The sequence below is a fragment of the Saccoglossus kowalevskii genome, chromosome 1 (genome assembly GCF_978046115.1).
Source record: "Saccoglossus kowalevskii chromosome 1, keSacKowa6.1, whole genome shotgun sequence".
Taxonomy (NCBI): Eukaryota; Metazoa; Hemichordata; class Enteropneusta; family Harrimaniidae; genus Saccoglossus; species Saccoglossus kowalevskii.
Genome location: NC_140641.1, coordinates 14,424,529 through 14,565,182, shown reverse-complemented (window position 1 = coordinate 14,565,182; position 140,654 = coordinate 14,424,529). Strand labels below are relative to the sequence as shown.

The window sequence follows — 140,654 nt, the reverse complement described above, 5'->3', positions numbered from 1 at the left end:
AACATAAATCTATTTGAATATATTCTCACTACAAATTACACAATACTTACAATACAACAATATCTTTCTAATGGAGTTTATTCACAGCACAAACTATTGGAATCCATGCACACGTGTGAGTACTTCGGTATTACATTTTATAGCTATGCCCAAAATAGTCCATCATTTATTGCGCAACTGTGACCAAAGGACATCATTCTGTTAACATCCACACATTTTCATAAAATCTCCATGCACTTTTTGACCTTTCATAAGTAAAATACACTACAATTTACTCTTGGCACATTCCTACACTCTTGCATACTAATGAGGGGTTCAGACACATTCCAAGCTGAACAATTTTCTTGGACTAATAACAAAGCTGGTCAATCTTTTCCCAGCAATAATGGTGGGTTTGAAATCGAGTCTAGAAATAGATGTATTTATGTACATGCAGATTACGAACTTTTAAACAGGCTATATGCTATGTTTTGAACTCATGACCATGGTAAATAGCGTCATCACTGTAGTAAGGTTGCCTACTCATCACGCCACAGCAAAGATCCAAAATATGGCTACTCCAAATGCGAACTCACATTGTCTGGATGTGCAAACCGAATTTCTGACTTCAGAAACAACTCCTATTGGATTACTAGTTTAATTTAGTTTATATGTTGTTCCAACAACATCAAAACAATGTGCTTTTGTAAACACAGGCCATATGTATACCAACTATTAGCGTTATTTTTGCAGGATGGGTACACCGCTGTTAATGCGGCATGTCATCAGAAATACAGTGAATCGGTGAGGTGCTTGCTTAGGGCAGGTGCAGACATATCACTGAAGGATAAGGTTAGTATATTAAGTACTATCGAATTAGTTACAAATTGGGTGACCTATGGGGTCGCACAACCATATATATGTATTACGTCATAGATGAACATGAAATACCTGATTGGACACTACAAGATAAATTAACGACACTAAAGGTGATTTGTGAAACATGCATTGTATTACACAATGACAGATTGCATGAAACAATTTACTGCTGCTGTTGAAATAAGTAGATTGTGTATTTAATCTTTGAAACACGTTACAGCATGTGTATGGTATATCAGCTTTTGTAATCAACATATATAAAGTTTGTTCATGTATTTTGTTTTAATTGTGGGTGTCTGTAACACAGTAATATTTTGAAATAGGGAGACTTCCCAGGGTCACGCTTGAGTAGAAAAAGCGCACAATAATGACAGCAGTGTGATGTTAGGTGTGTTTATGCAAGTTTTTACGATTGGTCATTACAAGGTGATTGACTCATTGATAACAAAGGTATCAAGAGTATAAAGCTTGGCGGAGTTGTAGTATTGCTTTGGAAGACGATGGAACTGAGGATGTGTCTTGCATATTTATTGAAATAAGCGTGACATTATTCGTGAAAATACATACCCCGATATTTGATCCCCGGTGCCACATAACAACAACATCTTACCATAATGGTATTACTTTATCATAATACGTATTACAATTCTTCTTTTATTTTGACTTTAACGCTCATATACTCAGCTATTACAGTAAACCGTATTTTCAACTGGATGGTTAAACATTGTGTGATTCATAGTTCATTCATAGCATTATTCACTGTTATTTCTAATCTAATGAAATTAAATTAAAAATACTGACTCATATAATGTGACTCTCACTAGGAGGGCAAACCAATAATAATGGAGATGATCGAATATTTTGGCTTGTATGAGACGCTAATGTTGCTATCGGAATCTACATACATGGTGAGTTAATATTTGTTAGAACTTTTGGAATTAAATATTATATAATTAGTAACCTGTCTTTACCATTCGGTAATAGATGGTTTTATTGATTCGACAAAATTAAATGCTTTTGATATTGACCCTAAGTGGCCAACTCTCATACTACGTTTCCATTGAACATTTTCTAGAATGATCCTCAAAGAACATCAAATCTGAATCTATGTATCTGTGAAAAACCAGATGGAACGACAGAAACACTGAATCTCTTAGAAGACGATGTTAATAGGCGTTTTCCATTACCCATTGAGGATGGTTGTCACGTATCTGTAGTTATACATGGAATAGAGCATGTTCCAAAACAGGTCAACACATTTCTGGAAAATCACACTATTCACACGTTGATCATTAGTAAAAGTGACATCACTGACATGGACACAGTACGAGTGTCACATGCCTTGGGCATTTCCCGTGCTTTATCATTCGACCCAACAGCAATTATGTCATGGCTGTTGCCGACAGTAAAAACTATTTCTTGCATCGGTGTAGATATACCAGTACCATGGTATCTAAATTTCCCTGGATCACTACATAGTTTAAATATCCGAAATTGTTCTCTTAGGGCAAAAGCGCATGATTCAAAATTATCTTCTGGGAGCAAGAATACGTCAGATTCACTGACACCTGAAAAGTATATTCATGTCTGTTGTGAGGGTCTTGTAATGCTGTGTTTGCGTAACAATGGTCTTGTAAAACTACAGGAGGATCTCGGACTAATTTCAGGCTTGTCTGAAATTGATGTCCGTGATAACTGTATCCAAAGAATTCCCCCGTCCATTAGTTGCGCAACCAATTGCACTGATATCAAGATTCAGGGCAATCCGGTAGCAAATATTCCATGTGATATAATAGGGGAAGGTAGAGTTTCCATAATGTCATATTTAAAGGAATTTCTGTCCAAGTCTAGAGTGATAAATGATTCAGTGAAGATGGTTATTGCTGGTCATGAAGGTGCTGGTAAAACCTCACTCCTTAGTGCACTGAACGACCACTCATCTCCTGTGGATAAAACCGATGGCATTGATATTTCAGAAATTCACCTGCGAGACAGCGGGAACAAACTTATTGTGTTTGACTTTGCAGGTGATGTTGATTTCTTGGAATCGCATTCATTGTTTCTCACAGATGATACAATATATGTTGTTGTCTTTGATCTCAGTAAATTTGCTTTAGGCGAAGTGTCACGTTCTAACATATGTATGCACCAGTTGGGAAGGGTGGTGTTGTGGTTGCGAACAATCAACACTTCTGCACCTAATTCACGTGTTATACTTGTAGGAACACATGCCGACGCCCCTATGCTGGCAACAACAGTGTTGAATCATATTTGGCAACAGTTTGCTGATATTTTCAACAAGGCGCATGTATCTCACCGCCAAAGCCATCGCATGAATATCTTAACAGATTGCATCATGTGCAGTTATACTCATAATCCCCAGCGGCAGAGCTCTTTCAATGGATTGGCAGGATATGTGGAATGTGAAGCCCGTGGTGAAACTGTCCCTCAACAAGAAAAAGATGATGCATCTTCAAATGGGGATAATCTTTTCTGCTTTCCACATATAGTGGGATATTATGAAGTCAGTAGCACTATGGCTTTCCCTGCCAAGGTATTAACCCGTAAAAACAGAAGTATCATTCAGTTGAAAGCTGCAATTGAGAGAGTGGCTTCTGAAATGCTAAGTGTGCAGTCCGAAATCCCCCAGACATGGCACACATTGCAAAATACACTTAAAGCACGACAAATGATTAACCCATCACGACCAATACTAACATATTCAGAATATCAAACAATTGCATTTGGTATTGGCATCAGAACAGCAGAGTCTTTGCACCATGTTACTAGCTTCCTAGGTAGCAGAGGTTGTATTGTTTACATCAAACCATCACATCAGAAAGAAGCTAAAAGTATTGTTATTCTGGATCCACAATGGCTAGCGAATATACTCAGGATGCTGATTTCTTTCAGTTCCACGTTTATAGACGACTTTGGTGTTCTTAATGTTGAGGACCTTCATAATGCATGGGGTCACATCGACAAACAACACCACCATCCATTACTGTCTCTACTGACAGCAAGCAGGATCTGCTTTCCGTTTGACAGCATAACCCGTGAGTGTGGGATGAATTTTACAAAGTTAATCTTTCCTTGTAAATTGCCAATAGGTGAGCCATGCTTGGATGATTGGCATGCATATCCCTATCCTGGTGATTGCCAACTCAGTTATTTATACCAATTTGACTTCTTACCGCCCGTCTTTTTCTGTGACACCATAGTCGGGGTAAATAAGGCAATTAGCTTCATAGATGATCCAATCTTGTACCGAAACAATATGGTGTTTCGAACGGAGGGAGTCAGGTTGAGTTGCAACAGGTGTTTTGGCCAACGGTCAGGAAATTCGTTGCATGGTATCCGTCTTCAGCTTTTGTACCAGAGCAGCAGCATACTTCTCACAGTGAGAGGTAAAAATGCATGCTGCGTCATACTTAGTATTGATGCAATAATAAGGGAAATATCTTCCCGGCCATCTTACAGCGGTGTCATCATGAAGTCATCACCGGCATGTCCACTGTGTGTGGTGAAACGTCACGATCCACCAGGACGCATTCAATCTACAGAGTCAAATGTAGCATACGTTTGTTCTCTTTACAAGGGTCATATGTTTGATAGTTGGGATGAGTTGATTCACTGCCATGGCATTCAGCGTCACGATATTAGCACGCTCTTAACCCTCAAAGACGACTTTGAATACCCACGATTGTTTCTTATTCTTCCTATAAACACGGGTGGTATGTCAACCACGGAAATCATTAAGAATAGCGCGTTCTCTCATTTCCAGGATGGTTATGCTGTTCATTTGCTCTGTGAATTTGCAGGCAGTCCACATTTTATTAATTCACTTGGGTACAGAATCTATAACGTAAAAGAATTTGTCAAAGTTTATGGCCCTCACATATGCAAAGTGTTGATCCTACTACAGAAAGTAGTTGGGCTCAGCACATCCGTTGCTCCGATTGATTGCGTCCCTGTTGGTAAGACTGTTTTGACGTCATCCACAATGACACTCGGTAGAGCCAAAAATCTTCTTACAAACTACCTACATGATTTTGAAGCAGAATGTCCCGAAATATCCAAGACGGTGAAACGACCTTTCGAGGAGAATATAAACGAAGTGCTGAGGTGCAAGCATACAACCAAACGTAAAGAATTTGTTCGATTCCTGGGTAAAGTTGACGAGAACCGCCGGTTTGGAGATCTGTTCCCAATTTTGCAAGGAGAAAGTGTTCATTGGCTATGTGAGGAACATGCAAATATATCAAAATGATTTGCATATACTCATGGAATGTTGGACGCTAACTCATATGCACCTGTACATTGCAGCCGGGATTCTATGCTACCCGGGAGTTGAGATGCTAAATGTGGATTAGCTTGGGCACATGGTGCAAATCTCGGGCACTTAATTACTTTGAAATCCTAACATTTCAATGTATCGCTTCGTAATTTAAATTTCTAACTTAAGTTACTGTATTTATTTTTATATATTTATGCCTTGGAAGTAGTATCTTAAATTCATTGTCTTTCACGCTTAAATCGTGATAGTGCAGTGATAGTTGTCAGTGGTTGAACAGTCTGGCACAACATATTCACGACAAGAATTCACAAATATCTGTTAAAAATGTTATTGAAACTATCACAATTGTTGAAACGTGTAGATGTCTCTGTTGCTTATCATCATTGTTTATTTCATGGTAACGAAAGTTTCGCAGTTACTATTGGGCGTAATACTGGCACATTTCTGCCATGCATCGTGATACAAAACTATCTCACCATTCGTCAGAACTTGTGAGATGCATGTTCTCGTGGAGGGGTTATGGTGTCATGTTTTGTTTTGTTTTTTTATTATAAAATGACATATTATTTGATATAGCACTGTACTGAGGGTTTTAACCACAATGATTAAAAATACGGGTAAACATAACATAAACTAATTTCCTATTCCACGAATATCTATTTCTTCATGCGACCAAAAGTATTTTATCATAACCCAAAACAAAATAGGCAATGGGCAATTCAGACACAGTACATATTGCGCAACATCTGATGAGTAAGATCTGGATAATAGAGAAGCGCGCTCACATCCCAGAGGTATTGCTTTCTATCTAATACCACCGTGACGGTCCATGAATTATTTCTATTGTCAATTTAGAACTAATTTTAACCATAACTTCACATCTTTTATATCAAAAAACAAAATTTTTTTGTTTTGTTTTTCAATTGCAGTAATCAATTTCTAAATGTCCCAAATCTGAAATTCGGTATTACAAATATAATAATGTATCTTAAATACAACTGTGTTTTACTTGAAAACATTTTCACTTCGTGTTTTTGCTTTACGCCACAATCACAAACAATGGCAAACATAACGTCGCTTTATCATTATCTTCCCTCCATTTTCTTTTTTGGACCCAAAAGTTCAAAAGTCAGATGATTGCAATTGAATCGAACACACATTGAAAATTCAGATCCAGTTTGCACACTGACATACAGACATTTCTTCCTAACTACACGATATAATGTAACTCTAACCGACATTTTCTCAGTTACATCAATTCACTGTATACTAGTATCCTGAAAGTTGCAGATCACGATAGACAGGTAGATACGAGCACCAATATCACCAATTCGAATGACTGAGAAAACATCACTATGTAGCATAAACTAATATGCAATAATATTAAACTATCAAATTATATCTAATATATTTTATTTTGTTTTCAATTTTCACATATTCAAGTAGCACCGTTCAATGTGTAATCATAAAAAAAAACATTTACTGATAATAATAAAATTTCTGAAATTCGAATTACGTGTAGCAATATTTGAGTGCAGTAACAATAGAAACAATTACCCCAAATAACGATTAACTTCCAAGCAAATGAAAAAAAATGTAAATTAAAAATCAGGAAAAAGTCTTTAAAAAAGTGTATTTCAGTATTATGATGGAAATGGCTTTTTGAAGAAAAAAAATCCCGTATGATGAAACTGGAGTAAAATATAACTTATTAGTAGTCGATTTCAACTGTTGCTCGGAATCCTCTGCCTTGGATGGATGCGTCTGATTGGAAGGTGATCCATAGTTCACCGGACGATGATTGTAATACTGGTGGAGGCTGCTTATCACCACAGAATCTATTAAACAAAAAAGTAACATTGTGAAAACCACGGAAGTGACGTTGCGATGACAAGTGACGTTGTACACAGATTTAAACAGCGCATGTGTTGCGTTGAAGTTTTAATAATTTCCAGGTGAACTTTTAATATATTTAAAAGAGTATTGTGACTGATTGTATACTTAATTAACCAGTAGCTTACCTTCCCATAGATTCGTCACCACCATCACTGATATCAAGAAAATCAAACCGACAATTCTCCTGATTTTCGAGATCAAACACTTCGAATTTCAAACGAATGGTTGTACCAGTGATCTTCCATACACAGTCCATTTTGTTGGGATAGGAATTTGGGTAACCCGGGGACTCGAGAGTACCAGTTGTACCTATTAAGATAAAACAAAAACAATACGTTGAATAATTTAAAACGGAATATTTATTCAAAAAACAACACTGGATTTTACAGTATGTTCTATGCATGTTGTGTGATGGTTAAAGCCTGTCTGTTCCCTCTAGTAAATTTGCACTCAAATTTGCACTCGGTTCGCACGTCTTTTATTATCGGTAAAAACCAAAGGTAGATAAGAAATAAGTGTAGGCAACTGTGGTAACAAGCGATGAAGGTCCATAGTTAGCCACACATTGTCCGATTCTTTAAAAACACGTTGACAAAAACATTTTTTGTTTGCGAGGCCTAACAGTTACTAAGATCAATAAACATGGTATACAGTGGGTGGTATTAGTAATGGTAACTAGTCAAAAAAGCTAGACGTTTCGAACAATGTTCCTTTATGGAAAATATAAGTATGTCTTGATGATCAGTACGTTCGGGATGTTCATAAACGGGTCTGACAATATATCATTTGCGGGTTACTGTGTCACGTGGTATTTTTAGTCCATACGTCATAATTATCCACCATTGTGTCATCCTCGTTTGTAGTAGTGATACTAAAATAAATGCGATTAATTTACCAGTATTCACAATATGGGGGTGGAGCATCTTGAATCTAAGCCAAATCGAAACAAACATTATCTGTTTAAATTCGAACCAGATTCAAGATATAGTAAATATTGATAACTAATCTTATTAATATTATTATCATTTGTACGTCTGTTGACTGTGCATGTTATGCACAAATTTCGAACGAGCTTGTATCACGGATGTAATCGAACAACACGTCACATGCAAATAATGAAGTAATTGTATTGTCTGCGGTGTCATGGGATGACTGTATCGTTCATTAAGTTGGTATTAGAAAGATTCCGGGAAAAGATTAGACTAAACATGACTCCGAGGCGGGTTTATTGTCCGGTTCGTCGGACCTATAGATAATGCGTTATGCTTGGTCACGTGATATGCGAATTGCAGCTCATGAATATTACTAACATCTCACACTTTACGTGAGACACGAGTCGTTTGTTTGTTCGTGATCACTCTCCATTTACACAAACACTGCCCTGCTTCGTATTTTAGCCATTTTATAACTTTTTATTTTATTTTCACTAAACAATGTAAATAAGTATACCTAGACGTCTAACTTTTGTAATACCCGTACTTACCGTTGAAAATACCACCACAATGTTCACTTGCACTCTCTTTTTCCTTCATGAAGTAATCCATGACAAATAGGCCCTCGTGTGGCCACTCCGAATGAAAGTGAAACCAAACCACCTGTGAGTGTGTGTCGTGACCACCTGGCCAATCAGTGGGGTTACATATCCGTATATAACCACCTTCCGGTCCATAGCCTTGGCGGACAGAGATGTAATCACGACAGTCGTCGTTGGATTCCGGCCATATTAGAAAAATCAATCTAATAAAATGAAAAGTATTAATTGTATTATGTTAATTGGTTAATATATGCACACTAGCACCACTTCGCAAAGTTTGTACGCCAAGTTTATAATAATTAAGTGATCGCATCGTAGTCGAAAAATGGGGGTCATTTTTATTTCCAATAAAATCAAGTACGTTTACAACCAGTTGACTAATCCACTGAAATGTCTCTTATTGAAGTCCGTGGGACCGAATAAATTATGCTCATCGGACTCGTATGATCTAATCGAGTTAGAAACCCTTCGGATGATGGTGGTACGGTGATGCGTATCTTAAAAATCGGCATGTCTATATTTCCAATACCCGGATAATGTAAAATATAAAACGCAGACATATTGGTATTAAAAGGGAAAGGTGTGGAAAGTCACAGGTGAAGCGTGTGGTGTCACCACTGAGAGTGGCTCAGCGTACAGCAAATGAATGAATACGCAATGAGGTACGCCGCGCCCTCTATTGATGAAGCACTTCTGTGACGTCAATATGACGTAGATGCGTATGACAATGTCGTTCAGACAATCCAGTTTGATTGTGTAGTCGTTCGCTATTTAGAATTTAGCAAATTTTTAAAAACAGTATTCATGGACGACCACAGTTAAAAACAACATCAAAGCTGTGAACAGTGTTCTTGACCCTAAATTACGTCATAAAAAAGAACAATGTAGTGTTGCATACCCCACGGAAATACTGAGATGTTCGGGTGCAGCGATGCTCCACACACAGTCCAGTGTGTTGTTGTTATCGCGGGGCAGACTGGGAGAGTTGAACGCAGCGTCGTGTTCCGTGTGGTGTCCACCGCACGCATAGATCACTAAAAAAACAAAATAAGATACGGAAAATAGAAAAAAAATATTTCCAGAAGAAAAATATAGTTGTCGTCATTGCATATTATATATGCAGAGCAAACGTGTACCCCCATACTTGAAGCGGGAGAGTCGTCACCTGCGCATGCGTCAGATAACCATAGCGTGTCATTGTTTACAAACAAGCGAGTGTGTTGTTATCGCCGCTTGGGACTAAATTCCCGCGCATGCGCAGGTGACGACCCTCCCGCTTTAACAGAGAATAGTAGAAGCTGCACGGCATCCAAACATAGCTCATATCCCTAGAACTCTGCTAACCACGGTAGTGCGATCAATAAGATGAAACACTTACTTTCACAACCTTTCTGGTCTTGTTCTAAAATGTAACCAGGGTAACACGAACACTGATAGCCACCCACTGTATTGGCACATCGCTGACTACACCCACTATGTTTCTCGTCATCACATTCATTTTCGTCTGTTGAAATACAATGTAAGAATTAGGGAAGTTCGTGTACGATTGTCAAAAAAATCTTAGAATTTGACCGCTGGTGGCACTGTTCATACACCGGCATTATTTAAGCTCACTTTAAAAAAAGATTTGATTTTATGATAGCCGTTTGAGGGTGATATTTACAACCATTTTTGACTTGTATCTATGCGAGAGGAAAAAATCCGCTCGCGATGGATTCGGGTGGCGCGACGCATTTGGTTCGAAACAAAATTGTTGAGGGTTTGTAACTGTAAAATGTATACAGTATTTGAACACACGAAAGTTGAAACTTTAGTAACGATATTGTAGTTATTACAATGAATCAAACAAATAAATAAATATCTTCATCATGTCAGTTCATCTGACCACAATTTTTCGCGATTTTCCACGATTCTTGAGAAAAAAAAAAGGCTTTTAGTACGAAAACGGGATATTTCTTTATTTAAAATGTATATAATCGTACTTGATTTTGTTTGGGTGGTCAAAACGACCCGGACTCTATTTGGCATATTCCACGAGTTCGTTTTTTGTTTTGTTCAAGGCTCTTGCCCCTTTATTTGTCTGTATGCGTCACTACTATGTCGTCCGCCATTGCGGCGCCAGCATCCATGGCGCCCTCACACGACAATCTGTCTAAACGTGATCACTTTAAAAGCAAATGCGTTTTGCCAAGCGACACTGTTATCAGGACTAAACATGTAAGCTTCCTGTGAGAATCACAGCAATCAAAACAGCAAACAAATTTTTCAAAATTCCCGATGTATATTCACTGGCAAGTTATAAACAGTTGGGGAAAATTTACGTTGAACGTGAGCCATGACCAGTAATATACTAGTAATGTGCTTGAATAAACACTGTTGTGCATACCGTGGAGGTGAAACAAACAAGTGAACAATAAAACTACAAAACGAACGTGCAAAAATATGATACAGTCAGTATCATATTTAAATATGAATTTTGCTTAGCATTTTCCGCAAAATAGAAATAATTGGCAAATCCCACTCCATAGACACGAATCAGTGAGTGTGGACGTTGTTATCAGCATATTCACTGAACTGTAAACACATGAGCAATTCACATTTTACTAGGACCCTTGTATGGGAAGCTGTAAACTCGCAAACAAACAATTGTAACAATTACATGTAATCTCTTTCTATAAATAAAGACCATGTTCTGAAGAGTGTAATTGACATTCCAATTTGACGCTACTTGGACTGATTCAAGCACTCGCGGAATGTTGGAACGCGCACGCCCCTTTCCAGTCTGTTCTATTTAGCCGATACTGGCGCTACTATTCAAAGTACGAGTTGTAGGTCAGTCTGACAAACTTCAATAAACAAATAACGAAATATATTTTTCAAAGGCTTCAATAATACATTCCAACCATGTACCACCATTTTTATTTAGCCTATCACGTGACTACCTTGCAGGTACATATTTCATATGAAGTATCGCAAAAACGTTGTTGTCTGTTGGTGTTTTTTTATATACACGAGTCAGTTAAGTATACGGATAATAAACCAACTTCACACGAACCCGTGCGTTGATGGCGTAACACTAATTGTAAAGATTTGAGGCTGTGGCGTAAGTTTGGTCATTTGCATATTGATATTGACACATTTTATGAAAAATCTCGTGAAGATTTGGGCTCAGTATCAGACCTAGCAGTTGAACAAGAAACGTGTGTTACACTTGAATTTGGTGAGCAATACTCACTTTGCTCACACTCCAGTGATACTCTAACTGCGAGAAATGAGCTCTCATATTACACCGATATTCTCCGTTTAATACTAGAAGTACACGTGATATTGCTCCATTCGTGTATGTCATCTGTATCGTATGACGTCATACTGATAATATTTGAACCTAGTGTGTGTCGATTAACCAGTCGCCGTAGGATAAATATCCAGAGGCATTTTAGAGGTTACACATGCAGTACAGTGTAATTACTAGACTATGTATGGTATGGGCGAATTCTGGGGGACATGCCAACAAGCTTACCCGGAGCTGTAGCTATATACATTTTGAATCTGGCACGATCACAACAAAATTAATTGTCATTATTGTCGAAGATTTAACGATTGGATTGACATCACTTGGAACCACGAAGCTATTGGCCAGCGAGTACTACGGCGAACGCGTTTGCTATGACAGCACTTCGCGGATATTCGAATTTTCGAATCCCAGAAGCAAACACCTAACGGCATATTCCAACTAGTCTGCAAAACCCTGTGCAACATTAGTGGTGTTTATCGGAACGTCATAAAACCGACCGCTTTCAAGGGGGGAAAGTATGACCCATGTGAGAGATGCTGGTGAAAGCCTAAAACGAGTGGAAGAAACGAATGAGCGCATGCGCCAATTAACTGACAACTTCCAGCGAATGCAAGAGGACATACAATCCAACAAGGACTTTCTAATTCGAAAAACGAAGAGACTGAATAGGATTGCTGTTAACTTGCATCGCATGACAGGCCAGGTAAAGGAAATTAAAGAACAGCTCAAAGTGTTGAAAAAAGACTTGGCGGAGGAAGAGGAAGAAGAAGAAAGGATAAGAAAATTAAGACCGTGGCTCAAGAACTGAGTGTTTCGTAGTTTTGGGATATCATTATCGGCAACGGGTTGTGTGAGAATTGAACACATCACACGGTACTCGAGACACTTTGTAAGACTCGGTTTAATAAGGGTGCAATTAAACGAGTAATTCACGATGGAGGGTGATGCGGCTATTTCATTGCCAGAAGCTGAAGCCAAGTACGCCAGCCTCCAGCTACGACTCGATAATTTGCGTGTAATTGTTGAAGACTTTAGCAGAAGAGTGCGGGCGAGAAAGGGGATAGTAAAGAAGCTCACTAAAAAATATCTGTCAGTGAGAAAAGACGTCAGTGCTATGAAAGAAACGTACGCGCAGGTCACTGGTCGGTTGACGGAGTTGGAGCGACGCGGCCGTAAAAGTAGACGCCGCTACCGAGAAATGAACGTACAGTACGACGTGTTTGAACTGATTTCAATCCCGGAAGTTAAGATTGAACGAATGATGTATTTTATTAGTGAATTCTTCAGGATTTTAAATCATATGGTAAATAGGGACCAAGTCTCGGCGATTGAAAACGCGCAGTTGGATCTCTCGGCGAAAAAAAAGTCGGTGGAAAATTTACATCGCGACATTGCCGTGCGGCTTGGGATGGACGACGAGAGGATGGAACAGCTCAAAATTGTATACAAAGCGTACGAATATGTATTCGATTCCGAATCTTTTAAAGATCTTAGTGTTTTGCGTGTTTCGGAAGTCTCGCGCATGCTTGACGCCCTCAACATGCCGACTGACACGGATGTGGGGGAGACCTTTCGCCTCGTAATCACTTTGGCATGTATCTACGAACACCCAGAATTGCTGAATTGTCTGAAAGAGCACCAGAAAGTTTTGCTTGTAGCCACCTTGTTCGGATGTGGTGGAAAACCCGAAACATTGGTTTCCATGGAGCAGTCCAAACAGGACCAGGATAAAAAAGACACACAATGCAACGATAAAGAAGCCACCTTGTTCGGATGTGGCGGAAAACCCGAAACATTGGTTTCCATGGAACAGTCCAAACAGAACCAGGATAAAAAAGACACACAATGCAACGATAAAGAAGCCACCTTGTTCGGATGTGGCGGAAAACCCGAAACATTGGTTTCCATGGAGCAGTCCAAACAGGACCAGGATAAAAAAGACACACAATGCAACGATAAAGAAGCCACCTTGTTCGGATGTGGCGGAAAACCCGAAACATTGGTTTCCATGGAGCAGTCCAAACAGGACCAGGATAAAAAAGACACACAATGCAACGATAAAGAAGCCACCTTGTTCGGATGTGGCGGAAAACCCGAAACATTGGTTTCCATGGAGCAGTCCAAACAGGACCAGAATAAAAAAGACACACAATGCAACGATAAAGAAGCCACCTTGTTCGGATGTGGTGGAAAACCCGAAACATTGGTTTCCATGGAGCAGTCCAAACAGGACCAGAATAAAAAAGACACACAATGCAACGATAAAGAAGCCACCTTGTTCGGATGTGGCGGAAAACCCGAAACATTGGTTTCCATAGAGCAGTCCAAAAATGACAAGGATAAAAAAGGCACACAATGCAACAATAAAGAAGTAGAAATGACATAAGTACATTGTAAATAAAAAACAAACATTTCCAGTAGCAGTTTTTAGTAGAATAAATTGAAACACGACAATCACATAAACGACTTACCAATGCACATTTTTTGATCGTGTGCGAGATAAAACCCTTCTGGGCATTCACAGAGATAGGCGCCCTCAAGGTTCTTACAGGTATGTGAACAGCCGCCATTGTTTTCAAGGCATTCATTGACGTCTGTTGGCAAAACACAATAATAACTTAAACTTTAAACAGTTTTCTTAAATGTGCATCTCTGTCATATCAGGTGACCATTAACGCTCTTGCTCATTACATTACAATCTTAAAGAAAGGGTAACATATTTAGGTGATTAGAAAACATAGTACAATCATGTCGCATTCTGATTCTGTCGATGTTTATGTTTTCCGTTTTTACATACCTGTGCAGTTTCTGTTATTCGCGGCGATAGTGTAACCCCCTCGACAGCCACATGCATATGTACCGATCAAGTTCAAACACGCAACCTCACAGCCTCCATTGTTAATCTCGCACTCGTCTACGTCTGTATCAGTGGATATAAAAATGATTTGTCAAAATTGATCAATAAATAACATTTCAATATGCTAATGAAGAAGGGCCATTGCCTGACACGTATAGATATACTGAATAGACACTTAGGAAAACTACTAATCGGTGAACACAATCGTTGCGCCGTGCCATGTCCCACGCGACGTACAACGCGTGTCGAGTACAGTGTTTGCCGGTTTGTAACTCAAACCTGTTGACTGTGACGCTTCTGGATAACAATGTATGCTATATTATGAATTTCAGCTATTAACACGACACACGAACTTGAACACGAAATTGTGATCGTATTTCCGGTATTCGGCGTTGGATTGTGGATCGTTATGCAAAATCATGTAAAATCAATAACTGGAGATGTCTTTTTTACTAGTATAGCCCCTCAGTCGTCACACCGCACCGTGTTTGATGTGGGTCCCATTTGTTTACATTAAAAGCAGAATGACAACAAGTGTTGCGATTCAAGATTCCCGCGATTTTGCCAAAACTACGACTTCCAGGGGGCACGACTTGGCAATTTAGGGCTTGGTTAATTGATTTTAATGAATTGTTTTTTCCCAATTTACCTCGAGCCACGTACGTGGCAGCGAACCTCATCGTCTGGTCCGCCTCTTTCAGATCTACCGAGTGTAGTCGCAACCGCAAGTGAGGGCCGCTGGATGCCACGCCGACATTTCTCTGTGACTGGCACAACTGAGTAATCACACCAGATTCAATGTCATCTCCATCAATGATTGTGAGGTAGTTTCCATGACAACCAACCCCATTGTCGACTGAAAATAACAACCAAGGAATTAAAATCATTATAATTAGAATTGCATTTAACACACCAATATATTTTAAATTCGATCTCGTCATCAACTTACTGGGTATGAGTAAGTCCTCTATTGCCATAGTAACGATGAAGCCTTCCGGAACAGATATCTGCCAAAGACAATTTGTTTCAGCTGGGAATGATAACGGGTAGTTCAGACTTTGAATAGAACCAGCCAAGTCAGTCAATACCTGTCGGCATGCTGGAAAAAGTTAAAAAAAATGCATTGAAATTAACATATCTCGCGACAACCATCGACATGTTTAATAAAGATTTTTAGAAGTACGTATGTTTTTGAGATATGTAGTGGATTGGCACACAATTCAGTTGTACATTCACAGCCCACACCAAAGTCACCAAACCAACTTACACCCAGATTTGAAGCGAAGAGAGAATCCAGCTTTGTCGCCACGTTTGATATTTCCTGCGTGAAGCTTCAACCAAAAACTATCCGCGTCGGCAACGAAATGGTCTGGTTTATTTTTCCCACAGTATCGACCAATCAATGGCGCCAATACGCCTTTGCCGTGACGTATTTCTAGATAATCATCGCCACAAGTTCCGTCGGCAGAGGCTGTAGATGAAATAAATACTCCCATGTTATAGATTAAATGCTCGTTCAGATCGGATTTATGGGTATGGGACAACAGGTGCATTGTATGCGCGTATTTTTTAATTTTTTTGAGAGAGAAACAAATTTAAGTTTAAGGCCGTTCAAACTGGTTCCGGAGAAGTCATAGTAAAAGACTTTTCTTGGTGGAATTTAAGTTTCTTACATCCGACAGTTGCGTACGGCATCAGCCACCAACTTTGTAATAGTTTTAATAGTTGCTTAGAACAACGATTACCAAATATTATCTACTACTAGTATATACCAACCACAATGGGTGTTTTTTCCGTCAAGTGCGAGATCTCCCATATTGTGTGAAAGGCGGACAGAACATCTACCACATAAATCGAATGATTTGAATTGGAATTTTTTCATAGCTCAATGTCGAAATGGTGATCTTTCAGATGGTAACATGACGCTGAAATACTCTTACTTCATCAAATTTGACCATCGTCAAATTTGTATAAAACAGTGTTAAGCGTTGAAATACACCCAAAATACTTTTGCGTTTGTCGAATCACACGTTTTTTCTTCCCAGTTTTAGTGTATCACGTACGCCATTTCACTACAATAACATTACCTCGCAAAACATAGTTCGCGATAAAATGGTTCGTATTTACGTTTTTACTGAAGTCTGACACTAATAAATAGTTCGGATGTCGCATACGTTTTTTTTTTCCATTTTTTGTAGTACGTTTTCAGATGTAACAGCTACAGGAAAATGGCCGTGCGTAGTGAGGTGATTGACCACAAAATTGAAGGCTGCCTGTGGCAGAGGCACTATTGCGTAAAGCGCAATGGCCTCTGGGAAGGAGATTGCTTTGTGCAGTGATAATAACGCTTATCGAACTGTGCGGAGTTCGACTTTTTGCTTTGCCATGAGTGCGTTCGAGTCGTAGATATATTGGTCCGTTGCTATGCGAGCGAAACTCGTATAAAATGTATAAAATTTATTTTGAAATCACGCCCACTAGCATTTTATGTTTGAGAAAATTACCTAAACACCTTTTTACCTATCGAGTTCGTAGTTCGCTATCTTTTTCCCAACATCGCCCAGTTGTGACGTCATATATCAGTCGAATGAAAACTGGGCAGGCGCGAAGCGTCCGCGTCACCCCGATGCAAAGACGCGAACATTCTCCTTCCCAGAGTTCCTTGCGGTTAGATCGCCGAAATAACTCTGCCTGGGAGATTGCGAACGCGTCGACGATTTACATCTACGTCTCCTACCGCAGGATCTACTTTTTCATTATTTTAACATTTTGAAAAGATTTTAGCATTGAATGTAAAAATATTTGATATATTATTTTAAATAACACACATTTTTTTCAAGAGAAACTTAGGATATATAAAACAAATGAATTTAAAAAAAACGCGGAATACCAACAATTTTGGTGTAAAATGTCGCCTGTGGCAGAGTCTAGTTGCGGCTCTCTGTAGCTCCCTTGGTCAAGAAGACTCTTCAAGAGAGAGTGTGTTTTTACGTTCGATTTCACGCATAACGCGTGATCTCGCAGTGAACGGAAAATGGTCTATTATACCAGTATCGTATTATTAACATACCTGGTACGTTGAAATACTTGAATTCCATTGTCACAGTGAAACTTTTCTGTACGGAGATCGTCCACGTGCAAGTCTGGTTGCTCGGATACGCATGTGGGTAATTTGGTGACATCAAGTTTCCCTCCGTGCCAAAAATTGTTCCGCCACAATCTGTAAAATGAGAAATGTTAGTATCTTCATTTAATAATATACGGTGGCGCTTTTCCGTCAAATGGCGCTAGCGACAAACAGCGCCGCCACGTGACGTTCCTTTGGAAATGTATCGGAAACACGTCCAAAACAACGATAACAAGGCAAACAAACTACGACAAACCGGAGACACGGTGACAGTTGTACATAATATTGGTCTGTAATATATCCTGGTCGCTGAGTCCTTGCCTCTGTCCAATACTGGCACTAACATTTTTAGGAATCAGGGTTTCCTCGCCAGTCATCGTAAAATACCTTTTGCCATAGTGCATTACAGAGTCGTAGTCGTATGGCTGATCTAGTGAATCCACCTAAAATGAACAAATAAACAAAATAATAAAGAATCTGAAAAAAACGGGTATAGATAGCTGCACCATGTGCGTAATATGCTATTTTGTATTATATGCCGCAACGTGGTCAAATTAAATCTCTCTTCCAGATAAATTTCTGTTCACAGAAATCGATTTGATTTTAAACTTGCATTTCTGTTTTATTCAGTGTCCAAATGCCGATTTGTTTGAGGGAATATGACGTTGGGATACCCTTATTCACAGTCCCTCTTTCATCTAACGTAAAGCGTATGCCAAATGCAACATTTGCTTTATTTACAAGATATCTGAGTTAGAAATTGTTAGCAAGCAGTCGAACATGCTGAGCATAGAGTCATAAAGCGCAAAGACCTATGGGAAGGAAATTGGGGCTAATTGTGTTGGCGTGTTCCAAATAGGGTTCGAAACAGCGCTGCAAGTCGGAATTTTGGGTATTCCAGATAAAAAAAAATCAGTCGAGTTCCGACACACGCCTTAACTGTTGATTCCAGTTCATGACTCACTTCACTATACATTTGTATATGTTAAAGACACATAACGCGAGATCTCGCAGTCGGAACGCAAAATGAGCTATTGTTGTCTCCGACTTCAGAGTGTGTTGTGATTACTCGCGTACTATTACATACACCGAGTCAGAGAGATGTGAATAATAACAGCGTGGTCATGGAATGCCCAGTCTGGTGTAGAGGTCGCTGTCCGACCATCGAACTTTGCTAGACGTTTAAGGTTGAGAGAGAATAAATCACGAACAACGCATAATAGAAATGTAGTGTTGTTGAGTTTAGTTGATTTACAGTGTTTATGTCATTGCATAATAACTGTCAACGCGACACGACTTCCACGTCTACAGATAATAAAAAAAAAATGACACCAACCTCAGATCGTCCTAATTTATCAAAATTATATCTTCCATGAGGCCATATGTGTTCTGTCATGACGTCGACGTAGTCGTCTCTGTCAGGCCTGTTCTGCTCGTGCCAGAACCCAACGGCATGGCCTAGCTCGTGTACAAGAACTCCGAACGTCTCGCAGCCAGGACCCAGCGAGAGGTATTGTTCACCTGTTCCGATACGGCCAACATAAGAACAGCAACTGCAAGTAGGAAACAGTGTTAAGTATTGCACTGGTAAATTACATTACCCCTCCAATATTAGTTTCCGCTCATTTCCTACATTATAAATATTCTTGCTGTAACCGCGACGCACCAAAATAGGCCGTGGCTTACAATAATAAATTTTGCAAAGACTGTAGAATAGTCTGAGCATGCGGCCATGCGAAATTTGCTGGAAATACAAGACTATAGTAGTGTATGACGAAGATATTTAGCAATGGGCCGTTATGATACAACGACCACCGGGCTTAGTTTCGGAGTTAGATTTTTACTTATTCGGAAGGTAACGTATCCGATTAAAAACCGCCTGTGTGCTTTCAGCTTATCGCCTGTATATGTGTATGCTCTTGCATTTGTTAAAGCGCCACAGCCGCAACACCGTGGTCGATATATGTCCCATGCGATTAGTACAACGCGTGTATAAAACTTTGTTTACACGAATTCGAATGCGCGCTATGCGACCGCTGTGGTTATGCAAGTGGCGTCTACTGGGCAATATACATATATCACTAAGTAATTTCGAAATCATGTAGTGCATGATGAGGGATTCAAGTTGTTCGGGGCGCAATATATGTCCGCATATTAACATAATTTACTGTAAAAAAAATTAAACCCACGCTCAACTCCGCGGGGTTTCAAATAGCCTTCCTTTTGATCTGAACCATTATGATATTACGTTATTTCGATTTATAGAGTGGTCATTTTGTCAAGGACAGTGTATAAACTCGCGGTGTGTTTGTTTATTCGTTGATTCACCCCATATGTGTAACACAGTATCATACACGTACTTTCACATCGTTTTTTTTTTATACATTGAAGGCATTCTGCCAGCACGATAGGAGTCTGACATACTTCGTACCTGATGCAGAGCAACTGGGTCAGTAAGGGTCAAACACATGAAATCTAAGTGAGAAACGAACGTGCAACAGGGGTACAATGAGCAAACACACAATCATGTCAACAAGTGCCTTCACCTTTGGGTTGGCAGTCACGTTCGCAGAGTGTACAATTATTCACCCGTGGCAATTCACGAAAACAGTTGTAAAACAAAGACCCACATTCCTCTGCTGTTCGATATTGCCAGCAAAATACAAACTATCAACTGACGATTTAGCTTGTCTGTGTTAATCATGAATAGAGTTACCAAGCAACATATACATTTTGCTGGAGCCAGACATGGGAGGATCCTCGATTTGAGTAAAAAAAAAAAAAAAAAACACGAGTATACATAATATCAATATAGATTGTTCACAATTCAGCAAACTTGAAAGGTCGTTAATAATCCTGTAATTGTGAATGGTACAACTGTCACACTCCTAGATAAAGGCTTTTATGATTATGTCAAATATTGTCAAGATCATAGGTTGTCACATTTGCGAGACCATTGCGCATTATCATTATTAATTGACCTGAGTACATTTTGGAAAAGAATGAAAACAACACGATTCTTACAATTCACCCTCTTATTCCCAAAAATACTGGGACATTCAAACTGAACACAACTTGTATGCACCTTTAGAAATGTTTAAAAACAATGCCATTAATAACTTTAAGTCAAAACAGTACGGTAATGATAGGTTGTTTTGAAAAACTTATCTCGAGTTCACTATAGCTGACAAACATTTTAAGAAAATCAAGACTAAATTTTAAAAAGCTAAAGCGCAAAAATTAAAACAAGCAGCCTGTCGGCTGAAATAGCTCCGCTGTTAGCAATACACATTTCAATTAAAGAACTGAAGATATCATTAGAAAATGAACAATATGTACAGTATCAAAGCAATCAGACATGCTGTTTTCAACAAGAAGTCGAAAATATCACTTTTCATCAAAAATTACAAAAATATTCACAAAAATTAGGGAATTGAAGATATCATCATGAAATGAACAAATCTAAGAGAGGTCTACCCAAGGTACATATACACTAAGTATCAAAGCATTCAGGCTTGTAGTTTTCAAGAAAATTTAAAGTAAAAAGTTTTCACGGACGACGGCGGACGACGGACGCCGACAGACAATCACTCATATGATAAGCTCCGCTCGACAAAGTCGACAGCGGAGCTAAAAAAATGGTTTGAACATGATTGTTGGTCTCTTCGTAATGAAATTCGTAGTCATGCTATAATTTGTTACATAAGTATTCTTATGACCCATATTTACGTGCCAACGTACAATTGAGGTGATCTATCCAAATTTTGAAAAAATTCTAAGGAAAATTACTAACCAGTTGAAAATATAAGTAAAATAAAACCGAAATATTAGCTATTTTTTTTTTAACCCTTACTCAACAAAAATAATAGTGCGACTCTGAGGTTGCTAGTGAAATACAGAAAAAGGAAAACAAAGCTAACTGCAGTTCAATGTTGAGTGGTCAAACCTATAAAAGTGAAATTAGGAAATGAATCTTCAAGTGAAGATAAACTTTGTAATAAAATGCTATAGATATGATCACCATAGATGCTTGCATAAACTTGTATTGTTTGTATTTCTAGTGGCTATCCTCGATCCAGAGTGCTAGTCTGTTAGTATCCAGTCATAAAACTGGATCTAAATCCTAATCCATCTAATTACAGCTATTTGTAGTTGCTTAGAACAATTATTCTTTAACAATTATGACTATTATCTCAAAATTGAATCTCGCCGAAATAAGCGTATACCGCTCTTTAGCAAGATTTGCGATATGTGTAACAAGGGCTCACTCTCCCTTGCAGAATCTTCGTGACCTAGAGAGCCACAGAGAGTCGCAACTAGACTAGTGGGACGCTTCCTGGCGACTACCTAGCTTAGCGAAAAAAGACCCATAATGTCTGAGACGGAGAATGACAAGGGCTGTATTACAGGTGAATTTTATTTTCTTATGGAGTATGGAAGCTACACTGACAAGGAGGCAATCCCACTAAAACTTGCCAAAAACAGGGCCGCTCTTTTTGACAGATGCACAGGGAAAACGGTTCAGTGTCATGTTTAGTAATGTAAATTTAATTTCAGTCAGTGAAGGGAAGGGGAAAAAACCTCTCGTACTTTTTTTTCAGTTTTGTTTTTGTTTCATATCATTTCCTACTTTATTTTCTGATTTTCTTTTTATTAATAACCATTTCTCTTGCTGTCGGGGTTGAGTTAAGTGCTAATAAAGATTGATTGTAGACACGTACACTGTCGCTTTATATTTTACAAAGCATCGATAAAATGGATTGACTTTAGATGCAAATAACTGTCGAGATCTCGTTAAGAGCGAGAATGTCACGAGACTTGTTTCTTGTTTTCAAATAATGTTCTATTTTCTCCCATCATCGCGTTTCGAATACCATGGTTACATAGGGGACAGGGGTGTAACACTATTGTGTGAGTGTGTGTGTGGGGGGGGGGGGTCAATTCTCGTTGCTCCCTCGCTCCCAACGAGATCTCGGCGGTCATTTTCATCAAAGATCACCTGTTACCGCGATGGAAATGAATGTAGTCCTTCTCTTCCGTCCTTGTGACGAACCTCAGGCACGTGTCTCGTTCCCAGTGGTCTATGGCAGTCTGAATAGTATCCCTGGTTTTATCTAAAAGCAAGAAGATACACGGCAATGTTTATTTTTCAAGCGATTGCCACAGTTATTAAGAGCATCACATATAGTATGTGTTTGTCTCGTAGTGAAGCAAAAACATACACAAGTATACGTGATTTTTGACGTTTTCTTTGTAACCATTAGAGCCTTTTTCGAATGTAATTGTTAAATTAATCAGTAGTTTATATTTATAAAGCCGAATAAAAAACGTCACTAGATAGCATTTGATGAGGCGATAAAATTTCAACTCTCTGGATCCCCGGTAGTAGTAATTCACGGTCGAGGGGTTACACACGCTTAATTTCACTTTCATTCATAATTTTCTCAAGGAATGAAATATATGGGGCATATTTTGCATTTGTCACATATTTTCAATCCATGAAAGTGAAACGGTGATATAAGTATCTCGTGTATCAATGTATAATAACTAGAAAATGTAGTTTCGGTTAACCAAAAATGTTACATTTATTTAGTTGCTGTTTGCATATGTGTAGCCGAAACATCATAATATTTGACCCCGCGTGCGTTCATCAGCGCCTTCAATAGAAATCAATGTACGACGTGTGAATAAGAAGTGAATTTTTGTTCACCGATGAAGTCTCGGATATAATACCCTGGTGTCGAATTTTGAGTGTCGCACGATTTTCAAAGACTATTGCTGTATAGTATGGGGCAATTCAAGTCAATCAAATTTACGTCGGGTGTATAAGCTTCAGAAAAAGGCAGTTCGAATGATTTCCTCTGACAATTTTAGCCAATCGTCGTTCTTGAACTGTTCAAAAAACATAGTATCTTGCCTATCGATCACAGAATTTCATATTTTCTAGGTATCGTAATGTACATGGCAACCAACGGCTTGGCGCCTTTATATATATGCGATATGACCAGTCCTATTTCCCAAACCCACAAGTATAGTACACGTTGCTCTCTTTAAAATAATTTACGCATTACTAAATGGAAAACATCCATGGGTCAGAGGACGTTTCAGTATAGAGGGGTAACCTTATATGGAATAACTTATAAAAAATTCAGCCTCATTAGGCATTTTTAAGAAAATTTACAAAATATATCTTTATGAAAAATGTTGTTGTAAACGCCCGGGCTCAAGCCTATAGTGTGTATATTGTGTATTTTGTTTCTGTAGAAGGCCCAATGAAAATTACTTTACTGTATATCGGCCTACCCTCTTTAAATAAAAAAGGTGTTAAATAAAAAAATATCTCATTTCGGGTATCCAAGATAAAGGACGTATGTCTCGTTCAAGAAAATGCTTTATACAAAGGGTGCTAACAGTTATGGTACCAGGATACTTAGCGCGTGACCCCACAAACTCCGTTATTCAATTTGTTCTACCGCCGCTGTGTGCTGCCGCCGTTACTGCCAATTGGCAAATATCTCGAGTACATTTCCCACGCGCACCTCGTAACCCGTGGTACAATGTGGGGTACACATGTGAATCGTCAAGCACCATGAACAAACACTCCCCTGCTCCTATACTAATACAGATGATTCGACAGACAGTGTACCTTGTCAGTGTACACACTTACAACCGTTGACTGCGGGACAGAAGTCAAAGCAAGACTCGTCGTTCTGTGTATTTTGTCGCATTCTTAGCGTTAACAGTTTACAAGGAGATTTGTACAATCTATTAAAGTCCCGTAGTAGAACACATGTTAATACAATGCCCACAAGGAAAACAAACATGAGAGAAACTATTATGGACTTTATCTGTCAAACTGTTTCACCTTGACCGTGCTGTACTCGTATACTTAACACGGGAATATTGGAAAAATTTTCAATTATATACAGTTGATATGCGCTTCCATCAACAGCCACAGTGCCTTCAATACAATCAACAAAATGTAAATGATATTTTTAAAATGTGAAATGAAAAAAATCACTGGAAAGGACATAAAGACAACTACTAAAGTTTAAGTGACTGTGAACAGGGCCATCCATACCTGTCAGAGTATCGAAATACCCATAATTGCTTGTCAGTGTTTTGCCTAATGTCACGAGACTTTTTGCGAGATGTATAAAACCCTACCATACATATACCACATTGGAGTATAAGAAGAGGGCCTGCTTTCGTCACGATCGGTATCACCACCCGGGCAATATAATTACTCTATCCTCTCGGAAACACACTCACTTCAAACTAACTTACTTGAAAATGTATCTGATATTGTATAAGGTATGATCCCGTCTGGCCAGAGTCTATTCTCCAGTGAGGTAGCAGCTCGTCTATGTCTTCTCTTCCTCCTGTCGGGGTGTTGAATTTTATAAGTATATGCGTTTCTCTTGAAACGGTCAGTGTAAGGAGCATCACTCACAGACTCAGCCCTGGCCCAATCGTCCATTAAAATATCTCCCTGAAAAATATCTGCACACAAATTTAAACAAAATGGTTATTAATTTCCGATATCGATTGGGTAGTTTTCTTTTATCTAGAGGATATCAATTTCTGAATTAATACAGGTAGATGCAGAGGAATTTTAATTAGTGCACTGTTATAGTTTTTTAAGTTTTTTCCACAAATTCCTCATGTCAGGACGCCCACCCCACACTAGTGTCAAAATGCGGATCGCCTAATTCGTACATACTCATAACTTAAGCACTGTCGGTGTTCAGTGGGAAATGTGAGCTTTCTAGTGTTTACTGAGCCGTGCAATACCACCGGATCTCGTCAAATAATGAATCACATTATATCTGGACCGAATACAACAAGTGGTCGTACTTTGCGCGTGCTTCACCGACTTTGAGAAGCAATACATCATAAGCGATTCAAACCACCTGCAGGAGGTTGTCAGAATTCGTCACCAGTTACTTGCGAGAATGTGATGATAAAATAGCCTGCAATTCCTCGAAATGTTCATATCACATATATATGGTCACGTGTATGTATGTAATTGTGACTACACTCAAACACTTATCATGTTCATTTTATGAGGACGACAAGGTTGACGGGAAAGACAGTGACGCCAACAATCCTGTCAAAAGGCGACGGATATGTCACTAATTTCTACATACGACCTTTACCTAAAATAATGGCCATTAAAGACAATCCATCTCAATTATCCTCGCTCACTCTCAGAGCTTGGAGCACTATTGTACCCAGTTGTAAGATGTGTCTGGCTGTATGGTTCCAACGCTATTTGCCGCCAGTCACGCAGTGTCTGAGTGAAACAGGCTGCACACACAAGGACATCGATGTCTCATATGTTGGTTTTGCTACAGCACTATGATCAGTTTCGCTGCACGATTAGATGCAACATTTGCTATACTACTCCGAAATAAGATCGAGAACAACAAAACACTTTGTCCATATAAATATAGAAACCGCAACATACATCTGGCGTCAACTTCAACGATTTGTCCTTCATTTCATATGTTTACAAACACTTCAGACCAGTGTCCCAAATAGCAATGATGATACTAATATAATTCTGAAAGTATCAGGTCAAGTCGCGATTTTAATGGCACAATTCGCCAATATTTGTAAATTAAGAGGTTCTCTGTCAAAATATCTGGGTTTTCAAATGATTCTGTAGCACATATATTTCAGGAGCGATTTTGACCACCCAGACGAACGTGATCGTATATATTACACCCATGGGCGCCAGTATACAAATTGGGCATATATGCTAATTGTTTTAATAAAGAGGAAATTATATCGTATAAGAGTCATAATTTTGGAACATGAACATCAACTTATTCACTGTTAACTGTTGTTGTTTTTTATTTCTTGGAATTTGTCAATAACATACACGCTCCAATCATGGAGCTTTTACAACTCCATGCGCGAGCTTTTTTTAACTCCACGGTTCAACATAACCGGATTAAGTATATGACAAAAACGAATGTGGATTATTTTAAGCTATTAGCTAAACGCCCCCGGGGGGGGGGGGTATTTACGCAACTTGGTAGACTGAGGTATGACAGAGAGAAGGTGGAACATAGCTACTAGCTATGCGTCTGTGATGGTATGAATGACGCATGCTTGTTAGTAAAGGTATTCGGTCCTGGTATTAAGTCGAATGGCATGGAAGCCAAGATAAGTGACTGATTGGTCCCTGTACACACTCAAAATGCAATACAAACGTAAACTAAGACCCGTGTATGTAGACAGTCAATGCGAGTTCTTATACCGCCTTTCACAAAACTATACCAATTAGAGTCATTTGAGGTTAAAAAGGCCAACCTATCAATTGGTGTTCGTTTTTTTTTTCCATTTCGGAAGTCTCCACGCCAAGTCCTCGATAAAGAATCTGAAGCCTTTAGGGTCAGGCACTGAATATTATTCCCATTTTAGTTGCGTCTGCCGTGGTTCGGAATCAATTAATATCAGTGCAACGATTGTATAGGGCGGAACTCCAGAACACTTCTTTCGGTAAAGTTAGTGGACAGTGACTGTGATAAAATAGCCATTAAGCCAGCGTGTTCAACCAGAACTGGCCTGATACGCGTATATGCAATCTAATAAAACAGGTCTCCGATCAGGTGGACGAACACGAATAATTGGGGGATCCATTATTGCATTCGTGAGACTGGTTTAATTAAAGGCGGGTGGTTTGGCGATAAACTTGAGTAACTTAACGAAATAATAACTCCGACGTACAAAGTTTGTTTTGTTAAATCTACAACTTAGCAGTCCGTGAAGTCCCAGCCGAGCAGAACTAACTATTTACAGTTTGGGCTCTCTGTAAAAAGGAATTGCAGTTTGATCCCGCCTTGACACTTCACAGGCATCTACATGAGCTGTAATTCACAATACGCGATTTAGATATGTGACAATGTAAACACATGTTAGGTTATAAATCAGGGTAAGATTACTTACGTGAACGAAGCTCGCGTTACATCATAGTAATACGACATCTGAGCACGATCACAGAACAGAATTCGTGTATATGTGAACGAAGGTTTCAACTCTTTTAAGGTTTATTTGTACGTGGCAATATCAATAAATGTAATGGACGTGAAATTAGTTATTTATCCAACACAAGACAGACTAATAATATTTATCTCCGGTCACCCGAAAGTAGACATGTTTCAATTCATCAAAGACAGGTACTATTTCACTGCTATTTTTTTTTTATCGTTATCGCAACTCGTGGAAACAAAAGATTTTTTCCCCTATGGTGTCATTCAATACATCTGAGCACAGACCTATGGTCTCATTTACACTACAATAGTTAGATGCGCACTCAAGACTCAATAGATGCGACACTTATGTTGCGTAAACTCGGCAAGTGTGGCCGTCTGGCACGGATGCCTATACTATAACACAGACACGAAGTAATTTGACCTCAGCGATCCCAAGTTCATTTGGGTTTTTTTTCCGACAAGAATGCCAACACTTTTTAAAGGCACCATAAGTCGTTATTCTCATTGAGTATAGACGTATCTAACTTTTATTTGTCATTGTTCTGGTACATATATCTTTACGTTAATACTATAAATGATGTGGGTCTATTTGGTGCTTTACTCTCTTCGATTAGTACAGTAAATACACACTATCTTTCTTTTTTTACTCGACTCCGTTTAGGACATGGGTCAGGGGACAAACGAGGAGATGGGTACAACGATTCAGAATAGATTTCTTGTATACGTGTTTATTTCGGAAATCAGTCGCTCACTAAGGCCAATTTGATATTTTCGACCCTTTACACCATGACGAAGGACCCCGCCAAGTGTCATTTTGAGCTTTCAACTCAAAATATGTCGAGTATAGCTCCTCACGGCTAGACAGTTTTGTGTGAATTCAAGACGAGTTTTCAATGACCCAAGCCCTATTACAATACCCAGCACGAACGCGGAGGTATTCGTAAGACTTACACCAGTAGACTGGAAGACAAAACATTATTTCCTCGACAGAATTAAACTTGTTCATGTCAGGAGAGAGGGACAGAAAATGAATTAAATAGATTTCCGCTTAGCATAGCACACTCAGGGGCCTCAATCGACAATTCACTTGTATACAACGTGCATCATACAAACTCGCAGACAATGGTAGGGAAATGCCACCGGTACACACTGAAACAATGTCTTTCAGACGGCCAAAATGCGAAATTCTATCGCCCATCAAATTGGAAATTTTAGCGGAAAATTCATACCCCTTCACAAACTTTTTTGTTGGTGTGGATTATGGATTATTTGTGATACGTACTGTTTTTTTTCGCTAAAAATAGCTTTGCGATAAAAGTACTCCGTATGTCTAATTTATATTTATATATCCCACGAATATATGTGTGTGAATATTAACAAAAGAAAAGTTTTCTTTTGACATCAATCTAATTCAAATCTTCGCGCATCAATCAGATCAAATAATAACAAGTTTTGATTGGTCGGACTTTTCCCCCTGGCCATGACATACTGTATTAATCCGCCAAATCAATGACATCACTGCGAGATTTTTTTTTAATTTATAAATAATTTAAAACGTGCGTATCTTCGCATTGATCTTATCAGTTCCATCATCGTTAAAACGATGATGAAAACATATCACGTACCCCGATCATGAGTTGAATTGTCTGTGTGGTGTGTGATATTGTTTACGTGACAGTCGAAAAAAAAGTTCATCAAACCCAATGTCTACACTCACCAACAAGGACAGCCAGACTGATGTGTTAAAAATAATCGTTGAAATTAATTGAGCGTTCAACGGACTGTGTTTGGTATCGTTAAAAGCCATAACTAAAAGCTGATGTGGCGATATGACAACATTGGCGAATGTTAAAAATGTTATCCTCGTAGAAAAAAGTAGATCAGCCATATAGCAGCTGGGAACTTAGTGTTGTTATGGAAACGGAGTCAATATGCGGAATACTGGCACACGATAATCAGCAGGCCCTATGCAGAACTTGGACGCAATTAAAATAACATGAATCAGCTCACGCATTAAACTGTTTGGAGATGTTTTACCAGGTGTACCACCAGCACAATGCGCTGACCGCTAGTTCCAACTGACTTCAATCACTCGTCACAATAACTGCTGCTAAACACAGCGCTGACAACAACTTTCATAGTATTACACATTTGTAAAAATGGGCCACCGTACATGACGTAATACGAATGCAGACCTATCTCAGACGGAGTGTGATACTATCACTACGAACATAAATATTATTGGAGCTTGTTATGACATATTGTATAACGTTCGTATGATCATTGTCATCAAACTCCGCTGACACGGGGAGATTGTATTATATTTATAAACAAGCTATCGACAATGGCAGAGTCATGTTACTTGTTCTCAAATTTGATAACGGCAGTCAGTGTGCCGTCTTTGACCCTGCACGAAGTCAGAACAATGCACAAAATGGGTCATTTTAATCACTGTTAGTCTAATAATTGCACATTCTCCCTAATGTGGATGATGTGTACCTGGTCAGACTGTCCCAATTAAAGCGCCTTAGTTGGCACACCGCGTCGCGTTCGATATTGGTTCCATGCCGGGGTTCCATGCGACCTATACAGCGCATATAAAAACATTGTTGACACGAAATTCATGCGCGCTGCGCGACGAGTGTAGCGCGTTGCGTGACGAGTGTAGCGCGTTGTGTGACGAGTGTCGCGCGCTGCATCACGAGTTTAGCGCGTTGCGTGACGGGTGTAGCGCGTTGTGAGTGGGGCGCGTTGCGTGACGAGTGTAGCGCGTTGCGTGACGAGTGTAGCGCGTTGTGTGACGAGTGTAGCGCGTTGCGTGACAATTTTAGCGCGTTGCGTGACGAGTGTATCACGTTGCGTGACAAGTGTGGCGCGCTGCATGACGAGTATAACGCGTTGCGCGACGAGAGTAGCGCGTTGCGTGACAAGTGTTAGTATGTTACTTTATATTAGTATCATCAAATACTGAATTGAGTAAATCCAAGTTTTGTTTCTTTGCTATCTCAGCTATTAAACAACTAGTTTATTCTCATAAATGAATTCATTATATTCATGGACATGTTCAAGTCAATCGCAATCAGCGAAGCCTAGCTTACTATGACATTTTTTTATTGTATTTTAATGGTTAAAAGATCAAGTAATATTCAAATCGACATTTTTCAAATCTAAGTGAGAAATCTAATAAAAGTAACAATTGCAAAACAACTGTATAAATCAAATATATGTAACACTGCATATGTCGGCAATATGTCAGGATATTAAGTTGCGCTGATTGATGATAACCATTATGGACAATGGCTCGGATATGTTTGATGGCCATATACTTCAAATAAAACAAGAACTTGATAACGACAACGAAATGCATTTCAAGCCCATATGTTCCTTGAAAATCACATTTTTTTCGGGAAAAAAATGGGTAAAGTCGCGGACACCACGACTTTCGTGTTCACCTCATGTTTTCGTAATTTGGGTGTATTAACAACTCCGAAAACTTCTTATTAAAAAAAAGAAACAAAGACTGTATACAAGTCTACTATTTACCTTGCTAAACTTCCATTACGGGAATGCAAACTTAGAGTGGACTTCGTTCGAACAGGGAATAAAAAGAGCGAATTTTGCTTTGATGGCGAAGCTAACAGAACTTCCGTGATCGTGACAAAATACCGTGAATCCGTGCCAACTTTTTTTCAATGACGCACATGATATACAGTGAGTCGGCACACTTTAGGGAACTCTACTGTTCGGGAGCATCCAGTCATAACACGTAATGATTTTACGTGTCAGTCCACAATTTCCTTCCAAGCAATAAGTTATGCTGCGAATCGGAGTGCGGAATGAGTTTTGATTATTTGACTGTATATCATATGGTGGGAGATAGTAACACATGCGATGTTGTGTAAAAACGAAATAAAACATTTCTCCTCTCCTCTGCAATGTTGTTGTCGGTCGCTTATCAATGATGACTGCTGTATTTTAGAAACTGTGCATTTAAGGACAGCTAGTAGCAAAGGGGCATTTCCCCTAAACAGCGGAAACACGGCGGTGAGTTTGCTCCAAAGTTAGCAAACAGCCTTTGTCTTGTTAGCAAAACCCGACACAACAACTCCATCGTACTTTTCTATTTCGACACTGGCGATTTTCAATTTCTGTCTGCATTCTGTTTTCAATTGTTACTTGGAATACAAATATGTACCCCCTCTCACACTAATCTAAAACCACATCCTCAATTGACGCCATCGCCATAGCAACAACGGAAAGGTGCCACAGAAGTACAGAGATTCAAAAGATACTAGGCGGCCACAACCCCTGGCTAAAACTGAAATGAACAATACCGGCGTTATTTTGATGACGTTCAGACGTCTGCAATGCCATAGTCCTGCTAACCTTCGCTGACCCGTAATCGCGCACAACTCAACCTTCGTGTATCGAATTACCTCCCGGTATATCTAGCTGAGAGGCTAAGTGTATGTATGTTATACGTGATAATGTGTCGGTGAAAACGGCATACTTAAAACTCGCAACTTGAACCTCGGAGACCAGCCTGGGTGAAAATATTGCGATATTACAAAACGTTTTTTTCTTTATTTGTTCTCAAAAACAAGGAAACTGTTATTATAGTTATATATAAAAGCGGATGTATACATAGTTGTATATTTTGGTATGGCGTTGTGTGTTTGTTTTTGAATTGACGTTTATACGCATTCATTATGATTACAAAACATACACACTAAATTCAACTTCATGCGACACTGCTACTACTACTACGGGAACGGCGGGTCAAATCGGTAATTGAGACATTTTGCATGGATATTTACCTTCAGTTGGACAGGGGTCACGTCCCGCAGACAACACGACGTTGCCTGGCGTCACGTTTTCTGTCAACACTGTGTCACGTAGGTGATGATTGCCCCGATGATGATTTATATGGTGGCGCTGATGATGTCGCATTACCGGTCGACGATTGTTTCTGAACGCGTGTCCCATGACTCCGTTCGACTGCTCTTCATCTTGCCCCAAAGACGGAGACGCCAGGAGTATCAGCAGATAGACGCAGACAAATGATAAAGTCTTATTTTGACATGGCATACTGCAGTCCAAACACTATATTTTTAAAGTGACGTTGGTATCTTGACTTGCTTCACAGTGATTCCAATCACTTGCCCCAAACTTCACGATCTCGTTGTATTCCCGTCCGCTCTGCATGCAGCTGTGAGTGTGCAACTGTGGACACTGGAGGTTATTCTACTGTGGCAGGCTGGGAAGCCGGGGCTAGAGTATACATGGCTCGATGACGTCGCACACGCCATGTGGGGTCCAATTTACACCTTTTGGGTTTCCCGCGAAACGAACGACCCCTACACGTGAGGTCAGCTACCAGTGTCCTTCAGAGTAAGATCCACTTTTAAGTTGAACCACTCTTCGCGTGACCGTGAATTGCCGCTGAATATGTATTAGCACACACCGTAGGATGTGTACTACTAGTAAAACTGATAATGTACTCCACTCGGCATCGTCGCCATGGTTACAAATAACCGATACGAACACTATAGGCACACAAAAGCGTCACCCAATATGAGTCCTGGTACTCAACACTGCACATTACAAACAGTTGGTTTTATTATCGAATCAAACAGTGCACCGTGTTTCAGTCATGCGTATCGAGCCTCAGAGCCCGAACGAAGTTCGTTTATTTGGGTTTTCCCCCAAACTCAAACCGTTGACTGCTTTCTCATGGGTATTTGTTTTGTACACATTGTACACAAGAACTGGGAATAAAAAAAAATGTGTTGACAACACACTACATGATACAGACACCTTGAAGTGGTAACCCTGTAAAGAACACGGTATAATTAGTACGGAAATTCGACTCGTACGTACAGAGCAACAAAGCAAAACAACCATGAATTCCAGCAATGAACTAACTCGTAAGATCCCAGACGCCTGTGGGGAATCATCCAACCATTTCATGCTAGTTGAAACATCTCCTACATTGCCGATGTAAATTCTGTGAGACTGCGCTGAAATTCACTTCGCCGTTCGGTCATTGAGCTCGGACGACGATAATGCCCGGAATTACCCTATAAACCAGCATGGTGGGACAAAAAACACTGAACCACCACTGAGACTTGTCATAATTGAAGACACTGTGCCGTTTCCTCTCATAAATTGGACTTCGATATACAATTAACTATTAACAATATGTCCGTAGTTTATTTTAATACCGTCTGACGTTATCACTCACCGAGATGTATGCAAAATTCTAGAACGCTGGGTGATTGACCTCGATTTCACGGTGATTCGAATAGGTTTAAAAAAGGGTTGTTTCTAGCCCTGAAATATTCATAAAAAAGTGCCGTAAAACGCATTTTTGTTCGTACTTATTTTGTTTGCTGTTTTTTCTTCTTTCATTTGTACAATATTCTGGGGTCCCCGAATTGAAAGGTATAGCGCGCACTTTTCGAACTGACTCGAGTCTGAACTGAAGCATGTGAATGTCCGTGCGGAACGTCGTGTTTACTATGTGGCTCGCTTATAAAAAAAATGACCAAACAGAGTGTTCAAATCTCAACAATTGAATCACCAAAAACGTGAAGAAATATCACCAAGACGAAAGCTGCAGGTACCACTGAATATTACGTACTGATGTAAACACTTGGTTTTAATTCCGCAATAATTCGAAGAATTCCGTTAATGAAAATCAAATTCATGTGAACATGGAAAATTACAATTAATGTTTCAAATTAATGAGCCCATTGAATATGCTCAAAACGACAAAATAGTTAATTTAATTACTAGTGAAAATAAATGATTTCCCAATATCATTGCACTATTGTTCCATGATAACGCATTAAACAGTATTCCGTCCGTGCAATCTTATACCGACAAAATTAAAATAACCGCCTTTCATTAAAATATCATGAACCGTCAGTTTTTTTGGAAAAACAGACCGCAGACCCAAATAATTTTTAGTCATAATTCATATATTTGTTGGAAGGACAATTTATTGCATTCTGGGTATTTTTATTTATTTATGACAATAATTAATCTGCAATCATATCCCCTATTATATAGATATGTTCCATGATGTTGAGAAATACACAGTACATTCAGTGGCAACATTGCTGGCGAGGACTCGAAACCTCCCTAAGTTGTGACCAATTTCACAATAAAATCAGTGGCAGCATGGAGCTAAAAAAAGATTTTTTTTTGCTCCATGGTGGCAACATTGCTGGCGAGGACTTGGAGGCTTCCTAAGTTGTGACCAACTTCCTCGTCTTTGACTACTCTACTTGAACCATATATCTTTTCTAAGGTCTATGTTTGAACCGTGTTATATTGATATACATGTATGATGGCAATTTCCGATATTAGATGTACTAGATTTCGTTCAAATAAAACTCACGGTGTTAGAATTGTCTTTTCAAGTAAAGTATATTAACACAAATGGGTTTGAAGAGAAAATCAACAGGAAATGTTATTGTAAACCAATGAAAAACGCCTAACTCCGTTAAAAAACGGGGACTGACTGGACCTGATATCGTGTGACCTCGGGATGCGACCACTCGATTATTACCCAACCCCGTTTTCAACGCCGCTTACGACACAGTAATTATGTCACACCGGTACTAGAACAAAGGTGTCAAGGGACTGAACGTGTTATCAACAAAACAAACACGGTCATTCACTGTGACGTAATTTCCGCCCCAATGATGTCATGATCCTGTATCCTGTTGGTCAACTGTACTGCTCTTTAAATTTACTAACTATAAAAACAAATAACATGGTAAACTTTATAAATATCCCACGGGAAATTGTCAATTCTACTGTAGACATTGCACTGAAAGCGAATACGAACATTCAAGTTTATTTATGAGTGACATCTTTTACAGAACTGCCTAGTATGGTACGGAAATAAAAACGTAACATTAAAATATTATGCATTTGGCAATTAATGGAAGATATCTGTTATCTGGTTGACCGTGCCACCGTACAGTTTAGAAATCGAAAAATAATCCCCGTAAAACTTATGTCAATAAAGTAGGACTATAGAGGGCGTCTAATTTTAGTCAGGTTGTTTGCCCATTCCATGGATGGTCTGACTTGTTTGTGGTCGGTTTACTGTGCACATTTAATTTATTTTTCTCACTTTAAAACAGGGACTCTAAAATGCTCGATTCACGTCAAAGTCGGAGAAGAAAAATCATTCAGTCCCAATCCATCATATGTTCAAATATAATCACTTATAAGATGAATAGGAATTTATACGTAATCACTGCCCGCCGTCCGGACATTGATATATCCCGCGGCAATATTAATACTATTGACGGGTTTCCTTTGTGTGGGAAGTACTAGTCCCAACGGCAAACAAAGCACTTAAAATGTACTCTATAAAAAAATAACTGTGCATTTTTTTCAGAAGCAGGTAACCATGTGAAATATATCACAGTGAGGCATTCGCTCTCCAAATGTGGATGCCATCATTGATTTTTTTTAGTAGGCCAGCATTTGGGTTTGCGCAGGAATTGAGTCCCATGCGACGATAACAGCACACGCTAACAACGCAAAGGCTTATGGTAGACGCCTGTTTGTAAACAATGACACGCTATTGCCATCTGACGCATGCGCAGGTGACGACCCCCGCTTTAAATGAAGCGAAAATGGTCAAAAGTTGAAGCTAGTACATTGTGTATTATAGTATTATGATAAGATGGGAGCAAATCATTTTTTTTAAAAACATTAACAGGGAAAATATTTATAAAATTGACAGTATTCTCCCCTCATCGGGTTTCTCGTCCTATGGGTTTTTGAGGACCAGCACAGTAAGTTAAAACATGATACCTAAAAAGTTACATAAAGAAAAAGACAAGTTCATGAACTAAAACGAATATACTAGTACTTAGACAAACATGATAGATTCAGTGAAAAAAAAATATAAATGGTTCCAAAGGTATACAACCAACTGGTGATTTCAGGTGTTTCGAAAAGAGTGATCACATCCTACTCCAACAGTACCCGCTGTATAAAATTCTGAGTCATAATCTAATTGTATCTGTATGAAACCTAATGTCTATATCAGATGAATGACTTTGATGCCATCTGAGCTCATCTTTTCAACAGTGTATTGTATTTAACAACAAGTTCATTGTATCTGCCAAAAATACTGTTCATGGTACGGCTACATAAATCTTGGTTTGATAGTTCGGAAGAAAGAAGAAAATGTCTTTCACCAACTCTATATAATAAGTACGACATGCACGGTGAATGAGTTGGGAGATACATATCCCATAGGTGTGATGGTGTGCACAATTGGTGGTGATTAAAACCTTATTTTTTCAAAGCGCAGATATGTGTATAAAGCAGAAGAAGTATATTCTGCAGTTTTCTTTCGTTGTTAGCTGGATATATAATTGGAATTTAATCACTAAATTCAGGATTTCTGATCAAAACACGTCACCGTATGTGATTTAGCTACTTTGTAACTTTGTTTTGTCACTTATTTATTGAAAAAATCAGCTTCATACGAATAATGAAATATACAATTTGTTCCAATTGGAATTCCAATATCTCCCCTTTACGGGGTCAAATGAGGTCACTGACATTGTTGCGAACTGTTTTTATCATTCAATTGCTCAAGCAAACAAACAAACAAACAAACACGAACTTCACGTTAGCATTGGTTTCGTATTCAGTTTCAAATCCACTCTCGAGCTCGGGTTCGAGTAACTCAGCACATGCACAGTAAGCGGCGTTAGCTACAACCCCAAGTTAACACGGATAGGGGCTATACTACCGAATACGTTTTCTAAGATGTTATTGTCATTCTGTAACCACCCACAAGCCTGGTTTCAGGAGCATCATAGTATCCATATATTACTCGTGAAAAAGATTAATATTGACCTTCAAAACTCTTGAATTCACCGGGTATGTGCGTGTCGGTCACATATACAGTAGTCTCTTCATGTACTTATGATACTAAGTTTGTGTACATACATAGAATGCGTGGCAACAGCCAAATTGGGACTACGAAATGCCTTCAAGTTAGTTGGGATTTAGACAGCATTTACGTGTCCGAATACGGACAATTTGACGTCTGGGATTACTCTTGGATTGTTATTGACATTTTGTCGTGTCCCTTGGATGGATAATTTTGATATGTCAAGTTCCCTCCTCCCGGTGAAAAAACATCAGTAGGTGCAATACCTAGGTCCTTAGGGCATGGGTAAATCCACCTAACTACACAGAGACGTTCTATCCAAATGTTTTATTGAATCTTAACACAAGGAACCGATTTTTTAAATCGCGATTAACGATTTTGCGGACACTACTAAATTAAAAAACAAACTCTTATTTCATGTTTTAATACCAACTATATAGAGGGGAGGCAAGGGGGGTAGCTGGTACGGTTTTAACAGTGTTAACAAATGGAATATTGAATGGTCCGAAGAGCTCTCCGACTCAAATTCTCCACCATTGCTGCGCCGTGTGAAGAGACGCATGCGCATATTACCCTCGTAATGCTCTTCATTCGGTTAGAGGGCCTTTTACGTCTTGACATTCAATTTTGTAGTGAATTGTGTCATCTAGTCGTTTTACAGTTTCTAAAATGTAATTTCCCTGGATTATTCTTTACGATTTTTTTTTATTTGGATGTGAATTTTTGTACGTACGAGAAAAATTACACATTTTTACAGTGTACAAAAAAAATATTTGATTGATTACGTTGTACGTCTAGCCTGTGATTACAGAATTACGGAATTAATTTGTTCTATTTACGTTGTACGAACAAAAAAATATTGCAATTACGTTGAACGAAAATAACCCTTGCCCCCCCCCTCTATATAAGATCCAGACTAGATGCAAGCACGTGAAGTCATATGATAAGGGGGGGCATGTTCCCGGGCATGCTCAGATTATGTCCCGCTCGTACATCAGATGCCGTAACTGGTTGTTATACTGCCCTCAACGGTATCTAGTATTAACATTTCACAAGCGCGCGCATGCCGTTTCGGGGTGTAACTCAAACTTGCACGCGGGATATTGTGCTTCTGGCAGTACCAATCGACGTCACAAACATAAAACAAACACATACACACACAATCGGTTATTTGAATCTAAACATTAAAAAACAACCCTGCATGTTCAATCATCATACCAAACTGAATCTGTAGAAAATCTGTAAATAACCGCCGTTTCTGGATACTCAAATAGCCACTAGGGAATCACCAGTTAATTTGACCGAGGGGGTACCGGTGAATTTCACATGTTATTGTTAAATAATCACAAGTCCCCCTCTAGGTGTATATTAAAAATTGGGTTGTCCCCCCTTAGAAAAAGACAAAATATGGTAGCCCCCCCCCCCCCATGATTTTTTTTTTAAACAATAAAGATTTACATCAATGAATCGTTGCATGCTTCCAGGTTCCAGCTCTTCTCCCTGACCTCGTCACTACAGTTTAAGGAACTATTAAGTCATCAGTCTCTATTTCCTCTGCACTGTCAACGAGATCATCACCATCAGAGTCCTCTGAGTCAGTTTCGTCAGTGTTGTACATTCTGGTGTTTACAGTTTGTAAATGTTCAGTGATTTTATGTGTTTTAGCTTGATCTTTATATGATTTTCTGATTACATCACTGGTAATTGTTTTCATTTTGTCTTGTTTGTTCCCTTTTTTGGTAGCTTATTATGGTCCAGGTACTTTTCCAACTCAGCTACTGTCAATGTTTTTAGTGTCCCATTCAACACCAAAGAAATGCAGACATAATCACTATGACTTTTTTCCTGCTTCTTTTTTTGTTGTTTCTTTCTACTGTTTCTACCCTTTTCCCTAATGGTTTTCATTTGCTTTAGTGTGGTAAGGTGTTGTAAATAGTCTATGACATATTGCTCTTCCACTGCATACTTAGAGGAAAATTCTTTGATGCTCTCAGTATTCTCCAAAGATAAAAGCCCATTTTTGAAATTCTGCGTGATGTTGAAACGCGGCTGCCAATCATCTGGCTGTCTTCTTTCAGTATTACTATTCACACATTGGGTCTCATGCACGCTTAAGAAGTGGTACGGCCTCTCACTGTTTGGCACTGGTTGTGGAAAGTTACTCTGACTTATTTACCAGTTATGGAAGACACCTAAAACAGTGGGCTACTGAACACAGTGGGCTACAGTGGGCTACGGCTTACAATGACAGCATGGTGAGTGAACTGCAGTCAATCTACTGAGTTCATGGCAGATCTTGATAAAACACTGACTTGGTTAAGAAATGTATTTCATGGACTGTCAGATGTAAGTGAAAGAAGAATAAGTAGAGAAAAGAAAACAGGAGAAAAGTGAAGAAGCGAAAACGAGATCGTTTTGCAAGAGGTGTTACAGCTTTGTTACAAAGGATAACATCCACTGAGGTAGTACAAAGATGTTTCCCTGATGGTATACATGGTTCAGTAGATTTTGAAATCTCAGATCAAACTGAAGCCAATTTGAAGTTGTCAAAGATGGATGCAGTATATTTGCAATACCTCATTCATCGCAATGTCTTCTGTGCTGCAGCTAAGCAGCAGATGATAAAGCTGTATGAAGAACTGAAGTTAAAATGTGAGTGCCTGTCTGATAGTTCCAGTGGAGAGAGTTATGAGGATGGTGAAAGTGGTTCTAATGATCCTGGTGATAGTGCCGATACTGACATTCTTTGCGATGAGGATAGAGATTTATTTATTTACATACAAAATATTACACTATATAAATATATTTTATCTTTATATTTTGTGTTATATTAGTGTGTTTGCTTTTCACAAACTTGTTTAAAAGGTTTGTTTTTCTTCATACAGTGGAAAGTGCAGTAAGTTTTTTTATGCCATTCACAAAGGTTTATACTGTTTACAAATGAAGTTTCATATTTAATGTTTTATACTAATTTGATTAAGTTATTGTTGTGCAATAAAACTAAAAACAATAACTCTTTCTCATTGCAGTATGTTCATCACAGCAGCCGTCGTCTATACAATATATGTGAATAAACCCAGAAAATTATAAACCCCCCTCCTTCACTCTAGGAAAAATTGTTAGCCCTCCCTTTTCATATACAGAAAATGGAAAGGCCCCCCCTTAGAATTGCCCGGCACCCCCCAGGCCAGATTAACTGGTGATTCCCCTAGGCCACCACGATGTGCATTGGTAACCATGCACGTTCAACAATCATACCCAAATCTGGAGAAAAATGTTCAATGTTTGCACTGAAATTAAGATTATCATCATTTTAAATTCAGTCATTCGGTTAAAAACAATCTGATCAGAGAAAAAAATTGACATGCATATGATAAATACTATGACCTGTCATTGTACCAAGTTTGAACCAAATCGACCAAACCCTGTGTCTATTTGAGAATTGACTAGACACACACACTACGAAACAAAATGGCCACCAGTCGGCCATTTTGAGATAAAATTAAAAAAAAAAGAACTCCCAACATATAAAACCATCATACCAAGTTCTAAAAAAATTGGCCTAAGCCTATTCGAAATAAGTGTATTTAGCGCATTTTAAAAAATCGACAATTTTGAGTCGAAATATATAAAAACATTAGACACCCAATATACAGCCTTCATAACAACTTAATCGGCCACCGTGTTAACTACGAGCACTAATTAATAATAACCATAGTTACAGCTAATAAAATAACATTGCCGTTTTTCATACAATGTTAAAACAGACTCAGTGATAGGCATAGAGTACAACAACTACCGTCATTGATAAAATCGATCTGATTAAAATCTGATGTAGTGTACGGGCTTTTTATTATTATTATTAAATATTATTTATTTTGTTTGAATTAACAGTATTTTTTTTATCGTTTTTACGTGGTTTTAACATTTTGTCATTTTGAGGCCCTACCGATGTAAAAACGATAAAAAACAATAAAATACTGTTAATTCAAACAGTTTAACGCGAACCCGAAAAGAAATCCGAATCCGGGGCTAACTTCACTAACACAGTCGGCTTGGTTCAATATGGCGGCTTGTTTCTGCTGCTTTCGTTGTTGTTGGGCTGGGACAGGCTTCCAGCACGTACCACTTAAAGAACTTCCCCCAGTTGTGCTTGATACGGGGCATATGGGTGAGTAAAGTTTGCTTATTTGACTCTACTAACCACGTGTTGACGACACAACTCATGGAACGCACGGCGAGTTATGGGAGAGAGCTGACGGTGACAGATTAATAATGGAAATCATATTATAATAGTCGAATATTACCTGTCAACACGATCATTTAATTGCCGTATATCGACTGTCCAGACTTCATTTATATTTAGCGTCTCATTATTGTCCAAATAGTCGTCAAGTTCTAGGAACGTGAAAAACTGTGTTTTTGCTTTTGTTTTAATTTTTTATAAAAACATTTTTCCTTGAAAATTTTGAAAGTTTTTTGTCCAATTTGTGAAGAATTCACCATGTAGTGGTCAACTAGCTATTTTGTGAGTCGGGGAAAAAACGCCAATTTTTATAGCAGTGAATATTTGACTAGAATTTTTACAGTTGTGCTCAGATCTTTTATAGAGCTTCATTGGAATATTGGCTCTATATACAAGGCTTCACGAATTCGTGCAATTGCCTCAGTGTCCAATTTTTTTTATATTATTCCTATAAGCTAATGCCATTTCAAAAATGTTGACCACGAAAATTAATCCTTCAACTCCAAGTTCAAGCACTGCTACTGTAAGTACTGTACTTTCACTTGGAATTGTTTTTGCTGAAGAAAGGAATCAATGAAAATACTTTTTTCCTATATTTTACAATCAATATAAATAAAATTCATACAAAAAACAAGCAAAATTAATTCCAGCTGAAATAAAGTATTCACAGTATTACGTGAAATATTTTATGGTCTTATGTGAGTGAATTCAGAAAATATTTGATTATTCACTTGTTCTGCCGTTCAAAACAGAAGCAAATCTACATGCATCGGAAAATTATTCAAAGGTATTAGCATATAAAATCCAATAAGATGTTGAATCAATCACCAGCATTTGACTTGCTGAAAATCATAAAGATTTGTATGTTTAGTGTATTTCCTGCAATACAGACCATCAAATATTCTACACAATAGTCGGAATGCCCCAATACAGCTATACCGGTAAATCTGATACTTGTACTTTATTAAACACGTAAAATTCCCCAGGAGGAATTAAAATGGTTACATTTACACTAAACAAAACTAGACTAATAATACAAAACATTAAGACTAAATAATGATTAAAAAAAATAATAATAATAATCGAAATAAAAACAAATAAAAAAACATGAATAGTAATAAATCCCACTAACAGCAGTAATAAAGGTAGAAGAAACCATTGTTAAAAAGTAATAACAATAATGATGCGTTTAAGGGTTAACAATTTTGGAGGTGTTGCTGTCTTAATTAAGTCGAGGGCAGTTTTAATGAATTTTCAGAGTGTGATATGAAATTAGGTAAAATTATAACTCATTGTCAGTGCAAATTGTTCATTAATTGTAAAATTATCAAAATTATTAATTTGTTTCCTACATTTCTCAAATATTAATTTTCTTTGGTCATTGTAAAATGGACAAGTCATGATGAAATGTTGTTCGTCTTCTATTTGGTTTTTTGTGCAAAGTTCACATACTCTTTCTTCTACAGGTGTTTTTGGTTTGGAATGTTGTCCTGTTTCTATTTTTAAATTGTGGTTGCTTAGTTGAAATTTACATAATGTTTGTCTTAGTTCAACATTTTTCAGTGATATCAAATAGTTTTCTAATTCAAATTTATTTTTAAATTTTCTGTATGTTCTTAATTTATTACCCTCTCGATCATTATTCAATTCTTCTTTCCAGTACTGTTTAAATTGTTTTTCCAATTGTATTTGTAAATTTTTGTTTTCAGCAGTTGTTGTTATTCTGTCCAAATTAATTGTGTCACTTTCATTGATGTTGTTTAATTGTGTCGTTATTGCGATATACCATTTACTGTTCATTTGCTTGTTTAGTATTGCTGCTTCTTTAATTAGTACGTTAGGCAAGTTTATTGCGCGGTTGTAGTATTTGATCATTTAATAGATAATAGAGTACAATTTTAATATAGTGAGTCACAGTGAATATTGTGAAATTTGGTCGTAAGAAACGCACTTAATTCAGAAAAAATTCTATCAACATAATTTTGTGGTTTATAATATTCTTTATGGACTGGATACAGCTTTTGCGGCCCGAGGTCGTGCGATGGAAGCGCCAAAGCTTGCAAGGGCTAGTGAGCCATACAACTGAGGGCGGCAGAAGCCGTATCCAGTCCATAAAGGTTTTATCATATACATTATTATAATTACAATTTTACCACAGCATGACCTCAAACACACGACATAATTTAGAATGACGCATTTTGTTTTGATTGATGAAAGCTGGGCGCGCTGGGCCTGGCGTGATGGGCCAGGCAAGATATTGGAAATTATTGTCTTGATGCGAGGGTGCACTTCCCATAGCGTTACAAGGCCGGACAATACAAAGTTTATGATAATGTAACGTAAACTGTTTTACAAGAGACAGATTTTCATGGATAGCAGATAATCGGTTAAAATAGCAAAATTTGTTAGCAGTGCAAATTCACTGGAGTCACTTGGTGATAATCATGATTCTTGTGGTTCCCAGTAAACTATTCACTAATATAGAACAAAGGTCAAAAAAAGAAAAATCCCAGGATGCTAGAACCAAACCTTGGAGCCAGCACAAAGTGGAGAGAAACAATGACCACACTCAGCAATAGTAAATGTATAACAATACTCGTTACTGGATGACTTACCAGCTTTGCAAGCTTTATGAAAAACAATATGTACGTTGAACTCATTCCAAAACAGTCGTTCTAGAAAACATTTTTCTACCTGGAATTCAGGTATTTATGCATTCAATGCATATTACATGATTACAATAAAGGTACTACAAACCATAAAAATAAGAAAAATGAATGAAATATATCTGACTAAAATTGAAAATCCCAACTATAGAGCTGCTATGACAAAACTCAGGATAAGCTCTCAAGTCTAATGTCCTTCAAATCGAAAGGGTAATTGTAAATATATCACTGCTGAAGATAGAATCTGTTTAGTCTGTGACCAACAAGAAATTGCAAATGAAAAACATTTACTCCTCAATTGCAACTATATAAGGAAAAAAAAGAAAGCATGATTAAAAATGTAATTTTCAGTAAAGTCAACTCCTTGACAGATGTAAAAATAATAAAACAATCATTGAGCTGGCTACTTTCTTCCATACTTGTTTCAGAATGAAAGAAGACAAATTCATAAAAATGCCAGCTGCCTCAACCAACCGACAAATAAGGAAATCAAATCATTATTTTTTGTTTTTCTCATTTTTTGGCTTGCATGTATTGAAGTGAAGGTTAAAGTCATACCGGCAGTAGTGGCAAAATGTATGTCTTCTGGCGGCGTAGGGATTGATGTGCAGTCATGATTTCTAGCAATTCAATTAATCTAATCAGGTTGATTGGTAAATTTTGTTGAGGTTCATGTTAAATAAATATAAATAATATTGTTGACTTTGTGAATATAAAGGTCAGATCATTCAACTTTAAATTAATAGCATGGATAATTTCAACACTTTTGTTTCTGTGTTGCTGTACATAATGCACACTCTACTTTACACCTGCTTTTGAATTCCTTTGGAAGAGTCATAATGAGTAACTTTCATAATTTTTTCTACAGTACATTCTAATTAGGAGATTACTATCAAACCTATATATATGGTTAATATGTATGTATGCATAGAATACTTATCTCACCCTATGCTATGATCTTCTGACCATATGTGATCTTCCCTATCCTTTGTAGTCCATCTCTTGATCTTATGCTATGATCTGCCCCACATATGTATTGATATCCCAACCCTATGCTATGATCTTCTGACCATATGTGATCTTCCCTACCCTTTGTAGTCCATCTCTTAATCTTATGCTATGATCTGCCCCACATATGTATTGATATCCCCACCCTATGCTATGATCTTCTGACCATATGTGATCTTCCTTACCCTTTGTAGTCCATCTCTTGATCTTATGCTATGATCTGCCCCACATATGTATTGATATCCCCACCCTATGCTATGATCTTCTGACCATATGTGATCTTCCCTACCCTTTGTAGTCCATCTCTTGATCTTATGCTATGATCTGCCCCACATATGTATTGATATCCCCACCCTATGCTATGATCTTCTGACCATATGTGATCTTCCCTACCCTTTGTAGGCCATCTCTGCGCCACATATGTGTTGATATCTCCACCCTATATTGTATTTTTCTTTCTCTGTTGTTGTTACTTTATTGTTCCCTTTACCAAGATCAAATACAGGGATACAGTTTCAATAAAGATTATTATTCTTATTATAAACTAACTCAAGCAGTATGTGTTCTAATTAAAATACCGAAAAGTCATGATTTACTGAATGTAATTAATAACAACAGATACTGACTCTCTTCTGTTTTGTTTCGTGCTTGCAGCATAAAATCATTTTGTAGCTATATTTAACAGTGACCTTTAGGTAGTATGATAGCATTAAAACATGGAAAATTATTTAAAAATTGTTGATTCACACATATGCACATGATTCATATTAAAAGTTTTCACAGTAAAACAAATGATGTGTTTCCATGGAAACATGTGCAAAATAATCTAAATTGTGGCCATTTTGGAGCATTTTCCGTAAGATTCCATTTGAACACACTTTTCCATGGTTAACTTATAATGATTTTCAAAATTTTAAAATTTTTTGTGACAGTCACATGTAGCCCTCATGAACACTTTTTGTTAGTATAAGTCACCAAACAAAATTTTGCGATATGATGGGATGTTTCTGCCATAGGAACCAATTGTAAATTATTCAAAAAATGCATTTTTGGTAAATTTTTGAGGTACTTTTGTAGAAAACTTAGTTCGTTCATTAACCGTATATTTTTATTTCAGAATTTTAAACACCACAGTAACCAAACTCTCGCTGGATTCAAGAGTATTTTTTTAATAGTAGCAAACTAATGGTACCGGGTACCTTAAAACCTGACAAAATATGATAAATCTGATCTTGATGAAGGGTGTTTATTACAGCTAGACTTCAAAGGAACAATTCTCTATTGTTTTAACCTTTTCACCTCCAGACTTTCTCGCCCAAATTTTCTGCACTTTTTTTTTATATTTTTCAATATTTTAGGATATGAACCCAAATTTTTGAACCAACAGACAAAATTTTAGTCAATTCTTAGGTTATTTTTTTCCCAGTCTTCCGAAGGTAAGTGCAGACTGTAAACAGGACTTGTGATGAAAAGAGGGAACTAGTGGTGAAAAAGTTAAGGGCCCTATGTGAGCCTTTAAAATGCATTGAGGAGAACACTAGACAACAAACATGTCTCATATTGACTGACGTGATGCATTTATAATCTTTTTATGGCAGGAAATGATGTTGTTATTGTGAAAGCTGGTAGAAGGATATGTGGTACGGGTGGTGCGCTAGCCAATGGCCCTATTGTACAAGACAAAGCCTACTTTGAAATGAAAATACAGTCAACAGGTGAGAGAAGATCATTTCTTTGTAATTTCTGTGTCAATGAATTAACCTAGTTTCTTGTATACTGAGATGGCATCAATCAATATAGGATATTTAGATGTTGTCTGTGATGAACAATTAACTTTTACATTGTCTCTTTACACTAATGTAACCAATGTCAACGTAAGAAATAAACAGATGTGAAATGTGAAGGTTTAAATGTGGCACAGATCATACCCACTTAAAGAAGATTATCACCACCAGCATAACTATTACATAATAGCATACCAGCATAAAAACAGATGAGAACAGTATAGTAGACAGACTGGCAAAGTGTGTCAAATTTTAAAGCAGTTTAGGTTGCTATATCGCCTTGTATACGTTTACATCGCTTGTAAGAATTGCTGATGTGAATACAAGATTCTTATCTTTTTGATTACTGGGTGCAACTTACGTCAACGAGAGCGCCCTCATGCCATGGCCATGCGTCCCCTTACCCTGGGGAGCAGATCCTCTGGCGATCATAAAATTCTAAATGACCAGGGATCACATGTGGTCTTCAACTGTGACCTGTCTGATAGTAATTATGGCCCAAAGAAGCCATAGAATGCTCCATTTTAACTTAGAATTATCAAAAACTCCATCCCCTGGTAGGGAGAATCCTTTCTCCCCCACTTGGTGGTGCCGCTGAATTGCAGTGCTCCCTCTTGCAGTTTTTTTCTAGAAAAACCCCTGTGTACCATGGATATAAAAGCATGCACTATGATGCCCACGATGGTTGGTGATATTGCAAACAAATTTTGTCACAGTGTGAGAGAGCAAAACATTTTATGGTTAAATCTCCATATTAACTGTGTTTTAATATACCGATAGCTATTTATTTTACACACAAAAATTTAATCCAGCGAATTATAAATTAAGTTTTTAAAAGTATAAGTTTCTTGCTGTGACAATTTATGTAAATTTATTGTGACACCAGAAACAATTTGACAGTGTTTTCTTTCCATATGTTTCTTGCTGTAGGTGTGTGGGGAATAGGTCTGGCTACAAGGAAGGCTAATTTAAATTGCATTCCCATGGGTACTGACAGTGAAACCTGGGTGTTAAGAGAAGATGGAACAATATATCACAACAATCAGCTCTTGCATAAATTAGGTGTTATTCCATGTGAAGGCGATGTGGTGGTAAAGTCCCTGTTTACTCTCTCTTTCCTCTATTTCTCTGCTCTCTGCTCTGTGCTCATTGCTAGGGGTCTGTGTGTGTGTCTCGACCTATACTTTGCATGGGATGCCTGCATGCTCTAAAAATCTCAAGGTGCTTCTGGATAATACATACAAGGAAGGAAGGATTTATAAGATGAGTTTATGCAACTAGATATCCATGTATATATGTGACGATAACCCCATTCTCTGCGAGTTCTATGTACGTGTCATTCAAGCATACCACTGGCATTGCAGAACACAAGGGACATTTGGAGATATTCAGTTGTGCAAACAGATTGAGAGATTTTTATTGGTCACACCAGTTGCATACCCTTGTTTTTAAAATCCTTGATACAGAGTTTTAATTAATGGGAGCAAACATACATTGTGTGGACTTCTGCCCAGAAACAGTCTCACATTTGACTTGAAATCATCTAATGAAATTTGAAGTGAAAGTTTCATGAATGAATGAATGATGAAATAGTTTTTTTTTTAGCTGCCCACCAACATCCAAAGGGAGGTATGTTGTATATAATCATAACAAATATTCAATTCTATGTCCAGGTTTTAAAAGACCAGCCAGATATGTTTCATTTCAAAATTGAGGGTATCTTTGAACAAGTGACCTGACGGTCGAAATAGCTCCGTTGTCTTCATTATCATGGAACAAGAATCAGTAAAGTGGCATTGTGGTTGAGGGTTTCAGACTAGTTGTCAAAAATATTTTTTTTTACCAAAAATGACAAAAATATTCACTAAAAATCCAAATTTGCACATTTTGACACAAATTTAACAAATCTGACAGAAGACCACCCCACGTACCATTGCTGGAAATATGAAAGCATTTGGACTTATGGTTTCGAACTAGTTGTTGAAAATAACATTTTTCACCAAAAATATTCACTAAAAATCCAAATTTGCATATTTTGTCACAAATTTAACAAATCTGACAGAGAATCACCCCAAGTACTTTTGGTACAAATAGGAATGTAATTGGTCAAGTACTTTTGAAGAAGAAGTCATTTAAAGGAAAACTTCACACAGGACAGACAGATGACGCTGGAGAGACCCCCATACCAACAGCTCTGCTGGGTCATCTGCGATAACAGCGGAGCTAATAAGAGGGAGATATATTTTCAAATCATAAAGTAAAATAACAGCTAAGGGACTCAAAACTTGTCTATAGATGTTTCTGTGGGTGTAGCTTAGAAAATAAAGTGCAAATTAATGATCATTTTGATCTGGAGTGAGCCCTTCTGTCCAAATGCAAAAGTATGGACCCCATTTTCAGAAAAGAAGCGAGTGTGATCAGTGAGGTCATCATTAGACTGCACCATAAAAAGATATTCTGTTATCAATTATCAATTATTAATTATGTCATGTTTTATTTCAGGGTGTGACATATGACCATGTAGAATTCAATTTATATTTAAATGGTCAGACTTTACAGTGTCCGATAAGGGGCATCAAAGGAATCATTTATCCAGTATTCTATGGTAAGTTTTCAGCTCAGATGGCACCCAATGTTTAAAATTCAAATGTTGTATCTCATTAATTGTCACTATTTTAAGTATATACACTCCATTTTGAAGTTTTACCTATTCACATAGATTTAATTCAGTGCATTTTACATATCAGTGTGAGTGTATGCAATTGCACTTTGAATGTACATCATGGGGAGATGCCTAAATGTTCAAGTTATGAAAATTGAGTTACGAACACTGAGTTACAAAAAGATTTGAGTTACAAACATGCCCATATTTTAAAAAACACGTCCACTTTTGGTAAACCACGCCCAAATTAACGGTCAATTAACAGTTAACCAAACTTTGAGTTACGGGCAACATAAATTGCTAATGTTGTTTAACATCCACATTTAGTAATTCAAACTTTAATTAAGTTAGCCGAACATAAAGTTTTATGTTTCTCGTAACTCAAAGTTTGGTTAACAGTTAATTAAAATTTGATTAATTAAATTTGAACATTAAACAAATCTATGTTGCCCATACCTGAATGTTAAGTTAACTGTTTATTAAAGTTTGAGTTACTAAATGTGGATATTCAACAAAAAACAAAAATATATATTATCCATATTTTTGAAGTTCTGTTAATTGAACATTGAGTTACAATTTGGGCGTGGTTTCTCAAGTGAGCATGGTTTCTCAAATATGGGCGTGGTCATTTGTGTAACTCAATGTTTGTAACTCAATGTCCATAACTAAACAATTCAGCATCAGTGGTATACATATGTATGTAACAGGTACCTTGGGTGGTACCTGTCAAATTTGTTCATTCCATGACAATATCTTCAAAATATATATTTTTAGCAAATACGTTTTTTGATAAATAATTCCATTTTTGGCTTCTTGAAAACTACCAGCTCAGTTGGTATGTAGGTACCATGGGTAGACTTCTGTGAGATTTGTTCATAATGGGACATAATCTGCAATTATCTATTTTTAGCGAATAGTTTTGTCATCTTCTTGAAAACTACCAACTCAATTCTCAGTACCTCGAATACAAAATGCACGTCTTTGGATTGTTTTTGCTGTGTTTCTCGCATTGCATCATGGGAAAATGTTGACATATTAGACAATTTAAGAACTGATTGACCTTCTGAGTGTGTTTTATCAGGTATGATAAACTTGTTGGAGGTTGTACACAAAATATGTTGGGAAAAAAGTCGCATATTATGTTAATGAATTTTAAGTGGACAGAAAAATAAATGGGAATGATCTGAGCTTGGTCCCATAACTGAACTGACACAGGATGTTAAATAAAAAAAAATTTCCTGGAAAAAATAGCAGTTTATATGTCGAGCAAATTGTTTTACTTTTGGATTCTAAGTCAAATGAGGGCTGTAAGAATTGTATTCCTAACATTACAGGTATGCTTGTCAACCAATATTTCATACATTTTGATGAGTTGGTGTTCCAGTGACGTGTAAAAAAGTTCAATAAGAGATGACAAATATAATAACATGTTGAAAAATGCATTTATAAAATTGTATTCAGTGAAATTACACGACACACTGAATGGCAGACTGGACTCTACATCTATGATGGCTGAACTGATGGTTCATTGCATTTTCGCTTGCCATTCTATGCAAAACATTGTGCATTACGTGTGGTCTGTACTGTAGTAGAATGTAAAACCTGTTGACCCCGGAAGTTCGAAAGTCACCTGGTTAGTGTTGAATTGCTTTTAAACCTGGTACTTTGTAGGTACCTTGGGTGGACCTCTGTCATGATGTAAATGCATGACTTATTGTGGGGACAATAACCGTAACAAACAGCTGGTAGCTAAAATTCCTTCCTACAGAACATTGTAAACTTTGTTTTGAGAAGACCACGAGGTCACTTGTATGTGTTTGTTCAACCTATTCTTACCTGCAGCAAGCACAGTAATTTAGGTGTGATAAAATGTGTATTTGATTGCTGGATGCAAATCTTTGTAGATTAGTTCATCTCTATATATGTTCCCCCAATCATTAGATTTCAATGGTGCTTTGTGATAATGCATAGACCTGATAAGATTTCAGTGAATATCTGTACTTATTGCTGATATGTAATAGTGTTATACATACACACACACACACACACACAAAAAAAGACTTTTTTTTAATATGGAAATAACATTTTATTTCGCTTACTCCCAAATGAAATGCCATTTATTTTTTTGCAACCAATTCAAGATGGCCAATTTTAAAGTTAAGAAATGTCTGCATGTCCACTAATTCCTGAACCGAATCTAGATCGTGCACAAACATATTTTGTTCAAAGTTGGTATATATACATATGGAACATAATCGTAACTTGATGCATGCTATTTTGTTTATAGATCAGATTTTAACGAATGCTATTCCAAAGACTCATCTCTGAGACTAGCTTTGTAAAACAGACAGGGACTGTGTATCATGTCTTGTATCATTTGAGTAACTGTATTGCTGTTATGTTAATATTGTTTAAATGCATCTGGTGTTTTCTATTTCAGTTGATGAAGGTGCAATACTAGACGTGCAATTTAATGAGTTTTATTACGTGCCGCCATCTGGATTTGACAAAATTATGTTTGAACAGTCTCTTTTATAGTCTTCTGCCTCATGGACACTTGTACAATTCTACTAGTTTTCTGCCTCATGGACACCTGTATTGCGACTACAGTCCTGCTAGTCTCTCAGCTGTTGGGGATCTATGGTGAACCAAATACAGTATTCATAATCTAATACCAAGTGCACTCCTGAAATTGCTTCTACACCTTGCACATTGTATCACCGTCACCATCAGTACCTTCAGCGGGTGAGATTTGCCAGTGGCAACGTTTTCACAAATTTAGGTCTAAGAACGTGGAACTGCTTCATCTCAAGATGTTATCAACATGCACATCTCAACAAGGTTGGACGATGTCTATATGTTCAGAAAAAAACATTGGATTATACAACCTCATTGGCCACTGTCAGTGTTTTTAAAGTGCCTGTGCAATGCCCACCCACACGCTTCCCATGTTAGATCTGTGCCCCACTGAAGTGGGCAATTATTGATTTTTTTGCTGAAAATGATTACTCGTATCCAAGTAAATTCGAGATATTTCCCGTGCTGTAGCCACGCCCACCTATCCTGAAACGGTCGACTGTTTCCGGATTTCTGACTCTCGCCGAAAGTGCGCCACCAAATGCAAAAATATGAGAGGAAGCCATACCCCTGGGCCGTACTTTTATATCACTGTGTCATTCAACGTACAACTGTACTTTTAAACGATATACATTTTTTAATCGGCGTTCACTTTGTCTATTTTATTTTATTTTTGAGAGCGAATTTTTAGAAGTTGTTTTCACAACAAACTTTTATGATGGTTAAACGTTGTGTTGTGGGCGGTTGCAGTAATGCGTATAGTCATAGTGTAAGTATTTCCACGTTTCCAATCGATCCGACGGTGCGAAATCGGTGGACGAAAGCCGTGAGAAGGTTGGGGTGGACTTCCTCGTATCAGCGTCAGATGCAGTGTCCACTTCACCTCAGATTTTTTTTTTTTTTTTTGAAAAACTGTCGTGGTGTTATGTAAAAAGGTAGCAGTAATTTCGATAATGACACGAAAACGAAGCGTCGGACAAACAGGAAATTACGCAGCCCTCAGGCTGTTTTCATTTTCGCAGGCTAAAAGTGTCTGAATTGTTCGGTTATTGGTGTTGAATGTCGAATTCACACCTTTGTTGCCTTTACTTGCAGCTTGATCGGCGTAATAATTTACGGAATAAGAATCCGGGCTTGAGCTGTCAATGTATTTTTTTAATATGATGTCATAATCATGAAAATCACGCTAAATCCACTCTGAATTTGTCTGTATGTGAGTCGCTCTCAATAATTGTTGTTATCCAATTAAACGCCGCCATTCACGCACTTGTCCCCCTCATGACCCGACACGTTCACCCATTACAACGCCGCAGTCATTTATTCAGTAACTGTGTTTTGTCGTTTTTTAAAAATTATTTCTCTATTTTATAAATCAATAATGTCTAGTAACCTGCTAAATAACAAGACGATTCAGCCGTCAAATTCGATTTTGTCCAATGCCGGAGTCCAGCGACAGTGTACAAACGTGCTCCGGTGACGGTGACGGTGACGACCACGGTGACTAGCTACACCAGACCGGACATATTTCGCATCTGACTCAACCCCATGCAACAAACTTGATACTATGTGTTCATTATGGTCCATTCTTCCTCGACGAACAAGTACATAAGTGGCAATTTAGTCAAAGACGAGAAAACAGCACAAGAAATTTGCCTTATTTACATGTATCGGCAATGCAAGCTGCCCAGCGACTTCCCTTTCTGACGTCACAAGGGGAATTTCTGTATGCAAATGAGAAGCTAATGAGGAGCCTCGTTTTAAAATACACAAAAATAAAGTTTCCGTAGACTGAGTTAAAAACACATTTTTTCACTTAAAAAAATTATTTATGCTTAGAAACATAAAAATTAATAATATTTATGTATCAATGGATAATTTTAGGTGTGAAAATAGCAGCCATTTCACAGGCACTTTAAATATTTGATTATGATGAGTTTATTATTTATGTGACAGACACTCACATAATTATCCAGTATATAACAATTAGCATGTTGTTAGCTGCAATCATAACTTAGTTATTCTGACTGGTTTAACTATTTGAACTTTAAAGTCATCTTTTGTCACCTTTTATGAATCTACAGTGGAAATGGTAGTGGATAATTTTGTCAGTTTGGGTCCAAATTAATTAAAATCATACAAAATATTTTAATGTGCAAAAGTTGGTGACGACTAGGCAGATGTTCATTTATTTATGTATTGTAAAGGCTTTTCATTATTTGATGCTGTGTTCTTTCTTGTGCATGCATTTTAATATCTCCTATAAGTGATAATTTGTGTCTTTAAAACTAATTTTCAACATATCAGTAGCTGATACAAAATTAGTCATTAATTTTATGCAAAAAATTAGATTTCCATGCTTGGCAGTGGTGACCTCATTAAAAGTGTTGAGTCCAGTATGATACATACAACGTGTGTTCTCAGCAATTTTCTATGTCCCTGTTGCAATGTACATGGTATGTGAACATCTCCTGCATTATTATACATCGGCATCACCATGTTCAGCTGACTTAATTTCAATACCATTATATTGATATTACTCTAAACATATTTATTTGATGTGTACATTAAGAACCAAAGGATCTTGTAAAAAAAAAATATTTTATATACAATTTAGTTATTTGCTATGTTGAATTTTAGTTATTTTTCAGTTGACAGGTAGTAACTATCTAAAGTAATGCGAAAAAATATTTTTTTTTTTAAATTTTGTTTTCTCTTGCAAGCTAAGCTGTAACAAAACTTTATTTTTTTTAATCAGTATTCTCATTCAGAAATGATTTGTATGTTTAATGTCGATGACACTTTTCTTGAAAAGGAAGATGTGATCCCCTACATGTTGAATGTGTGCAGTGTCGCTTTACAGCAAATATTATCAATGATAGGAAACTTGAGTTTAAGTAACCATTGTACTAAACAATGAAAATTTAACATTTTGCGCTGATTAATGTAAACCCCTGCCCAATCCAGCTTGAGGCAATCTTGAAACATTGGTGCTCAGAGCAGCCCAATAGTGTCTTGATAACTGACTGGGACTCTTCGCCGTTTGTTTCATTAGAAAGACGATACTAAAATCTACCAATTCTCCAAACATGGTGTGTCAGAAAAAATCGCAAATTATGTTATGAATGTAAGTGGAGATAACGAAACTACTCTCTGCTCCACGACCTCTGTTTTGCTGCTGTTGTTTCCGGTTACGTGATTACATCGAACCGATCGCGCATGCTCAATGACACCTACTTCGCATTGTACGGAGCAATATTTAATTCATAAAGTTTAAATTTGTTTACGCCCCTATTGAAAACTGCTATGCAGTTCTGTTGAAAGAAATTTTAAGACAAAAAAAATAAGCCTATTAACTGAACTGAAACAAAGGGTGTTTTAATCTTCTTTAATCGGTTCTTACTGGGGTTTGTAGTTCCATGGTACAACTGAAGTCTTCATATTATCAGTGCAATATGTTACATACTAAACTGTGAGCCAAGGTTTATTTGGCCACAATTTTTTCAATTAGCTAAATGAAAAAATACTGTGTATATATACCGTATATAAAAACCCCAGTGCTTGTGTGGTTTAATGATTCAATTTGCATGTAACCTTTTCCCATTCGTAGCCAAATGAACAAAATAAACGATCTTGAATGTTTTCTACAAACACTGACCATGTCATATTTTTAAAGCTACAAACACTGCCAGATTTCAAAAGTCTTCATTATTTGCCTTGATATTGTAATTTATTGTGAAGATTTTACATGCTATGGTTCTAACATATTGAAGAATAAGAATGTAATTTCTATGGTTTCAGATGTAGCAATTAACAGCAAGCATTTTTTTTTTATGTATATACTATGGGCTAAGAACACTTTACATGAATGATACAAAGCCCCACCCCACCTATTGGTGGTTATGAAATTTAGTTTCCTATATTGTCTTCCTAGTGTAATTTATATGAATGCTTCCAGTATATTTGTGAATTTTGTACTGTATGTCAATATCGTAATAAAGACACTTTACTTTACTAGCGCTGTATATGAATTTTTATGTTTTGGATGACCCCATACAGACACATTGTGACTGATGCCCAACACTCGCAACATAGAAAGCTTTATATCAATCATTTTAATATCAAAATTATAAACTGGGAAATATACAAATCAGACACATGGTTACAAGAAGACGAAGAAGCATGTTGTATTTCATCTATCGGTATTAGAAGCGCACCTGCAATGAGCCTCATTCGAAAATGGGTATCAGAGCCATGTGACTAGTTTTTGCCACCAAATAATGTTCCTCCCAAAAAGATCTTGGCAGTCAATTATTGAACACTACAAATACGGTACTAGTTTACCTTGAACTACCATATTGTACAACAGATATACAGCTTCATGATTCCATCTGAGAGTTGTCATAGGTGAAAAGGAAATCAACACCATGACAATAGTCTTAGGTTGGCTTGCGGTTCATGGAACTGACTCAATTGAAGTACACCTCCATGGACATTCCTGCTCCTTTCAACACTGTCAATGTATTCCTGTGGGTTTAAGAGCTGATAGACTGCGGGGGTGGGAATGCATTTTGTTTGCTGATGACAAGCTTCTGGAATTGGTAAGATATGTATCCACGAATATAACCCTGTAAATATAAGATGTTAAAATGATATCTTACTCTTGATCTAGAGGGGGGGGGGGACTAAAATAATTATTCTTGACTTCTTATATAAAATAACTGACTGCAGACTCTACCAGTATCCATATTTCTGACCAAAGCTATTCATAATTTGATGTAAAGGAATTTGATCTCTTCACTCATTGTCACTTCATTTAAGCTAACTTTAAATACCATGTAACATTTGAATTTGGCTTTATGGTTCACTTCATACAACTTTCAACAGAATATAGATGACACTACAACTAAATACATGATTTACAGGTTTCACATGTACATTTTCTTTGTTATTTGATTATGTCACTAACACTGCAAATTTGTTCGAAGATAGTGCACATTGTACACGTCAACGCTCATGTTTACCCAAAATTGTTTACAGTCACTGGACAATTCTGGGGGTGCCCAGTATTCCAAGTTAAACATTTACCTGCAAACACTTGGCATTATATCAAATGGATACTTGGAGGATTATTTTAGTTGTTTTATAACAACCAACCACAAACAAAGACTAATTATGATGTATTCATACAAAAACACCATGTAACACAGAAACCCGTAAATGGTCCATTTGGCCATCAACGTTCAAAACATGAATAGACTTCTACTGTTTGGCACATTTATCCGCAGTCATTCCTTTAGTTGGAAAGTTTATTTGGTCTTGTGCCTATTAAATGAAATATTTAATGGTCTAAATTATAGGAAATAATTGTGGATCCCTTTGAAATTTTATTACAATCCAATATTTCACATAATAGATTCCAATAATACTTTAGGAACGCAGACTTAACTGTCTGTACCCAAATGTTGAAAGGGCTGCATGTTATTACTATTTTTTTGATTTGTGTGGAACCATGGTCATATTTAAGATGGCATATTAAATATTGTGTGGAACCCTGGTCATATTTAATATGGCATATTAAATATTGTGTGGAACCATGGTCATATTTAATATGGCATATTAAATATTGTGTGGAACCATGGTCATATTTAATATGGCATATTAAATATTGTGTGGAACCATGGTCATATTTAATATGGCATATTAAATATTGTGTGGAAAGATGGTCATATTTAATATGGCATATTAAATATTGTGTGGAACCATGGTCATATTTAATATGGCATATTAAATATTGTGTGGAACCATGGTCATATTTAATATGGCATATTAAATATTGTGTGGAACCATGGTCATATTTAATATGGCATATTAAATTTTGTGTGGAAACATGGTCATATTTAATATGGCATATTAAATATGTATTACAATAGAATTAATTGGTATTATTTGACACAATATAGTAGTTATTAAACCGCAAAAAAATACAGCTCATGTTCTGTTTAAGTAAGGTAATGGCTTTGGTACATGTAGATTACTTACCTGATATATAAGATTTGCTAATATGCACTGTACTTCATCTGAGTCTATGTCGTCTATCTGCATGAATTTCAATGCAGTTTCAAACGCACTCACAGGTAACTGATGTGTTTTCATCAATATAGCACTACAGAAATTAAACGCACTCACAGGTAACTGATGTGTTTTCATCAATATAGCACTACAGAAATTAAACGCACTCACAGGTAACTGATGTGTTTTCATCAATATAGCACTACAGAAATTAAACGCACTCACAGGTAACTGATGTGTTTTCATCAATATAGCACTACAGAAATTAAACGCACTCACAGGTAACTGATGTGTTTTCATCAATATAGCACTACAGAAATTAAACACACTCACAGGTAACTGATGTGTTTTCATCAATATAGCACTACAGAAATTAAACGCACTCACAGGTAACTGATGTGTTTTCATCAATATAGCACTACAGAAATTAAACGCACTCACAGGTAACTGATGTGTTTTCATCAATATAGCACTACAGAAATTAAACGCACTCACACGTAACTGATGTGTTTTCATCAATATAGCACTACAGAAATTAAACACACTCACAAGTAACTGATGTGTTTTCATCAATATAGCACTACAGAAATTAAACGCACTCACAGGTAACTGATGTGTTTTCATCAATATAGCACTACAGAAATTAAACGCACTCACAGGTAACTGATGTGTTTTCATCAATATAGCACTACAGAAATTAAACGCACTCACACGTAACTGATGTGTTTTCATCAATATAGCACTACAGAAATTAAACACACTCACAAGTAACTGATGTGTTTTCATCAATATAGCACTACAGAAATTAAACACACTCACAGGTAACTGATGTGTTTTCATCAATATAGCACTACAGAAATTAAACGCACTCACAGGTAACTGATGTGTTTTCATCAATATAGCACTACAGAAATTAAACACACTCACAGGTAACTGATGTGTTTTCATCAATATAGCACTACAGAAATTAAACGCACTCACAGGTAACTGATGTGTTTTCATCAATATAGCACTACAGAAATTAAACACACTCACAGGTAACTGATGTGTTTTCATCAATATAGCACTACAGAAATTAAACACACTCACAGGTAACTGATGTGTTTTCATCAATATAGCACTACAGAAATTAAACGCACTCACAGGTAACTGATGTGTTTTCATCAATATAGCACTACAGAAATTAAATGCACTCACAGGTAACTGATGTGTTTTCATCAATATAGCACTACAGAAATTAAACACACTCACAGGTAACTGATGTGTTTTTTCATCAAGATAGCACTACAGAAATTAAACGCACTCACAGGTAACTGATGTGTTTTCATCAATATAGCACTACAGAAATTAAACACACTCACAGGTAACTGATGTGTTTTCATCAATATAGCACTACAGAAATTAAACGCACTCACAGGTAACTGATGTGTTTTCATCAATATAGCACTACAGAAATTAAACACACTCACAGGTAACTGATGTGTTTTCATCAATATAGCACTACAGAAATTAAACGCACTCACAGGTAACTGATGTGTTTTCATCAATATAGCACTACAGAAATTAAACGCACTCACAGGTAACTGATGTATTTTCATCAATATAGCACTACAGAAATTAAACACACTCACAGGTAACTGATGTGTTTTCATCAATATAGCACTACAGAAATTAAACACACTCACAGGTAACTGATGTGTTTTTTCATCAATATAGCACTACAGAAATTAAACACACTCACAGGTAACTGATGTGTTTTCATCAATATAGCACTACAGAAATTAAACACACTCACAGGTAACTAATGTGTTTTTTCATCAATATAGCACTACAGAAATTAAACACACTCACAGGTAACTGATGTATTTTTTCATCAATATAGCACTACAGAAATTAAACACACTCACAGGTAACTGATGTGTTTTCATCAATATAGCACTACAGAAATTAAACTCACTCACAGGTAACTGATGTGTTTTCATCAATATAGCACTACAGAAATTAAACACACTCACAGGTAACTGATGTGTTTTCATCAATATAGCACTACAGAAATTAAACTCACTCACAGGTAACTGATGTGTTTTCATCAATATAGCACTACAGAAATTAAACACACTCACAAGTAACTGATGTGTTTTCATCAATATAGCACTACAGAAATTAAACACACTCACAGGTAACTGATGTGTTTTCATCAATATAGCACTACAGAAATTAAACACACTCACAGGTAACTGATGTGTTTTCATTAATATAGCACTACAGAAATTAAACACACTCACAGGTAACTGATGTGTTTTCATCAATATAGCACTACAGAAATTAAACGCACTCACAGGTAACTGATGTGTTTTCATCAATATAGCACTACAGAAATTAAACACACTCACAGGTAACTGATGTGTTTTTTCATCAAGATAGCACTACAGAAATTAAACGCACTCACAGGTAACTGATGTGTTGTCATCAATATAGCACTACAGAAATTAAACACACTCACAGGTAACTGATGTGTTTTCATTAATATAGCACTACAGAAATTAAACACACTCACAGGTAACTGATGTGTTTTCATCAATATAGCACTACAGAAATTAAACACACTCACAGGTAACTGATGTGTTTTTTCATCAAGATAGCACTACAGAAATTAAACGCACTCACAGGTAACTGATGTGTTTTCATCAATATAGCACTACAGAAATTAAACACACTCACAGGTAACTGATGTGTTTTCATCAATATAGCACTACAGAAATTAAACACACTCACAGGTAACTGATGTGTTTTCATCAATATAGCACTACAGAAATTAATCACACTCACAGGTAACTGATGTGTTTTCATCAATATAGCACTACAGAAATTAAACACACAGGTAACTGATGTGTTGTCATCAATATAGCACTACAGAAATTAAACACACTCACAGGTAACTGATGTGTTTTCATTAATATAGCACTACAGAAATTAAACACACTCACAGGTAACTGATGTGTTTTCAACAATATAGCACTACAGAAATTAAACGCACTCACAGGTAACTGATGTGTTTTCATCAATATAGCACTACAGAAATTAAACACACTCACAGGTAACTGATGTGTTTTTTCATCAAGATAGCACTACAGAAATTAAACGCACTCACAGGTAACTGATGTGTTGTCATCAATATAGCACTACAGAAATTAAACACACTCACAGGTAACTGATGTGTTTTCATTAAAGCTGCTGCAGTTAATATAGCACTACAGAAATTAAACACACTCACAGGTAACTGATGTGTTTTCATCAATATAGCACTACAGAAATTAAACACACTCACAGGTAACTGATGTGTTTTTTCATCAATATAGCACTACAGAAATTAAACGCACTCACAGGTAACTGATGTGTTTTCATCAATATAGCACTACAGAAATTAAACACACTCACAGGTAACTGATGTGTTTTTTCATCAAGATAGCACTACAGAAATTAAACGCACTCACAGGTAACTGATGTGTTGTCATCAATATAGCACTACAGAAATTAAACACACTCACAGGTAACTGATGTGTTTTCATTAATATAGCACTACAGAAATTAAACACACTCACAGGTTAACTGATGTGTTTTCATCAATATAGCACTACAGAAATTAAACACACTCACAGGTAACTGATGTGTTTTCATCAATATAGCACTACAGAAATTAAACACACTCACAGGTAACTGATGTGTCAATATAGCACTACAGAAATTAAACACACTCACAGGTAACTGATGTGTTTTCATCAATATAGCACTACAGAAATTAATCACACTCACAGGTAACTGATGTGTTTTCATCAATATAGCACTACAGAAATTAAACACACTCACAGGTAACTGATGTGTTGTCATCAATATAGCACTACAGAAATTAAACACACTCACAGGTAACTGATGTGTTTTCATCAATATAGCACTACAGAAATTAAACACACTCACAGGTAACTGATGTGTTTTCATCAATATAGCACTACAGAAATTAAACGCACTCACAGGTAACTGATGTGTTTTCATCAATATAGCACTACAGAAATTAAACGCACTCACAGGTAACTGATGTGTTTTCATCAATATAGCACTACAGAAATTAAACACACTCACAGGTAACTGATGTGTTTTTTCATCAAGATAGCACTACAGAAATTAAACACACTCACAGGTAACTGATGTGTTTTCATCAATATAGCACTACAGAAATTAATCACACTCACAGGTAACTGATGTGTTTTCATCAATATAGCACTACAGAAATTAAATGCACTCACAGGTAACTGATGTGTTTTCATCAATATAGCACTACAGAAATTAAACACACTCACAGGTAACTGATGTGTTTTCATCAATATAGCACTACAGAAATTAAACGCACTCACAGGTAACTGATGTGTTTTCATCAATATAGCACTACAGAAATTAAACACACTCACAGGTAACTGATGTGTTTTTTCATCAAGATAGCACTACAGAAATTAAACGCACTCACAGGTAACTGATGTGTTTTCATCAATATAGCACTACAGAAATTAAACACACTCACAGGTAACTGATGTGTTTTCATCAATATAGCACTACAGAAATTAAACACACTCACAGGTAACTGATGTGTTTTTTCATCAAGATAGCACTACAGAAATTAAACACACTCACAGGTAACTGATGTGTTTTCATCAATATAGCACTACAGAAATTAAACACACTCACAGGTAACTGATGTTTTTTCATCAATATAGCACTACAGAAATTAAACACACTCACAGGTAACTGATGTGTTTTTTCATCAAGATAGCACTACAGAAATTAAACACACTCACAGGTAACTGATGTGTTTTCATCAATATAGCACTACAGAAATTAAACACACTCACAGGTAACTGATGTGTTTTTTCATCAATATAGCACTACAGAAATTAAACACACTCACAGGTAACTGATGTGTTTTTTCATCAATATAGCACTACAGAAATTAAACGCACTCACAGGTAACTGATGTGTTTTCATCAATATAGCACTACAGAAATTAAACACACTCACAGGTAACTGATGTGTTTTTTCATCAATATAGCACTACAGAAATTAAACACACTCACAGGTAACTGATGTGTTTTCATCAATAAAGCACTACAGAAATTAATCACACTCACAGGTAACTGATGTGTTTTCATCAATATACATGTAGCACTACAGAAATTAAACGCACTCACAGGTAACTGATGTGTTTTCATCAATATACATGTAGCACTACAGAAATTAAACGCACTCACAGGTAACTGATGTGTTTTCATCAATATAGCACTACAGAAAATAAACGCACTCACAGGTAACTGATGTGTTTTTTCATCAATATAGCACTACAGAAATTAAACGCACTCACAGGTAACTGATGTGTTTTTATCAATATAGCACTACAGAAATTAAACACACTCACAGGTAACTGATGTGTTTTCATCAATATAGCACTACAGAAATTAAACGCACTCACAGGTAACTGATGTGTTTTCATCAATATAGCACTACAGAAATTAAACACACTCACAGGTAACTGATGTGTGTTTTCATCAATATAGCACTACAGAAATTAAACACACTCACAGGTAACTGATGTTTTTTCATCAATATAGCACTACAGAAATTAAACACACTCACAGGTAACTGACGTGTGTTTTCATCAATATAGCACTACAGAAATTAAACACACTCACAGGTAACTGATGTGTTTTTTCATCAAGATAGCACTGCAGAAATTAAACACACTCACAGGTAACTGATGTGTTTTTTCATCAAGATAGCACTACAGAAAATAAATGCACTCACAGATAACTGATGTGTTGTCATCAATATAGCACTACAGAAATTAAACACACTCACAGGTAACTGATGTTTTTTCATCAATATAGCACTACAGAAATTAAACACACTCACAGGTAACTGATGTGTGTTTTCATCAATATAGCACTACAGAAATTAAACACACTCACAGGTAACTGATGTGTTTTTTCATCAAGATAGCACTGCAGAAATTAAACACACTCACAGGTAACTGATGTGTTTTTTCATCAAGATAGCACTACAGAAATTAAACGCACTCACAGGTAACTGATGTGTTTTCATTAATATAGCACTACAGAAATTAAACACACTCACAGGTAACTGATGTTTTCATCAATATAGCACTACAGAAATTAAACACACTCACAGGTAACTGATGTGTTTTCATCAATATAGCACTACAGAAATTAAACACACTCACAGGTAACTGATGTGTTGTCATCAATATAGCACTACAGAAATTAAACGCACTCACAGGTAACTGATGTGTTTTCATCAATATAGCACTACAGAAATTAAAGGCACTCACAGGTAACTGATGTGTTTTCATCAATATAGCACTACAGAAATTAAACACACTCACAGGTAACTGATGTGTTTTCATCAATATAGCACTACAGAAATTAAACACACTCACAGGTAACTGATGTGTTTTTTCATCAATATAGCACTACAGAAATTAAACGCACTCACAGGTAACTGATGTGTTTTCATCAAGATAGCACTACAGAAATTAAACACACTCACAGGTAACTGATGTGTTTTCATCAATATAGCACTACAGAAATTAAACACACTCACAGGTAACTGATGTGTTTTCATCAATATAGCACTACAGAAATTAAACACACTCACAGGTAACTGATGTGTTTTCATCAATATAGCACTACAGAAATTAATCACACTCACATGTAACTGATGTGTTTTCATCAATATAGCACTACAGAAATTAAACACACTCACATGTAACTGATGTGTTATCATCAATATAGCACTACAGAAATTAAACACACTCACATGTAACTGATGTGTTTTCATCAATATAGCACTACAGAAATTAAACACACTCACAGGTAACTGATGTGTTTTCATCAATATAGCACTACAGAAATTAAACACACTCACAGGTAACTGATGTGTTTTCATCAATATAGCACTACAGAAATTAAATTACTGTATACAGGTGACAAGCAGGGACAAAATAGGATTTCTGGTGTCTGGACGAGGGCATACCTTTACAATGAGGGCTATGTGAATAACAAAGCTTTTAATGGAAGAGGGATGCCCCCACTCAGACTTGAATGCAGCAGTTGCATAAATACATAATTCCTGGAAATTGCAGTGTCAGTGCCAACATCGCAAAATACAATAGATCACTTCTGTGGATGTACATCTTGAAGCGAGTCGTCTGCCAGAAAATGAGGTGCAAGCAAAACGAATGATTTTGTCATGGTGGCAAATACAAACATGTCAGTTTACTTGTTTTCAGTAAATAGGAATATTATTTTACTCACTAGAACCAATGTCACATTTCATCTGTTAAAATTGAGATTGAATTCAGTGAAAACTTGAACAATCAATCAAAGAGTTAAAGTGTAAATTGCAAGTACGTGTGCATGTTTGAATTTGATAATAAATCGGCTCCAGACATTATTCCATGATTTTATTTTTATTTTCCACCTTATATACGGCCCTACATTACGCAAATATGCATCTCATAAAGACACCATTTGTCAACACGTATTTGTAAACATGGCTTTGGGAAACTTCAGAATTATGACGGCATAAGAACTCCTTGGTGTGAATTCCAAATATGTAACTGAGCTGGTTAAATTAATATTGGTAGATAAAATTTTTAAAAAAATGTACTTACACTTTTTTAAAGAGATTCCTGTAAGTTATAATCTTGAGTTTCTCTAAAATCAAATAGACACCACACTTTATGAAGAATGCTTCATGCCTTTGCAATGCTTCATTAAACAACAGTAGATTGCCAATCTTAACAGCTTTGGCAACATCGGCAAACTGCAACAAGTCATATTTCTGAAGTAGTCTAGCACTTGGCATATGACCCTGTAGATATAATGACAAAACAAAGACTGGATACTGACTTATTCACAGAAATATATCTTACTTTCAAAAAAACATGGATTGCGGCAAGAGTACCGGGATAATAGTGTTAAGACACAAATTCCTAACTTGGGAATGGATCAATAACCTTTCCACAACCAGACTTTCTCACCCAAATTTTTTTGCCCTTTTTTTTTCAATATTCTTCAATATTTCTGCATATGAACCCTAATATTGAAGCCAACAGACGAAATTTGAATCAATTTTCAGTTTTTACTCAAAAAATATGGCTTTTTTTGTCCCAGTCTTCTCAAAGAAAGTGCAGACTATAAACGGGACAAATTGTGATGAAAAGAGGGAAGTGATGGTAAAAAGGTTAACCCTTTCTCCAACAAGTCACAAAAGTTTTCTTTTCTTGTTTTCCCTGTAAAAATTTGTATTCTATTTTCCAAAAAAATGTGTGGCTCTCTCACTCTCCATCCGTTATTGTCACTGAATTTTTATTTTTGCTGTCAAAAAAATAAAAAATAAACCTCAAAAAATTCTTTCTACAGTAGTCCACCAATATTTTAACCCCCCCTACAACAATGCTTATATTCTTCTTATTCTATTATTTACATTCCAGTCACCATGGAAATAAATATAAACAGACAAATTTTAAACTTACCAGAAGCATTTTTATAGGCAGTAGGTAGATCAGAATCAATCGTTTATTTTTCTTGCTTGTTCTATGGCAGTGGATGAAAGCAAAGGACAGGTACTCTTCGGCTGTAGATCACACAGACACAAATAGGAAGTATTTCTAATTTGTAACATGTACACTCAGATGAAGTTAATGACTCTAACATGCTCTTTTTACAAATTTTTTTGTTATTTCAATTAAAGGCACCATCCCTGTATTTGTGACAAGATATACATCTTCTGAAAACTTAGATATGGAAACTAAAAGTTTTTTTTTTTTTTTTTTATCAGCAATGTTTGCTTCAAGTTGATCAATTACAGTTTAATAAATGTGGATGGGCTGAATGCACAGGAATTCTCATATAGCAGACTATTGAATTTACCAAATACCAGATTCTGCCGTAAATTCGCCCAGAGCCATTAAACAGCAGTTTGGGTTTTAAAAAAAAATAAAATGGAACCAAGAAACCAGGGCAATTTTTCGACAGTTTTTTAAGGTGTTATTTTAATCTTTTCTGATGCCTAAAAGTTTCACCATAGTCATTGATGCCTATTCAAGAGTATCGATGTTTATTGATGCCGGTGTTGAAAATCGACGTAGATAGATTTTTCAATGAAAATATAAGCCCCCTAAAAATATTTGATGACATTTTTTTGAAAATTTGAACCCCAAATAAGGGCTCACCAGTCATGAAACCACCCAGGGGGATTTTTCGGATGGGCGAATTTACGACAGAATCCACTACATGTATTATATTTATGACCATCTTTGTAAATTTGCAAAAATGTAGTTCGCATTACACATTACTTTGACTTTCAATAACATTTTGAGAATATTCAAAATTGAACTACCCGTAGTTGTGTTTATTTTTTTACCATAATTTGGTCTATAACCCAAATACTTACTTCAGTAATGAGCAATCTAATCACAAAGTTTCAGTAATTCCAAAGATTGTAATTCAACTGTTTTAATGATTATACAAATCTTGTTTACAAAGGAGAAACAAAATCAACAAAGCTAACTAATTATGTTTCCTACTACAACGCACCTGTGTAGTTTTCTGTTATCTACAAGAGCTATCTCTCAATGTGGTTGATCAGAAATAACACCAAACTTACCACTTTTGAAGTCGCTATCAAACATAGCCTTCCTGCCAACAAAATAACGGAAGGTGACTCTCTGGGAAATTGGAAACTGATCTTTAAGATTTGAACTATCAATGGCACGTATCAATGGCTTACATAAATGCAGTTTGTTGATCTGTGAACATAAAAAACAAGTCATTGTCAATGATATAGTCCCTGTCATGTTTTTAGTGACTATGTCAAACAACAAGCAGCCTATCGGCTGAGATAGCTCCGCTGTTAGCAATGCACATTTCAATTAAAGAACTGAAGACATCATTAGAAAATGAACAATATGAATAGTATCAAAGCAATCGGACTTACAGTTTTTAACAAGAAGTCGAAAATATCACTTTTTACCAAAAATTACAAAAATATTCACCAAAATAAATTAATTAGAGAATTGAAGACATCATCACAAAACGAACAAATCTGAGAGAGGTCCACATGTAGTACCTATATATGTAATATCAAAGCAATCGGACTTACAGTTTTCAACAAGAAGTCGAAAATATCACTTTTTACCAAAAATGACAAAAATATTCACCAAAATTAGAAAATTGAAGATATCATCACAAAATGAACAAATCTGAGAGAGGTCCACATGTAGTACCTATATATGTAATATCAAAGCAATCGGACTTGCGGTTTTTAACAAGAAGTCAAAAATATCACTTTTTACCAAAAATGACAAAAATATTCACCAAAATTAGAGAATTGAAGATATCATCACGAAATAAACAAATCTGAGAGAGGTCCACATGTAGTACCTATATATGTAGTATCAAAGCAATTGGACTTGCGGTTTTTAACAAGAAGTCAAAAATATCACTTTTCACCAAAAAATGACAAAAATATTCACCAAAAATAGAGAATTAAAGATATCATTACAAAATGAACAAATCTGAGAGAGGTCCACATGTAGTACCTATATATGTAATATCAAAGCATTTGCACTTGCGGTTTTTTACAAGAAGTCGAAAATATCAGTTTTTACCAAAAATGACAAAAATATTCACCAAAATTAGAGAATTAAAGATATCATTACAAAATGAACAAATCTGAGAGAGGTCCACATGTAGTACCTATATATGTAATATCAAAGCAATTGCACTTGTGGTTTTTAACAAGAAGTCGAAAATATCAGTTTTTACCAAAAATGACAAAAATATTCACCAAAATTAGAGAATTAAAGATATCATTACAAAATGAACAAATCTGAGAGAGGTCCACATGTAGTACCTATATATGTAATATCAAAGCAATTGCACTTGCGGTTTTTAACAAGAAGTCGAAAATATCAGTTTTTACCAAAAATGACAAAAATATTCACCAAAATTAGAGAATTAAAGATATCAACATGAAATGAACAAACCTAAGAGAGGTCTACCCAAGGTACATATACACCAAGTATCAAAGCACCTATATATGTAATATCAAAGCATTTGCACTTGCGGTTTTTTACAAGAAGTCGAAAATATCAGTTTTTACCAAAAATGACAAAAATATTCACCAAAATTAGAGAATTAAAGATATCATTACAAAATGAACAAATCTGAGAGAGGTCCACATGTAGTACCTATATATGTAATATCAAAGCAATTGCACTTGTGGTTTTTAACAAGAAGTCGAAAATATCAGTTTTTACCAAAAATGACAAAAATATTCACCAAAATTAGAGAATTAAAGATATCATTACAAAATGAACAAATCTGAGAGAGGTCCACATGTAGTACCTATATATGTAATATCAAAGCAATTGCACTTGCGGTTTTTAACAAGAAGTCGAAAATATCAGTTTTTACCAAAAATGACAAAAATATTCACCAAAATTAGAGAATTGAAGATATCATCACGAAATGAACAAATCTGAGAGAGGTCCACATGTAGTACCTATATATGTAATATCGAAGCAATTGCACTTGTGGTTTTTAACAAGAAGTCGAAAATATCAGTTTTTACCAAAAATGACAAAAATATTCACCAAAATTAGAGAATTAAAGATATCAACATGAAATGAACAAACCTAAGAGAGGTCTACCCAAGGTACATATACACCAAGTATCAAAGCATTTAGGCTTGTAGTTTTCAAGAAGAAGTCGAAAAAGTAAAACATTGACACGGACGACGGACGACGACGACGACGACGGACAATCACTCATATGATAAGCTCCGCTCGACAAAGTCGACAGCGGAGCTAATAAAAAGCATAGTCAGATTATGTTTAAATATTGGGATAGTATTTAGCATATTAACTACGAATGTCTAAGAACCACGTATAAAGAATAAGTTTGATGAAATTGGTCAAGGAATGCCCCAGAAACTATTAATGACATGTTCAAATGTTGATTTTTGGGACAATTAATGGCTGTCAGTTGAAGGTCAACAAAATAAAACAATGTATCATGAAATCAATGTATCATGATTTGTGATGTAACAACTTTGAAAAAAAACAACAACATTTAATTTGTACCACTAAGCTATGTATGTTTATACACAACTTTTAACATGCTTGATGACAAATTTGAGAAAAGATTATAAAAATCAACTTTTGATGGTAATTAACAAAAATACCTTTTTTCAATTTGTGAAGATACACTACTATTGGCAATATTTCAATCTGAGGCAGTAAATTGCTAATCAATTTGTTCACATTAATATGTAGATACAGCTTACCTTAAAGTATATTTTAAAAAGCTGGTTCACCAGATACAACATGCCCCATTTCTTGGAATCCTCAACAGCTGCCCTCCTGAAATTGGAAGAGAACTTAAAAAAACTATAACCAATGGGAGGTCACAAATTTGATTTGCATGTGTGTGGAACATGTTTAGACAATTTTGTTACTAGTACCCTTTATCTTACCATTTCTGAACAAGTATCAGAGACACACATGGATTATCATGGATGGTACACTTATGACATAATGCATATGACATAATTGGTGCTTATGACATCATGGATCATGCTTATGACATCATGGATCATGCTTATGACATTATGGATCATGCTTATGACATCATGGATCATGCTTATGACATCATGGATCATGCTTATGACATCATGGATCGTGCTTGTGACATCATGCTTATGACATCATGGATGATGCATATGATATTGTTGGTGCTTATGACATCATGGACGTGAAAGTCTAGATATGATGTAATATGGAAGTATATGGTACCCTCTTACAAAGCTTTCCTTACTAAAATTATAATGATATAAGTTTGATTTAAGTATGGTACAATTAACTTACGTGTCACTGGCACACACTCTAAAACAAGACATCAGTAACTCAGCTGCCTTCTCTAGCGTTTCACCAGGTTTACCCCTGCCTTTCTTTGACAGTTGAATATCTGCCTGTGAGGGAAGACAATAAAATTGAATTTATCAGGACTCAATCACCTGTTAACTTTACAATGAAACAAATAATAAATATCAATAATAGTAATATATTATTTCATGCTTTACATTATAGCACTACATTAAAAATGCATATAGAAGTACACATGAATTCTGGTGAGTACAATCAACTTTGGTTCGTTTTTGTGGTTACTGTGGTTACGTTATCAATGAGAGTTTCTGAATTATTTTCCATTAATACTGCAAGCAGTTGTCATTGAAGTATAAATAAGCAGCTCAATATGCACTAATGTAGACATAATATTGGAAATAGTACAACAATTCCTTCTGAAATTTGAAGAACAAGGATGTGTGATCTTTAGAGTTCATGAATGAGGCATATTGCAAGAATAAAGAGTTTCATACCTTGATAAGTTGGTTCATTGTGTTCACAGGCATATTTCATTAAATACTTAAAACTTTGATATTTTAAGAGTTGATGGCATTTTGTGAATGTTACTATGATCCCAGTTGTTCACTGCTAAGCAATTTTGCAATATTCACTGATTCATAAATGTATATTTAACGATTTATTCAATACTTACATTACAAGCAAATAATCTTAAATCAAGTGTCAATGTGAACATTATTGGTAAAGCCCTACAAAGAAAAAAACAGACATTGGTATTAACAGATTGATCAAATGAGGGCGCTATCACTCTATGCCAATTTAAACAAGTGAAATACAAAGAACAAATGAAATTCGTTTGCGCTTAAAATAAACACTGCACATGTTTACATGCATTAGTGTTTTTTATTTTTCAATGATTGAATGACATTTTTACTCTCAATAAATCATAAACTTATTAGATCATCAACATTCAGTATCAAGCAATAATACAGGGGGTATGAACAAATGTACGTTTTTTCGTCTATATTGCATTTTTAATTGATACTAATATCTGAGCCAGCATTAGATCAAGATGTTACACTGCAGTAATATTTGTGAAAATTTACAGGCCACTAAAATACAATTTATAATGTGTTAATTTTTCACATCAGCTTGTGCTTTGTTAATTAGGTATATGCATGCAAACATACTGCTGCTAGTTTCTGATACATTTCACTCATCAGGTGGGATGTAAATCATGACGTAGATAACTCACCAGTTCTCATCCTTGTGACTCTGAAAGGCTCTGACAAAAGCTCTAAGAGTATTGTGGTTTAGAAAAATATTTATGTATCACCGTGAAGTTAGCTGTGACAGCACCTGTATCGTGTCTGAATTAGAATAGCATTTGATATGGTTATGAGTTATTACTGACGTAACCACAGAACAGTCTGTGGAACAGATCAAATATCTACAACTCAGACAATAATTGTAATTTCCACCCAACATAACTTTGTTATGGCTTTCAAGTGATTAGTTGCGAATGTAAATGAAGTTTATACATATCTGTTGCTATTTTAGTATTTGTTCATTTATATTTATACTGATTCAAATTTATTCATTGTGACTGTGATGTACATCGAAATAAAAAGGATACTGTATGGCAATACTTTGGCAGGCATAGGCTTCTACAAAATCATTATTAGAGATGCACCACACACCTCTGAAATGAGAAAACAAAACATTCTTTATTCAAAGCGAGGGAGTCGTCACCTGTACACGCGTCAAATGGTCATAGCGTGTCATTGTTTACAAACAAGCGTCTACCATGAGCCTTTGCGTTTTTAGCGCGTGTTGTCATCATCGCTTGGGACTCAATTCCCGCGCATGCACAAGTGACGAACCTCTCACTTTAATACAATGCTATAAAAAACACAAATTGTTGTTGACGTTTTTTTATAAAAGACAATTTCTGGTCACTAAAATAGCAAAAAATGATCCTTACCTAAGATGTGCAGCTATCATTTCATCATACGGCTGTTGAAACCACCGTTCACATTGCGGTTCAGGATGTTCTAATTGAAGTCTGTGGTTGGCAATATGTGCATGACGGAAAGATAAAAAATCCTGCCATGTATAAAAGAAATACAGTAATTGATCAGGAATGTAACAAAATGAATTAATGTTATGCAGCACTGTAGATACATTAATTATTCACTGGTGTAGAATTTTGCTTTTTTCGTTGATAAGCAAAAATTTGCTAAATTGAATCCACAGGAACGTGCAGAATAACAATAGAACTCATTGTTTCCCTGCCAAGTTCGTGAACTTTAAACCCAGTGAAATTGCTCAAAGCATCAAAATAGTGTAATTAAATGCCAGTGAAAATAAATGGTTTCACAGTAAGATTCTATATCATTTCTGTTGCATGATGACGGCTTTGTGTTGCTTAATTCACAGTCTCACCAATACCAGAGTTCCCACTAAGCTATGTTTCTGAAAAACTTTTTCAGTCAGGATCCCATTTTTCTCAAAATTATACACCAGATTCAAGTTGTTTTTTTGAGATGAAATTTACAAGTACATAGACATGTGCAGTACTCTCCCAAAAAAAAGAAATTAGAGTTAGAGTTAAATATAGTGCAAGGATTAAGCTGCTGTTTGGTTTGTTGTTAGATACATTGATAGAAGCACAGTCCCTCTATCATTGTGATAGAAGCACAGTCCCTCTATCATTGTGCTAGAAGTAATCATATTCAGTATGCATTGATCAAGATATTCAAAATGACAACACGTATCAAATTGAAGAATCACCCAATCACATTAAAATATATAAGTTCCTGCCCATATATTGTACATAAATCAGAAATAGATTGAGTTATAAATGGCTACTATCACTGCATAAAGAAACAATAAATAAGGAAAAGACTAAAAAAGTTTTTCAACACATAAACATAAAAATTAAGCGTTACTTACTGCAGCTGTTTGGCCATCTCGCTCACTCAGTGCTTCATCAAGCTGTAATAAAATGTGGTTATAAAATAAATAAACTCAATATATATCTTTTTGTGCAAGGTGACAATTTTGGTAAGTAACTATGTATCATGGCCTAAATAAGAAAGAAGTAAACACATGATATTGCTAGTTAAATAAATAAAGCATAATAGCAAGCTCATCAAGAGCAGGAATGAGCTCTATAGATAAGATAAGATAAGATAAGATAAGATAAGATAAGATAAGATAAGATAAGATAAGATAAGATAAGATAAGATAAATTTTATTTGGTACGGGAACATATAAAATGCCATGACCAAGAACAAGAGAGAAAAAATTACATAAATACTAAACTAAAATAAACTAGATTAAAAAAGCTCTAAAATACTAAAAACAAATTTGGCTAAGCCTGAATAGATAAATTTATCGGTACTTGAAAACATTTCTGCAAATAAATTGTCATCCCCGATGATTTCAAGATTTGGTGCATACATAAATAAAGTTGTAAAAAAATCATTTCTAAAACAATTAATTTGACTATTATTACAATTAAAGATATTGTGACATAAATTGTAAGTTAAAAGTACAGAGCCCTGGCTGTGTGAATGAAAAGCGCACATGTTTGGATACTTTGCAACAACCCATTGCACATGTTTATTTTTAAGACTGCTGATACAGTCACTGGATTGTGTTGTCAGCAGAAGTTGAGATACATACATCCTGTCTCTCCCTGTGGCATAATGGTGTGTCTCAGACAGTGACATGGTGATTGTGAAATACCTTGGAATGTGCTGAGCCCAGTGTTGTTGGCAATGAAAATAGATATGACATCATTGACCCGAGTCTCCTACTTTAAATTGGTAGAGCTTGGATTAAGAGTGGTTTATTCCACTACCAAAATTGGCATCCTCTGTACACTGATTTGTCGACTATTTCGAGATAACCAATCATTTCGTTATATACATTTTATTATTTGCATGGCCATAAATTAACTAAGGTATTTAAGTTGAGACATAAGGGAAAATCTTTAGTCAGGAAGGTGACCTGACTTGATCCTGTAACATCTTGTGATGCTGATTCCTGACTCCAGTGAGCTGTACCCTATATAGGGGTACATATGCAGACGTGCTGTGCAGTAATCCCTGCTGATCAACAGGAACCACTGAAGCTCACTGCCTGAACTACTCCCGTTGTACCAGTGCTACCAGTAGCAGCAGATAGCAGTGCAGTTGCCGATACTCCCTGGACACAGAGCACGAGTTTAAATTGTAGTGCAGCTGCTTCGCCAGTGTGCCAGATACGAAGGAACGCAACATTGCACATTGCTGTTCAATGGAGAGTGGAGTGTTCCCTGCAGCATCGATCAAGTCTCTAATTTATTTTATTTTACAGTGTACCCCCACCCCCTGCTGTTATTTGTTCATTAAAGTACAGGAAACCGTATATATTGTGTTGTGTTAATTTGTTATAATCGTTACTGGTATATTTCTTTCTCTGCACAGTCTCAGTTGTGGTGATATACATTCACCAAACGATCCCCACCCCGTGACAGCGGATGAGCTGAGAGGGAGGAAACTTATAAGATAAGCACGCTACCAAAGACAAAGACTATTAGACCGGTATTAAAGACAAGCTCCCCGATCCTGAATACGGTGTAGCCCCATAAAGGCCCCCCCCCCCGCATTTAACGTCACAATATAATGTAACTCATCCCCAATTTCATTATTTGAACACTTTGTACAAAATCTGTTCTCTTTAGGAATATATATGTATGCATAAGCATAAGAAATCTACATTGGAAAGTTTCCCCCCTCCCCCCGAGTACCATCACACCACGACTACGAGGGCGCTCTATAAATTCATCGGGATAGCGACCTTGCTTGTCCATGCAATAGTCACGGGAACGTACGTTATTTAGAAAATACTCACTTGAACATATTTTACTAACTCATATATTCACTAAACCTGTATACACATTAATTCGCTAAAATATTGACGTGTGTTCAGTAATCATCGTAAAATAACTTGCCTGCTGAAAATATTGATTCACAGTGGTGTGCGCCATTTTGAAACTGGGATCTTGGGAATCCTTGGAGAAACTATCAAATTATAGGGTCCCCAGCTCAAGCGTTGGGGGGTATGGGAAGAACGAATTAAATTTCATTTGTGTACCAAATGTTGGACTGAATTTGTTGGAGTGGCGTATAGTTGGACTATTTTATTACACTCGGAGTCTATAAATTTAAATACAATAAGATAAACTAAATACACTAGAAAATATTCACTAGAGTTTTTGGAGAAGCTAAATTACACTATTTTTGTTACTCATTTTATGCTAAATGGATTATTTTACTCCTTTATTATTAGTTTGTTTCGTGACTTAAAGAATTGTATCATACGGTGAGACCATTATCTGCGTAATCATAATTTGCTTCAGATAATGAAATGGCCACGTAGGCTTCCCCCCATGCCGATGTACAATGGCTATTGTGTTTTGTATTCATCCGCACAAAACATACACAAATCATACGTTTCTTAACAAATCATTGCGATTTATATACGCTTACGTGTTTCAGTAAATATTTTCGTAATTTCAATATGTTTCCGAACTCAATCTCGTGAAATATTTTCTGTTATTGTGAAAAAGTACTAGGAACTATATTAATGCCGCGTACAGATACCATTTATTTAAAGCAGCACACAACGTCACTTCCTTTCAAGCCTGTCTCCGTGTTACGTTAAAAGCAAGGTAGTATTGGTGAACGTTTTAGTTCAAGATTTCTCCGATATAGTTAACTCAGACTTAAATAATCATGGCACCCAAACAGAGGATGCGTGTTGCTAGTGATAAGTACAACAAAAACGTGACCCAAAGAGGAAATGTTGCGAAAACACTGGTAAGTTTGTCGTGTTTACGATGTCTTCCTTGTTCTCGTGACGTTTTCCAATTTCAATCCATTTGATCGTGGTTTATGTACATTTTTTCCTGCGATTGACGCAATTCTTGTTTGTTACATCAACAGAAACCGACAGATGAAAAATATCCTGTTGGTCCATGGCTTTTAGGACTTTTCCTTTTTGTTGTCTGTGGCTCAGGTACAGTAGATTTTTTAAAATAGTTGATTTCAACAGGTCTTGTTAATCTCCTAATAATTCCCAGTCGTTCAAAACAAACCTTGAGTTAACAGCAATAGTTCGATGCGTAGACTCTGGTTGTATAATGACACTGGTTCTACGAAACTTCATACCACATAGGCATTTTTGTTGCCGATTTTCAGAAAAGTTTAAATGCCACATCCGCTTACTGTATACATGTATGGCCACCAAAGCAGAAGGTTCAAAGTTCACAGTAAAATTCGATTTTAAATTTTCTCCCTATTCAATTTAAAATTTTATTGAGTACTAGCAATAATAAATGGTTGCTTTGTTCAGAAACCACAGGAGTCTTTGATGACATGTTTTGTTGCAATTTGTTTTTTTATATAAAATTCCCAAGGACATGTTTCCCTATCAACCATGTGCCCCCCACACTTCATCGCAGTGTGTAACATATGTCTGTGTTTTAGTACGTGTGTGTGGTAAAATTTCTTGTTCTGAAAGTAATTAAATAGGAATATTTTCTGAATTTAATATTATAGCGAGATCTAAAAATTTGTGTGTATTTTACCGTACCTCAGTTGAAACTAATTTGTGTTCTCCACTTGCAAGTGAAATGTAAACCTTTGACGTCATGTGAAATGGAGAGAATCTACCATGAGAATGTCAAGTCGAGTCCATATGTTAGTAGCATTCAGGGCAAATTTCGTTCTAAGTAACAATATTGTGTGCAAACTTATCTGGACTTTCTTTTATTAATTATTAGACGACGTGTTAATCCAAAATTGCACAGATACTGATTAGGTCAAACTAATGTTTGATTATAGAAATTATATTTTTTTTTCAATTCGTGACAATGCTCCGCAATTGTGAGTTTCTCATTATTTGGTGGCAGGTGGTACCTGCCTCTATTTTTGTATGAATGTTTCCCTAAAAACAATGGATGTTAATTGGATTTGAGATGCATTTCTTGGGAGATGTGTGAATGGGTCAAGGGAACATATGGTGGCCGTAATAAATACAATGGACTGATAATAAATATATCTTGTTTGGAGTATTCTTGTGTAAATTTAATTAAATATTCAATGGGAGTTTTTCCATTCCTCTCCTATTGAAACAGCATTTGCATTTCTCTGAAAAGTATTTTTAGTTTTATTTCATTATGAAGTTGTGAATAGTCATATGATTCTTCGTGGCTTATGACCACATGTTACATGACTGTGATGTGATGTGAAAACTCCATACCATGTGTGATTTTAAATACTAATTATAAATAAATGAAAACAAAAATGTGATCAGACGGTAACAGTGTTGCTATCCATGCTGTGATTTATAGCCAGAAATGCAACAAAATGAAATAAATAAGGCCTAATGCTGTGTTGTTGCACTCTGGGATGGGATTACTGCAATATGGTAGCTTAGTTCAGTCTACCATACCATTATAGGTTTTATAGCAAATCACTGCAGGGAACAGTGTTTAGTGTGATTCTCTTTCTAACTGCATCTATAACAATATGGTGTGATAAACAACAGTCATAAGTACCACATAATGATATCAAAATTCACTGTGAGAGAGGCAGTGCACAATTTTCTGTCTCTGTATTGAGTAATTATAAAATTTTGGTAATCTACCATGGCAACAGTAACCTAAGGTGCACACACTACTGAATCTGGCTACTATAAATTAATAAGCATTGATACTTTGTTTTGTACCGGTAAATTATTATACCAAGTCTGTAAAACTTGTCAATGGGTGTATAGCCCCATGTACTCGCAAATACTAAAGTACTGTTCAATAATACCATAGGACTATCAGCTCTTTAAAATAGTAACCCAGCTAGACGTGCCATATAAACATCTCAAACACAGAAATGATAAATGTTTAATGACTAGCCCTACAAGATAAAAAAAATGTTAAGCATTTACATGTATCAAACAAAAAATGTACATGTTGGTGGTTAAAATTCATTCAAGAATTTAATTCAAATTAAATATCAGTATGGTCAAAATAATTTATTCTGATATCACTTAAGATGCAATCTTGCAAGTAATGGTGTTTATGGTAGTGCCAAAAATGAATCTATGCTATTCTAGTGTCAAGCAATGGTGTCAGTGCAGTGTTTTAGATTTTCAACTACTTAAGTTGACAGTTATCTATTAATTTGTTTGTTTGTTTTTTCTTGTGAATCATTAATGCTATCAGTGATAACCCAAATAAAACAAAAATTGTCAGTAACAATATTAACAAGTTTTTGTTTGTTCAGGGTGCCCCACATATTTCAGGATGTCACTCAGGCAACAATTTTCACACAAAATTTATTCCTCAGCTACCATAAATTGTCTGTACGAAAGGAAAGATATTTTCAATTTTAGTGCATTTAATGTTGTAAATCACTGGTTAGAGATGGATATATTTTGTGATTAACATAGCATATTCACTGGGTTTTAATTTTAACAGATATCAAGTCTGTGCATGTTTGTCAGTAATGTTGAGCTTTGCTGGCTTATAGTTGAAACTTCATACCCCAGTCGTCACATACAGATCTCTCCAAATTCCAATACCTATCACACCTTTTTTTTCTCTCCTATCAGCACTTTTCCAGATCATCCAAGCTATACGTTTGGGATAGGAGAGAGTACATGGTGCAGTCTTTTTCTGAGGGAATCAGCCAGACGTTTTACAGTTTTGAACCCGACCATTGCCTCAAGCCTACTCCCTTGTGATGACGTCTATGAAATATATGCATCTCAGCCTAGCCAATATTACAGGAGCGTGGTGGATGAACAGCACACATTGAAGATCTTCTCAGTGTAATATTTTGAGCTCTCATGCAATCAGTTGGTGACTCTGCATTTACTCTTGAGATCATCAAGTGCTGTCTTCATCACCTCCACATTTCTGTGAACTTTTTTCCCTTCAAGGATATATATTTCATTGTACAAAACAAACGATTATTAAAAAAATCTAAATACGTTTAACTTTAATTTGGTTTGTGTGTTGTTTTTGTATATGTATGTATATTTATTTATTTGCTCTTATAGGTCACTGGCCCCTTTTGCTTATTACAATACTGATGCAACAAATCTTTGATCAAAGGTCAAGTACATCTTGTCTCAACTTTAATGCATTTTGTATAAAAACAGATAAGTTACTAATAATTTCAAATGAATTACATGACATTAAAGAATAAAACTTATTTACAGATGGATTTGTATAAGACCAAATGGGAATGAGTCGCTTTCTAAGCATCTCGTATAGAGGACATATCATAATGAAATGATATTCGTCCTCTACTTCCATCGTGTCACAGACTTGACAAAGTCTATAATTAATGTCAAGCCCCATGACCCTGCCGCCCTCTATTGCCAATACATGACTGGAACATCTAAAGCATGATAATGTTCTTCTCAATTTAACATTACTAATAAATAATCTTCCCTCTGGAATAGCATTTTGAAATTACAATATGTACGTAGTTTGTCTTTTGTACACACCTTCGCTCTCCAATTTTGTCTAAAAATATCATTTGCCCTTGACATGAATTGACAGAGAAAGGCTTCAGGGTCACCAGGACCCTGCCAAAACCACACTTCACCAAAACCAAACTCAAAAAGAATAGATTTTATGTTTGTTGCCCATGACCTGTCATTTTCATCAAGATTGAGCGCAAGTTTATAAGCTTGCTTAGCAACTCTACTTGGATGCATGGTTAATAGTCTTAGCCAGTATTTCATACACCTTTTGACTGTATAATTATATATAGGGTATCTACCACTCTCCGAGTACTGCAACGTCAGGTGTGGAAGACTTAACTCCTAAAAAAGCTTTGCAATATTTTAACTGGTCTCTTTCTACTAGATACCTATGATGTCCCCATATCTCTGATCCGTAACCAAAAATTGGTAAAATCATACCATCAAATAATTTAATGTGTGTTGTTTTTGTGGCTAATTATTGCCTTCACTGACTCACTAGGGCATGGACCAGAGATTGCATTGACACCAGAATCTGCATAGCTGACACAAAGGTGCACAGAATATTTTGTCGATGGACCTCAGATGGTCACTGGGATCAAGAAAAGAGGGGTAACAAAATTGTTTACCCCTCAGTGTTTCATTGCAATCTGACTGAAATAATCCCCTGGCACATATTGCTGGCGAAGTATATAGAGGTTACCATTGTCTGTTCGTACAAAGACGTGTCAGGAGAACCTCTGAAAAACATTCAACGTTTTATTAAAGCTATTTGACACGATCTGATCATTTATACCATGGAACTATAACTATGGGTTTATAGTTCCATGTTTATACTTAATAACCATGTGTGGTCATGTGACCTCATTAACAATGCACGCCTATCAATCTGAAACACTATTGCAGATGTTAAAACATTCAACCAGTGCTTGTAATAAAGATGCCGGATTGTTACCTTGGTTACATGAATCAACAGGAAAAAATGAAACTATTTTTGGAGGAACAATATTTTGTCCTGTGATTGCTTACCCCTGGATAGAGTTCACACAAAAGGCCAATGGGACAAGGTGTGAGTCTATGAAATAGTCTCCAATTCTTGCCACTAGAGGGTGTAAACCAAGACCCTGCATTGAATAGTATTTATTCTACCCCTGGAGGATGTATATTAGGAATCGAGTCATTGGACTGAAGACATATTCCATTAACCGTATGATAACAACCAAGTTAGTATTCTGCTTTCAGAGAAAATTCCAAGAAATACTCCAGCTATTTATTAGCGTGTTCACAGCTGTTTCTCTGTGTCACCCGCATAACTTTAAGACAACATAAAAGAAAAAACAGATGTAATCACGTTAGCATGGCAAAATTGGGCTTAAGGTAGTTTGCTACAATTAAAAACACTACTTGAAATCCAAACTGTAATGTAAAGGTGTAATGGTCAACTATGTTCCATGTTTAATTTCAAAATACATGTAGGTGATTGCAATATATTATATACTGTATACTATACCGGTATATTATCACAATCATGATATTTGACATGGCCAAGCATTGTCACTGTTGATGATCGATTCCATCGAAAACATAAATTAGATTGCCAAAAGACAAGGTAATCTAAACCATACACAAAATAAAAGTTGCCAATAGTGGTACCAAATTTTTCTGGGTATCACAATTTCCAAATTCTCTTGGCAATTACTAGTACCGTATATCACACTATTTTGTGCTCCATTTCTTCACTGTCAATGTCATGTGAATAAATTTCCTGCAAATTTATACTTTTGAAAACAGTTGCCCTGAAAGATTTACAAAAAGAAATATTCAAAGAAACCTTAGAAAGAACTCCCGTGTTGAAGGTATCGGAGGCATGAGCCCGGGCATGAGGTACAAACGAGGAATACTGTATTATGGCAAACAAAATCATTACAATGTATAGACTTGTCTTTAATATTGGAATATTACTCAATATCACATGACCCCGATTATACAAGGAGGATAATTAATATACATGGATTTCAACCCTGAAGTAATCAGATATGTGGATTAACTGGAAGCATCTATCTCCCTAGTTTCATTGAGTTCCAAACACCCCGGTCATAAGGAAATGTCCACGAGTCCCTGAAGACGTTTCGATTTACCTTTTAGCATTGGGCTGACTAAAAGATAATGGATGTGACCACAGTCACTATGCTTGAATCGTTATTGCAGTTTGAAACAAGTCTAACGACTACGAACAAAACGCAATAGGAAAGAACGTTGTTATACCCCCAGTTTATATCACGAATCTTTCGTGCATCCAGTATCTGACTACGAACAAAACGCAATAGGGAAGAACGTTGTTATACTCCCAGTTTATATCACGAACCTTTCGTGCAACCAGTATCTGAAATAGTTGTTGCGCCCTCAACGGTAGAACATTTTCTGTTTGAGCCACCATAGAGGGCGAAGTAACTCGCGTAGACAATTACCATCAAGTATTGATGCAGTATTTTGATAACAGATACGAATTTTGCAATCAATTTTAGATCACAACACAACAGAAATGAAAAGATACATACATTAGACCATTTTTTTTAGTAATGTTTTTTTTTCACCAAACTTAAATTACCAAAGATCAAATTTGAAAAATCTTTCGTTTTTGTACATTACCACAGATGGCGCTTTAACTTGAAATTATTCATATTGATCTCCAGGTCGAAAGCATGCAAGTTTCCTGAATCCTTCCACACACGATGTCAGTTAACTAAGAATTATGGGCAGTTCAGACGCATTTTGCAATCAAACACAAAAGGGCAAGGCACCAAACTAGTCAATATAATCCACTTGCAAGCCACTCTGAGCAATGCTGTTTCAGTTTTAACAACCACACCAATGGATCAGCATCTTGTGTTACAAGGTTCAAGTGTGCAGATATCGGGAGGGGGGGGACTGCACAATTGTTTAAAAAGTTAAAACTTCAGGGAGCCTCACATTTCACAACATGAAATAAGTCATACGCAAACAATTGTTAGGTTTTCAAGGCAATCTTGAGCCTGGCAGGCGTTCTTTTTTTCTCATTTAATTTTTCAGGAAAAAAAAACTTCAACAGCATAGCATTCACAAGTCACTAAAAAATATAACATCGCTTTTCTTATCAAGTTAGTGGCATTCATCACAATATTATTAAAGATTTTCTGATACAGAAAAATCACAGCGAACAATTATCATTACTTCTCTAATGGTTATGAAGGGGTAAAATGGAATAACTTTGAAACTGAACAATAGTGTGCCCCCTACCAAATTGTTATTTCTAAATTCAAAACGTCTCAGGAATTTGCTTTTTTTTTCCTGTGCATCAGCACACTAAGTAATCCAAGACTACTTGATTGATCAGACTATAACATGGCTACCAGGATTATAATCAATGTTTCTTTTTCCCAATGAACTGCTTCCACAAAGTACTTCGGTTTCATTTTGTGATTTCATTAGCAAAGACTAGATAGAGCAATAAACTTCCCCTCTGTTTTGTTAATGGGGGGACATTCACAAAGCAAAATTGTGGAGATCACTATGTGCAGCAGGCACTCTTCAAGTAAATTAACAGCACCAAGACAACTTGAAATGTTAACCAGCTACAAGAAAATACTGCTTTGAAATCCCTGCAAAAATGTTACTGCAAAGTTCACGAAAATGTCTGCTGCTCTCACTGCCTTGATGTACTGCTGTATAAAGTGTCATCTCCTTCAGTTTGAGACACAAATGCAACATTAAGGAAAGAGAATAGCTTTCTACACAGCACATATTGGCAGAATAAAAAAGAAAGTTTCTTGCATATACTCTGAATTTTTGTATATTAGTACCTGCACAATAAATTGATCACTTAAACACACACACCCTCACCCTCCAAGAAACATTCTAAAGCAGTGAAAAACATGTGCATCACTTGTACAAAATTATGTGCAGGGCCCACTCAAATTCTAGCACCTTTATGATAAAACATTGAGTAAATCTCTTAAACATTCTATCAATACTACAATTCTAAACGGTGTTTCTTTACAGCAAAAACAAAATTTGAGTTCTGAAATATCTTGCTTTTCATTATTGCTTATTGCAACAAAAGCTCAGGATTATGGACATATATTACAAGGGGACTAAAAAAAATGAATAATTTTATTACATCTATGGAGCATAGAGGGTGGCACCTATACTACAGGTGAAGAAGCAGCAGACTGTAAAGGGAGAGGGGAACAGCATATTTACTGTAAGCAAACTATTTACAAGGTGGTAGCTGAAATTAACATCGAAAATTGACACGGCTAAAAAGTACAAATTTAAATTCCTAGTTAAATTAGCATCTGAATGGGATGCCTTGATAAATTCTTAGACTAAGGATTTCATGTGTAAAGTGCTGCAAGTAAATACTTTACTTTCAGAAAGGCTCTATACCATATAGTAGTTTGCAATATTATTAATGTTACTTACCTACAAAGCTCAGACACATAGTTTTGAATTTCATTGTAAATAGACTAAAAGCTTGACAGAATTTAAGAAATTAACTGTGTTTCTTTCATCCTGGACTGTGTACAGATTCCTATGAACATGTTAACTGGATCTAAACATTGGCCTCACAAGGAAGAAAAGTACAACTTGCATTAACAACTAATGGACGTGTGTAGACTGAATGCTGCTAAATTATTGCTTTCTCACTTTCTGGCGAATGAAAAGAATTTACTACATCACTAATGTTGCTGATTTCAGAAAAATGCGAGCAATAGATGCTGAAATTACGCACAACGCTTGTCAAGTGTCACATGGCAAACCATCACACAGGTGACACACACAATGTTTGAAAAACTGGAAAGGCACAACGTTAATCAACTACTACAGGGATAATAAAATAGTCTTTAAAAAAAAATGTAACTGGAGACGGATGACTTTCCACAAGATGAACTCAATCTGGAACTCTGGATAACATTTTAAATGCATAATATATTTACATGAACAAAGTTGCTTTGTTAGCCAGAAATAATGTCACGTCTTAATTTCTAACATCTACCGTCCAAATTCTATAGTTTATAATGCTACGACTGGTGAGAGGTACACATGGTTTCCCCCAACCATCAACAAATGGTGTACCATCTCAAACTGCAAACGCATAATACCCTGAATGTATTAAATAATTTCCAAAATTGACTTCTATGACACCCATTTTCTTGTAATATTAAAGAAACTTCAAAAGAAATTATTCAGCCTCCTCACTCCCCCTTCCCCATTGCAAAAAAGGTTCAAAAAATACAATCACTCTGTAAAATTTTAAGCATTTGTTTTCTCACAACTTCTCACATTTGGAGCACACAGACTTAAGTGACCAATTCAACGGAAAAAGTACACAACTTGATAAATAAGTATCTACAACCATCTTGCTGCTGCTACTTAGTTCACAGAAAACATTCAGGAAGATGCACAGAGTGATTGGCAGAAGTAGCAGCATGTGATGAATTAAGTTGATAAGCAAAGTAGCATTACTTCAATGGAAGGGAGAGTTTAATCTGTGTGCTCCCAATGTTCCCTTTATGTACAATCTGTATCTACCTAACTACAGCTACATTTCTATCTACACACAAGTCTATGCTATGACTGCGTAGCTGACTGTGTTGCTACTATTAAACTTGGCTGCTCTACTGGCGTTTTTGACTGTGTTGCTGTCGATTGCATTTGGGGCTGCTGTTGAGCTGGATTTGTTGGTGGCTGCTGCTGCTGCTGCTGCTGCTGCTGTACCGGCCCTGGGGTTTGTTGAGCAGTTACCACTTGTACCTGTTGCTGTCGTAGCAATGTATTTTCCTTCTCCAGTTGAGAGTTCCTCTCCAACAGTTCCTTTATTTGCTCCTTCAGTACTTCTACTTCTTCTCTCACAGCATACATAAGGTGACTTTTCACAAGGTCCTATGTCAATGCAAGCAAATTAACAATTAGATAAGTGTTGTCTCAAATATTTCATTTCTTATTAAAAATGAATAATGAAGAGTTAATAGTGATGTGACAAATCAAGCAGAACATTAGTTAGTATAATACAAAAAATAAAATAATAAAGCGCCCAATAACAGTTTATTTAATATTTTGAACAAATTTTGAATACCTGTCTAACGGGAAATAATTGTCACATCACAATGTAGATTAATTTGTTTGAGGAATTGAATCGACAAAATCAATTACAAGAAGATATTTTCAATGCCATGCCAATTAGCTATGTCCTTGTATGGTCATTGCATTGACCACAGCCCCTTCGTCCCTCAATAACAAGTTCAATAAAGCATTGAGAGCGAGTACTCGACAAACAACATTGAATGGAATTCCACATCCTTGCAAACAAGGTTACCAGAGGACACTGACCGGGCAAAATCACAAAATGATGCAAACTGTATACGAAAGATGGACGTGGGTGTCATTCATTAATAAGAAATAAATTAGTTTTAATAATGCATGTAATGAAAGAATAATAATACGACTGAAGTTATAATGAATGAGAGAAGCTAATTCATCAATGAGCGTTGTATACACACAAAACATCCCTACATTCATTTCATTTGGGATGTTCCAGACTTTGTACACACTGAATGTAGACACTGTTGAATTATTGATATACTTTAGTCACTAGTATTTTTTGTTATTTTTGCATCATTCCAGCTAAATCATCAATACATTTATCACCTATGTTCACTGCTTCATTGTCTATTACATGCCCAACATCCTACTGCAGCCCTAGCCAATCTTTTCAAAACAATGGACAGGAAAATTACTTTTTTTCAGTGGCATACATGTATATACAATACATGTTGGGTGGGGTGGGGTGTGGTGGTGTGGCCCATAGAAGTTTATCAAAACTAGACAATGCATAATGTCAATATTATTACTTTAATGAATTTTTAATAAATTTATTCATAATACTGTAGGCCTCTGGCCTCAAGGTATACTCATGTAATTACAGAGGACAATGTCATTTTACAGTGACTGAAAAAGAACAAGAAAATATGAAAAGAACATGAACTGTCAGCCCAAAATAATTGTATTACGTTTTTTTGTGGAGATAAAAATAAATTTAGAAATATCACGCAAGATTACTGCATTTTGTAATTGTAATTGTAATAGCGATATAAATTTTTCGGGTGAGGGGAGTGTATAATAATAACTTGGGATGTATTTAGATCTCAACTCTTGGTGAAACGGACAGATAATGCAAAAATGGTACTCGTCCTCTACACAATTGGTATTACATAAAACACAAACTTTCTGTGCGTGTATTATGGAATTTTCTATCAGTTTCAATACGTAGACAATGGGCAGAAATTCTTAAGCGACACAATATTATTATATTATTATTATTAAGTATGGACTCATAAAATATAGCTTCTAAGTGGTGGGTAATTATCTGTTTTCACAGTGACTCACTGATGATCATCTGGTATTTGTGAATTATGAATAAAGCACAGCATGAATGCAATGTGCACAGGTTATAAAGGAAAGAAATGGATTTTGTAGCTACTGGTAATACAACATTACTGTAGGCGTCATTCCAGAATCTTTCTCAAAAAATGAGCACGAATGATTACCAAGTAATATCAATAATATAATTGTCAAAATCCAAGTCAATTAAGTGTTTGTTTTTCAGAAATGATTCTCTAATGCTGTACACGATAATTGACATTTAATTTTTTTTACAAAGCTTTTATTTCCTTTTATTCAAATGAATTTGATTAATTGCAAAATGTACATATAATTCATTTTGTGTTCACTTCTAATACTATAATCAGACCACACATTACGTGGATGTACATGCATGTACACAATGGCGTATTGAAGTAGCTGAAATAATATAGGCTGGTGGTACATAAGTGGGATTTTTAAGACATTGGTCATGAATTTATTTTTAGAGGAAAGTTATAAACCACAGTGGCCGTCTGTTGGCTGCCTGATTGAGACAGGGATAAAATATCAAAGGGGAAAATATACATATGCGTAATAAAGCTAAAAATACCACCATATAAACAAGTTATTTTTAGATAGCCAGGAAAACAAGTTGTTGCGCAGGCAATGACGGTTGAAAATGCTTAGTATATGACGTCAACAACAGCCAACTTTGACGTCCTGCTATGCAATCAACAGAAATGCAAGTTCTATTAATCTTTACAAAACTGTAAAATCCTCATTTTAATGTATATGCCCTTCCTTAAGGACACCTTTTACTGTGAAAGGTTTAATTATTCACTGGGTTTTAATTTTGTTTATTTCGCTGACTGGAAAATGCGCTAAATTAAAACCCAGTGAATATATAAAATTTAGCATACTACACATTATCTAAATGATAAAACCGTGAATTTAAAACCCACTGAATATGCCTGAAATGGTAAATCAGCGAAATTTAAACCCAGTGAAAATTATTCATTTTACAGTATCTAAAGGGACAGACAATTGAATTGGGAGGAGGGCTGGGAGTTAAGTTAGGGTCAGGGGTACAAAAAGAATTCTTTCCAATATATATATATATAAATGATTTGCACAGGAGTTTTATCATCTGCCATCTAAGAATTGGTAATTGTTAACCAAAAGTCCCAATATAAACAATGCTTGAAACCAAATCATGATTACCAGACTATAAAGCATGATGCATTTGCAATCAAGTTTTTGTCAAAAATGCTAAAAATACAATAAATCGTTTAAAAAAATATGCAATATTAGCTAACAATTAACACAAAAAGCGAGACTGCAGCAAACACCAATAAAAAATGGAATAAATCAATGTGTTTGAAGGTTGACACTGATTATACCCATCCATGGTTGCATGCATGGTACTGAGATAGCAGGGTCATAAAATACAACATTACATAATTTAACACATGCACACAAGATTACATAACCCTTTTAAAAGGTAGAGAATAAAAACAAGAATTATAGACAGTAGATTGAATCAGTATCAATCCTATTCACAATTAAATTGTCTTCCTTTTCAGCACCACAAACAGTTAATGAGCTTGAATGTCATGTGTCAATATGTTTGTTTACATAACTGTCAACAAACACAGCATAAAAAGCATGTAAATTTAAATGGCATGATAGAAATGAAATCTACAATACTCACCATAGCTTGTTCAATTTTATTATCAATCGCTCCCACGCTAGCACCTGAAGCACTGCAAAGAAGATCAGAGAAATTCCATTTTAGCAATTTTTCCAAAGCCGTAGCCAGTTCATATTTTTCTGGCTTTCGAGCAGCATTCTCTATAGTTTTCTTCTCATGTTTGAGAGAGCTACGTCTGGTTTTGGTGGCTGCCGCCGTTGATAGTTTTCCCATTGACAAGGAGGAAATGAAAATTGTAATAATTTCCCTGTTGAATATATGCTGTGTAACTGTAATGGTAAACAGTACTACTGCAATTGCAGTGAGATGTGCAGCGAGTTAATCAGGTCAGTATGTTCATTTGGAATATCACATATGTTGTACAGGTCAACGGCTGTCAGGATGTCAACAAATTGCAAGGACAGGGAGGGATTACATCCAAAGGGTGACTGAATTCAGTTGCCGCCTGAACTGTGAATGACATCAGGTTGAAATCAACATGGAAAATTCCAGAAAATGATAATGAGGTCCCAATCATTCAAAAGCCTATACATATGCAGATGAGGAATTCACTAAGGTGTGGCTCACCATGGTAACAATCAAAGGACTCAACCATTACATACACACAGGGAGGGGTTCAAGTTTGATTGGGAAAAGGGTACTTTTACCCATTTTTAAAAAAACACAGTGGAGGGGGTAAACAAATATTGCTTAATTGTTTGCCATTTAATAGCAAATGAGATCCTGTAAAAAAAAAAAGAAGAAATAAACAGACAGCAAAAAAACTTATAGCAAAACGTGACAAAAATGAGTGGGCGTATGATATGGGATGAAGAGAGTTGCAAACAGGAAATTACATCAAGTAAAATATACATTAGAGAAACAAGTCACTTTGTCTTGAATTGAAACTGATGCACTTTTTATTAAAAGTTGTATTTATACAATTTTCGTTTCCTTTTCTGGTAATTAAACAAATGGATTTTTTGTTCCAAACATAGATGGGAAGTGTAGTACATATTATTCAAGGTGTCACTGAAAAGAAAATTACGAGTTGTTTTTTTTAAATTGCTTCAGACACAGCCAAATTCTGTTCATACAAGCCATGAACAAACAAGACAGAACACTTAGTAAATTCTCCCTTATTGAGAATTAATTTTAGACCAGACAGTGGAACTGACTATCTGATAACTATTTTAAAGCAGGGCAATAATAGTTTTAATCAATATTTAATTGCTTTAAATATGACGTGCCTTGACTTAGATATTGGCAGGTTATTTTTAGTTTGTTGGATCAAACATTACCATTTTATCTCCTCATTTGACTCAATAGAAGAGCCAAATAGTTTATGTAAATGTTACCCAAATATATTCCATGTATAACCACGACGTTAAATTGAAGGAAATGCTTTCTCAGTATTCTATGAATACAAAATCAGAGATGGTACAGAATAAAATTAACTGAGGGGCATCTTGGTATTCTAATGTACAGTTATCTTGTTAAAACAACGTTCAGTAATTTCCTCAATAATCATAAAAGGCAATCAAACCAAGAGACTGTATGACGTAGATGAGGAACCAGGTAGTAAGTACTGTAAAATCTGTATTAGAAACCGCGGCTTCTATTAAAATGGTACAATGCAATAGAGGGGATGTGGCTTCTATTAGAGCACCTACACATATGAGAAATGATGAATTTTTGGTTCTCAATTATTGAAAAAGAATGGGTGCGACTTTTATTAGGGATGCGGCTTCTAATACAGATTTTACGGTAATTTAAAAAGACATCCATCGTGTCCAAGCAGTAATTTAGTTTCCATCAATCGCAAAATGTGATTTAGTCCTGCAAAATGGACATATATGTTTATGAATTTCAAAACTTCTATTTACAGATGCAACTCCATTCTGACAGAAACGAACTTTCAAAAAATGATGTGAAGTTCACATGTTTTAACTACTGCACACCATGATCAGAAGCATCGATATAGTTTTTTTGCGACCGCTATTAATTTGTGTTACAAATCAAGTGAATCTTAATCCTTGAACAGCTTAAAATGCATTTAATTTTATCTTTGACTTGGACAAACAAAGTAATTGGATCAAATTTTGGCATTCTGTTTGTTGGAATTATTTCCATTGTTTGGATTTTGTCTGTGATATCTCTTACAAGTTTTCCAGATAGATGAGAAATGACAGAATGTGTGCGGTAACATCCGCACATTGCATTTAATTTCCTCTTAGACTTGGACAAATAAAGTAATTGGATGAAGATCAAACTTTGGCATTCTGTTTGTTGGAATTACTCCCATTGTTTGAATTTTGTCTGTGATATCTCTTACAAGTTTTTCAGATAGATGAGAAATGACACATTGCGTGCGGTAACATCCGGTGTCCTTTTTTTTTCAAACCACTAGGGGAATAACAAGTGAGTGAGAAGCAGTGATCAGATGGCATAGCAGAGGTTATCTCAGTTTACTTAGTCCCCCATGGATACACAAACAGACAACTTTCCCTGAAATATTCAATATTCAACACACGTCTGCAGAAGTTTTTGTGATGAAACTCGCATCTCATTAGAGTGACGATGCAAAGATGACGATGCACGTAGTTCACGAACATTTTGAGATATTATCACATGAATAAAATACTGCATGAAATGATTTGAAGCCTTATCATGTACATACTAAATACATTCTCATCTCATAGTATTATTCATTTCTATATTCTATAACCACAATGTAAAAGCAATAAATATAGAATCTGTCTAAACTATACATCTTGAAATACTGTAAAATATTTTATTTTCGCTGAAGGGTGATTCAGTGGAAATAAAATCCAGCAAAAATACCTTTTCCTTAAATTTTACTCATCAACAAAGTTTTTTCAGCGAAAAAAAAATATTTTACAGAATGGAATATAGAGTAATAGAAATTATTATAATGTGCAAATACAAAACACATACCAAAATTATGCTTATATAAAATATTTCCAGTCCAAAAAGAATAAGGATATTGTCTATCAGTCCAAACAGTGGACATTGAAATTTTGTGTAAACAGCCTATTTTTCATAACAAATGACACCATTACTGATGCCCCAACTACCCTTTCAAGGTGTATTTTGAGAAACTTACAGCACAATTAAAATTATTAAAAAAAATTGTGTGGATTTCTAGTATAATAATAAAGTAAATTTTTCTTTCATCAAAAATATTTTCACATTTTTCATTAAATAACAAGAGCGAGAGAGAGCGAGAGTGAGAGCGAGAGAATGTGGTTCAATCTGAAAAATGTACATTGTCGTGTTAAAAACCTTCAAAATAATTTCAGATTGTTTTTTTCTTTCACAGGCAAAGTAACATACTTGATGCATGAATTGATAACATTGCAGTATCAGTAGTTATCATTTTACCAATCATTCACGAAAGGTAACAGCATGCATTTGTAAAAACCTTTGGGCAGGGAAAAACACTGTGAAAGGGCGGAAGCTAGTTTTCAAATTTCCATAATTGGCAATACGGATACACACGTAATATGTTCATTAGTACACACTAATTTACCTTAAAGCTATGGTCAATGTAAATTTAATACCTTTTAAATGACAATTTTCACACAATTGTAGCATTTCATCAAAATGCCCATAATCATAAAACTACATTGCGCGTGCAACATTTTGTTATTAAATATTCATTATTTTAAATCGTTTATGAAAAAATGAATATGTTTCTCCCCAATCACAAATTTTGCAAGGGATCTGTAGCGATCTGAGGCTAAACTTCAGGTGTTTGGTTTTTAATTGACGCACTTAGAAAATAATGTGATGCCGACTTAAATTTAACTGAATTATTGATATTTAAAAATGAAATCCATCAACTTGATGATGATGAATACCCCAAGAGGCACAAGATCCAGCATGACAAAAGTGGAATACTAAATACAAAAAAAAAAAAGCTTTTGCAATTCAAAATACAAGACTTACTGATACGAAGACTGCCTTTGATAATTATACCAAGACATGAAGGGGCAGCAAAACATTGATCCTGGGGATGGAAAAGCCGGACTCCTCATACATTAGATAAGCTGGCGACAACGGCCTATGAACACTGACACCAAGTGTGAAACAGCGAATGGGACCCCTGACGATAATCAGTATGTCCGACAAAGCAGTCCGACAGTTTTTGCATATTGTCCAGCGGACCTACCTTTTGAAAATCAGAATCAGGGCTACCAAAGCAGGATCAACATCTTTTGGATTGTACAACGACAGTGGGCTATGGGGCTGACTCCCAGAATATCCATACGACTCCATGTCTGTTTTCAAGCTTCGGTAAACAAGTATGTGGTTTCCAGACTCGATAATAGGTATGACAATGTGGTGAACATAACAGTAAGAAATGGACTAGCCGTCTAGCGATGACACGACAAAGTCCTCCAATTATATGTAACAGTTACATGTTTATGTCTGAATAAATTATTATTATCATCGCAGGAGGACTGCGCATATAATCTGTTGAATGGCAACACTCCAAGCAAGGACATCAGTCTCAATAATTCAAGGCTTAACGATAAGAAGATTCTACTGGGTTAACAACTAGTGACAACCTGATTTAACTGGAAAAACAAAGCAATTTCCATGTACAGCAACAGTCAGCACACATACGTGTGCTAATATATCCACTGTAAAGCCACACGTACATGTAACATTTTCAGAATACTGCTTATATATCAGGGCCTCAAAATAACAAAACATCTTATAAGTCTGTTTTTTTTTGTAAATTTCGAGGAGTCTAGTTTGGAGACTAATTTGGAAAAATGGTTGCCATAGGACTGGAGTTGGTAGTTTGTGCATCTTGAGGGAGAATGTTGATTTCGATGCATGATTTTTTACAGCAATTAACATAACATCACGATCTAGCTTGCTGATCAACATTTCTTCAATAATGGGATGATTTCATAAAGGGGGTAAAATACACTTTGTTTATATACTGTGAAATACTTTATTTTCGTTTGGACTTAATTTTCGCTAAAGGAATAATTCAGTGAAAATAAAAATCCAGCAAATATACCCTATTCCTATATTTTACATTCAACTCGCCAAAAATCAGTGAAAATAAATTCCATACAAAACAACCAAAAATTCTTTTCAGCGAAAATTAATTCCAGCTAAAATAAAGTATTTTACAGTATAAGCATGCCCTGATATATGGTCTGCCTATTATTCAAACTATAATGAACCCCTCCCCCACTATGCCATTTTAGATGAGGAGAAAGGTCTATGGCAAGATAATGTGCGAGATGTAGGCAAACACATTACTGCGTCTCGACCCTTCCCTGAATCCAATACGACACTGTGGAGGAATTCATTATTGTTGTAATAAATCATCACTATCAGAATTTAGTTGAAATGAAGTTACTTGTGAATAGTGTTTCAAATTATTGGGTGATAATGCAAAGCTATGACATCATAAAATCTTTAACTCTAATAGTGGTGATTTACAATTTGTAAAATCTGTATTAGAAGATGCATCCCAAATAGAAGCCACACCAATTCTTTTTGGACGATTGAGAACCAAAAATTTGCCATTTCTTATACATGTACTGTAAAAGAATTAATTATTCACTGGGTTTTAATTTTGCTTATTTCGCTGACTGGAAAATGCGCTAAATTAAAACCCAGTGAATGTAAAATTTAGCATAGAACACATTATCTAAATGATAAAACTGTGAATTTAAACCCACTGAATGTGTCTGAAATGGTAAATCAGCAAAATTTAAACCCAGTGAAAATTACCGGTAGTCATTTTACAGTATTTGAAGTTGATCTGATAGGAGCCACACCCTCTCTGTTGCACTGTATCATTTTAACAGAAGCTGTGGCTTCTAAAATACATATTATACAGTAGGTGTGTTTTGCAAAAATCCTATATTTTTTTTTAGAATTTTAGAATTGTTCACGTTGAATCAAGCATTGATGCATTGTATTAGCTATTACATGCATATGTTCCACCAATTTCAATGAGCGTGGAAATAGTCTAAGGTAGTGAGCCAAGGCGATAATGTACACTAGAGGATAGAGTGCCAATACTACACAGGCTCCCATACTATCACTTTATAACAGTCTAATATTGCTGAAAGTTGAGTTTAGCAAATTCAGATAAATTATATTCAATTGCACAACACGGCATAAATATTTAACTAGCTGATTGGGATATGACGAAGGGAAGCTTGTGAAATAGATCAGACAGACAGAGATTAACAATCATCTAAAGTTAGCGCAGACACATCATAGCGCAAAGACTTGAGAAAGTAGAAGCCGGATTTCAGTCTATCCCTTGACAATGTGTCAACATTCGTCTCATGATCAGCTTCATTTTGTATAAAGTAACAAAAATGATGAAAGTCTGATAGATGACACTGGGAGTCTTTAAGATTGTTTGAAATGACATACCATCCACAAAGGCGGCCCTTCAGGGATGATGTCAACACATTTCCTCAATTGCAAGCATATCCCAATAGTGGAGATTACGATGAGCTTATTTCTGCAGACTTTATGAGGTATACCAAACTGAAACTCAGGCAGTGCAGGGCATTAACAGAAAAAATATTATTTAAGCAGACTTTAAGAGGTATACCAAACTGAAACTCAGGCAGTTCAGGACATTTGCAGAAAAGCCTGACCAGTATTTTAAAAACAGTACTTATGTTTCACTTTGACAGTGACTTTCAAAAGAATACATTTGCTTTTCCCACAATACAAAAAATAATGTACCTTGTTTTTGCTGGAATAGAAAAGTAAAACTGCAAGATAATTATCAGCAATGGGTGAAGTTGAAAGTGCGTCTGGCGTTCTGTGTACTGTTTTTCAGCCAATACATATAACACAAATTTCATTTACCAAGTTTGTTGCTTTAAGTTTGGTGCAAATGTCTTCCTTGTTGACACATTCCCATGATGCATTGTGTAGAACATTTTTGAAGTTTTTGGTTCTCAATTGTTCAAAAAAAATGGGTGCAACTTCTATTAGGGATGCGGTTTCTAATACAGATTTTACGGTAGTTGCCATTTCGGATAAAATGTCCTGAGATTTTGAGGCAACTGAATCTGACCGGTATTTGAGATACTAAGAGTATTTAACAAATACAAAGCCTTTAAAGCCAACCATTTTATATAACTCACCCAAACCACATGTTCGATTAAAAAATTATTATGTATTAAAGAGTTGCAGAAAAAGGATACAGAAACTAATTTATCAGATCAAATTTGTTTTCATTCAAAAACAACTCAATAACACAGGATGGCCTTTCTGTGGCTTTTAACTATGCTAATCGCCTCAGACAAAGTGTGATGGACTGTAGTCACGTAATGCATTGCATAAAATTGCTACAGAAGTGGTGGATACAAATGACAGCTATCCTACCCGAAGACGTATTTTAATATTTCATCCTTTATTTCTTAAAAATGGCATGGAATGATCTCTCATTTCATAGCTGGAAATTTTACGTATTTTAAGAGTTCAGATTTTCAGCTAATAGATACTGCGGTGAGACAGGAACTGTGTTCAAGTGTTGAGAATATTTTACCTGTAAGTGCTGCAATTAAAGTCGAAAAGCTATTCATCTTTTTCATTTAATTGCTAAGAAAAAGAGTGACAAATAACCAAATGTTCTCCTTTGCTCTGGCTGCAATTTTGAAAAGAAATCAAGACCTAATTTTTTTTTCGCCTTCAGACCATTGTAAAACCAAGAAAATAATGCGAGACAACATCGGTAACATCTTTGTGTATCTGCCAGTGATGACGATTGCAAACTCACATACGCAAGCATATAATAAACAAGTATAACTAGAAAATCAATTACAGAATAAGCATCAGAATAACGTGAGCCGATTCCTTGATTGCAGTTCTTTGAAAGCTGAGCCTCAATGACGTAAAAAGAATACGCAATGAGAAACAAGAAAGGGTGTTATCTACAGTGATGTAACCAGAATACACAATAAGATAAATAAGATGAAAGGGCAATTGCTGTGCATACACTCTTGTATGAAATATTAATGATGATCAGTCTGCGTCACTAGTCCAATTTAGATGCTTGACTTATGATTACCCTAAAGAAAATATTTAATAAAAGTACAATTAAAAGTGACCACTCGCATCATAAAGAATAATTAAGTCACTGTAAATCATATCATCTAACATTATTACTAATAAAGATTATAAGGCAAGTACTTAAAACTAAGCATTTTTCTTACCGAAATGTCAGCGAAAATCAGGTCCCCAAACAAATATTGATGCAGTCCAAACACTGGATATAATTGGTCATTACATCCTGTGATGCAAGAAATTGAACGTAAAAACAGAACAAAGGTCAGTGTTGTACTTGCCTTAGAACAGTTGGCCATTTTGAACTTATCCATAAAAAAAAAATTCCCATTGTGTTCAATGTATGTACCAAACCAAACCAAATCTGACCACACAATTGAGATTTGGTTCCTGGTTGATGCATTTTGGCTGCCAATCAGCCATCTTAAGACTATGAAACACATGTGTATATTTCTAATACATATGTACATGTGAAGGATAAACTTGATCAGTCCAAGCGTGTCAGATATAGAGATCCAGAACTGCAGATTTTAAAACAAAATGCTCGCCAGTTGGTCATTTTTAACTTGATCTGAAAAATAAAATGACGTGCATTGCATGGTCCCATTGTGTTCAATGAACATACTAGGGTTAAACCAAATCCAGAACAGTGACATCATTTCTGAATTAGAAAAAATAGTTCCACAAAGTCACTAAACCACAAACCTAAACCAACTTCAGTAAATCAGATAATACATAGTAGACTGAGTCGCATCTCTACGGGACAAGACAACTGTTTCTGTTTGTACCTATTACAAATAACACTATTAAAAATTCAGGATAAAGTTGATAAGAATGTTGAAAATAGACAAACATGATTATTTCCCCTGGTTCATTTGTCTATAATGTTACAAAGAATGAGTTCCCAAGACAACCATCCTACAACAGAGTGAAAAAACTCAGGGGTAACCAACATAATGATAAATCGCACACATTTACTGATGAATTCATTCTGCGGTACAATACATTACCATGACAACTGGAGTACTTTTTTAAATGATATCTGTATAGAACATCCAATTAACTTAATTGTAACAAAACGTGTATACAGGTCTGTCAATCATCCTAGCTTAATGCCTGCATACAGTATTGCATTTGAAATTAAGCAGCACACAGTTGCACTGCCAGCCAAGAGCGACAATGTATCACCAACAATACAGTAAATTTTAATAGGGCACTGGGGATTGTGGGCGAAAGAGCCACAAGCATTGGTGGTGACTGTGGGCAGAAAAGCATAACAAGTAATTGTAACTTACATAGTCCCACTCAATAATATACTTGACATTCAAACTCATACACTATGAATTTTCACTATGAAAAACCTTCAAATCTGCAATCCAATATATACATGTATGTATGTACCGGTATATATTAAATGGTGCTAAAGAAATGTTTTAGTATTTTATTTAACCATCTTTATGTAAACTAATTTCTGCCAGTCTTTCACTTTGAATAAAAATAAAATCGTGAAACAAAATTATAATCCACCATGAGTAATACTAATAACAAATTTAAAGTACCGAGTCAGCCATCATGTGTAGATTTTTCAAAGAGACATGCATCAATCTCCTTTCACTAAATGTTAAGAAAATTGACAACCACATGCTTGAGATCTGCTTTCCGACATATTAAATACCTGAAACAACAAGCCATGCATGGCACAGTCCCCGTTAGCTATCAAATTTCAGATGTATAGTTTTGTTTATAGTAATATAGCTGGAATATAACCATGTCAGAAATATGATTTTCTAACATTAAAATGATTGAAATTTGTATCTGATCGTCAAACAAGTACTTGTCCATATTGAGAGATATTGCTCTGGAACAGCCTTCAAAATCAGCCATTTTGAATACATGTATATATATAACATGATGTATAACGAATATACAAAATTTGAATATAATCAGTCAAAGCATATTTAAGAGATATGGTTCTAGAAGCCCAATCATTAAAACAAAATGGCTGCCAGTCAGCCATCTTGAATCAGATCATGGAACAAAATGATGTGCATCAAGGTCCTGTAATGTCTAATGTATATAGCAAGTTTGAACAAAATCCATTTGTAAACAGCCGAGAAATGCTTGATTTTGATCATTTTTAGCACAAAAATGGCCGCCATTCGGCTATCTTGAATCAGATCGTGAAACAAATTGATGTGCATATGTATAATAGCATGTATGATGTATGTGTGAAGTTTGATTGTGATTGGTCCAGGCATTTCTAAGATACAGGTCCAGACACACAGAGGTCAAACATAAGTCCCCGTTTTTGGACTACGTCCGAACGGGGACTAAAAATGTCTGCCAGTCGTTCATCTTGGACCCAATCATGAAATCATCGTATTTGCACATGTATCAGACGAGGTGCTGAATATGTACAAGATTTGCAAGAATCTGTCGAGGTATGTGTATGTCTGAGATACAGCTCCAGACAAAAGTATGGTTGCATGCACATACACACCCCCATTTCGGACTAGTAAGTACCAGGGGTGATGGATTGACTATAAAGCCTATGCTAAAATCATTCTATTTGACAGTGGCCCCTTCACTGTACAAAAGAGACTAATGTATTCACTAACAATGTCCAAAACAGTACATGTCTGTTCAATTTGACGATGATCATGCAACTTGTATATACCGTTAGTTACATCACAATTCTGTTTGTGTTTTAGCCATAAGAAAATAGCAAACAAATGACGCAATAGGTGAAACAGCCAAAATGGTCTAAAGACTGGCGTGTTTGTATTCAACATTCTAAGAAGTTTATACAAGTAGAAAGTCGTGGGATGTTTTTGATTAATATCAATCAAATTTTATTGCAAGGGGGAAACGATTCAGGCGAGCTGACATGAAGTGCATGTAAGCAGGCGGCTTTACTACCCAGTGCAAATCAAGAAAAAAAAAGGTTTGTTCATGATCTTAGCTTAGAGACTGCATTAAATGCAAATATGTGTGTTCAGGGTGCAATATTTTATTGAAATAATACAAAAATCTGTAATCTGTAAGTGCTTTTTGTACCAATGTTTGGCTACAATCCAGAACACATTAGAAATGCTGAATTTAACAGTCAGTGAGTATCTACAGAGACAGACAAATAAAGCAGTACCAGCTCAGCCCACCTGAGCATGTCATACAACAACGAGAGATGAATACAAAATTATCATCACTCTATTCCTCACGAGATATGAACACACAAAGTACCTTGTCCAGGGCTAGTTTGTTTTTGTCTAATTAGTTTACAAGATGATTACAGTGTTTTTGGCAGAAAACACCATCACTCAGAGAGCATTCGTGGTGAGTGTATGAAGCCAAACTGCAATGATGTATGTATTGATTTAATTTTTTAACAGATTTCAATGTTGGTGTTGAATTTGGGGACAGTTTGGGTTGTTATTGAGACTTGTATCTTTGTTGATGGTTGGTTTGAATGCATTTACATTTATGCATAACATTATGACATTTAACATGGCAAAGAGTTGTCAACTGTTGATGATCAATACACCATTTTCTGGTTACTGCGAGATCCTGCGTTATGTGTGAAATCGAACATAAAAACAGAACAAAGGTCAAAGTGGCCACAAACATTGCATGGGATTCTACAAATGTGAAAGTATTTTGCGAGATATGTGAGCTAGGAAATAAAGAAATTCGCGTTCAAAATCAAATCATTCGATTTTTACGGCGCATGTCTTTCACGCAACTCACAAGATTTCAGAGTTGAACCTATTGCTCACAAGAATACGAATGAAAAAGCACAGAAAAGAAATACATGATCTACTGAAACATTGCCTATTTTTTTAGTTTACTGTTGTTCTGAACGTTACAATGATATGTATAAAATACTAATTTTGCAGTAGTTTCCATAGACCACAATGATAACACATTTCCTTGTTAATAACTCGCAAAAAATATTGCCAATACTTATATACACCACAAAGTACCTTGTCATACATTTTTCTGACACTACAAGTCTTCAGAAACTTTGAAATATTGAGATGCATCTTTGCCATAAGACATAAGAATGTTAAAATTTCCTAAAACTGTATTTATTAAAAGGACCATTAATAAAAAAAAAAAAAAAAAAAAAAAAAAAAGAGGGCAATGAAAACATTATGTAACCAAATTGTTTCCTGTTGTTATGGTTACAGTTACACAAGTATGTATCCAGACAATATCTCACCACCACGAAAGAATTTAGTCCTAACATTAAGTCAACCTTTTAAATGAAGAACAAATTTGTACATTGAAGAGTAAGTCTAATATTAATTTAAAATTAACTCTTTAATTCACAAGCATGTGAATAGATGGACATCATGCAGCATGTGTTCAAACTCCATTTAATTAAACAAAGTATTTTAAAAGGATTTGTGTACGTCGCTACGAGTCCCATATCAAACAGGACAGGGTGCGACAACCCAACACCCTACACTGTAAACCGTTTAATTTTCAGTGGTAGAAATTTTCAAAATTTTCAGACTTTATGGCATTTGTGAAGAATAAATTTGTGAAAGTTACTGACACTGTGTTATAGGACTCCAGCAAAATTTGTACTGATACATGTATAAATTATCATGGTGATGCTCACTGTCTCACATAATTTGCCAAAAATTTGCCTCTCCCTAAATTAAAGTGCTTTACACTATTTTGCTTTAGAGTTGATCACCTACCACAAACTATTTTATTACAGTCAAATTTCCTTAATTCTGTCGTGCATAAAAGCTTAATACAATGCAAAACTAAAAAAATGTTTAGATATTTAAATAAAAAAAAACATGTCTTTCAATGTGTCCTTGACGGTTCAACTGTAAAATGATCATGTAATTAAATCATGTGAATACTTAAGTTAATAACATAAACAAGTGATCACTCCTCTGCTGAGTGACATTATGCTAATTTGAACCGGTCTTCATTTGTACAACTGGCCTCTAGAGGGCACTAATGTTTAAGAATGTTGGAACTGTATTTTTGTTGGTTATCTGTGTTTGGTCAGTGCATTGTCAACAAGATATTGAACGTTTTAGATTATTGACTTGACCAATCATGAACAAAATGAGCACAGAGGAATCCTGGAATGTGCATGTGTGCTGCCCCATGTCGGTCAATTAAAAGAAATTTATCTTAATTAATTAAATATTGCAAATTAAGTTAAATAACATGAAGTTTTGAATTGGGAGGGGGGGGTAAAGATTTTGCACTGAATATATGAAAAGTACACATTTCATCTAGAAATGTGTACACTAAAAGAAAGACCTTGTATTAGCCTGCCAGTCTGTGCCTTGTACATTGTACACATAATAATAATTAACCATTTTTACAAAAATTCAACTTTATCTAAAGTGTGTCAAACTATTTGATAAGATAAGCGTCTTTAAATTGACCAATATGGAGCACTTCAACAGGCCAACACATTCCAGGACATATCTGCACCTACTTTGTCTGTGATTTGGGGATTCTGATATAGGGCAAAAATAAGCCTTAATTTTTAATTGCAGCCAAAACACTAGATTTATTATTTAGTGGCAACATATTAATGAAAAAAAACAAATAAAACAGCTTCATACTATAAACCCAGTTCTACATTTTCAAGAAAATTCCAAAAATATATTCCAGTTGGCGTGATCGTCAGTAATCTGAACCACTGAATATATTGAACGTCAACACACTGCACTATAATAGCAAAAACACCTACATGAATACAGCAAGCAACAGCGCCCTCTGAAGGACAATTTGATATATGAAGGCAGGTTACAGTTAGCATGTCGCTCACATACAGTAGCTTATAGCTGTCAAAATGATGTTTGCACGACTTATTTAGGGCAGTGGTCATCGCGCCATGTATGCACCAGATATGGGTCCCATACAAACAAGGTTATTGATAAGATTTATCACAATGCAATGTGTACATGTCCACAGAAACAACTTTGAGTTACACAGAGCATACAAGAAAATAGTACTAAGGTTTAAATAAGTAAATTACGATCCGCTGCGTATCCTCTAACTACAAAGAGAACACAGCGTCCATTTTGTCCATATCAAAACTCACTCTTGTACTTGCCACCATATTGATTGGTTGGCAGAGCACAGCATGTTATGATATTACGTAAGTACAGTCAAACCTTGTCTTAGTGACCACCTTTGAGCAGTTCCAACTCACATGTAAAATTACTTGTGTAAAGAATACTGTCCAAATTTTTTTTGGCAGGAGATTGGTCAAACAAACTTGTGTATAAAGTCCAAAATGATGGAAGAAGATTACATGTTGAGTGTTTGGTACTAGTCACTAGGCTGAAATTTTCAATTTATCGTAATCAAGACAAACATTACCCTGTACCAGCCTGCCAGCCTCTGCCTTGTGCATGGAAATTTGGACAACATACATGTACTTGTACAGATAAGAAGACAATGCTTGTATAATCTATGTTATCAATCAAATCTAACCGTACTGTATCATAAGACTACCATGACACTACACTACTTATAAATAATTGCCAGGTAATTTATTATAATAAAAAAGAATAATTGAGTAATCAGTACTTAATTCCTAACTAAATATCTCATTTTGAATGGATTTTGATCAATCCATTTGGAATGGCTACTACAGAAAAAAACAAAGGACATAATTATTTTGGTAAAATTTTGTGAAGATAGGTGAAAAGAAACTGCTACAAATGCAATAATATGCGAACAACACGTCCATAACCCATAACAGTACGTACAAATGCTTATATCCAGGGCAGGTATCAATTCTCACACCAACCTACTTTGTGTGATATTTTGATCCAATTGTCATTAAAGAGAAGACAATGCATGTACTGTTACACAAAAATACACAGCCAAGGCTCTCGATAGGTTGAATATACTTCTCACGATGTCACTGTTTTGGCATGAAAAAAGCCTACTATGCATGAGTTTACAGTGAATAATAACTTGCGTATCACCAGTGTTATGTCACATACTGCTGAATTTTTTTCATTGTACGTGCTGCATGAAGGTTATCCGGAGTGTCCGGGGTTATATAGGTACGAAAAAAACAGATTGTGGTAACAATGGTTCATTTTTTAGCAAATTTGTATTAATTATTATTCAAAATTATTATTCAATCACTCCAAAAAAATTGGTAGAAATTTGTAAAAATCTTAAAGCGAATTTAAATAAATACTACAAACGAGCAGAATCGCCATAAAGTGTACGCAAGGCACTACTGCTTAAAAACACATTTAGCAAAATGAAATAGTCAAACCCGTATGTAGTGAAAAAATAAATATGGTAGAATAAATATTACAAGACTTTGATGTATTACAAGACTGAAGTTGTATAAAATACTGTGAGGTCCATCGATGAGGACAGAGATCAATGCAGCACACACTAACCTGAGATATTCATGATAAGACTGACTTCTTGATATTTTGTCTTGCGGCTGAGACATGTCATAACTAAATCCTGAAAAGCTTGATCGATGCGGAGTCCTGTGGCCTGAACTCAAAAAATAACTATCTGAGTGCAGAACATACTCATAGTAGGAGCTGTTGCTGTTGCCAGAACTCAAAGTACGATTACGATGGCACATTTTAATGCTTTTGCTGCTGCTGTCGTCGTCGACACTGCTTGACATCAACATTTCTGTAGATAGTCTGTGCACTAGATAATCTGTGTGTAGATAGCCTGCGGAACAGTAGTGATATAATCTCGGACTCATCTCATCAGGTGGGGGTACGCATTTAAAGGTGCGAATATTATTATTCACGCCATAAATCGTCTCAGGTATCACAGGCAAGGTGGTCATATCATCATCGTACGTCAAAGAATGACACACAGAATGGAAATGTTCCACCTCTGTATCAATCCCTGCATCAGCAGAAATTTTAAGACTGATTCTCACTCTACACCAATCACCTAAACATATTGTCTTTATCGAGCAGGGTTAAGACCAGGTATTATTTACAGTGCACTGTTGATTAATGTATATCTGAACCCGAACTAGATATTTGTAACCTGCATATCGAAGACAGTCCAGAGTCAGTGGAGACTGCCAACATAATGGGAAGTATTCTTGAGTTACACCAACATTGTCAAACAGTAAAAAGGAGCATGGATGGTAAGAAAATATCACACACCAGCTGGATCAGATACTGTGACCCACGTCAAAGTCAGATCGTGATGATTGCTGGCATGTTTCACAATACCTTGTCACTTCATCTGTCAACTAGTCTTCGGCAGCACGTCCACACATTGAATTTAAAGGTCAACTACTACATGTATACCCACATGGGAAAATCAGAATCACAAAGTCAGGTCCAAGGTGTGAAGAATTGACAGTAAAAAAAAAATCTACCGTTGACTTCTTTAGGTCTTTATAGTAACTTCAAATCAAGCTTCACATCCCATTCTTAAAAACATTAACTTCAAGATGGTATGGAACTCCAACTTCAAGTCAGTAGTTTAAAAACATACAGCAGTTTACTAGTACAATGTGTGAATTGACTAGCAGCATGAATAGGTGTATTCTAATGGGGCACACATTCAGTGAGTCAGTGTGTGAATTGGTGTCAGCTGTTCCGTTGACATACTGCACATACGTCACGCAAATACACCACCACAATTAACATCATGGAAAGGTAATTCAGGAATGCAAGAATTATCATTAAATCCTTCCGGTGAAAAACTGATAATACCGGTAGTCAAACTAAAGCCACTATTTTATATTCCTCATTTTATTTTTGACAAATTTTTAGGACAAATACGTTAAATTATTAATCCATGTAAACAAATATTAATGAATAATATCACATATTATTCAGTTCATTAGATATGTCAACTGTCTAATTTTATAATTTATAATTGATAACTGATTCAGTATTTTGTTTGTCCACGCCATCCAAGCTAAAATTAACATTCAATCGCTACATATGGCGGAAGTACACTATTTGCACAACACAAACAGATGGTAAGTATGTATATTAAAACATGCATATGACAAGTAAATATTTCCATATTGAATAACATGGTTATTAATTACAATTGCCATGTCTTATTGTGATCAAACAAACAGAGCTGCAATCCAATCTTGTAAACATATTAAATAGGTTACTAGCCTCACAGTGAAACAAAAAAAAATATTTCAATAAAGTTTTTTTAATTTCTCTATTTTCACCAATAAGTAAAATTTGCCAAATTTAATTGAACATGTAAAATAACAATAAAAATTCATCAGTATACCTTTAATTATAAATGCCATTCTCTCAGTCAGATAACATTGTAAGACTGCCCTCTAGTGGCAGCATCAAATCTACTGATCACATGTACTTTTATCTCCCAGACACAGAGAAATTTGTTTTAAAAGAAATTAATCGTGACAAGATAAAAGGTTTAAGCTAAGTACACAAGGTAAAACATTCGCATGAAGAAAAAAAATCAGTAGAGTGCATACTGATTGTTGAAAACAAAATCATTAATTAGTGGCTATTCCCATGCAGGCGTGCAAATTAAATTGAACTGAAATGGCAAAACAAAATGAAACGATCGATGAATTTTTAGGAAACAAGACTCTCTGGAACCCAGAAAATGAATACAACCTAGACAAATGTGTGAAATAGCTGAGAAGTGTTAAGTGGATCTGTGTTTTTTTATCTGGCTCATCAGATGAAATCTATATATATGTGCTGCAATTTGTCAGGTGTCAATGAGTGATTGTAGTAGATGCAACAACGTAGAACAGATCATGCATGAAAATGTTGTGATTCAGGGGCTGTAATGCTTGAGGAAACATTTGAAAGATTGGTTTAAAAGATGGGACAAAAAAAAATATATCAGTAGTAAACTGATCATTAACAAATCTACTGGTCAATTTTGGGAGTTTGTGAATGCTTTACCAACTAAAGGTTTTATGGCACGAATGTCACAATGACTATCATAAAATTAAGTCAATCAAATTGCAAAATTTCCCAAAGCAAAAATTCACTGATTAGTTGAATCAAGTTTCAAAAATAATATACTATAGAATACTTTATTTTCGCTTGGAATTTATTTTCGCTATTTTCGCTGAAGGAATGATTCTGTGAAAATAAAATCCAGCGAATATACTTTTTTTCCTATATTTCACATTAAACTCCTCAAAAATCTGTGAAAATAAATTCCATACAAAACGCCCAAAAAGCCTTTTCAGCGAAAATTAATTCCAGCGAAAATAAAGTATTCCACAGTATATTAATCACAGCTACATGTATTATGATGTCCGTAGCAATGGGATAGAGCAATATTGTAGTTCTAGAATTGAAGTAGAAGATAACTAGCACCACAGGAAATAAAAATAAAACATGCAAAGGTGCAATCACTGTAGAGGGAGAATTTAATTACAATACTTAACATGAGTTCAGGATATTAGTAAAGGCAAATTGAAAATAGGATTGGCACCCCTGTCTAGTGACAATTGGTGTACACTCGTTTGACCTTCCTCCTGACAATACAACAGCTGGAACACTCCAGTATTTAAGTGCCTTTGAATTTCACATACACACCAATCACCTGAATAATTGAGACAGGTTTCTCTCCACTAAGAGTACATATTAAATTGTATAAAGTGAGGTGAGGAAATGGCGATACCAGCTAATCAAAAATATATGTACTGCAATATAGCATTTGTGGTTTCATTGGGCATGGATTCCTTCAGTCCACTCAACCCTTAAAAAACAGGTCATGCATATGTTTCAACAGTGTGTAGATAATAACTGGTGAACTGTAGCACACTGAAGCATTATATATTGCTTTGAAGCACCCTGGCATTCTACTGTTAGTGCACATACCGAGTAGTAGAGAAAGAATAAAAAAATACTTTTATTACCGACGAAAAAAATCCCATTATCCTCATAAATATTCTATTTTAGAAGTACATTGACATTGGAAATCATGTGATTATGTATCAGCATCTGTAACCCAATATGTACAGAAATAAATAGCAAGTTCAAATAAAAAATGTCAATGAAGTCAGGAAATAATTGTAGACATAAGAAATGAAATTTAGACAATCTGACAACATTCATCTCCAATAGTTCCATACATGAAAGAATCAGGACTAAACAATTATGACTATCAACATGCCATCATACTGATATGTGGCAGTTGAATCAAAACAGACAATCAACGAATGCAGTGCATAATGACATCAATCATCTGAAAATGTTCCAAGTGTTGGAACAGTCAATAAAAACCTTGATTTAGGTTGAATTATAAAATTTATAAATATTTATAAAAAAGTAAAAGAAATGGTTTTGTGTTAATAGTGATGTACATATAAAAGTATTTGTTATTTACTAAATTTATTAAATTCCGAACATGTATACTAAATCTTTGTCCTAGTTGCAGTGTTCAAGCATAGACATTAAAAAAAATGTCTTTTAAGGTCTATGGTTGAAGATACCATGGCAGGTACCATGAATGATCTCTAGGGATGTTACATAAGATATTTTTCAAATACCTGTCACATCCATGTGTTAACTACCGGTACTACTTCATCATCATGCTGTCACAATGATTCTTGGGGCAATGAACTATTAAAGTAATCAAGTACACCAGTGACTGTACATCAACCTTTCAGCTATTAATTCATGAAGATGAGTCTCTGATGCAAAAGCATCAAATTAGGTAAATTTTGAGTAACAGTTATCAATCTCTCACCAAAGGTTAAAGCTGGTGGTCTGGGCTTAAGCTAACACACTTACTCACTCTCATAGCCACAAGGCTTTCACTGTAAGTTGACAACCGGTGCGGTTGGATGATTACTTTGATTATTTGCCCAGCAAATTTGAAAAACTATGCAGTCAATGGAATAATTGTTTAGCCTCTTTAAGATTCTTGGTGTGTAGCCATCTACATGTACATCCACATGTACCAGACATGAATATTTTGTTTAATCTCAGTGATGTACGGTAGTCTGAATTATATTCATTCAATGATGTCTTTAGATACTTTCAGTGTGCCTAGTTCACAGTATTTAACTTTGGTATTTGGTACTAATAACAATAACAGAACCCAAACAAAGTGTGCATCTAAAAAAGATGTGCTTACTAATTTCAAATGTGCAACCTGTTGGCTGTTGGTTGGAGGTGACTTCATAAAAGTTTATCATTCTGCTAACAATGCATGTAACATGACATATTGCATGTAACAAAACAGCACAGGCCCCGTACAGCACAACACAACACTGAACAATAAGAGTGAACAAAAATTAGACTAATATTATTGACAGGCAGTGAATGTTGTAGAAAGTAATGGTGATTGGCAGTCAATTGCATGACCAATTATAGATAAACAGTAAATTCATACAAAAGGCTGCAAATTAAATCACATATAACATTTAATTTACCAACTTACTTTTCATAAGAACATGCCAAATATTAAAAGAATATGTAATATGTAAAGTAGTGTATTATTAAAGTTGCACTCTAAAAGATCATACCTTTATTAGGTCATGATATGTAAAATATTTGATAAGTTGGTAGTATAAACATGTGCATATTGCTGAACAAATTGAGGATTCTCTTTTGTTTTGATTGACTAAACCTTCCAATAATTCAGAACGAAGGCGAATCTTTGTGAATTCATGTGTTGGATCACTAATTATTAATGCACTGAAATTGAAAATTTGAATGTACATATCTGTCAATATTTCCTGCAACTCAAGAAAATGAAATATTTTACATATAGTCTGAAGGTCCTAGTAAGATAACAAGTGATACATATTTATACATACATAAGGATATTGTAAATGCACCCAAGTGTCCATGAGATATGATAATAGCATTGTCATAATACCCAAGTCAAGACTACTACAAAATGTTTAATTTTTTTCACTAGAAATTTCTGCATTTTGAGAATTAACGAATATTTTGTAAGGATGACACTTTGTAAAAGTTGCCATGACTCTCGTTTCAACATATCCCCTACTAATGCATATATTTTTCGCATTTATTTAGGCTATCTGTGGGGGATTTCAGGAGGCATTACGGTTAAGTACCATGGTTCACAGTACAGTCATACTTGTACTCCAAACATTGTGATCTGTCAGCTGACCTATGATGAATTTGTGTGTACCATATGACCACAGTCAGTTGGCGCACAAACAATAATAAAATAATTGGGATAATTACTATATAGGGGCTACCATCTTGAATACGGCATGAAACTAAATAAAGAGACAAGTTATGAAACAGGTTTTTCAGATTCCTACATACCAGGGGAAAACAAATTCTAATCTTTCACAGCCAAACGATCCGTTTGGGTAATAATATTAAGCCAACCACCAACATAATTAGGCCGAATATGTTTTTTGTGTGCAAAATACCTTGCATACGAACACCTAATTACTGGTACACAAAGAACATAGAACACTTTCCCTGGGTATTTGAAACTGAAATTGTCGTCTACACTGTAAGACCGTCGCTGATCTGCTTCTGAGTGAATGACCTTGTGGGAATATTGCTTTGTTAAAATAGAGACATCTTGAATTATCAAAATTACAGATTAGCTAAATTTTTTACAGTATAGATGTACTCTTTTAAACCTTGATCTCCTAGTGTTTTTCATTTTACTCCAAGTAAAGCTCAATCACTGGAATGACGTCCAACTCGTATAAAATTTTCTTAATTTCAGTTTGGTACAAAACAGATTCGCTGATAATTCTCAAATGGAAGTATCAGTTTGCTTTGATTAATGACTTATAAAGAAATATATATAAAAAAATATATAAAGAAACGGTTGCCATGGCAACTATAATTCTATACATTTCGGTCGTCAAGGTAACATTTACGACATACTGCATTCTAATATCACATACTTCGATTTCATCAAGGTGAAACAAATGGTGAACAGGCAGGGTCACTGTATTTAAGAAGTGCATGCGCATAAAAACTGTCATCCATCTTTCATGACAACACAAATGAAAAGACAGTTCACACACTGCGTATTAATATTTGTCATTGATTTACACTAATGAATCTAAAGGTTAATTATTTTTTTTCTTCAAAAATGTTGTCATAGAAACAATCTTGCATTTTCTCCTGTACATCTACACAGAATTTGTATTCTGAATTTCTTGTAAAGAAAAATCGCACAATAGAGAAGATTTAACCACAACATAAAAAAAACGCATTGTCAGCCACTAGGAGGATGGACAAGTGGTGAACAAAATTTTACGAGAAAAATTGTTATGAGCAAAGTCAACAGTATTTTTCTTCACAAATCAGAAAAGAAATCCTTGACATAAAAGGTGAGCAATATTCTCTCTTGGGATAAATTAAATTGTTTTTATTGAAAATTTCTAGAATTTTGTTCAGTTTGCTGTATTTACCGACAAATTGTATTTCCATATTAATTGAATGGAAACCCCAATCATTGGACAGAAATTTGAATAGGTCACATGGACAACTTAGATGAGGTGCTTCGAGTTGTGGCAATTTCCATAAAGTCAGGTAACATACAATATGTAATAATAACTAGGAACGCCATGACCTTGTTCTAACATTTGTAGAGTATGAAAGTTACTTCACTCATATACGGTATAACTACGCTACAGGTATTTACGATACACAACATTCCACAAATAATCCACAAACATCAGGGTGAGGCAGTCATAATATCGTGTCACGAGAATGTCAAGTAAAAGCGAAAATAGAATAAGCAGCTGAAAAAAGTGGTCATGAATAAATAAATAAAGCTAAAGAACACTTTTAACACAGTTTAACAAGTTTAATGTTAATAAGAAAATTCCAAAAATTGGAAACTGTGAAAGGAAAGTCGTGGCCAAACTTTCATTGATGAATGAATAAACTGCCTGCATGGATGGGTGTACATGGTGGACAAGGGTGTTTTTTGAGATCTGTTCTTGTCTCGACGCCTCATCCTTAGGTATACTGGCACAATAATGGCTAGTGTTGGAAGACAGAAAGACGGTGCAATATAAAAATAATACTTCCCCAAGAAGCCCAGCAGGTAAACGCAAGTAAACCACTGGGTCAACACATAATTGGCTAGAGGTTGTTGTCTGTATTAAAAAGAAACAACCCAGCTGAAACAGTCAACAGACGAAGGTGGTGTAACTTGAAAGCAACCTGCAAATATTTGACAACTGGGTCACCGCTCGGGAAGCTTAGGATTCATAAACAACAGAGCGAGTGCTGGAATCCTAACAGACAACATCGATAAAGAGCAGTATGAGGTTGAGGTGTACACGTGTCAGTCAGACCAACTGTAGCGTATAAGAAAAGTTCATAGCATAGCAATTAGTGGCAACTAGATTGCATATACATGACGACACTACATGAATTCAGCCAAGATATGTTCAAACATTTTGTGTATTCACAAACAAAAAAGGCAGCCAGTCTATCAAATTTTATCAAACAAAAACATATTCATGAGATGGTGTTGGTTGAACCCACTGAAACCAAAAGGGTAATATATACACTATACACAACTGTATATTAGGGTTGAAGAAGATTTACCCAACAGACCATCTTTCTGATTACATTCATTCCTGAGATATTATATTGCAGTGTCTACATGTATCAGTATTTCTTGTTTCACAAAATTAATCTTATAATTTAAAATATAATCAGTGAAAAAGTCAGTGCACATTTTTTTGGCAGCAGCAGTAGCAGAAGCATGTTAATAATTATAGATTTGGAAATTGATTTTCAGTCAAATCGCTTATCATCACAGATTTTCCCAAGAAACAATTATTTTTCCAGACTGGATAAATCAATTACAATGTATATCATAAACGTCTCCTTGTTGCAGGAAATGAACACACTGCTGGATCTGATTGTATTTTAAATAAATGGCAAGTTCAGTATTTTCCTATTCCTGGAATAGTGAGTTCATTTATCTGCTGCAAAGCATTACAAAGAAAATTTCTTTGACACATTTGAATATTATTTATAAGGGAAAATTATTGATTTAAGAGTTGAAACATAGTAGTAAAATTACCATGGTAGGGCCTTTTGTTTACTTGAAGAAACATTGTTAACTGCAACTGACAATTTTTTATATGCCAGGAAAAATAAAATTTTATAGCCTTTCTTTTTCTTTTTCAACCATCAAATCATAAATCTATAAAGTTTGGAGACAATGTCAATATCTGATCAAACTTATATCCTTTAGCGTGGCGGTGGGGGGAGTTGGGGGTGGGAGTCTGACAGAAAAAAATGTATTCAACAATTTTATTTTTCAATGAGTTATTGTTCAAATAAAGAATTTATTTGTCTTAGGTGTTCAATTTTTTTGACAAAATCTTTACAATACACAAAACAAGTCAAGTTATAAAGCGGTTATATATTTTAAAATATTGTTGGTTTTTCAGTTTACAAGTTTACAAGCACACACTGATTAAATGATAAACCATCATGGAATGTGTTTATGATAAATCAAAAAACATTCCTGGAAATGTAAAACTATGCCAATTATCAATATTAAGAGGGAGTGGCCATTATTGTCGAAAAAAGTTAATCAGATCAGATTTATTAAATTTACAATCTGATGTATGGTCACAAATTTTATATTTCTATTTGGTAGTTCTCATATTTATGCAATTTTTGCATCCAAACTAAATTTATTATTTTTTGTTATTACAATGTATATTGAAATTTTGACCACGAACATGGAAGATATTCCTACAAATAAACATAGGCATTTATTATGATGAATGTAACATGTAGTATTTCAACATGTATAATGTACCAAATTTGAACAAAAACGACAAAGCATGTCCAAGATACCACATTTTCGAAAAACAAAATGGCTGCCAGTCAGGGATCGAATCAGTAAACCACTGCATGTGCATATGTTCCACATAAAGTACTAGGCACATGCAAAAAATAAACAAAGAGTTCTGAAATATGGCTGCGGACAGATGGACAAACAGACAGACAGACAGATGGAGACCAAATTGTAAGACCCTGTTAACTTCCTTCGAATAGGGAATAATAACACTTATCAGCATGTATCTCTTGGTTGAGACGAAGACATATTGCAAGACCCTAGAGATGAATGAAAAATGAGGCATTGTATGGAAATACCTGGATCAGTAATGAATAAAACACTATGACAGATTAGAGGTGTACCACCATCTGAAAGCAAGAGAAAATAACTATACTGAGGCACGAGAAGGAAATGAACAATCACACATATTTGAGTAGGATGGGTAAGCAATGAAAACATATCTTGTACTCGGAACAATGTCTCAAACATGAGCAAGATGCCAGAAACAATTCAGTCGCAAATTATAATTTGAATGAACTTTATATTACAATGAATATTAAAATAGAATTAGATTGACACTGACAGATTATGCGTGATACACAATTAAACCCAAGTGGGGACGTTTTTGTCTTGGTCTGATGATTACGCCTAATTATTTGAATACATCTAGTCAGACACACCTGACATATACAATACGATGTCATGTTGCTATGACCTCATATTCATGCAGAACAGTTCACAGCCATCAGAATAGGAACACAAAGGATAAACAAGTTATGATGTTATTATTAAAGCCATGACTCAATCATCATATGACCTAACATAATTTCACCGACCCAAGCTTTTAGTTCATGTTGTCTGTTAGTTGCCTTGTCATAAATTATTTTGAGAAATGACACATTTGTGCATTACACCAAAAGAGTTTTTTTTTCAAAACATGTTCTAATTTTGTTTTATAAAGTTGACATAAAAGACAGCAATGTCATTCATGAAAAGGAGAATTTTCTTTCTTCTGACTGAATGGTCTATTCACATACATTTATATCATATACATATGGTAGTAACAAGTACATACTCCTAGAGCACAGATCTTTCTTTTCAAAAAACAATTCCCATTCAATAAAAACATCTGCGACAAAAAATGCAAATTTTGATAATAACCTCCTGCAAATCTGGTCACCTGTACTCAAGGATAGAATACTGATGAGAAACTATATACATCAAATGTTTTTTTCGCATTAATTAATAGTTTTCTCACAAATTTCTGCTACTAGACGAAATGATCAATTGAGAACATTTGCAAAATGTAACACGTTTTCAATTGGACATTCAATATTTCCCTTGCAATAAAAAAAATAGAGCATAGCATCATGGGTAATACTGCAAACGCAATCCTTGTGTACAGGCATCCATTGTGATGCAGATTGCTAAATAAATGAAGCTTTACAAGTAACTGATCATCGCTGTTCAGAATTGACATTTGAAAGCACAAAGTTTCACGAAAATCAGGGTTCTCAGGCCTTTTATTTTATTTCAAAATGGCTGATAAGCAAGAATTGGCAGTTCTGAACACAGTAATGCAAATGATTGGAATGGTGATAATTAGTTCTCTTGATATCATTTTCCTCAAATAGAATGACCTGGGTTATGAAGAATATATGTAGCACACAAAACCAACAAGAGCTCCATCCATTAGCTAACTGATCTGAAAGTGAATGCAGACTCTTAAAACATGTGACAATTACAGTGTTGCTATAACAGCATAAAAAGCCACTTTCTACTGTGGTGATGTTTGTGGAGAGCTCATACTGATTACATTAGTGCATCCTTTCATAAAAAAAGTTTACATCCCATCATTTTTTTCATCATGCAACATTGTTGGAACAAGTGAATGCACAGTCTCCTTGGGAAGCATGGAGCAAAACTGGCTGGCACACAAATTATGCTGTCTCAATAGATCCCTGAGAAATAACAGCACCCGGAATATACATAACTACTCATACTGCTAGTCAATTTAATCATCAGTGGAGCTCAGATTTATTGCAAATTATTAATCTGGGAAGGAGTTGTGGGATGGAGTTGTATCTGTAAAAATACATTTCACTTACATATGTGCATGCTATAATACCCTTGCAATAGATAAGTGCAAAGTATGCAGCTCTACCACGTACTTATACAATGTAGCTGAAAATTCTGAATGTTTACATACATTGTAATTGCAACAGGGTGTCACACAATGACTCATTTTGCATCATAACTAATCTACATGTACATCTGCCCCTCCTTTTGATTCCTCTCTGTATACTTGTATCTCTCATCCTATATTGTAAACTATCCTACCTTGCTTTGACTTCCCGTTAACTGCATAGCTCCAAAATTTTTTGTATCTAGAATTCCAAATGGCTTTTACACTCGACACCTTATTTCTAACCCAAGGGAAGTTGTCCAAAGTGATAAAAGCTAAAAGGGGGAATCCCAAATAAATTGAATTTTAAAAGAAATAGTACAATTTACAAGATAGACCGAAATGTTACTGCATCACAGATAAGTAATTGGTACTCGGGATAGTAAAAATTCTTTAAAAAAAACAACATATTTATTTATATTATAGAGGAGAGCAAGATTGAAGAAGAAAGAATAAAGATAAGAGGTGGTAGTGGTGATATCAAAGGGTCTACTGCACAAGGGCTAATTAAACACAAAATATAACAAGTCATTGTCAATGACACGTCCCCGTTCCGTTCATATTTGAGTGACATATACATTCAAAGCAGATCATGACCGAAATGCACCTGCATATGTACAACACATTGTGCTAAATCTGAACAAAATCCATCCATGCATGACTGAGATCCGGTTCTGGAATTGTGAAAATACGTGATTTTGATGCATTTTCGGCCTTAAAATGGCCATCATTTCGCTATTGTTAAGCAGATCATGAAACAAAGGCACATATCTATTTGTGACATGATGTACCATGTGTGTGTGAAGTTTGAACTTGATCAATCCAGACATGTCTTGGATACGGATCCAGAAGTGAATTCTTTAAAACAAAAAGGCCGCCAGTCGGCCATTTCGAACTTGATCCGTGCATCAAGGTCCTATTATGTTTAATGTATGTACCAAATTTGAACAAAATCCATCCATGCATAACTGAGATACGGGTCCGGAATGGTGAAAATGTGCGATTTCAATGCATTTTCGGCCTTAAAGCGGCCGCCATTTGGCTATCGTTAATGAGATCATGAAACAAATGCACATACATATTTGTGACATGATGTACCTTGTGTGTGTGAAGTTTGAACTCGATCAATCCAAGCATGTCTCGGATACGGATCCAGAACTGAATTCTTTAAAACAAAATGGCCGCCAGTCGGCCATTTCGAACTTGATCCGAAAAAAAAAATGACGTGCATCAAGGTCCTATTATGTTTAATGTATGTACCAAATTTGAATGAAATCCGTCCATGCATAACTGAGATCCGGGTCCGGAATGGTGAAAATGTGCAATTTCAATGCATTTTCGGCCTTAAAGCGGCCACCATTTGGCTATCGTTAATGAGATCATGAAACAAATACACATACATATTTGTGACATGATGTACCTTGTGTGTGTGAAGTTTGAACTCGATCAATCCAGACATGTCTCGGATACGGATCCAGAACTGAATTCTTTAAAACAAAATGGCCGCCAGTCGGCTATTTCGAACTTGATCCGAAAAAAAAAATGACGTGCATCAAGGTCCTATTATGTTTAATGTATGTACCAAATTTGAATGAAATCCGTCCATGCATAACTGAGATCCGGGTCCGGAATGGTGAAAATGTGCGATTTCAATGCATTTTCGGCCTTAAAGCGGCCGCCATTTGGCTATCGTTAATGAGATCATGAAACAAATGCACATACATATTTGTGACATGATGTACCTTGTGTGTGTGAAGTTTGAACTCGATCAATCCAAGCATGTCTCAGATACGGATCCAGAACTGAATTCTTTAAAACAAAATGGCCGCCAGTCGGCCATTTCGAACCCGATCCCAAAAAAAAATGACGTGCATCAAGGTCCTATTATGTTTAATGTATGTACCAAATTTGAACAATATCCGTCCATGCATAACTGAGATCCGGGTCCGGAATGGTGAAAATGTGCGATTTTGATGCATTTTCGGCCTTAAAATGGCCGCTATTCGGCTATCGTTAATCGGATCATGAAAAAAATGCATGTGCATATGTCCCATATAATGTGTGATGTATGAGTGAAGTTTGAACTCAATCGGTCCATGCATGTTCGAGATACAGGTGATCACGGACGCACAGACGCACGGACGCACGGACGCACACAGGGCAAAACATAAGTCCCCGTTTTCGGACTGCGTCCGAACGGGGACTAATAATCACTAATAAAAATCCTAATGAATAAAAGTACAGATGTACATCAGGAGAATTTTATGACTTTTTTTTAATTACAGCAAAGTAAATGTAACATGGTAATCTGGGAATCATTTGTTGGAAAGTAAATGTCATTTTGAATTAGCTTACCAGGGGGTAATCATCATACATTACTTTTTTTTACTGTGAACAGAAAAAATAGCAGGGTATTTATATCCATTTATATCAAACCCATAATAAATTGGCAGACATTACTAGTATGAGTGGGCGGTCACATAACTAAAATATACATGTCATTTTAATAGTAGCTTACCATATCATACCCTGTTCTGTTCTTTTTGATAAATTTGCCAACACTTGTCGTCAGTCATCAATATTTAATTCAACACTAATTATTATTATTAATATGACAGGATCTGGTGACTGCAGTCATGACTATTGACTCCCATTTTTATTTTGCACACATGATTGCAGGGGAATTTTCACCCACACTACTCGACCTGAATTTCACAATGCATATCTCCAATGTACTGAGTAAGAATTTATTATGAAGAGGTGAGCACATTTAATCACAATTTGAAATGCTTGTTGGTGTCCAGACCGACAACATTAAAATATGATTGGGTCACAGAAGTTAATGCATTATAAGTGATGGTTGTACATACATATGTAATTGTTTACCCAACTTACAAAAACCACTTAACCATAAAAAGGCAAAGCAAAAAGTGGAGAAATGAGGAATAGGAATAGAACTGTACTGGAAGTATCATCGCACGAATGTCCATTTGCATCATTATCTGAATACATACAAGATGGAAATTATCAACTCAACAGCTCAGCATGTCATTTTCCTCATATCAGATCAGTTTACATTACAGTCACTTGAAACTAAATTAAGCATCAAAAAGAGTTAGTGACAAAGGGAGAATGTGATAAGTTTTATCATGCAATTTGATCTGATAAGTATTCCACTGTAAAGCACATGTATGGGCAAATAAGTGCGCATTCCGATAGTGTCAATGTTCATCAGCACCATAAATATTTTAACCTTTTAAACGACAATTTTTTCCACCAACAATTAGGTACAACACTTTTGTATTTTTCAATATTAACTTTAATGTTAAGTTAGGAGTAAATGAATATGATATGATAATTACCATTGGCAAACAGGATTATGCTAAAAAATTTACTGATTTTTAGCTGATTTTGGTACTTAAAGGGATAACGAACATTTATCATACTCGTTCTGACATTTTACATCTTTCCAAAGCATTTAATTGTACAGCATTCATTTAAAACAGGGCAAATGTCAACTTTATAATTAACAATGTAAATCATCCCCCAGATTCCCAGGCAAGGGATAAAACTGTATTAAGACTACACAGATGTAACACATATACAATACATGTACAACAACAGAATAATCGCAACAAAAGTGGCACAGAACTCCCAGGGTATTATGGCATTGCTATTATAAGAGTCTACAGCAAGATCTACAATCCGATAACCATGACGAATGGGTCTAGGAAGATCATTAACATTAATGGTCTCATCTAAATCCATGGCATGTAATATTAAATGAGGGCAAAACAACGCAAGTCACCTTTGCAGCATTGATCAGAAATCATCTTTATTTTCAGTCTTTGATATCCACTACTCACATACAAAGGTCAAATATAGTGCATATATCCTATAGTCTAGGGTAGTGCAAGCACTAATGTAATCTTTTTTTTCAACATTTGTATTTTGTTTACTATAGCAACCCTAGTCAGCGGACAGCTCAATTATTACAAATTTGCTATGTCAATACCAGCACATTACTGTAAAAAATTTAAAATTAAAAGTTGGAGAATAAAAATGCTTGTCCTAATTGATGATCTATCTGTCCCTAGCAAGATAAATTGACATATTATTTAAAATTCAATTTTAAAAAAGGCTCGCCATCATTCCAAAAATTTGTTGGATATTAGCAACATTAGACTACCCCCATTTGGTCAGTGAGTAAAACTTGATATTTTATTAGCCTATCAAGAGGGACAGGTGATTTGTACATTTACCTGTACTAGCTAAAATCTGCATGTCTTGGGACTGGCCTCAATTTCGACCCGGTATTTAGCATGTTTAAAATTATCACCAAGTAATAGGTGATTTTCCGTTCAACTGCGAGATCTTGCGAGATGCATGAAAGACGCGCGTCGAACGTCTGCCGCAAAAATCGAACGATTTGATTTTCAACTCAAATTTCTTTATTTCATAGCTCACATCGACCGGCCGATCTTCGACAGAGGAATATTGCTTTCGAATACCCTCACTTAATCGAAATTGTCTATCATCAAATGTATACAGCACATTATTAAGCATGGAAATGCCCCCAAAATATGTTCGCGTTTGTAGAATCCCACGCGATGTTTGGCGCCACTACGACGCTATGACCTTTGTTTGTCCTGTTGTTACATTCGATTTCATGCATAACGCGTGATTCTCGCAGTGTATGGAAAATGGTCTATTGAATCTTTGACAGTGATGTTAAAAAAAATAATAATAAATTGCTCTAATTTGGTATTGACACATTTAATGGATTTAAATACATTATTAATGATCCAACATCCCTGACCTACAAGCATACATACAAAGATAATCTGTCATCTGCTAGATTCATACAGTATAGCCTCACATCGAAACAAGCAAAGAAATGACTGCGAGATGAGGATTAATAGATGATTTTTCGTACACTGCAGAATCTCGCATACAGTGTGAAAAGCTGTACAGTGATGATTTGATTTTGAACTTGCATTTCTTTCTAGCCTACATGCAATAACCAAAGGCCGATCTTTCAGAAGGGAATATTACACGTACTCATAACTCATTTAAGATACCTTTTCTGTTTTGTTTTTCCTTGTTCTCTTCTTTTTATTTTTATTTTATTATGCTTTTATGTCTTGCCATTTTGAATGTATATGAAACGTTATTGTATTTTATAATCTAGATCCTAAACAGGGTATGATTTCAATAAAGACATTTATTATTATAACTTCATCAAGAGTGACTATCATCAAATGTGTATAGCACATACATGTACATGAAAATACCCCAAAATACTTTTTTATGTTTGTCAACTCACATATGTTTGACATTCGATTTTACTGATAAAACAAGATCTCACAGTTAATGGAATAAAAACTTTTCGCGTGTGAGGGGGTGTACAAAATGTCAAGCTGAACAACTTGACTATTCTAGTCAGTAACACATGTATACAGCCACCATAAATTACTGTGTATACCATGCCGTACTGAATTGCAATAAACTAAAATCCATTATAAAGAAGCTGCTGTTGTCTGACCTTTAAACAGATCATTGAGGTAAAAGGGTAAAAATAACTATATTGTTTAAAATATTTGAGAAATCCGTTTCGAGCACAGTGAACAATATTTAAATGATATTATGGTTCCCATAGAAACTCATCATTATCTGTTATATTGTTGTTAATGACCATACCTCAATACGGAGACAAAAACAGAAATGTCAGCTTTTTTTGTCATTGTTGCTGTGCAAAATAAATTATGCTATGAGGAAGCCCCAGATTTTTTTTTTAAAGGAATGCCACAAACTGCCACATCAGGTATAATGCATGGTGTCAATATTAATGATAGCTACATGAATAATGTAGGTTTGTTATAAACATATCCATATTGAAGAGAGAAATAGTTAATAGAATATAGAAATAGAATAGTTCTTACTATAAAAAACAAGCAGCTGCTCGGCAGAGATAGCTCTGCTTTTAGCAATGCACATTTCAATTAAAGAATTGAAGATATCACCACGAAATGAACAAATCTGATAGAGGTCTGCCTGTAGTACCTATATGTATACCGGTAATATCAAAGCAATCAGATTTGCAGTTTTTAACAAGAAGTTAAAAATATAACTTTTTACTAAAAATATTCATTAAGATTAGAGAATTGAAGATATCATCAAGATATGAACAAATCTACTGGTAAGTGATGTCTACCCAAGGTATCAAAAGCAATCAGGCTTGTATTTTTTTAAGAAAATGTCGAAACAGTAAAAAGTTGATGCGGACCACAGTGACGACGGCGGACAACAACAGACAATCACTTGTATGATAAGCTCCACCCGACAAAGTCAACAGCGGGGCTAAAAATATACTGTTGTAAATTGTGCCCAATAATTTATGGGCAAAATAAGTCGTATGTATTTTAATGGTTCAGTATACAGCAGATTTTTTGTTTCTTTGTGCTTCTACATAAGCTGTTCACATATTAAAACGGATAAAGAATTGATTTGAAACTACACCTTTATAACAACATGTCTAATATTTGGACTATAATCAATCAGAGTGAAATAAAATAAATCACCCCAGAATTCCATGGAAACTTTATAGTGAGAGTAAAGACTACACTAATATTTAAACTGGGTGTACCAAACTTGACAAAAACTGATTGTAGTATTGCCAAGTCGCCTGATAACGCAATGCTATCCACATAAATTTTATTTAGGCGACATGTGGGATGAACTAAGAGGCAAGAGATTTTGGAATGATTTTAACTAACATGCAATCAACACCCCCCCCCTCCCCAAATTCGGTAACACAAATTCCTTAGTTAAAGACGACCACATGTTACATGTATATTCACTGAAACACAAAACAGATTTGAGGAAAAGAAAATGTACATGATAGACCAATTTTGAATTCCCCGGTTGTTGTGCGCCAGTGTTGATGTGACAGAACCTACGATGTCACAAAATTAAATTTTGTCCTGCTTAAAGGGCAGTGGTCGCCATGTAGCAAGTGTTCAAATTTCATGTAAACAATGAATTTTACATGCATTGTATACGTCGCTATGAATCTCATATCGAACATCAGCCTGACGACCAGCACCCTTTAAATATGTGTACAAACAAAATAAAGGTACTTTATATTAGGTTACTAAAGCAACCTGGATGTACACGCCACAACATCTTCAATACAAAAACTGAAGTTTGTATAATAACAATTTGCCTAAAACTGCTTTACGAGATTGCAATTGTCATGCACATGGTAACCAAGCAACAAGAGCACCCAAAACATGGTTATTTATGATCATAATAAGTTTCTAGTAGGAACACAAACCCACACATTTGCTAGTTCATTGTAGGTATTATGAGACGAACATAAATTCTGTGACATCTTGAAAAATGCATGAAGATAAAGAATCATCATATGCAAATGAGGTTGATAATCGGCCAATATAATTTGTTAAGAGCACTGTTTATTTCTGCAGTATGTACAATAAAGCTCAATATCTTACAGACCTAATTTGTCTGCTGTCAATACTGTATATGAGGACACCTAGAGAGATGAAGTATCAATAAAATCTCAGACATTGCACAGAGACTGAGAGGCATTGTAGGGGAAAACACAAAACTCGACTCATCATACATTCCAGTCACAGTTCACAATCAGATCAATTTTCAGGAAACCAGCGAAAACTGCGCTATAAAATCTCTAAATGTATCGGGAAGCTCAAGAAAAATAGCTTGAAAAAATCTGAAGTGATTTGAAAGCTTGTTACCTCAAGGTCTGTTTATCAATAACTGGAAATTGAGGAAGCATGACAGAATTGTAGATTGACAAAAATGTAAAAGGGGCTAAGCAAACAACCTGATAACATAATGGAGACAGCAGCCCCATTCCCACTGGTGCACTAGATCCGACGTGGGAACGGTCAGTTCGCTGAGAAAGCTGGTCCAACTGGGCATGAGCTGACTTTTGAAAGGAGGAATATACACCAACACCCAGCAAATATGGTGATTGAAATTATACTGGTACTTAAGAAATTTTTCAAATTTATGTTCATATCTGAAGTTATATTTTGCAGTAGTAATTAAACAATTTCACATTGATTTTCATAAAACGTCCACTGACCACTGAATTTTTGGCATTTGTCAACTTTCAAAACGATGCCATGTTCATAAAAATATCTGTTCTACTTCCCATCAGGACTTGACATCAGCACGTTGACTAAATCCCCTTCCTTGCGTGAACGTTGCATCAATGTTCTGTACACGATACAGCATGTACGCACAGATTTGAGAAAGCTCAATCATGCTTATGAATGGTACCGGTACTCTGTACTGGCAGATGTACATATGTAGATATGTGTCAAGTGTAAACACAATTTGTTTTTAGAACAGGCTCGCATTTCACGTGGATCATCACTGTTAATAATGATATCATGCACCAAACAAGATATGAACAGGCATCTTGTGCTTATATCTACCGGTATCTATGAGTAATGTACAAAAAAAGGTCAAAGTGATGAATGAATTGAGAGGAAATGTTATAAAACAATCTACAGGGTTTTTCTAGAAAAGAACTGCAATTTAGTGGTGCCACCAAGCGGGGGAAGATAGGGTTCTGCCTACCAAGGTGTGGAGTTTCGGATAATTCTAAGTTAAAGTGGAGCATTCTATGGCTTCCTTTCTTCCTTAGAAACAATTAGTTTTTCCTACAGGGCCTGAACTTCAGAATTGAGAATGCACCAATTTCCACAAATGCTTTGGTATTATTGAAACTTTGAGGTACAAATATAAGGGTACCAGCCTTCTTAAATTCTCAGCTGTGAGGCTGCTAGGCATGATTGTCCTAAGCAAATTTGGTACAGAGAAATGCAGAGATTTCATCTCAAAGTCCGCATTGAATCAGATGTACCATATTTTGCTCCATTAGAAGTGCATCTCTGATAATTTGTATATTACCGGTAGTATACACAATGAAATTTCATAGCCTAATTTTTACAGACGTGGTTGCTCGCAACAGAGACTGAAAAATTTAGACTCCACACTGAGATAAAATTGCAAAAGTAAGATGAAACACTCGCAGTCAAGGTATAAAGTTGGTTAGAAAACAACTTCAGGTTATATGAAGTAGGGCCATTCTGCATGTGTATGACCGACTACGAGCATGTACACTTCAACGATAGTTCAAATACAAATAGGCTCATCATTCACTTTATACTATAGCTTTATTGCCCTGAATATTTTTGTTGCTAGCAATTTGACAACCATCAATGCAGCAACATAAAAATGTCAGGTTGACCCTAGAATGAACTTGACTAAACAAGCAAATTATATCTATAACTGCACCATCACAGATTCAGTCCAGCGACTGTAGCAGTCATGTGACCTATGATTTGAAAAACAATTTGTTTTTTCACTTCAGTAAAGGTGGTATTTTTGTCTAAATGATAAAGTATTTTTATATCTTTTCAAAAAATGTGATCAAGACCTGTAGGCAAACAAAGGGAAACAATATTCATTTAGTCTAAAATTCACGACATAATAGAAAAAAAAATTAAAATGTGCAAAATGATGCACCAAGATTGGCGGGAAAATATGTGCCATTCAATGGGGTAAAGCCAACCATTTCATACTGGATAACAAGCAGAGTGAATGTGAGAATGACAGAAAGGAAATAAGTGTGCGACTTTTACTGAAAACTCTAAACAAGTAATTGTATATGTAAATTTATTCATTACCCCCGGTACTGATTTTTGGATAACATACACTGTAAAATCTGTATTAGAAGCTGCGGCTTCTGTTATTAAAATAGTACAATGCAATGTTTCTATCAGTTAAAAGCAATAAAGATTAAGATTGTGATAACTATTACTACAAAGAGAAAGTTAGTTGTTAAAAGGATAAAGCAAGTGTTACATATCAAATGGAATTTTCATTTCTTGATTGAAATGCATTATGAATATAGTTACCAATCTTTTTTATTATTATTACAATGTCCTAATATGGTAAATTATACTCATGAGTTGCGGGAAGAAAAAAAGTATGGTAAAGGCAATCCATACAACAAATATTTCTTTCATAGCACTTCTATTCGCAAGTCGGAAGAGAAAGGAAGGGTAACTTCAACACACTTATTTTCTTAATCCCACATTACACGAAGTAGGCTGTATTTGACAAAAACTGAATCCTACACTTATTTCCATGAAAAAACCCATAGCTGCAGGGCGATCTCTGCTGATTTAATACAATGTAGTATTATAGAGTTATGGCCATGACCTAATTGGATACATACCTTCTTTACACATACATGTACTACAGGACATTGATTTCCTTACACTGTACACACACCTAAGTATACCACTATATTTGCATATTTATAAATGACATAGGTGTGTCTACAGTCGTAACAAATTCAGTTTCAATGATAAAGTATACATTAAATGCAAATTTTTGGTTTACGTACATGTCTAAAAGAGCAAATACAGTGTAGTACATACTGTAAAATACTTTATTTTGATTTTCGCTGAAAAGACCTTTAAGGGTTTTTTTTGTATGGAATTTACTTTCACTCATTTTTGGCGAGTTGAATGTAAAATATAGGAAAAAGGTATATTTGCTGGATTTTATTTTCATTGAATCTTTTCTTCAGCGAAAATAAAGTATTTTACAGTAGTTTGTATGCTGTCTGGTACGGCCAAAATTATTTATCTAATTCAATTTAGATTAATACTTACTTTAAAGATTTATTTTTGTATACTGTTTAATCAATCCATGAAAAACGTACCATATGATGAACATATGCATGCTAGTACAAAATACATTCATACTGCAGAAATCCAATGAGTTCATTAATGCAAATAAACTTATAAATATGCTTACAACACACTCTGATTATTCAGTATGTTATCAACTGCCAGGCAGTGCTTTCAGGGAAATGGAGTATATAATTAGAATATCTCGCAGACAGTAAATCACAAGCAGTTCAAATGGAAGAGATTTACTGCTGATTAAGTCTTGTCTATGCAGCAGGTCAATTACATTGTCCATTAAGCAAGTGTCATACCACACGGGTTAAATACATTGGGTTGGCAGCATCTCATTTTGTTAATTAAAGAACGAGTTATTGCTACACAGTTTGATCAATATGGGCCTCATGTGACATAAACAACAAATGAAATATACATAATTTGATGACACTGATAACTATAGTTTTACACTAGATATTATTATATATGTGAGCATGCAGAAACATGTCACCAAACAAAATAATTCACAAGGAATGATTACTGGTACATCATACTTGTGATGGGTAGACCAAGGTTAAAATCCCTGGTTGACTATACTACAGACTCAATGGGAATGCCAAAATCACCAAAACTAATGCTTTCTTTCCTCTTGGATTCGTTTCCATAATATTTACTGTGCGGAACTGATATCTCAGATGAAAGACGTTATTTGAATGGTCTTAGAACAACCTGAAAACTTAGTCAAACCATATATACAAGACAGAATTGGATACATAAAAAAAAAACAGTCAACAAACAAGCTGCTCTCTGATTGGTCTGAATGTTAGGTGTTAGGGTTGGGTAGCCAATCAGGCACAGTCTTGTAAGTAGCTTATGGTAAACTTGTGATCAGCTGTTTAAGATTAAACAGTAGAAAGTTTTTATTTGTTCAGTGTAACATGTACATGCATAGAAACCCTAAGGAAAGACATTAGGACATGATGGAGAGAATACCAGAGAACCACCAACCCCACTTTTTCTGGTCTTGAAATACTGTGACAGGAAATAAATAGCTACCCGGTACCTAAGAAGTCAAAGCTGTTGTCTAATTTGCATATCTGTTAGGAATGTAAATACATGAAGGGTTGAGGGTACAAGTCTATATTTCCAATTGACAGCGCACCCAAAGCTGAGATTATTGCCGTGAATATTATCAGATATTGACAGGTACAGCCAAGGATGGTGCTACTTCATCGCGAAATGATATCAGTAATAAAATGCATTTTACCAATTAACAAATAAGTGATGCCTGAAAGCATGCAGACAGCATATTTAATTGATTTCCCCAGTTATTTCAATACAGCTGTAATGATGTTTGTTCCTTTTGTCATCTTACTTAACACATCCCTGCCATATTGTCTGTATGGTAACTGCTGGAATCCTGTGATAGTGCCAATAGTGGAAAAGACAGGAAGTATACAAATACCTCAGATAAAAATGACATGAGCACTACATAAATTCAAACTCAAGTCTGTTCACTATTAACCCCCCCCCCCCCCAATAAAAACATTAAAATGAATTCTGTGATGTTACATACTTATTATGATTTGAACAGGATGATCACTAGATTGGTTGTTTTTCATAAAATTATATACTTATCAATTTTTTTTTAATGTTAGAATATGATAATTGAGAACAGAGAAAAGAATTAACCATTTTCCATATACAACATAACGTAATTTTTGCTAACGTCAATTCACAGCAGGATTTTTAGTAAATCTACAAAAAAAAATTCAATTTACTGACAGAGTACAATTATCTATCATTGCATATTCAAATACGATCTAATCACTTTATTAAATTACCGGTACACATAGAGTACTGTGAACTGCTTTAGTTTTGCCAGACACAAATTACCAGTATTGCAAATTTAGCGAGTCATTGAAAATGGCAAAATCTTGTAGCAATTAAAATTTTACTGGGGTCCTACGACACTAAGTATCAGTGACTTTCGTGAAATTTTGTCTTCAGGAATGCCATAATATCCTGAAAGTTACAAACATTTGTAATATATGCAACATATGCAGAATTATAAACAAGTCACAAACATCATACATGTTGACAACAAAAAAAAGAGCATCAGAAGAATTAACTGATCACTATGTACAATGTACAACTCAGGATATTTGTTGTTTTACATTACTTTTTTGTACCTTTATTTAATTTTACAAAATTTTAAGTAAACTGAACAGTAGGCAGATTCGCCAGCAAAGTGCACATCAACAAACAGAAATGAGTTCCAGGATTTTAATTATTTAAAGTCAAGGACAGTGTAGCTTTCACCAAAGATGTCCATTTCAGTTCATTAACTAATGTATAAAAAAATAAATAAATTGAGCAACAGTAAGTGGAATCACAAATGAGAAAGCTTTCGTAAATATCCGAAAATAATTTAGCCAGCAAAATGCACATCAACTAATAAAACCAGGTCCCAGGATTCCTATTGTTAGGATCAAGGACACTAAAGTTGACACCAAGTGTCTATTAAAAAAAACATGAATAGTTTGGTACCTAAGGTACACCCTCCCCCCATTCAATAAAGTTGTCATTCGGAATAGTCATTTAAAATTGAAAGAGGATACAACATCTGAATACAATCCAGGTCCTATCTAGGTCTGATGCCACACATCATGTACATAGCACATGTACATGTAAGTAGGTTATGGCATAGTTAATGGTAACCCTTACCCTGAACAAGATTTCCAGTCCATTTTTTTTCTTCATTTTCATTATTTTTAATAGACACTACCTTATTTTTTCTAGTAGTAGCACATTTATAAAATTGCCAAGTGTGTCTACGGTTAAAATAAGTCAAAAATAAATGGCTGAAATGTTAAACAATTATTATATATAAATACTGACAAACAAACAAATATAGCTATTGACCAGCAACATATTTACAGATACCGGTTTTATAATTAGTACAAGTTGATATACTTTTAAAATAAGCATGCCATCTCAACTACAGGTGCCAGTCAATACAATACTGTGTAGTTGACGATATTATGACCCAGTTTAGGAGATAACCTTTCAGTATCTCTCACCTGTACAATACTTCTACTATATTACAACTTCAAACAATGTATGCCTTTCATGGTGTCTCTCCCAACGTATCACCTGATCATGTAATGACAGCTTTATTTGTAATAACTAATGTACATGTAAATACCTTTCAATAATCCAATGACGAAATACTTTGACATACATACTACAGCTTGTGCTTTGGTATTGTAATATGTTCGTGATTTGTTCACGAATGTACGATGCAAAAACTTTGGCACTGTATTTTATGTTAAGACATTGCCTTGCTGATTAGTGTTTTGTTTTTTTCCTTATTGATTTTGGTATATCTGTACATCCAGCAGACAATGTATTAATTAATTAATTAAAAGTACAGTGTTTATTAAATAACATTAAAGTGGCTAGTTATTTTGTTTAGACTATACATACACAGAAATAATATCAATATTATTATTAACAGATTGCCTGCTGACTCATTGATTTTAGTATGTCAGTAGAGGCATTCAGCAAGGCAGTGTGTTAATTAATTACCAGCACAGTGGGAACTCAATTGAATAATATTATATTGACTACTTATTTTGTTTAGAACTATATATGTATGCAAAGAATAACATTACAATTAACATACTGCCGACTGAAAACCTCCACAGAGAATGAAAATGAAACCGAAAAATGGCTTTAGCAGGTGATGTCTAAAAATCAAAACATTGCTACAGATATTGAACCTCAGCTTTGCATAAAAGAAGTGCATTGATTTTGCACCGCATCTCGCAAGACTGACATTTTTCATAATCACGATTGTGGAATGTCAGTATTGTGCCTCAAACATTAAAGAATTAGTAAATTTCAATTGGCCCTGAAAATGCAAAAGGTTACCATTTTGCTATCCAATAAAATGCAATATTAGCTGCCGAGGGATTGACAAATACAAAAATACAAAGACACAAGCAAACAGTCACAGATAACTGCAGTCTTTTTTTTTTGATGTTAGATCTCTGGATTTGAATGTGTTTTTGAATATTCAACATTTTAATATTTCAAAACAAGTTGCATCACACACTCCAGAATTCCTTTAAAAAAAAATCATGCAATAACACTTGGGATATTAATAATAATGAATAACCCAAAACTACCATCCAATATGGTGCCATAGGGAGTTATTTATAATTGTAATACTAGTGATACGTTTGATGGGCGTGTCAAGTTACTGCATCACATTTTAATGGCATATAATTTGATACATAAATTGTATTATTATAGATTATGCAATATAAATGGTCTAATTATAACTTTGTAACAGTACCGGTAGTACAGTTATTAGTTTTTTTCATAGTTATTATTTAAAACATCAAAATTGAAGCCCCTGATCATCATCTAAATCACAGCACACAGAATGGCTGACAACTCCCACCAACTGATCAATTATTATTTTTTCCAACATTTTTGCAGGCCCCTTCTGATGAAACATGACATATTTTGTAGATAATTCATTACTTTTAATGAGTTAGGTAACACTATACCAGTAATAGTTCTAGACAACAATGCACTTTTTTTTGCAGTGACCGTCAAGGTCAATATTGTACTAGAAAATTCCATTTTTCAACAAACATGTTTATTAATAATTATACTGGTAAACATGTTATGACAATAACATTTCAAAGAGTAAATGAAAGAGGCAACATGGGAATTCCCTGGTAACCTAATGCATCTGGTGTGTCAATACAAATATTCACAATTAGTTTTCTCTATAAATAGATCACAAATTATCAACAGTGAGAATGATTACATCATATTGCTCACACAGAGTTACAAGTTAATTATTATGTTATAGTTTCTGGTGTAAAGCTTTATCTTCCTGTATAAGTATTTGACAACTAAGAATAGGACAGTTCAGAGTTTGTATTTGCACACAGGATGTTGCCACATTCACACCACGACTGTTGTACAATTTGGTGCTGTAAAGCCTACTACTCCGCATTCTACTACTACATTACCTATTCAGATATTACTGTGGAAAACCACTGACTGAAACGAGAATTTAATAATTATAAAGGAATAAGATTAATAACTACCACTTATCTATATCTTATATCGGTTGGTCCTATGGCCCCAACTGCTTTCAACTATTTTTAGTTTAATTAAACATGGGTTAATATATTTCCAGGTTTTACCATCTGGGGGTCAATGTACATTTTTTAAGACAAGATTCAACTAGTTCATGTTGTGCAAGATCAGAGATAAACCATTAGATTAATTAATGCATCACAAATTGCCTGTGACAAATGGTGACCAAGTACAATAATATTATCTGCATTCAGACGTAGTGCACTGTAAGAAAATCACAAGTGATCCCAACTAGACATTATCCCCAGACCAACAAGTCAGATTAAACTGCCACTGTTTCTCTGTCCTCTAAGCTCTACCATGAGAAAGAGAATTCTGCACTTTAATTTAACCAGAAAGTCTGACGGACAATGGTTAGAATATTTTAAGACATGGATATGATTGTTATTATTCAAATTTTAGACATGATTACAACCATATTGGGAAGCCACACTTAGTTAGAATTCCTCACCTGCATTGGACGATGTTTTATAATATAAATAATAGTGTACACTACCTGTCCTCGCCTTCTGACTGGCCATCTGTTGATGGGGCTCCAGAAGACATGTCATTGACATTCAGCGTATCTCTGATATGCTCCATCATAGAAAGGGAACTATAATCAGTAAGCCCTGGGAGAGTGGAAGCAGGCTGTGACTGTGTTACCGATGACTGCACAGCCTCCTGTCCCTGATTCTGATTCCCACCTTGAGGTTGTGCATTGTTCTGTCCTGTGTTTTGCTGTGATGTTGGTATGTTTTGTTGGTTTTGCTGTGGGGTCGGATTCTGAGTTGGCGTGCTTGAATTTGTAGATTTCACCTGTGGCTGTATATTGGTAGTTGGTTGTTCACTTACAGGCAAAACTACAGGGTTTTCTGTAATTGCATCCTGACCGGCAGTGTAATGAACCGAACTTGCTGCACTAGAATTTCCAGAACCCGGCTCTATCTCAACGGTTCTTTCCGGAACATTAATGGTTTCAACTTTTGGCTCTTTTGGTTTCTCAGCTGGGTCCAAGAAATCAGTACAAGTCCACCTACCCCGTTTGATCGGCTCCGTTGTTTCAATTTTAACAACTCGAAACCTGGAGGGACCGTTTCCCTGGTTGTTGCCATTGACAGTCGGTGGTAAGGTTTCCTTAATAATTTCCGGAGACATGAGATCTTCGTTTGATTGGTCGAGATCTTGTGATGTGTTTTTGGACATGTCAAGTAAGTCAGAGGACACATCCTCTGCGTGACTTTCGTCGAGTTCATCCATACTTTCAGCATCATCATTGTTGGTGTTCTCCGACACCTTGACACTTGTTATTTGGAAGCAACTCTTCTTCTTTTGGCTAGCAGCGGTACCTGTTAGGTAAAGCTGTGAGCTTTCATCACCACCTACATCCATCGCATGTTTGTCCGCCATTATTTCTTCCTGTAAACCACCCTCTGCCATCTTCAGTCACAACACGGTGAAAATTATCACAGAAAACTCGACAGTGTTACCCACCTCACAAAGTCAAAATCGTACATAATAACTTCCATGGTTATCCAGTTATTATTTGGTATCAGTTCTGCGTCGACTGACCACCAAAATGTAACTTTTGCAACCAATTTTCGTCGAAAACCGGTCAACTACAAACTACACAGGCTTCTTGTACAAAACCCAAGATGGCGACAGTCATGTGTCATATACAAAGGATGATGGGAAATATTGCGTCGACCCTTTCGACACCGGGGGCGTCACTCCAACAAATACAATTTCAAATTTCGCCCGCGAGAGTCAAGTACGACCTCATTGCAATGATAATATCATTGTTGGGCTTCTTTTTAAATACAGTCTTAATTTTTACCTTTTTTATTTATTTATCTTAATAATTATTATATTTTTTAGTTATTATAATGTTTATTTTTCAAGGCTTTTTTCGTCAATTTGTTATTAGCGGGCTTGCGATCAAGAACAGCAATAAGCAAATTTGCCTGCCAGCAAAACAAGACAAAATAATAATAGCAAAATATATATATCACAAAACGGGAAAAACATTTTAAATTTAAAATTACATAAATAGAAGCCCAACAAAGACATTATTTTACTTATATTTTTGCTAGTTGGAGGCTTATTTGGATTGGTGTCAGGGGCCGGGTTTTAGAGTTCATCGAGTCCGACGATGACGACTACGTGAAGAAAGCTTCCCAAGTTGAATATAAACCTGCATATTTTTCTACAGATGCAAAAAACAAAGAAGTCCGTGTGCCTAATTGTACCACAGTCACTTATAACAAAAATAACACATTAAAGGGCGGTAGTCGTCGCGTGTTGATAAACATTGATTTTCCCCGCCATAATCCAATGCGCTTTTCTAATTACATGTATACCTTCCACTAAAAAAATACCTAATTGAAGCATGGTAACCTCTCAGTATGTACTCGTTGGTGCGCCACAGTCAAAGTCGCCATTTGTTTTTATATGAGACCCGTCTCGCGCATGATTGTGACTAACCCTCGTGACTAGCCCTCGTATTTTAACATTTGGTACGCGTCGGAGCTTGGGATATAAGTTGCAGAATAATAAGTCTTATATGGAATCAAATGTTTTACTATATGTGGCTATGTTTGATAAAGTTTTAATTTGGACATTAAACATCATATTTGTACTTTTGTATATTTTTTGAAATTATTCCCACTATGAGTAACATAATAAGCGAGTTTCCTCAATAAATTAACTTAAAACTTATACACACGGGTAACAGAACGTTTACCACGGACTTAGAAATTGGTTGATTTGAACTAAACCTAAAGTTTGACTGAACAAAATGTGGACCTTTTAAAACACACCCGGTAGCATGTGGTTCGAAAATGTGGTAAAAGCCATATACGTCCACTCTTGACGCAGCAGTGCGTCCACCATAATAGACACAACACCTCCATAATATCGTATTGTATCCATATAAATATTGTGTGAAGTGTTACATATTTCATATTGAATGTGATGCCTTCCAGAGATGACTTAATATAGTACATGGACTTTCACTGTGTGTATGGATTATGGGTTGTGTAATGGCTGAGTCAAGTCAAGAAATTATACACACATTGTGACATATCTTCAGCAGAGAAACAAAGAATTGAAACATAAAATTTCACCGCGTTGGGCTAACAGATAAACTTGAAATGGAAACAAGAAGAAGAGGGTAGCTTCTCAAAGAAGACAGTACTTTATATGCGAATGAAAAGTTTACTGAGTACGATCTTCTAAAATATGATATGACAAATGTGATGAAAGAACTTAGGGATATACTCGGCACAGTGGATAACTCATTACATTTTGTTAATAATATGCATATATGCTTGTATTACAATCTTTTAAAGTGTCAGAACTTCAAGAAAATTAAACTGACCAGCAAATAAGAGTTCAGCGTTTAAGGTAGAAGTCTACTCATGAATGCCAATACCCAGAATTTATTCATTTTGCATACTTCGGATATACTCCCGGGCAATATAAGCATATTAACTTAAAAAAGTTGGGGTCACCATCCTAATTTTTGAGAAAATGATTGTTGTATTGTAGTGGATGGTGTCCATTTTGGCGTCAAACTGTAGTCAGGTGACATAGGCTGAAAAAATATACATTGTGACTGATGGGGTACTTTTTGTAGACCTCAATTATTTCAAAAAAATGGATTTTAAAAAGTGTGGTCTAAGTTTCTGAAAACACATCGCTGTAACGCACAAAATAATGCTGTTTCATGGTGCAATGGGACAAAGGCTCCATGATTTTACATAATAAACCAATGAACAGCGTCTCACTTCTACCTTAATAATCTATCCAGCAAAGGTGGAGTATTTTATCATTTGCGCTCATAGCTCCGAATATTGATCCTTTGATTGATCGTTACGTTTTCTCATTATGATGTGTAAATGTTGACCACAATGAGACACCAAACGCCAGTATTGCCCAATATATTCCTAAACATTTTACATATATAATTTTAAAATTATTGCTACGACGTGCCACACCCTTTTTTGAATCATGCTTAATAATAATAAAAAAACATATTCTAACCGCACACTGCCAGGGTGTGCTCTAAAAGGTTCATTATACCACTATATTCGTTAAAACCTAAGATCTAGTTCCAATTGCATGAACTTGTTTTTTTATCAAGTCTTGGACTATATCTATCTAGTCGCAGTATTCCGCCCACGATTCAAGTCACGCACGCAGCACACGTTTATTTTAATAAACAATATCCTACTTTGCTGTATGCATGGTGTTATTTATATTACTTATACATGTATGTAGTCCGACTAACCAGCAACAAAAACACGCATACTAACTCTGCCAATAAATTAGTAATATCGCAGGCGCCAGTGTGCTCGAGAAAAAAACTCGCACGTGGACAGACAGATACGAGGAATACAATACGCCGTTTATAGTATTCCCCGATCGAGTCATTCCGCCTCGCTTATCTTCACCAGATACATGTGTTTATCTAAGACATGATGATGCCGGTAACCATGGGTAACACAAATGTGTTAAACAAGCTGGGATCCTTTGGTAATTGCTCATATTACAACAGGCGCCATCATTAAATTAAATGTTCATTCAATACAATATTCAGTAACCCGCTGTATTACACAGATCCGTATAAATTGGGTAGAAGTATGCACATCGAAGAACAATCAAATGATGTAATTTTCTCAAAATTCTGTTAGATATTTGGGATGATGGTTTTGAGTGCCAGTGGTGTGGAGAAGTGTGACAATGCGGTTATACAAGACGACTCGGAGTGACTTGAGCAACTTGCTGGCTGTGGAGTAATGAGCAATACGTTCATTTACACGTACAACAGGTTTGTGGCAGATATCACAGAATTAGGACCACTGTCGAACGGAATTTAAATAAGTACAGACTGCTGATCGACACATGACACCGTTCGTAAAATAACGTCGAATTAAAAAATAATAAATATTAATTTTAAATTTTCGAAAAAAAAAGATTTGTAAGACCTGTGAATAAGCATGTTTATAAATGCATGCATGATGATAAGTTCCACACTGTATTAATAAACACAAAAGGCTGCTATCACGTACGCACTGCGATAACAGTGGTACATTCGTCACGCATGCAAGCGGAAATAACTATCCTCCTCGTTACTTGTATGAGCATAGACACTAAAATACATTTTAAAGCGCGGTGGTCGTCGCGCAGAGCGTCTTCGAATTTCATGTAAATAAACAATTTATTTTACACGCGTTGTATAAGTCGCTATGAGTCCCACATCGAACAGAACGCGGCGTGACGAACACCTCCCTTTAAAATGTATTTTAAGGTCTATGATATCATGAGTAAAATTGATGGTTGGGCGCACCGCCCTCAACCGACTACCGCTGACAGACGAAGACTCGTACTTGGACGCAAAAGTTCATGGGACAAGGTACGAGTCTAGCACAGGGCGGGGCGAGAACGAGACGATATCTTACTGATACGTACTATTTTAGACTGCGAACAGGTTACATTATTTTATGGTACATTTTAATGGTAAACTAATATTAATATTTCTACTTAGTTAAAGCGGGGAGTCGTCACCTGCGCATGCGTCAAATGGTCATAGCGTGTCATTTACAAACAAGCGTCTACCCAAGAGCCTTTGCTTTTTAGTGTGTGTTGTTGTCGTCGTTTGGGACTCAATTCCCGCGCAATACTGCTGGTTTAGTTGCTTTTGCTTTTTAATAATAATAATAATAATAATCTTTATTGATAAACGTATCCTTAATTGAGATATTGTTCGTAATACAATACAATTAAATGTTGAAGGTTAAAATGAAATGAAATATTAAAACAAAAATAGAGAAAAAAAACACAAAAACAAACATTTTTTTATGAGGCAGCTGGTACTAGTAATTTAGATTTAATTTTTTCTTCTTTGTTTTGATCGGTCGGCGTTGCAAGAAATTTGTTTGAAGAAAGAAAACAATCGATATATATATATATATATAGTCAAGCATCAATCTAACGTGCTTCAAGTGTGTTTGACCGTTATCAAAATTCATAGTAACTTTACATTGAGTGTAGTGCTGTAATCTCATGAAAGACATACTAAGTGAGCAGAGAGTAGATGTATCCTATGCCGAAATCACAACGTCGCGAAACTTCGTGTCACTGTGTGGTTTGAAGAAATACAATGTAGTGTGAAATGTACATCATATAATTGTGGTTCTTGATGAAATGTACAAGCAAGTATAAAGTTAAATTCATTCTTATTGCGTGCCCTCCATATAGTGTGCATCGTTGGTATCTAAGTATGGTCCCGGGAGTATGGCAAGGCTACCACGTTCAGACATATGACTTTACCCGAAAACAGATGTCTCCACGTCGTTCCAAAGCAGTGTTTAACTCACGTTATTTATCAAGTGTATACTATATCATTAGGCAAGGTGTAGTACCTGTCAGCCTTGGGTGCCAACTTCCCACATAAAATGTTTGGTTGACGTCAGTAAGGGCATACGGTCATAAAAACCTTGCACCAACAGATCCGCATAGGTGGACAATATTTTATGTAAATATGTATATACTAGTATATACGTTTCAGTTGTCCTTAGCATTTGGCAGGGGGAATCGTAACCTCTTGTAGTGAGAACCAGTGTGACTGGCCTGCCAACAGGATGCTAAGGTTTTTATAGTAAAAGTTATCAGTCACTTTCGTTAATGTAATTTCGTTTTATTTATCCGTATATCAAAAATCACTATATCATGATATATGACAATATCGACCCAAGAGAAAAGTGTCTATGATTGTACCGTATACCCAAGGGACTAGGGTATATGATTGCACAAATATCTGTCTATATGTTTAATACAAACGAATTAACAAACATATCTCAGTTTATTGAAACTAGTGAAATTCCTCGGAAGGAATTAAATTGGTTATTATCAGAGTTGACAATTACCCATAATGCATCAGAATGAGTGATTATGATCGCTAGTTCCATTACAAACATGGAAAAAAAAAACATTGAAATAAAACTGTTTTCACCCAAACCAACACACACGATAACTCTAGTATTTTTGAGAATGTTCAAATAATTAATTTTGAACAATCGTTTTGATAACAACTACATTTAGTTGGTGTAATTCATCATAAAATAAAGCCTTGTTTTGACAATTAAAAACGCCCTGAGTGTGTGTGCGTTTCGACTTCAGTAACGAATATATACACCACGGGAGCCAAGATGTTACATTATCCCGTCTAACAAAA

At 35.7% G+C, this 140,654-nt stretch overlaps 6 protein-coding genes across 10 annotated transcripts; 3 read left to right on the top strand and 3 right to left on the bottom strand.

The window, feature by feature from the left end:
- The first annotated feature begins 1,700 nt into the window (after positions 1-1,700).
- LOC146750378 (uncharacterized) lies at positions 1,701-5,515 on the top strand. Its single transcript, XM_085496477.1, has 2 exons — positions 1,701-1,766; positions 1,934-5,515. Exons 1-2 carry the CDS (start codon positions 1,701-1,703, stop codon positions 5,126-5,128), a joined length of 3,261 nt encoding a protein of 1,086 aa, XP_085352603.1. The 3' UTR covers positions 5,129-5,515.
- A 1,023-nt stretch (positions 5,516-6,538) lies between these two features.
- Positions 6,539-33,218, bottom strand: LOC100303519 (tolloid). 4 transcript variants are annotated; one of them, XM_078007174.2, is made up of 16 exons: positions 32,686-33,217; positions 25,152-25,367; positions 22,864-22,978; positions 19,201-19,417; positions 18,121-18,307; positions 17,808-17,957; positions 16,005-16,208; positions 15,687-15,836; positions 15,387-15,593; positions 14,678-14,800; positions 14,352-14,474; positions 9,964-10,089; positions 9,484-9,619; positions 8,535-8,788; positions 7,177-7,360; positions 6,539-6,993 (listed from the first exon to the last, which is right to left on the bottom strand). In XM_078007174.2, the coding sequence occupies exons 1-16, from the start codon at positions 32,954-32,956 to the stop codon at positions 6,867-6,869; spliced, it is 2,790 nt and encodes a 929-aa protein (XP_077863300.1). In that variant the 5' UTR covers positions 32,957-33,217; the 3' UTR covers positions 6,539-6,866.
- Positions 33,219-41,855: 8,637 nt separating this feature from the next.
- Positions 41,856-56,759, top strand: LOC100377663 (SPRY domain-containing protein 7-like). The gene is made up of 5 exons (XM_002732277.4): positions 41,856-41,976; positions 47,324-47,440; positions 48,440-48,600; positions 50,012-50,114; positions 52,612-56,759. Exons 1-5 carry the CDS (start codon positions 41,871-41,873, stop codon positions 52,707-52,709), a joined length of 585 nt encoding a protein of 194 aa, XP_002732323.1. The 5' UTR covers positions 41,856-41,870; the 3' UTR covers positions 52,710-56,759.
- An 86-nt stretch (positions 56,760-56,845) lies between these two features.
- Positions 56,846-105,987, bottom strand: LOC100378706 (PCI domain-containing protein 2-like). Of its 2 annotated transcripts, none has more exons than XM_085499296.1 (13): positions 105,943-105,987; positions 74,764-74,805; positions 73,793-73,914; positions 73,445-73,510; positions 73,064-73,105; positions 72,503-72,557; positions 71,812-71,915; positions 71,232-71,307; positions 68,550-68,691; positions 67,417-67,517; positions 66,553-66,752; positions 58,788-58,911; positions 56,846-57,373 (listed from the first exon to the last, which is right to left on the bottom strand). In XM_085499296.1, exons 3-13 carry the CDS (start codon positions 73,810-73,812, stop codon positions 57,281-57,283), a joined length of 1,023 nt encoding a protein of 340 aa, XP_085355422.1. In that variant the 5' UTR covers positions 73,813-73,914; positions 74,764-74,805; positions 105,943-105,987; the 3' UTR covers positions 56,846-57,280. The 2 variants fall into 2 exon arrangements, with proteins under 2 accessions (XP_085355422.1, XP_085355416.1); XM_085499290.1 differs by lacking the exon at positions 105,943-105,987 and adding an exon at positions 76,811-76,860.
- On the top strand, positions 77,482-80,862 carry LOC100370131 (stress-associated endoplasmic reticulum protein 2-like). Its single transcript, XM_002739816.4, has 3 exons — positions 77,482-77,678; positions 77,805-77,877; positions 80,470-80,862. The coding sequence occupies exons 1-3, from the start codon at positions 77,595-77,597 to the stop codon at positions 80,505-80,507; spliced, it is 195 nt and encodes a 64-aa protein (XP_002739862.1). The 5' UTR covers positions 77,482-77,594; the 3' UTR covers positions 80,508-80,862.
- On the bottom strand, positions 84,356-135,082 carry LOC100370433 (uncharacterized). Its single transcript, XM_002739818.3, has 3 exons — positions 133,935-135,082; positions 90,464-90,515; positions 84,356-87,273 (listed from the first exon to the last, which is right to left on the bottom strand). The coding sequence occupies exons 1-3, from the start codon at positions 134,855-134,857 to the stop codon at positions 86,962-86,964; spliced, it is 1,287 nt and encodes a 428-aa protein (XP_002739864.2). The 5' UTR covers positions 134,858-135,082; the 3' UTR covers positions 84,356-86,961.
- Positions 135,083-140,654: the final 5,572 nt, after the last annotated feature.

Coding starts and splice junctions, on each gene's coding strand:
- LOC146750378 (XM_085496477.1), top strand. CDS start 1,701: ATGGAGATGATCGAATATTTTGGCTTGTATGAGACGCTAATGTTGCTA. Junction 1,767..1,933: donor TATCGGAATCTACATACATG/GTGAGTTAATAT, acceptor AACATTTTCTAG/AATGATCCTCAAAGAACATC.
- LOC100303519 (XM_078007174.2), bottom strand. CDS start 32,956: ATGCCATGTCAAAATAAGACTTTATCATTTGTCTGCGTCTATCTGCTG. Junction 22,979..25,151: donor AATATCAGATACATTTTCAA/GTAAGTTAGTTT, acceptor TCTTGCTTTTAG/ATAAAACCAGGGATACTATT. Junction 14,475..14,677: donor GAATAACAGAAACTGCACAG/GTATGTAAAAAC, acceptor TTTTGCCAACAG/ACGTCAATGAATGCCTTGAA.
- LOC100377663 (XM_002732277.4), top strand. CDS start 41,871: ATGGCGGCTTGTTTCTGCTGCTTTCGTTGTTGTTGGGCTGGGACAGGC. Junction 41,977..47,323: donor GCTTGATACGGGGCATATGG/GTGAGTAAAGTT, acceptor TTTTTATGGCAG/GAAATGATGTTGTTATTGTG. Junction 50,115..52,611: donor CATTTATCCAGTATTCTATG/GTAAGTTTTCAG, acceptor TTTCTATTTCAG/TTGATGAAGGTGCAATACTA.
- LOC100378706 (XM_085499290.1), bottom strand. CDS start 76,846: ATGGCGCACACCACTGTGAATCAATATTTTCAGCAG. Junction 72,558..73,063: donor AGTCACAAGGATGAGAACTG/GTGAGTTATCTA, acceptor TTTTCTTTGTAG/GGCTTTACCAATAATGTTCA. Junction 58,912..66,552: donor AGGAATCTCTTTAAAAAAGT/GTAAGTACATTT, acceptor TAATTTCTGTAG/TGCTATATTGATGAAAACAC.
- LOC100370131 (XM_002739816.4), top strand. CDS start 77,595: ATGGCACCCAAACAGAGGATGCGTGTTGCTAGTGATAAGTACAACAAA. Junction 77,679..77,804: donor GAAATGTTGCGAAAACACTG/GTAAGTTTGTCG, acceptor TTACATCAACAG/AAACCGACAGATGAAAAATA. Junction 77,878..80,469: donor TTTTGTTGTCTGTGGCTCAG/GTACAGTAGATT, acceptor CTCTCCTATCAG/CACTTTTCCAGATCATCCAA.
- LOC100370433 (XM_002739818.3), bottom strand. CDS start 134,857: ATGGCAGAGGGTGGTTTACAGGAAGAAATAATGGCGGACAAACATGCG. Junction 90,516..133,934: donor CAGTCAGAAGGCGAGGACAG/GTAGTGTACACT, acceptor TCTTCTTTGCAG/TGCTTCAGGTGCTAGCGTGG. Junction 87,274..90,463: donor ATAAAATTGAACAAGCTATG/GTGAGTATTGTA, acceptor GCATTGACATAG/GACCTTGTGAAAAGTCACCT.